The 144,179-nt window shown below is 37.8% G+C and overlaps 1 protein-coding gene, 1 long non-coding RNA gene and 2 pseudogenes across 2 annotated transcripts; 2 read left to right on the top strand and 2 right to left on the bottom strand.

The window, feature by feature from the left end:
• Positions 1-35,189: 35,189 nt before the first annotated feature.
• On the bottom strand, positions 35,190-36,767 carry LOC143652373 (uncharacterized). Its single transcript, XR_013160594.1, has 2 exons — positions 36,032-36,767; positions 35,190-35,654 (listed from the first exon to the last, which is right to left on the bottom strand). It is a non-coding gene; the product is annotated as an uncharacterized LOC143652373 (long non-coding RNA).
• On the top strand, positions 36,276-109,533 carry LOC143652371 (uncharacterized). Its single transcript, XM_077123955.1, has 5 exons — positions 36,276-36,714; positions 84,356-84,442; positions 86,084-86,210; positions 87,017-87,112; positions 93,551-109,533. Exons 2-5 carry the CDS (start codon positions 84,431-84,433, stop codon positions 94,486-94,488), a joined length of 1,173 nt encoding a protein of 390 aa, XP_076980070.1. The 5' UTR covers positions 36,276-36,714; positions 84,356-84,430; the 3' UTR covers positions 94,489-109,533.
• On the bottom strand, positions 51,609-52,109 carry LOC143652372 (ubiquitin-conjugating enzyme E2 variant 2 pseudogene; annotated as a pseudogene).
• Positions 109,534-125,194: 15,661 nt separating the features above from the next.
• Positions 125,195-126,993, top strand: LOC143651596 (protein disulfide-isomerase TMX3 pseudogene; annotated as a pseudogene).
• The last annotated feature ends 17,186 nt before the right edge of the window (positions 126,994-144,179 follow it).

Here is a 144,179-nt window from a genome sequence, read left to right as displayed (position 1 = left end):
AAATAATCTAATCAAGTTTCCAACCTACAGTGTTGAATAGGAATTAAAGAAATGACTGCCTGCAAAAGATGGATGAAGATTAAAACATGGCTTTCTAGAGTGCATAATCCTTCTAAACCGGCACAGTATCCATGGAAAGTAAAGAGTGGAGTTACATACCAAATAATACAATACAATAATTACTTGCATTTATAATTAATGAAATGGTTACCTTTACTGGAGGTCTTTATTTCTTTATGTTGCTTTGAACTACTGTTAGTACCCTCCCTTTAGCATTCATTATAGGACAGGTCTAGTTGGGATGAATTCCTTCAGGTTTTGATTATCTGTGAGTGTCTTAATATCTTCCTCATTTTTGAAAGAAAGTCTCCCCAGATATGAAATCCCTAATTGGCAGTTGTTTTCTTTTAGCACTTAAAGTATTTCAACCCACTGCCTTCTTACCAGCAGGGTTTCTGATGCGAAATCAACCCTCAATCTAATTGGGATACCTGTCTATATGACACAGTGCTTTTCTCTTTCCACTTTCAGAATTCTCTTCTTGTCCACTGTATTTGATAGTGTGATCAGTATGATGGGGTATGTTTTTCTTGATGTTTGTCCTGTTTAGTGTTCTCTGTGCTTCTTGGATGTGTACAGCCATACCTTTTGCTAAGTTTGGGAAGTTGTCTGTCACTATTTCTTTGAATATTCTTTCTGCTCCTATTCTTTTTCTTCTCTTTCTGAGGCTCCTATAATGTGTATATTGATGTGCTTGATGGAGTTCCAAAGGTATCAGTCTTATTTATTTTTTATAATTCTTTTACTTCTGATCTTCAGCCTGAGGATCCTCATTTCAATTGTTTTATCTTGGTGCTCACTGATTCTTTCTTCTGCCTGCTCCAATCTGGTCTTGAAACCCGTCTTGGAATTTTTCATTTCAGTTATTGTGGTCTTCAACTCCAGTAGTTCTGTTGGTTCCTTTTTAAATGTTCTATCTATTTAGATTTTCACCTTGCTCATTTGCTGATATCTTTTAGCCCTTTCTTTGTGTTTTCCTTTGTCTCCTCGAGGATTTTTAAAAACATCTATTTAATTTTCTTTTTTTTATATATATATGGCCACATTGTAGTCTTATTCATTCATGTTTTCAGGATTTGTATCCTTTTCTTTGAATGGGCCATCATTTCCTATTTCTTTTTTTTTTTTTGTCTTGTACTGTTTTGTTGCCACTGTACATGTTAGTATTTTATAATGTTATTTCTGGAAAATATTCCCTTAAATGACTATTTCTTGATTTTGTAACCAACTGGTGGTAGGACAGAGATTTTATTTAGATTCAGAACTCTTATCAGAATCAGGAAGTTCTGTCTAAGGCAAATGCTGTGTGCAGGGTCCTCACTGTCTTTTCTGGGTCTGGGTTTTGTCCTGTGGTTTGATTTGTCAGTTGTTTAGGTACTTGCTGTTACAAATAGGAGTTTCAGTGCACCCCTAAAGTAAGCCGGCCTCTGCCCTAGGTTGTCCATCTGTTTAGTTCCTTACACTCCTCTCTTGCCTCAAGCTGCTTACAGCTGGAGATCAAATCCTGCTGGTGGTGAGGTACACCAGATAGGAATTTCCCAATTCAGTTTTTCTCAGCAGAAACAGAGTCAGTGACTCAAGAAGACTGTCTCCAAAATATTCTTGGGGAGTATTAGGATGGGTGCCAGAATTTGTCCCATAGCTCCCTGTATTAGTTAGGGTTCTCTAGAGAAACAGAATCAACAGGGAACACTTGCAAATATAAAATTTATGAAAGTGTCTCACGTGACCGTAGGAATGCAGAGTCCAAAATCCACAAGGCAGGCTGCGAAGCTGATGACTCCAATGGATGGCCTGGATGAACTCCACAGGAGAGGCTCACCAGCCAAAGCAGGAATGCAACCTGTCTCCTCTGAGTCCTCCTTAAAAGGTTTCCCATGATTGCATTTAGCATCACTAACTGCAGAAGACACTCCCCTTTGGCTGATTACAAATGGAATCAGCTGTGGATGTAGCTAACGTGATCATGACCTAATCCTATGAAATGTCCTCATTGCAACAGACAGGCCAGCGCTTGCCCAATCAGATGAACAGGTACCACAACTTGGCCAAGTTGACACCTGTCCCTAACCATGACACTCCCCAAAGCTGAGCCTTTCTTCACCTGCCCAGCAAATTCACAACATCAGTTTGTCCACTGCAACCCCGGGGAAGCATATCATCTCCCTTTTTTGTAACATGCCAGTCTAGGTAACTTTATTCAAGATTTTGACAAAAATGAATCCAAAAGTAATATAAAATTTTTAAAAGCCCATAGTTAAATTTTAAGAAAATTTTGAATTCAGTCTGGAATAAATAGTAAGTAAAAAACTTAACCAATTCTACAAATCAGAAATACTATTTCCTCTTTAAATTCATTATATTTTTTGAGATAGGTTACTAACTTAGCTTCCCTTGCTTTGATATTGGGAGTTGGAATCATTTTAGCATGGTTTACATATTTAAATTGTAAATTTGTACTTATCCTAAATATTATAATTGAAAATATAATTGCAGAAAAGACAACTGTTACTTATAGAAGAATTACAATGAACACATATAGAAAGAATGAAAAAAAGTCACCATTAGGACACAACATAGTAACCGCCACAAGCAAAATCTACCAGTGGATACTAAAATGAGTGAGATAAAGTTTAAACAGAAACAGGACATTTGCATAATCTCAAGGGATTTCCCCCCAAATATTTAGTAATTACAAAGGGAAACACGGTAAGTTTGCAGTAGAAAATCCTAGCAGACAGCTGTGGAGGCTAGTGAGTGAGGTTAACAACACCAGAAATACATTATGCCATCACGTACCTGCCAATAAGATGCTCTGTCACAGACTAGAGGTCACTGCACAGGCAGAAACATATCATCTGTAAGTCTCCGTTCTATACTCCTTTGCCTGGGCAGGGTTGGAACAAAGCCCACATTTACAGTGTGATCAACAAAACTGTGATTAACAGTTGGCTATGTCCATCCCTTGAGGAAGATGATTTTTTCTCTAGCAAGCTAGCCAGGCCTTGGACCCTTTAGTGGCCTGTCCCCAGAGAATAGCACAGAGAGCAATTTATTGTCCTTTATAATAATTTACCAGCCTGTTCATCCTCCTCTTCTCTGGATGCTCCACAATATTATACCGGGCAACAGAGCTTTGAAAGAGTTGTTTCAGACAAATTCTGCCTATTTATTCATCGTTCTGGTGGAAGGACTGAATCCTGGAACCACCTTCTCCACCATCATCCCATTATCCTTGTATCTCATACATTTTGTCAAATGTTTCTTAATTTTTTCACACACCTTAAAGTATTTTCTGAATTGCCTGGCAGGATTTAATTCTAGGGCTCCAGTGGCTCCAGGGCCTATCACCAATTGAAGTTATACTCAAAAAAGCCAGATAGAGGATAGGCTAAGGTTGAGCTCCAGTCCATTTTATTGTCTATGAGAAATGTGAAAGAAAACACAACAGATAAGAAAGGGAGGGAGACAGAGCAGGCAAGGGAAAGTAACAGAGGAGACCCAGTTCAACCAATGTGGTTTTAGGAACCCATGAAGTATTGAGGGAGCCAAATCTCCACATGGCTCAGGTAATTCTGTCTACAAGGTCTTGCTAGACCATAACCTCCTTGCCAACCACTGGACTCAGCAGCTATGGCAGGCCTTAAGGATCCCTCTCACCCAGTTCCCATTCAGGAACATGCAGCTTAGATTCCTTGTTCTGAGAATCCAGGCTTGGGAATTCACTCCATGGACACAGAGACTGGACAACAGACCACCTTGCTATGGAGTCAAAAGTGCACCAGTCCAGTGTTCAGGCTCCTTGCTTATTTGCATAACCCACTGCCACCTCCTGAGCAAGGAGAGATGCTCATTGGCTGGACTCTGATCCTCAAATTCATTCTCCAAACTGTGTTATAGGACAGCAAAGCAGAAATTCAAGGTCAGATGGATTCCTTCATTCTTCTGGACCACCAGGGAAAGAGGTTCTCATAAATAGAATTTGAATTAGGAGGGTCTATTTCTAGTATCTCCTGTACCTGGTTCCTCTCTGCTCCCAGCCAGGAACATCTGTCTCCTGGTATTCCCTGAAGTCCACAAAATTTCATCACTGAAGAGATGGAGGAAACAAAGGTAAATAAGTTCACATCACTGGACCACCACCAAGCCAGCAGTCCCCAAATCTCCATGAATTTGTTCAGGAGTCAGAGAATGGATGTTTTACTCACTTTAGGAAACAAGCTCTGAACTACTTTTTGTCAGTTATTCCTCTCCACACACACAGTAATACACATACACACACTCACAAATAACCTCTGAGTATAGTGTATATCTTCTGACACTTCCCTGTCCTGGCACAGCAAGTGCCAGCCTGACCCAGAGTAGACTGCATAAGTAGGATAAGGGGGAGAAAGTGGGTACAACAAGCCTCAGTGCAGACCAAGATCAAACTTGGGTAGGTTGGAGAATGGGATGGGGTCTCTGTTGTGCCCTCTTGATCTTAGATTTTGGGGACTGGGTGACTGCTGTGACATTGGATGCAGAGACATCCAATCCTTACCATCCAGGTACCTTTTATCAGTGAGAACTAGAGTCTTACCTTCATCTTCTTAACTTTTCTCAGTTTTTACTGCCTCCAATGTGGGATGGAGTGTTGTCATTTATTGTTCCTCTCATCTCCTAAATATAAGCAATAATATTAGAAAAATCCTGTAGCTTCACATTCATAGATAATATGATTCAATATTATTAACATGTTAATTATCAAATTGATACAACTCAATTATCTCAACATTTACAACATATTTCCTGTAGAATACGAGACCCTGATTCTAAAACGTATGTGAAAAATAAAGGCCCCAAAATACTGCCATTGAAACATAAGCTCTGGACACCAAATGGGAACATTTCCCCCTCAGGGTACTTTGTTCCTTGTGTTCAGGATCTGGCAGACAAGAACAGGAGGCAGCATCTTGGCCCCACATCAGGATCTTTGAAGTACATGTCACCAGTGCAGACTTCTAGTGTTGACCCAAAGCAAAGAGAATGGATAGTGAGCATTCTCACTTCCACATTTTCTAGGGGACTCCTAACCGACGGGTTCTGTGGCTGGTGTTAGTTAGGAGCCCTGAAATTAAGGGACTGCTAATGGACTTTTTTTTTTTTCGTAATGGTCCTTTTATTAGTTACATTTTCATTTTACAATTGAAAGATACCATTATTTAAAAGTGCTCTTTTGTTCAGATGTAATGGGATTGTGCCTGCAAAAAAGACTTCTGGGTAATCGATTTTTGAATAAGATTCCTTTAAAGCTGTACTGTTGACCCCCAACAGTATAACTTTAATTTTTTAGTTACAGCAAATGCAAAACAAACCTAAGATATGAATGTTGTTTTGGTTTTAAAGATTTCTCTTTATTCAATCTCAAACAACACTTTCTGAAAGTACATGGTTTGCTTGTAGTCAGATTTCAAATTCAGTTCCATTATAATGTAACTGAGAGTGTTTTGTCATGAAAGTCAAAATTTCTCAGAAGGCCAAAAACTGTCAAATATCACAGAGAAGTCAAACAAATTAAGTACTTAAAATTGTCCAGTGACATTGTCAATTTAGACCATTCATGTAGTTGTTGTAATGCTGTTTTTCATTATAAATGAAAAATCCCTACTTGCTTTCTAATATAATATAAACCACAATTATGCTTGTTTCATACCACCTTGAAAATAAAAATGGCCCCAAAAGCACTAAAGGTCGGATGTTTCCATTTCAGTGTTCTCTGCATAGTATATTTGAAAGCATTTATTAAACAAATACATTATATGGATATAGGGCATGGGCTAGTTATAGTAGTAACATTGACTTAATGTTACCCTAATAAATGACAGAAACAACCAACCAAACTCTGAAAACAAATACATAAGCAAATAGGAATATTTTCCCCATTTTCTTTTCAAACACATTTATATACTCTTTAATAAGACCTTAGATGGATTATCAGTGTGAATAAGGATCCTATCTGCCTTTTTAAAACATTATTTATTGTGAAGCATATATACAAAAAAAAGTAATAAATTTCAAGGTACATTGTAATAAGTAGTATTACACATTTCAGAGATCCACAATTTTAAGTTTTTCCTTCTAGCTGCTCAAAGACTCTGGAGACTAAAAGAAATATCAATATAATGATTCAGCAGTCACACTCATTAGTTAAATTCTATCTCATCTCTTATAACTCCTCCTTTTCCTTTGATTTTTCTCCCAATCTTTAGGGTTATTTGGGCTGTACCTATTCTAACTTTTTCTTGTTGAAAAGGGCTGTGGATAATATGAGATAAGAGGATGGAACGAGTTGATATTGTTGGAAAGGCTCTGGATTTCAGAACTTATCTGGCCTAGGAATCTATCTGGAGGTTGTAGGTTTCTGGAAAGTAATCATAGTGCATGGAACATTTGCAGAATCTCAGATGAAGCCCAAGGTGTTCTTTAGGGTTGACAGGAATGGTTTTGGTTTGGGCTTGGCAAACCATGGTAAAAAGCAATGTCTAGCTGAAGCTTGCATAAGAGTAGCCTCCAGAACAGTCTCTCAACTCTATTTGAACTCTCTCAGCCATTGAAACTTTATTTTGTTAAATTTCTTTTTCCCCTTTTGGTCAGGAAGGCATTGTCCATCCCACAATGCCAGTGCCAGGCTAATCCCTGGGATTCGTTTCCCATGTTGTCAGGGAGACTTTCACCCCTTGATGTCATGTCCTACGTAGGAAGAAGGTAATTATTTTACTTGCAGCATTGGGCTTAGAGAGAGATAGGCCACATCAGAGCAACAAAAGATGTCCTCTAGAAGTGACTTGTAGACATAACTATAGGTAGGCTTTGCTTCTCTGCTACATAAATAAGCTTCACAAGAGCAAGCCTCAAGATCAAGGGGTTGGCCTATTGACTTGGGAGTCCCTCATATTTGATAAAGTATATTTTCCCAGGGATAAAGCTTAATATCTGCATTTTTTCCTCCTGTCCCTCAAGGGACTTTGCCAATATTTTAAATTATCTGTTCAACATATTCTGAAATGTATCTGGGTATTATATTAAGCTTTACAAAATTACAAACCCTCATTCCCATTCTAGAATCCATATGTTTGGGTTGTTTAAATGAGCTAACCAGACAAGTTGAGTTAGATTATGTGCTACAGAGAATTTGAGTTTTGGGCAAAATAAAGCTCTTTCTATTTGGTCTCATACAGTAGGCATAGTCTATAAAACAGGCAATGAGGCAATGTCCTCTTTGCTCCTGTATTATGATATATGTTAGTCCTGACCCAATTGGCTTCATTCTTATCTCTTATTAAAGACTGATCCCTTTTTCAGTTTCAATAACAGTTGTTGTATGTAGCAATGCTGGCTTTCAGAGCTTTGGAACTCCTCCTCTGAGTCTTAGGTATCACATAGGTACCAAAAGTTCCAGGGAAATACTGGCTTATACATATATAGCACAGTATATCAAAATCTGGAAATAACAACAAAAGCTCTGGACTAAATGCCATTCCTATAAGAGCTAACAATATAGGCCCCAATTTTCTTACAAGTATTTCCTATTTGCCTTTAATTTTTTTTTAATAAATGAAGCTCATACCAAACAACTATGTTCCATATAAATCCATTCATTGGGCATAATGATAGGCATGAAAATCTTCTCCAAGCCACTCCTTGGTTGTGACTATTTAAGAGTCTAAAAATGCTCCTGTGGCCAGAATCTTCAAACATATGTTTCCCAACCCAACCAGCCTTCTAGCAGGGTGATGGGTAGTGGGGAGGTGTGATGGCTCCATCTAAGGAATAGACTAAAGAGAAGAGGTATTCATCTGGGTGCAGATTGAGATGTCTGGAATCTGAAATACTCAACAGACATTCTTTCTCTGGCTAGAGATTCAGATTGGTAACTCCTAGACACTGGGCCATTCCAGGGGATTAAGCATTTGGAAGTCCTTCCCAAATCCATTATCCTTACTGAGGCATGTTTGTTGGAGCTGGGCAGAGAACAAGAGCTCTTTGAGTGTTTGGCAAAAGATTGTTCAGGACCAGGGAATGGCACAGGAAGGAGTGCTATGATTTTGTCACCATATGGAGTTGTTGACCCAGTACCACCATCTGGAGCATGAGCAGAGGCAGACAGACTGTGCTAGAGTGGAAAGTGAGGGAAAGGCTGGATGAAGAGGGAGGACAGTCCTATCTGCACAAAGGTCTTGGACCTGTGCTCTTTTCTCAAGAAACTCAGTCTTCTCTTTTCATTTATCTGTTAATCCCCTCACTCTATTAATCACCATCTAATTTCCTCTGTCCCACCTTAATCCTCATGTTGTCCCACCATGTACAACGGTTTTTAAAGAAGCAACATCTTTAGAGAGAAATATAAACAAATAATGTTGCTTTCAGTGTGAGGACAGCAGATAGTGGTCATGATCCAGAGTTGGAAATAAGGTAAAAGGTAACCTGTGCATTTGGATGAGGAAGTTCTCTCAGGTATCACCCTTTCTGATCTGCACTGAGCAAAACTAAAACATCATAAATTAAATATCTCAGGGGAGACATTCTCCAGTCTTCAGACTACAAATTTATATTCCTATAAAAGAAGTCACATGGCAGATTGTATGTAATCAATCTGGAAAGGCCTTCAGTTATTCTTTATCCTTCACTCAACCCATGCAAATTTGCATTAGAGAGTCACCAAATGAATTGCACGTGTATGTGAAAGCCATTAGTCAAAAATATACCTGTATATGACTTTAGAGGACGCACAGATAAATGTATCAAATGTAGAGGAATATTCATCCACAGTAATAATGTTTAAGCAAACCAGAAAATTTACACATAGAAGTTCTTGTAATGTAATGTAATCCATATTGCAGTAGTTTTTATATTGTGAAAAATAACATAATACAAAAAACAATAAATTTCAAAGCACACTGCAACAATTAGTTACAGAACAGATTTCAGAGCTTAGTATGGGCTACAGTTCCACAATTTTAAGGATTTTCATTCTAGCTGCTCCAAGACACTGAAAACTAAAATAAATATCAACATAATGATTCAGCAGTCATACTCATTGTTCAATCCTATCTTCTCTGTTATAATTCCACCTTCTCCTTTGACCTTTCTCCTAATCTTTAGAGGTATTGGGGTTATGCCCATCCTAACCTCTTCCTGTTGGAAAGGGTGATCTATAATCTCCCTAATGAACATAGATGCAAAAACTATCAACAAATTGCTAACAAATCAAATCCAATGACACATTAAAAGAATTATACAGCTCCTCTCTCTCTTTGTCCGCTGGCCCGGTGCGGTGCTCACGCCCCGCCAGCCAGCCCGCCCTCCTCTCCCTCTTTGTCCACCGGCCCGGCGCGGCGCTCACGCCCTGCCAGCCAGCCCGCCCTCCTCTCCCTCTTCCCCCTTCTGCTCCGGCGGCGCTCCATCTGCCATCTTATCCTTCCCTTTTTCCTCCTGCTCCGGCGGCTCTCCAACCACCACCATGCCCTCTTCTGCCTTCACCGGCTCCTCCGCCACCAGCCTTGCCAGCCTTGCCACCCTCACCTTTCCTCCTCCAGAACAGCTACTGGGGGAGTGGAGACAATACAGAGCAGCTCCCGGAGCCACGACAGAGATCAAAGGGATGGCGTACCCCATCCTGGAACGGCTGACTGTCTGGGAGAACCAGCTCCGGTGAGATCGCCGAGGGGCGCGGGCTTTCCCAGGCGGGACGGCAAGCGGCCGGAGTCCCTCCCTTCCTCCTTCCCAGGCCAGCTGGCAGAATTGGGCAGGCAGTCCCCTCGGGCTGCGGTGGCCGGCGACCCTCCCCGCATTCGGACTCCCGGGCTGGCTGGCACTTTTCCAAGCCGCTTCGGCTGCCGAACCTCCCCAACAGCGAGAGTTTTCCAAAGTTAAAGGACCCACAGCAACTTTTAGTGGTGGAACCCGTAGACAAACGTGTGTCACAAGCGCCACCTACTGGGCAGGATAAGAAAAACAGAATCCAGAGATTTCACAGAAAAATCTTTCAACCTGTGCGGTCCAACACCCAGGGAAATCTGACTAAATGCCCAGACGCCAGCAGAAGATAATGGATCATGCTCAGAAAATTGAAAATATGGCCCAGTCAAAGGAACAAACCAATAGTTCAAATGAGATACCGGAGCTGAAACAACTAATGCTGAATATACGAACAGAAATGGAAAACCTCTTCAAAAATGAAATCGATAAATTGAGGGAGGACATGAAGAAGACATGGGCTGAACAAAAAGAAATAGAAAAACTGAAAAAACAAATCACAGAGCTTATGGAAGTGAAGGATAAAGTAGAAAAGATGGAAAAAACAATGGATACCTATAATGATAGATTTAAAGAGACAGAAGATAGAATTAGTGATTTGGAGGATGGAACATCTGAATTCCAAAAAGAAACAGAAACTATCCGGAAAGAATGGAAAAATTTGAACAGGGTATCAAGGAACTGAAGGACAATATGAACCACACAAATATACGTGTTGTGGGTGTCCCAGAAGGAGAAGAGAAGGGAAAAGGAGGAGAAAAACTAATGGAAGAAATTATCACTGAAAATTTCCCAACTCTTATGAAAGACCTAAAATTACAGATCCAAGAAGTGCAGCACACCCCAAAGAGTTTAGACCCAAATAGGCGTTCTCCAAGACACTTACTAGTTAGAATGTCAGAGGTCAAAGAGAAAGAGAGGATCTTGAAAGCAGCGAGACAGAAGCAATCCATCACATACAAGGGAAACCCAATAAGACTATGTGTAGATTTCTCAGCAGAAACCATGGAAGCAAGAAGACAGTGGGATGATATATTTAAGTTACTAAAAGAGAAAAACTGCCAACCAAGACTCCTATATCCAGCAAAATTGTCCTTCAAAAATGAGGGAGAAATTAAAATATTCTCAGACAAAAAGTCACTGAGAGAATTTGTGACCAAGAGACCAGCTCTGCAAGAAATACTAAATGGAGCACTAGAGTCAGATACGAAAAGACAGAAGAGAGAGGTATGGAGAAGAGTATAGAAAGAAGGAAAGTCAGATATGATATATATAATACAAAAGGCAAAATGTTAGAGGAAAATATTATCCAAACAGTAATGACTCTAAATGTTAATGGACTGAATTCCCCAATCAAAAGACATAGACTGGCAGAATGGATTAAAAAACAGAATCCTTCTATATGCTGTCTACAGGAAACACATCTTAAACCCAAAGATAAATATAGATTGAAAGTGAAAGGTTGGGAAAAGATATTTCATGCAAATAACAACCAGAAAAGAGCAGGAGTGGCTACACTAATATCCAACAAATTAGACTTCAAATGTAAAACAGTTAAAAGAGACAAAGAAGGACACTATATACTAATAAAAGGAACAATTAAACAAGAAGACATAACAATCATAAATATTTACGCACCGAACCAGAATGCCCCAAAATACGTGAGGAATACACTGCAAACACTGAAAAGGGAAATAGACACATATACCATAATAGTTGGAGACTTCAATTCACCACTCTCATCAATGGACAGAACATCTAGACAGAGGATCAATAAAGAAATAGAGAATCTGAATATTACTATAAATGAGCTAGACTTAACAGACATTTATAGGACATTACATCCCACAACAGCAGGATACACCTTTTTCTCAAGTGCTCATGGATCATTCTCAAAGATAGACCATATGCTGGGTCACAAAGCAAGTCTTAACAAATTTAAAAAGATTGAAATCATACACAACGCATTCTTAGATCATAAAGGAAAGAAGTTGGAAATCAATAATAGGCGGAGTGCCAGAAAATTCACAAATACATGGAGGCTCAACAACACACTCTTAAACAACAAGTGGGTCAAAGAAGAAATTGCAAGAGAAATTAGTAAATACCTCGAGGCGAATGAAAATGAAAACACAACATATCAAAACTTATGGGATGCAGCAAAGGCAGTGCTAAGAGGGAAATTTATTGCCCTAAATGCCTTTATCAGAAAAGAAGAAAAGACAAAAATGCAGGAATTAACTGTCCACTTGGAAGAACTGGAGAAAGAACAGCAAACTAATCCCAAAACAAGCAAAAGGAAAGAAATAACAAAGATTAGAGCATAAATAAATGAAATTGAAAACATGAAAACAATGGAGAAAATCAATAAGACCAGAAGTTGGTTCTATGAGAAAATCAACAAGATTGATGGGCCCTTAGCAAGATTGACAAAAAGAAGAAGAGAGAGGATGCAAATAAATAAGATCAGAAATGGAAGAGGAGACATAACTACTGACCTCACAGAAATAAAGGAAGTAATAACAGGATACTATGAACAACTTTATGCTAATAAATACAACAATTTAGAGGAAATGGACGGGTTCCTGGAAAGACATAAACAACTAACTTTGACTCAAGAAGAAATAGATGACCTCAACAAACCAATCACAAGTAAAGAAATTGAATCAGTCATTCAAAAGCTTCCTAAAAAGAAAAGTCCAGGACCAGACGGCTTCACATGTGAATTCTATCAAACATTCCAGAAAGAATTAGTACCAACTCTTCTCAAACTCTTCAAAAAAATTGAAATGGAGGGAAAACTACCTAATTCATTTTACGAAGCCAACATCACCCTCATACCAAAACCAGGCAAAGATATTACAAAAAAAGAAAACTACAGACCAATCTCTCTAATGAATATAGATGCAAAAATTCTCAATAAAATTCTAGCAAATCGTATCCAACAACACATTAAAAGAATTATACATCATGACCAAGTAGGATTCATCCCAGGTATGCAAGAATGGTTCAACATAAGAAAATCAATTAATGTAATACACCATATCAACAAATCAAAGTAGGAAAATCACGTGATCATCTCAATTGATGCAGAGAAGGCATTTGACAACATTCAACATCTTTTCCTGTTGAAAACACTTCAAAAGATAGAAATACAAGGGAACTTCCTTAAAATGATAGCGGGAATATATGAAAAACCCACAGCTAATATCATCCTCAATGGGGAAAAATTGAAAACTTTCCCCCTAAGATCAGGAACAAGACAAGGATGTCCACTATCACCACTATTATTCAACATTGTGTTGGAGGTTCTAGCCAGAGCAATTAGACAAGAAAAAGAAATACAAGGCATCAAAATTGGAAAGGAAGAAGTAAAACTATCACTGTTTGCAGACGATATGATACTATACGTCGAAAACCCGGAAAAATCCACAACAAAACTACTAGAGCTAATAAATGAGTACAGCAAAGTAGCAGGTTACAAGATCAACATTCAAAAATCTGTAGCATTTCTATACACTAGTAATGAACAAGCTGAGGGGGAAATCAAGAAATGAATCCCATTTACAATTGCAACTAAAAGAATAAAATACCTAGGAATAAATTTAACTAAAGAGACAAAAAACCTATATAAAGAAAACTACAAAAAACTGCTAAAAGAAATCACAGAAGACCTAAATAGATGGAAGGGCATACCGTGTTCATGGATTGGAAGACTAAATATAGCTAAGATGTCAATCCTACCTAAATTGATCTACAGATTCAATGCAATACCAATTAAAATCCCAACAACTTATTTTTCAGAAATAGAAAAACCAATAAGCAAATTTATCTGGAAGGGCAGGATGCCCCGAATTGCAAAAAACACCTTGAGGAAAAAAAACGAAGCTGGAGGTCTCACGCTGCCAGACTTTAAGGCATATTATGAAGCCACAGTGGTCAAAACAGCATGGTATTGGCATAAAGATAGATATATCAACCAATGAAACCGAATAGAGTGCTCAGATATAGACCCTCTCATCTACGGACATTTGATCTTTGATAAGGCAGTCAAGCCAACTCACCTGGGACAGAACAGTCTCTTCAATAAATGGTGCCTAGAGAACTGGATATTCATATGCAAAAGAATGAAAGAAGACCCATATCTCACACCCTATACAAAAGTTAATTCAAAATGGATCAAAGATCTAAACATTAAGTCTAAGACCATAAAACAGTTAGAGGAAAATGTAGGGAGATATCTTACGAAACTTACAATTGGAGGCGGTTTTATGGACCTTAAACCTAAAGCAAGAGCACTGAAGAAGGAAATAAATAACTGGGAGCTCCTCAAAATTAAACACTTTTGTGCATCAAAGAACTTCATCAAGAAAGTAGAAAGACAGCCTACACAATGGGAGACAATATTTGGAAATGACATATCAGATAAAGGTCTAGTATCCGGAATTTATAAAGAGATTGTTCAACTCAACAACAAAAAGACAGCCAACCCAATTACAAAATGGGAAAAAGACTTGAACAGACACCTACCAGAAGAGGAAATACAAATGGCCAAAAGGCTCATGAAGAGATGCTCTATGTCCCTGGCCATTAGAGAAATGCAAATCAAAACCACAATGAGATATCATCTCACACCCACCAGAATGGCCATTATCAACAAAACAGAAAATGACAAGTGCTGGAGAGGATGCGGAGAAAGAGGCACACTTATCCACTGTTGGTGGGAATGTCAAATGGTGCAACCACTGTGGAAGGCAGTTTGGCAGTTCCTCAAAAAGCTGAATATAGAATTGCCATATGACCCAGCAATATCATTGCTGGGTATCTACTCAAAGGACTTAAGGGCAAAGACACAAATGGACATTTGCACACCAATGTTTATAGCAGCGTTGTTTACAATTGCAAAGAGATGGAAACAGCCAAAATGTCCATCAACAGACGAGTGGCTAAACAAACTGTGGTATATACATACGATGGAATATTATGCAGCTTTAAGACAGGATAAACTTATGAAGCATGTAATAACATGGATGGACCTAGAGAACATTATGCTGAGTGAGTCTAGCCAAAAACTAAAGGACAAATACTGTATGGTCCCACTGATGTGAACAGACATTCGAGAATAAACTTGGAATGTGTCATTGGTAACAGAGTCCAGCAGGAGGTAGAAACAGGGTAAGATAATGGGTGATGGAAGCTGGGGGGATACAGACTGTGCAACAGGACTGGATGCAGGGGCTCGGAAATGGACAACACAATGATACCTAATTGTAAAGTAATCATGTTAAAACACTGAATGAAGCTGCATCTGAACTATAGGTTTTGTTTGTTTGTTTGTTTGTTTTTTACTATTATTATTACTTTTATTTCTTTTCTCTATATTAACATTCTATATCTTTGTCTGCTGTGTCGCTAGTTCTTCTAAACCGATGCAAATGTACTAAGAAACGATGATCATGCATCTATGTGATGATGTTAAGAATTACTGATTGCGTATGTAGAATGGTATGATTTCTAAATGTTGGGTTAATTTCTTTCTTTTTCCGTTAATTAATAAAAAATAAAAAATAAAAAAAAAGAATTATACACCACAACCAAGTGGGGTTTACCACAGGAATGCAAAGATGTTTCAAGATAAGAAAATCAATCAATTTAATAAGCACATTAGCAAATTGAAAAGGGAAAATCACATGATTATCTTGATTGATGCTGAGATAACATTCAACAAAATTCAACATCCTTTTCTTGTAAAAACACTTCCAAAGGTAGGAATCAATGGAAACTTTGATAAAGGGTATATATGAAAAACCCATAGTGAGCATTTTACTCAATGGTGAGACATTGAAATCCTTCTCCTAAGATCAAGAATGAGACAGGGTGCCCTTTGTCACCACTATTATGCAACATTGTACTAGAAGTTCTCCTAGAGCAATTAAGCAGGAAAAAGAAATAAAAGGCATCCAAATTGCAAAGGAAGAACTAAAACTTTCAGTATGTGCAAAGAACATAGTCCAATACTTGAAAATCCTGAGAAATGTATGACAAAGATTCTTGAGCTAATAAAGAAATTCAGCTAAGTGGTGGGATACAAGATTAATGTGCAAAAATCAATAATTTTTCTATACACAAGCAATGACCTAACTGAGAAGAAATGGGAAAAATTCCATTCAAAATGGCAACTAAAAGAATCCAGTGTTTAGGAATAAACCTAGCTAGGAATGTAAAGGGCATGTACACAGATACCTAAATTTGATTACTAAAAGAAATCAAAAAAGATCTAAGTAGGTGGAAAGACATTCCCTACTCATGAATAGGAAGGTTAAATGTACTTAAGATGTCAATTCTACCCAAATTGATCTACAAATTCAATGCAATATGAATCAAAACTCAGCAACCTACTCTGAAGAGTTGGAAAAGGTAGGTATCAAATTCATTTGGAAGGAAAAGAGACCTCAGATAGCTAAAATGCCCTAAAAATGAAGAACAAAGTGAAAGGATTAACACTTCCTGATTTTAAAGCTTATCGTAAAGCCACAGGGGTCAAAATAGAATGATACTGGCATTAAGATAGAAGCATTGACCAATGGAATTGAATCAAGAGTGAGAAAATAAACCACCACATCTATGGTCAACTCATCTTCGACAGGGCCACCAAATCCACTGAACTGAGAAAAATGATCTTTTCAATAAATGGGCATGGGAGAATTGGATACCAATAGCCAAAAGAATGAAAGAGGACCCTCACTTTACACCCTATACAAAAATGAACTGAAAATGGATCAAAGACCTAAATATAAGAACCAGTACCATAAAACTCCTAAAAGAAAATATCTTCAAGACCTAGTAATAGAAGGTAGCTTCTAAATTTTATACACAGAGCACAAGCAACAAAATTTAAAATAGATAAATGGGAACACCTTAAAATCAAATGCTTTTGTGCCTCAAAAGGCTTTGTCAAAAAAGGTGAGGAGGCTGCCAACTCAATGGGAGAAAATATTTGGAAATCACGAATTAAATAAAGGCTTGATATCCTGTATATGTAAAGAAAGCATACAACTCAACAACAAAAGAGCCAATTAGAAAGTGGGCTAAAGATATGAATAGACATTTTTCTGAAGCACAAATACAGATGTCTTAAAAGCACATAAAGAGATGCTCATTTTCATTAGCTATAAGGGAAATGCAGATCAAGACTACAATGAGATACCACCTCACACCTATAAGAATGGCTGCTATTAAACAAACAGAAATCTACAGACGTTGGAGAGGCTGTGGAGAAATCGGGACACATATGAACTGCCAGTGGAATTTATAATGGTACAGCCCCTATAGAAGACAGTTTGGCGGTTTCTGAGAAAACTAAATATCCAGTTGTCCTATGACCTAGCAATAGCACTACTCGGTATATACCCAAAAGAGCTGAAAGCATGACACAGATATTTACACACCGATGTTCATAACAGCATTATTCACAATTGCTAAAAGATGGAAATAATCCAAGTCTCCATCAAAAGATAAGTGAATAAACAAAATATGGTATAAACATATGATGGAATATTATGCAATAGTAAGATGAAATGAGTCCTGAAGCATATGACAACATGAAATAAACTTGAGGACATAATGCTGAGTGAAATAAGCCAGATATAAAAGGATAGATACTTTATGATTTCACTTTTATGACCTCGGTAAAGATAAATGCAGAGGCTTATAATTCAGACTATAGGGGACAAAGAGATACATGTAAGCTCGTGATGGGTGAATGATTAGCTAATGAGGTTGAACTTAAAGGTAATGGATAGACGTGAAGGCAGTACATTAGTGGGTCTATAAGTAATATTGCTATATTTAAGGTGAACATGATTGAAAGGGGTTGTATAGAGCCATGTTAATACTCTATACCCCAATTAATACTACAAATATGAATAAGTTCTTTCATGAACTACTTCAAAACTATGAATCTTGTTTAAAGAGTAAATGATATCAGGGAAGGGGAAAAACTACAATTGCGTGCTACGGGCTATGTTTAACAGGAAGACATCAACAGTACACAGCAATGCCAGGGTAAATAATTGCGGTGGGGAGTCAGTGGAGAAGGACAAGAGTTAAGGGGAGGTTTGTATTTTTTATTTGGTGAGGGTATGTTTATTGTTTATTTTTCTCTTGGGAGCAGTGGAACTGTCTAAAATTGAGTGTGTTTTTATTATACCACTACGTGAGGATAAAATGAGACATGAACTGTTGATAATGTGAGACATAGAAATTATACATGATACCCAATGATACTCAATGGATGGATACAGTTGAAGGATACACAGACTATGAAGTACATTTGTTTGTAATATATCCTTATGTGAGATGAATATACTCCACTGGACACACTAGGTCTAGAAACACAAAAGCAATCAGTAAGCTTCAACTTTGGTGTGTACGAGAAAGCTCTGAATAGGAATAAAACCAAAACAGGAAATAAGATCAGATGTCTTTATCAGAAGTTTGAAGCTTCATGAGAAATACTAGATAATTCAACCTGGAAACATCATTTAGTGAAATACATGTGGGAATTCCTTTATTCTTCCAGCAACACTTGTAGAATATATGATGACTCAGACCCTATAAATCACCCTCGGATTATGAATGAAGGGAAAATTTTATTGGTGACTCATTCCAATGAAATGAAGTGAGGGTAGGAGCTGTGCAATGAGTTCTGGCCCTCTTCCAATATACTATTTCTACTTCTTACCCAAAGCATTGTTTATAGCTCTGATGTCTTTTGGAGGTTAATGGGTTATTGTGTGGGATCTAAAGAGTTGTCTAAAGCACTAGATGATGTCGGCAATATATTTGCCTGTATGTGTATATGTGAGTAGCTAGGGATATCTCAATAGAGAGACTCCATTGGACCCTTCTTATCCTAAAGGGAAAACAAACTTAAAAATGTTAAGCATAATTTACATAAATGTGTTATATGAGAGAAGGACCATCCCTCAGAATCATCTTGTTCAATCACTCATGAAACATTTAATTAGTAACAAAGTTTATTGAGTATTAAAAAAAAAAAAAAGCTCCAGGTCCTGGATTGTTCTGGGGAATTGAGTAGTAAATGTCAAATTTTGGTGAGTTTGAAGATTTGAGGTTTGAACAAGAAAGAGAAAGGGCATCTGGCAGCAACATACAATAAACTTTTTTGTGTGGCTCTTGGACAGGGTTGCATGAGAGGAGATTTCCAGCAAGAGATCTTCTAGAGTCATGATTTGAGGCTGCCACCCAAAATGGGTGCAGACCAAGGGAATACCCAGGTGAAATGAAAATTGGAGAGGGGACTTTCCTATCTAGTAATGTCACTGAGCAACAAAGTGGGAAGCTTTGGATTAGAGAGTACCAATTGTCATCATCAGTTTGGGGTCTTTTATAACTACAGGGTTTGTGGTAGTTAGATTCAGTTGTCAACTTGGCCAGGTGAGCATGCCTAGTTTTGTTGCTGTAGACATAAGCCAATGGTGCGTGAATCTCATCTGTTGCTAATTACATCTGCAGTCGGCTAGGAGGCGTGTCTGCTGCAATGAGTGACGTTTGACTTAATTGGCTGGTTCTTAAATGAGAGAGAGCAATGTAGCCCAGCCTAAGCAGCTCGGCATTCCTCATCTCAGCTCTTGCAGCTCAGCCTAGGCCTTTGGAGATGCAGAAAGAAGTCACCCCGGGGAAAGTTGTTGGAACCCAGGGGCCTGGAGAGAAGACCAGCAGAGACCATCCTGTGCCTTCCACGAAAGAAAGAACCTCAGTGGAAAGTTAGCTGCCTTTCCTCTGAAGAACTAACAAAATAAATCCCCTTTTATTAAAAGCCAATCTGTCTCTGGTGTGTTGCATTCTGGCAGCTAACAAACTAAAACAGGGTTTGTCTTACCTATGGTTAGTAGATATTGGATACAGTTCTGGAGGGGGCAGCATGCAGAGTAGACAGACTCTAAATGGCTAAAAATGTCATCTATAGCCAAATTTAAACTATTAGATATGTAAGACTTGACTTTGGTATCAGCAGGCTTTGTGCTAATGGTCCTCTTCTGTCGTGAAGAAGTAAACAATGCAGGAGCCCCAAGGACCATCTTTGGCCCATTTATACAACTATCCATCCCCTGGCCCTTTGCTGTATTATGACCTATGATGTACTTATTTTAGACAATTTAAACTTAATTGCTCAGTTCAGAGCTAGTGATAAGGAAGTAATGACTCAAAGCTAATTACACAGAATCCTATACACAAACCAGGATTTCAAATCCTATTCAATTAGCCAATCTCCTCATTTAGTGGGGGGAAAACATAAGATCAGATTTAAAAAGGAAGAAAAAATATTTTTTTGTTTAGTCAATAGGGTGTTAACATGGCCCCTTTGGTGCATGTCTCTGGCAATCTGTCAAACTTGATAAGTGCTATCTACCAACATGAAGCAAGATAGGTTAGTGAGTGCATCAACCACTCCTTCAGAGGCCATAATCTAGTACTATGCAGTCTTGGCATGGTACCATGGCCTCTAAGTAACAATGGGATTTGCCAAGATATCCATTTACTGGCCACCTGCTTACTTTGTGTGAATAACTGCTTGGACATGGCTTCCTGTTTATCTTTTAATTATTGTGCGATGTTTTGCACATACATTATTCCTACTGCCCCAGCCCCAATCAGTAATCCTAAAAAATATTATAAAAATCATATGTAACATTGGAGAGTTGTAGCCAGTGTGGTTTGTGGGATCAAGAGCTTTGGGGTTTCTGCATCTGAGTAAATAATTATGGCAATTTTGCCTGAACTCAAATATGAGAAGTATTGTCCAGGGTAAGACCAAGGAAAGATTTTGATGGTTTAAGTCATTTGATTATCCCTTTTAAGCCTACCTTGCTTCCCCTGCTGCCTGTTTTCTGTACCTATAAAGTTTAGTTTTGATTGTTTAGTGAAATTTCTGGTGATGTTACAGGGAGAATATAAAGTTTTAATTAAGCATGCTTATATGTCACCTGTTTTGCATTTGGATCTGGTTCAACTGAATTGGTCATGGCTCAGCCAAGTGCCTAAAGACCTTTGTCTTATCCATGAACTTACCTGCTGACCAAAAGGTCCATTCCAATAATGGGAGAAGGATAGTCTTGGGAGGAACAACCAGGAAAGAAACATTTTAGCCAAACTGGGACAATTTTAATGGTCAAGGGAGTAATTACATTTTTCATTAATTCCTCCCCCCGACACACCAACTTTTCACCTCCTGTGGGGTTCCCTTAAAAGCATGAATGTTTCCTGGGATTAGGGAGATTTAGGCACATGTCCAACAAAACCAGCCAGTGTTGTTTATTTTTGGAGCCCAAACTTCAGCTAAGGTGGTAAATGGGGGATTGCGTGCTAGAAGATGCCTATTTCCATTACCACCAGATCCTGCATGGGAGTGGGTCCTGCCTTTGACACAGACTATGGGCAGACAAGGACATATTGGAATTGCTCCACCAATTTACCAGTAGTCATGCAATTTAGGACTCCTTTGTCCCTGACTGTCCAAAATAACCTCTTGATCATTTTGGTCTTCACACCTAAGCAGGGACCTGAACTTAGGTGACTTTTTTCAACTAGTAAGAGAAGACTTGCTGTTGATAAAATTTGGGGTTGAATTTAATTAGGTGCTTGTGGAATAACAGGCAGCACATGACTCTGAGTTTGCCTTTCCTGAATTTCTAGTAAATCCAGGATATCTATGGCCTCTGAAATTGTTTTATCATTAGCCACTATTGCCACACGGAGGACTGGTATTTGTCAGAAACCCCTCACCCCCATCCCGGGGAAATACCTGGTTGGAATCAATACTCAATTCAGCATTCTTCAGACTTGCTAATCCATTGTACTGCCCAATATCTTTTGCCTGATAAACTGGGTTTAACATCCCCAACTGGTGGAGGAGATCTTGGGTCCCAGCCAACATTCTCCACTAGCAATAGTAGTCTGTACAAACTGTTAGCAGCCTAATGCAGGGTGCACAGCTTCCAAGACATAGAAATCCACATAACAATGTATATGAGGGTGGGGTACAAAGTTTCCTCTGTGGGCCATTCCCACCTTCTATAATATTGTGGGAGATCCTTTAGAAAGGACATCAGGTTTCCATTCCATACTATGACATGTAATTGTTCAATTCCAGTCCCTATTAGGTGGAGTTTGTTCCCAAGCAGATACATTTTGTATCACCAGGCAGCCTCTGGGCCTCGGGACAAGACAGGAGATGTGTCTCCTTCTCTAAATGAAGCTGTCCTCTCCTTTTGCCTTTTCTGTCTTTATTCCTTTGCAGATGGTTCACAGCATAGCAGAGAGTTAACTATTCTTATCACTGTCATAGTAGCATGTGCTATCTTCTCCTCTGGGGATGCCATGTCTCCCTTCCCAGGTTCTTCCTCCCTGTGCTGTCTCCCCTGACAGTGTAAGCTCCTACCTCCATTCCTGGAGGTATCATCATGAGGAGCTGTCACAAGGCATGTGCAAAAAGAGACTAAGATTTGGAACATCTCTCCAGTGGGGCAGTGTCCTGGGAGGGACATGGATATAAACCTACTTGCCTTTAGTCATTTCAAGTAATGCATTAGCTGGCTCGACCCAAAAGTTTAGGGACAAAACGACAACATCTGCCACATCCCCTCCAAAGCTCTCTATTCCCACTCCCTGCCTTTTTTTTTTTTTTTTTTTAACCTCTTCATTCTTCTCCCTCCAGCCTATTTGGGTTCACTGGCAAGCTTAATCCTCTGGTGGGTACAGCACTGTTCCCTTCTCTCTCCACTCTCCCCCCACCTCAGTTTCTCCTGCAGATTGTCCTTCATATGCCTGCTTTTGCTCAGCTCTCCTGCTCTTGCCAATCTGTTTCCACCTGCCAACCTATCCCATCCCATACATACGTACACACACACTTATATAAAGACACACGTTTTATAGAATATATATATTATTGTGTGTATATATTTAATATAAATACAATTCTTCCATGTATTCTTTGAAGCTTGTTAGGGTTTAGAAATAAGTTCAGGTAGGCAAATGTATATATTTCATTATTATTTTTTGTCCCATTATTTTAAATGGCCAAACAATATTCCATATAATGAATGAGTATAATTTATTCAAGTGTTCCAGGTTGATGGCATGCAGAAATTATTTAACAACAGCCCCTTCTTAATTAATCTCTCTTTCTAGAACTATTGAATAGAATTTGATCAGGAATAATAGTGAGCCTTAAAATAAAAAAGCATTAAACAAAATAGAGACTAATTTTTCATCCAGCTTAAAAATGTAATTATGACTGATGAGTGAAAAATCTTTACTTATAATGAACACTGGAGAAAGGGCTGCTACCAGGTTTCAGATTTTATTGCTCTTTCTCCCTCCTGCCTGTGATACATTATCCACTGGTCATAGGATAATGAAAGAAACTGTTTATCAAAATAAATCAAAGAAGGAAAAAATTTTTCAAAACTTTAAAATATAATTATAATAAATGAACTAAGTAATGTCTTAAGTTGCTGGAAAAGAATCAAGTCAGATATGTAAAAAAGTGAAGGAAACTTTGAGGAAAAAGAAAAGGAAAAATAATGAATAAAATACCAAATAAGGAAATATTTTTGAAAGAATATGTTTATTACTTGAACAATGATGCTGTCCATTGTTAAATTAACAGAGAAATTATAAACTTTGTGTGTATTTATGCATATATGTTGTTATAACTTTAACGTGTAAATAACTAAATACTAAAGGGATTTGCTAACTTAATGACTGTACATCACTGTGATGAAATACAATATGACCAAGATCTTTTGTTTTGACTCCATAGGTAAGAGATATCAGTATCTTTTTAATGGAGAAAGATTTAAATAATTCATTTTAACAGGGTTAAGGAGCCAGGTAATGGAGGTATAGAAAAACATCAGAGGTAAAGATGTTCACTCCAGCTTGTGCACCATTGTCTCTTGTGAGTGGATTGATTATGAGCCACAAGATCTCCTTAGAATTTTCTGGATTGAATGACATTTTTGCAGAGAACATATTTTATTTTTTAAAGAAAAAGCAAAGTGGGGTCTAATAAATACCTTCCTATGTAAGTGTGAACCAGTAGTAAATTCTCTCCTGCTTCTGCACTGGGAAGAAGGAAACTCTAGTCCACCCAATCCCAGCCCTCTCCCTAGGCTGTTTTTAGCATTTTCTATGATTGGGAAATGCCAATTAATTGCAAGGGTCTCTGCCCAATGCATTATAGCCAATCTATGACACAGGTATTTGAAAAGACAAAACAGTTTATCGCGATACAAAACAAGGGGACCAGATGGCCTATGGGCTTAAAATCTGTCTCCCTGAACTTCAGTAACTCTGATAGTTTTATAGTGTCAAAAGATGGGCAGTGTTTTGGGTAATATGTACAGTGCTGTGAGATGACGAAATTAGAGATGATCTAATTCTTTAGCCCACATTGATTACATGCCTAGTCACAGCATGTAAGAAAGTGGCTGCCTTAACAGGATGCTGGATGTGAGTTTTAGTATTATAATGAAGTATAGGTGACATAAAAGGTAAAGTTTAAGCTACTGCACATGTCAGGCAGGTCAATTTTGGTTGTGTATAGTTGTTTTGTTTTGTTTTGTTTTTTGCATGGGCAGGCACTGGGAATTGAACCTGGGTCTCCAGCATGGCAGGCAAGAATTCTGCCAATGAGCCACCATGGCCCGTTCTGTATATAGTTTTTTAAAGTAACATTGAAATGAGTTGGGGTGGTTACTTCTGGCCTGACTCAAATTCCTTCATTAATAAACATTTAAGGGGCTGTGTAGGGATCATAAGACTCCAAAGTTGCAGAACAGGATAAGGGAGTACAAGAACAAGGTTTTTAAAATCACAAGATAAAGGTGACAAGTTATACATCATTATCTAAGACCAAGGCATCTGGGTTACAGTTCAATGAGTTTCAGTTATTTTGATACCACTTAATCATAACTATCAATAGCAGGGCCCGCCTGATCCAGCACCAAACAGAGAAGTGTATATCTTGGTGAGATGTTGAGTTTTATTGCGAATACATAGGCAAGGACATGGAGGAAATCTTTCCAAGACTTGTTCAAAGTGAGAAAGGGGGTTAAGGTTTTTATAATAAGGAGGCAAAGAAAGGGCAAGGATCAAAAGAAAACCAGAAGAAGAAAAAGCTGAGTTATGGTAACAGGGTTCATTACAACTGAGTAATGGTTGCATGCTTTATTCCTGTTTGGCCAATACATCCTATTATCCCATAGAATAAATATCCTATTTTTCCAGCTTCATGATATATCTGTCATGGCCTTAGCCACAATGTGGGTTTTGACACTGATGTAAGGCTTTTATGTTTAGAGACTCATGATTCCTGTCTTTGCTGACCATACGGGCGTTTCAAACCTTTGTTCTTTAGAGCAGGAAGGTATTTACTGGGCCACATGGTGTTTCTGGCACCACTCTATCTACTTCCTTTAAGATGTTATCTTATTCCTGCAAACAACCCTGAGAGGGTCTGGTTAATATAACTATGTACAAAGAGTAAACAAGATTAGATCAGCAGCAAGATATTCTAGCAAGGGCTTTAGGTGAATCAAAACTACTTGAGTGAAGGGATTATAATGAACATTTTCCAGCTATCACAGATTATGTAAACATTTTTCTAGTTATCAAATGTAGATTTTTCCTTTTGGCTATTCTGCAATATGCTAATGTTTCTAAAAAAGGCAATAATTCAGTTACCATAACCTGTTACTCTTATTTGCTCACAAAAATACTTAGCATAGATAACAATACATGGCACATGGTGAGCCTGTGGTTTTTTGTTTTGTTTTGTTTTTGTTTTGTATGCTGTATGGCAGGGTCACATTTCATTCTTTTTCCATGTGAGTGTTCCGTTATTGCAGAACCATTTGTTGAATTTTTTACTTTTGTTGGTTTCTTTGTTTGTTTGTGAAGTGCGTGGGCCAGAAATTGAACCCGGGTCTCCCACATGGCTGCATGTGTTATTTTATTGTGGATAGAAGTGAGGAGAAGGTTGAAAATCCTTGCCGGCTTTTGTGCCCTTCTACAGGCAGGACCCAGGCTCTAGCAAAGGAAACTCCCTCTGAGCTTTCCTGAATGCATGGCAGCAGGGTGGTTGGGGGTGATGGGGGATGCATTGATTTTAAGGGGTTTCCTTTATGTTGACCTATCTCTTGCTTCCAGGCTTGATGGAGATATTTGACCCTGTTTATCACTAGGCTACCACCTTACATTTATGTGAGTAGCACCAAGAACTCCATGCTAGCACTAACCAGAAGTTCTGGCATAGGACTGGATCATATTTGCTTCATTAGGAGGAATGCCGGTGCCTTGATAGGTCTGGCAGGGATTTCCTGGTTTAAGAGGGAGAGAATTTCCTGAGCCCTGAGACTTTGCTTCATGTATACTTCATTTATATTTACATTTCACTTTGGATATTCTCCTAACAATGGGACAAAGAGCTCACAAGCAATTCCTATCTATGTGGACAGGGAAGAGAAACAAATGTTGGGCTGTGTACCTGAGTGTGCCTGAAACAGATTATTCCTGTAAAACGCAGACATTGTAGCTTCCAAGACCTCCAGGTGAGACACGTGTATGTTTAAATCCTGTGGGGGTAGAAGTCAGGACTTTCTCCAGTTTCTAGGTTTGGATAATTTCTTGCTTTCAAGTTAGCTCAACATAACAATGTACAGTTGATGTCCTGTACAGGGAATTTGCAGTGCAAGCTTAATCTTGATAAGAATATGGAAAGAATGAAAAGGTAAATTTTAAGGCACAATCTTACCCTTAAAACTTGTATATATGTATCTTAAAAGAACTGCATTTTAGATATGGTTAGTAGTGAAGCAAATGCACAGATAGTAGTTTTTCTATTTTAATATGGGGTTAGGGGATTTTTGATCCACTAGGTTCAAATGATGGAGAGATTCTGAGATAATTTGGGAACTGGACTCCATCACTGTTATGCTAATATCACATCTGAGAGCATGTGCCCCTCTTGCCTGGGATATAATAGGATGATTTTCCCTCTAAAGTAAGTTGATGACAATGTCTCCTTCTGCCTTGGTTGGCCCCTTTACTCTCAGGAGAAGAGTGGTACATCAACTGATAAACTGTTTCATAATACATGTGGTAAATTTCACTCTCTTATAAAAGATTAAAGGCTAAAATGCTGGAATATGGTCTGGAAAGTTAAGTAGTATAATCTTGATTGAGCACATTTTCAAAACTATGAGAAAAACCTCATCATGGTTTTCCTCCTAGGACATCAACATTATATTTCTGGGAAATAAGCACTGGGAAATGCACAGAAATGCATATCTTCTGCTTCCATTTATCCCCTAAATTAGAATCCCAGATTCTGGATCTGACATACCTTCCAGCATTTGTTTCTCAAACTTACAACATGTTTCTTCTCATAACAATTTTCTTTTAGCTTCACATAAGGCATAAAGAGTACAAAAAAATTAAAAGGATGTAAAAAGGATGGGAAATTGGCATTTTTATTTGTTTTCTGTGATACAAAGAACAATAACAAAAAATGTTCAAGTAGAAACAAATGTGGGAAATCTGTATTTTAATGTATTTCATAGGGCCACATTCTATGAAAATTCTTATTAAGCAATTTCTCTGTTTCAGTGATCAGACAGAGGTGGGCAATCCAAACATTATTCTAGTTCTTATTCTTAGAGTTTCTATTCTTATTAATAGTGAAGTAGACAGACAAAATAGATATAATCATTGCTTTAATGAAGCTTACAGTTTAGTACAAAAGATTATATAAATGTGACCACAAATATATCTGCACCGACAAACTGAGATATGTCATATAAAGGAAAATCAATTGACCTGTCTTAGGTTGGATGATCATAGATGATCCTTCTGAAGTTTTAAATCATGAGAACCAGCCAGAAGACAGAAGAAAGGAGATGAAACTATTCCAGTCATAGTTGATTAAGCTGGGGCCCTCTGAGGCAGGGAAAACTTGAGTTGTTGGAAACTCTAGAAGAGGACAAATATGGTTGGTACACTGTGATTGAGGGCAACAGTGTTATTTGCTGAAGTCTGAGGTGTTGACCAGAATTAGGACATATTCCTTGTTGATATTTGGCTTTATAGCTAAGTATGAAGAGAAGTCACTGATTGGTTTATGAAAAGAATTGATGGGTTCTGGTTGATATTTTTTTAAATATATCTTTTTGTAGAGAGTATGAATTCATTTAAATATCAATGACTTTGTTATTTCTTTTATTTCTGATATTCCTGGAATGGAAGAAAGATATCAGTTCTCCTCAATTTGATGCACAGTTTTCAAATGATTCCCATAAAAATTCCAAGATTTGTTTGGAGGATGAACACAAGAATATTTAAAAATGTATATGGAATGAAAAATCAACTAGAATAACAGACTATTTTGAAGAAGAATAAAGTGAGAGCAACTCATCTCACTGATTTCATCGATTATTATATAGCTGATCAAGATGCTTGGTCATTGTACAGGGATAGACATGTTAGTCAGTGAAACACAATGGAGAACCCAGAAATATATCCGCACAAATATACCCAAGTGATTTTTTGATAAATGGGCAAAAACAATTCAATGGAGTAAAGATAGCCTCATCAAAAAATGGTGCTGTAGAAATTAAGAAAGGAGTGAACTTTGACCTATAGCTCATACCTCATGCAAGAGATATCTCAAAACAGATCATGGACATAAATATAAAAGCAATATTTTTTAAAATTTAGAAAAAATAATACTAGTAGAATTATTCCAGATCTAGGGTTAGGCAAAATTTTTATAGTTGACCCCAAAAGTGTCAACCATAAAAATAGATTGCTAATTTGGACTTTAACAAAATAAATGAATTTATTCTACAAAAGATCCTGTTACAAGGATGAAAACAGAATTATACATTGCGAGAACATATTTGGAGAGCACATATCTTCAGAACTTGCTATTTGGAATGGATAAAAACCTTCAAAACTCAACAGTAAGAAAACCCAAATAATCCAATCATAAAATGGACCAAAGACAATTCAGGGGAGAGGATATACAGACAGTAAATTAGCAAATATTGGTCATCAGGGAAATGCAAATTAAAATCACACTGAAATATTCAATATACCTATTAGAATGGCTAAAATAAAAAAGTAAGAACACAAAATGCTAGGGTGTCTCCAGAGAAACTGGATCACATTTATATTGCTGGTGGCAATGTGAAATTTTATAGTGATTTTGGAAATCAGTTTGGCAGTTTTATGAAAACTATAAGTAGCTAATATAAGACCTAGCACTTGCACTCCTGGGTATTTATCCCAGAGTGGTAAAATTTTGTGTTTAAGAATGTATAGCACAGGTTATGTGAGGCAAGAGGGGAGGTGAGGAGAAATGGAGGGTTAATGACTCTTTGGGGTAATGGGAAAATTCTGGTAACGGATGGTGGTGACTGTAACACAATATTCCTAATGAGATTAATTCCACTGAAATGCATGCTTGGGAGCAGTTGAGATTGGAAAGTTCATGTTGTAATATGTTTCAAAAAAAAAGAAAGACTAAAGAGACACTAACAACTAAAGGCAATACATGATACTCAACTGGATCTAATAATGGAGGAGAAAATGCCCAAAATGATATTACTAAGGCCATGTAAAAATTGGAAGATAAGAATGAATGCTTTATATCAATATTAAGTTTCCTGTGGTTCTTCATAAATGGACACAATGAAGTATTAAGTGTTCAAGAATAATGATGTATTCAACCTACCCTCAAATGTTTAGAAAATTAATTGATAGAAAGACAGAGAGAGAGAGAGATAGATGGATGGATGGAGGGAGGAACGTATAGATCAATAGATGGCTAGATAAAATGATATTGCAGCAGGCAGCCCCTGTTTACCCAGGCCATTTGCTCTCCCAGCAGGCAGGCCCCCGTTTACTCAGGCCACTTCCCCTTTGAGAAGCCTCCCAGGCCCCAAAGACGACTGAAATTGCACACAGACAGGATACACGCCCCGAGAGCAGTTGAAACTGCACGTAGGCAGGATAAGAAAAATTCTTGCAGAGCTCCTTCCCCTTCTGTAAATTGGCACATAGCCAGGCGCTCCTCTTAAAACCCTGTGACAATCTCTGTTGGGGGCTCAGACTTTCAGAGGCTACTTGGCTGAACGCCATGGCCACAAACAAATAAAACCTACTTCCTGAAACTTTGGAGCCTCAACCCTGGTTTGTTCTGTTTCCATGTAAAGTAACATTCCTGGAAACTTGCAGCCTTGTTCCTGGTTTTGCACAATATGGGAAAAGTGACAAACTATTAAAATTTAGTGGATTGGTACATGGGTGGGAGGTATGTTGGCATTTTCTGTATCTGTTATGTATTGATTTTGTAAATGTTCCGTTAGTTTGAAATCATTTCAAAATAAAGATTATACCTAAAATACTTGGATTTACACAAAATATCTATGCACAGGGTAGTAGAAATTTTATGATAGAAGAACGTGTTAGCATACTGTGAAGAAATGATCAAATGAAGAGATAGAATTTGAAGAAGTAATTCACAGTGAAAATTGTTTTAAAATGGAAATGATGCAATTTAAATGTTTTATTTAGGGTTTGGCTTTTGACAAGAAGATGACAGAGTTTTCTAATACAATGGGACAAGAAAGGGAAGGCAGATCCCTGTGCATATTTTGGGGTGGGGATAGTTCAAAGGTGATTCAGGTCTTACCTACAGCGTTTTATTTTCTTAGTGAGTTATTACGTAAGATTATCAGGTGAAAGAAGGGGGAGTAAAGGTTAGAAAAATGTGGAAAAGATTGAATAAAGTTATTGGAATTTCTGAGGAAATGATTTTACCAGGGAAATATGAACTTGCTCATTTGTGGACGATGTTTATTGCCCATTTGTTATGTTAATAATTTTGAATTTATAGTGTTATGATCTTGCTACTTTTTGATATTTTCTCCAGCAGTGTACAGCTGTGTGGGGAATATGTGCGAATATAAGGCAAACAGCTGGGTTAATCCCCTGATGGAAGTTTTCCAGAGATTGGAGAGAGTAGTCAGGGAGTTGAAGGTATTTATAAGAGAGCAACAATCTAAAAAGGATGAAGCAGAAAACCAGTTGGGCTTTTATTTGTTGAGTAATTATAGGAGGATATTTGTTTATGTTTGAGAAAAGGGATGGGATAAATGTACTGTGGGTCTGGATAAATTGAAATAACAATTAATAGGAGGCATTTGTTTGGTAGTGTAGGCGTAGGGGATGGTGTGGTCAGTCCATCTATCAATGGATAGGAAAATCTGTAGCAGAGGCAAATTTAAATAATAGACAGAGACAAGTATTTGTAAAGGCAGTATTGGCCCCTAGTCCTAAGGAATGTTCTAAAAGTGAATGAAATTAGTGGGCTCACAGGATCTGTGTCCTTTCTTTATATGAAAGGTTGTTGTCAGGTCTCAGAAAAAGAACTTCACATATAAAAGGGCCAGGGGGCCCCTCAGTTTCTTTTTCAGAACCAGATGTAGCAGCAAGATAAATGATCACAAAGTTTATCCCAGACATGTTGGCACCTCAGCTACCGGAAGGAGAGTGAAGCAAGACCAGTTATGCCTATGGGATAAACAACCATAAAACTAAGGTCAAGCACTGCTCCTGCTTGATAACCCCTGCCAGTATGTGCACCTGTATATCACACCTTCCCCTCCTGGTACATTTTTTTTCCCCTTAAAAAAGCAGCTCTCAGAAAGAGAGCCAGAGCCATTTCCTCTCTTTCACTGGCAGGTTTCACTGGCTCCCACCTACTTTCTTCCTTCAATAAACCTATTAAGCTTTGACTCGCTGTCCCATGTGGAATCTTTAAGGACTCCCTGCCTAACAGTTGGGATCTATGATCTCCTGTCTAGATCACTGTGAGAATTCAAGAAGGCAGTAGTAGCAATCTGACACTTAAGTGCAATATGCCAGGACTTCTTCAAAGCATGTTAAATATTAATCTTCTTATAAATTCTCTGAGTTGCACACTGTAACCATCAATCCCATTTTCTGAAGAGCAAATGGAGGGATAGATAGATAAGCAAATTGCCCAAATTGCCTATCTAAAAAGTGACAGGTATGAGATTGTAACCCAGGCAATACAGTTGTAAATACTAAGTATTTAACATTGCCAGGTATAACCATGCCAGCTTTTCTTTATTCCCCAGACAATAAAACCCTTGAGAGAGGAAGTTCAAGGCATGACATTTTTGGTACAGCTATCTTGGAGGGTGAAAAATTCAATTCCCTTCCTTCCACTAATGGTGATGGCCTCTTTTTTACTCCTCATCTTAAAGAGGTAAGCCCTCCCAACACTCTCATTGGGTGTAAAATGCACGTATATATTTATTTATCTAACTATTTATACACACAAGAACCACATATATATGCACACATTCACGCATATAATATATATAAACATATATATTAATTTTTTTCAATATCTGTGCCAGCTCTACTCATTGCTCTGCAAAATGACTATGAAGTGTAATTATCAAGAACCATCCTGGTCTCTGCATGATTGCACATTTCCTCACTTCATGGTTAGCTTTCCTCCCTAGTTGCACAGTAGCAGTGGTGTCATGAAAATGTACCCTGTACATTATGGTACCTGCAGCTGATCCAGTTGTGGGGAACACAACTTTCTCTGGAATAGCCTATTCTTCCTTTTTATTTTTCTCTTCTCTTTCAGCAAGCACCTTGCTATTTGTGCCTGTAAAATCCCAGCTGGAATCCCATCCTTCCATCTCTGTCCCGAAGACCTGAGGAGATCATGGTTTTGCTGCTTCCGTTGTAGGGTCTATGTAGGAAAGTCCATGTTCCCAGGGTCCAGATCATGGGAGCCTGCATCCCCCACCTCTCAATTCCCTCCCTCCCTCCGTAGCCTCCCTTGAATGTTTCTCAAAGTCACAATGGAAAGTCCATAAATAGAAGTATATGGGAAGGCTACATACTATTGCATTTTATATTCCCTAGGAAGCTTCTGAGCTCACATGGAAGGTCATCAAGGAAGTTTACGGCAGGTTCCAGAACAGCCTCTAACCCTTTTCATTTATCTCCTGTGGAGAGTTTCCTGTGGCTGGGGGCCTAACTTAAACCTTAAAATGACATGCTTGCTTTTGTTTCCAAATCCAATAGCTGGTTTTAAACACTTTATTCAAATGCAGAAATACTGAAAGCTAGAAACTGAAGTTGGATCTTGTAATATAGCTTCTGGCTCTTCTCCATTAAAGGGCTTTGGGCAACTACCCCAGCCCTAGGCTACAGGTTTCCAACGGAAGGGTACCTGAGAACACAGAACTGGGCAAATACAGACTTTCCTTGATTCTAACCCAGAATATACCACCATACCATTTGAGACACACTGACATAGTGTAGCGTGAAAACCAGGAACGAGTCCATAGGCCTCCAGGAATGTTCCGTGAAGTTAGAACAGGCCGAGACTAAGGATCCATAGTTTTGGGAAGCAGGTCTTATTTTCTATGGCCATAGGACTCAGCTGAGTAGCCTCTCAAAGTCTGAGCCCCGAACAAAAGGCAACCTTAGCTTTTATAGACTGTATGACATGTTAAAGACAAGGCAAACAATCGGCTGATTTAAGTTGAGAATGGCCCAAAGCTGAACCGTTAAGGGAGCGGCCCCCACCCCAGGAATGTCTTATCTTGCCTATGTGCAGTTTCACCAGTTCTTGAAGGCTAGGGGAGGGGGTTTCTATCCCAGGAATGTGTCTTATCTCACTTGCCTGCAAGGAGAGGGGCTTTGGGGATTTTCCATAGAGAGCACAGCTGAACCAGAAAGAGGGGGAGGCCTGCCTGCTACAATAGAGGGAGACATTTTCACTTCATGTTTTCCTTGGGAATGTCCAAGTCAAAGGAATGCTGAGCAGATTATCTTGGTATTGTAGTTTAAATGCATAGTTAAAATGAAGAAGTGTAGAGATAAGGACCAATGCCTGGCAGAATATTTTTAGACTTTTCATTTCTGGGTTATGGGTCTGATGTCCCCCTACTGTAACATTTTGCTACATGGTAGGTTTTGCCATTAATCTTCAAGTTAAATGATTAATTCTCGCTCTCCCACTGGAAATTTTCAGTCATATACTGTGCTGGTTTGAAACTGTTAAGTACAGCAGAAAAGCCATGTTCTTTTAATCCTAGTACAATCTCATGGTAGTAGGCCTATTGTTTGGTTGGGAATTTTTGATAGGTTGTTTCTATGGAGATCCCACCCACCCAGTTGTGGGTGTAGTCCTTGATCAGATTAGTTCCATAGAGATGTGGCCCTGCTCATTTAAGGTGGGTGTTAGTTTACTGGAGTCCTTTAAAAGGGAGACATTTTGGAGAAAGCACAAATGCTTGGAGAGCAGAGACAGAGAGCAGACATCTAGATACAGATATTTGGAGATGTAGAAGGAAACTGCCCCAGGAGTTTCCAGAAGACCCATGGGAGTGAAGAGAGCCATTTGAAACCAGAAGCCAGGAGAGAAGGATAGTAGATGTCACCATGTGCCTTCCCATGTAACAAGGAAATATTGGATATGATTGGCTTTTCCTGAGTGAAGTATCCTCTTGTTGATGTCTTAATTTGGACATATTCCTGGCCTTAAAACTGCAAACTTATAACTTAAAAAATCCCCTTTGTAAAGGCCAATCCATTTCTGGTATATGCATTTCGCCAGCATCAGCAAACTGAAACACACATCTATAGCAGCAATGTGTTCAAGTGATTTCATTGCTTTGTCACTACTACAAAGATGAAGATTTGACAATATGAATAAGCTCCACCAATGGCTTCCCTGAAGCAAGAATTTTGGCAAAATGAATTGAGTGGGAGCTCTCATACGGCAAATTGTTACCCTGAAACTTGCTCACAGTGTTTTTAAAAAATTAGAACAGACCATAAAAGAGTTAAAAGTGAGCATGGGTATTATGCTGAGCTCTTTAATTTGTTCTCACAGGAACCTCACAGCAGCTCTCTGAGTCAGTTTCTGTTTTCCTTTTTATATATAAATGGTGATAGAGAGGCAGAGATCATAAGACACACTGAAGTCAATGGGACAGGTAGAGAGCAATACTCAGGCAATCCACTCTTAAGACACATACAAGACACACCTTATAGGTGTGGACATATGTGCTCCAAGGAGCTGGGTAATGGAATAGATCCGCTGATGGAAAGCCATTTAACACCACAAGCATGGCTTTTTCCAATAGAAGGGCCTGCCCAACCTGGTCCACAAAGGAAAAACACGTCTCTCAGTGAGAAGGTGACTTTACTGTGAGTGCACAATCTTCCCAAAATCAGTTCAAAATGAGGATGTGAGTTAGGGTTTTAATAGGTAAAGGAAAGGAGGTAAGGGTCAAACAAAAAATTAAACGGTGGTCGCATGATACATTCCTGTTAGGTCAACACTATGACCTGCTGTTTCGGTTTTGGTAGTGCATGTTCAGGTCAGCACATCCCATTGTTCCAGTTTTGGGGACGCATTCACAGCACTTGAAATTTAGATGTTGATGCGCAAGCTCCTCTGTGCAGTGTCTTCGTGATTTTTTTCTTAACAGATCACTTAGTAAAGTCAAACGTTTTGCCTTTTGAGGAGGAAGTTACTGACTTACTGGGCCACTGGGTGCTCTTGGTGCCATTCTGCCTGGTTTGCTTTAAGATGTTATCTTATTCTTGCAAGCAGAACTGAGAGGGTCCTGTTGATGTTCCTCCTGGAACTAAGTACAAAGATCTGATTGCTAAGATTAGATTAATAGAAAACCAGTTCAGCTAAGGATATTAGAAGACCTAAGCAAAGGAATTTTAATAGACAGATTTTCCAGTGATCACTTTCAGGAACACAGTTCAGTTTCTTAGTATAAAACGAGCTATGCAATTCTAATTAATTTGTTAATTTTTCACTTTCTGGGGACTATGTTCACTTATCATAGTAGAAGCCAATGTGAAATTCAGAAGAATGAGAACCAAATAGGTTTCCTTACCTATGCCAAGGAACCGCCCCCCGCCCCCCCACCCCCCATAGTGAGAACCTAGCAGGGATTCCCTGGGGCAGGTGCCAAGGTGCAGGCGATGGAAGCGGGGCCTCAACACTCACCTGGGACCTGCTGGGCTTCTGCGAGCCCGCAGCTCTCTGCGCCCTGGCTGGGAACAATGACTTGGGCCAGCGCCACTTCCCGCTGGTGTTGTGATCCTGGACATGCTGTCTCCCTGTGCCTCAATAAATTCACCAACAGAACTGTGGATATCTGAATGGACAAGTCAGAGGGTCAGCGGGATGGAGGAGGGGAGGACTCCGGCAGGCGGGAGTCCAGGGGGCATCACATTGGACCCAGAGAAACCCATTGTGATGCATCCTGAATTTGACCCAGGGATTGGCCAGCAGGTTGGGGGTGGGGATTAGAGTTCCTGGAAGTCTGGGCAGGGAGCGGAGACTTCCGCACTCCTACTCCTTGTGTTGGTGTTTCCTTCCCAGTGCCTTTCTTGTTGGCTATGCTGAGGAGTCCAATTTACCCAGCCCGGTCCCTGGTATTGAGTAATCTGAGCGCAGGTTCAGCGATCCAGCCAGACGGCGACAAGGGGAAGAAAGGGGAGAACTTGCAACTTCCTCCTCTGCGCACCGCACTGTCTGCTTGAACGGAGCACCAAAAGCCGCTTTTTCTACTTTAACCGACCCGGAAACATCTCCGGGTTCAGTTCCCTGGACCCTGGCGCCTGGCGCCTCCTGGGCTGTGAGGACGCTCCTTCCTCCTCGAAGGACCCACGGGAAAGACGCCCAAGGTGAGTAAAATGCTTCTCTTACGCCTGCTGTTGAGGCGGGACGTTTGCCCGGGTGCTCCTCTGAGCAGTTTTTTCTTAAATGGCGAGCACAGAAGTTTTTATACTCTGCACTCTTCCCACGTGGTTTATTTTTTTCTCATGTAATGCCGTAGCAAAACTTATTTAACCACAGCATGCATTCTCTAAGCGGTTCGCCTCCTGGAGAGCCTATCATGTTGTAGGATTTTTTTTTTTAATGTATTCTTAATTGTTCCTGCACACAATCTTGATAGAGATTCAGAGAAAGGGAAATAATGTTTACAATACTGACATAAACATGCAACGTATTGCAAACTTCCAGTCAGATAAACTGAAGACAAGCCAGTCCTAACTGAGCCATATAAGAGCCACATGCACTTTTTAATTTTAATTTTTTACACTTCCCACATTTTATTGTCCGAATTTATGATTATAATAAACTGTAACTCTAACAAATAACCATAATGTTTAAAGAATTAGCTCTCCTATCTAGACTGGGCAATGCCTTAAGAGAAATCAGTTTCTGTAGCCTGCTACATGATGGTGGTTTTTCATACCTACCGTTGCATACTGCTTAAAACTACCTAACATGAAATCAATTTCTTGAGGATTTTAATTATTGATATGTTTAATAACCAAGCCAGTGACTGCTTTCTGTAAAGCATATGTCTTCACTGAAATTCAGTTTCCCCTGTGGAAAATTCAAAATGTGAAAGCAGTTAGCTTAATTTTATGTCTCCATTAGAAAGATGAAATTAGGACATCCGTAATCTCAATTTTTATATACCTCTTTCCCATAATAATCATATTTTTGTTTGGTGATGAATCATTTTCAAATACTTTCTTTTGTGCCTGTATTTTCAAATTTGAAAATATTTTCATGTGTCTTGTTAAATTTTACATTAATCAAATATACTTTCTCTCTCTTGTGGTAAGCAAAGGGATAGGCCTTCTAATAACCATCCATCATTATATATTGTAAGGATTTTTTGTTGAGCTTTATTACTATTTTCTCTTGGTTCTGTATAACCAAGTTGCATAAATATTTGTAACCTACTTGCATCCAAGAAGCATTTGATTTTAAAATCGTATCTTCATCTATTATATATACATATCTATTATATGTATGTATGCATTTTATACGTATATTATATACACATTATATATATTATATATGCATTTATTATAGTTATATATACATTTGAGAAATGTTGAATTATGTCCAGTGTTCTGATTATATTTGCTTTCTTCCTAGCTTGGCACTTAAAGGTGAATTCTTGCATCTTATAACCTCCAGCATTTCTCTAAGTTGCAAATCCCTGCCATGATCAAGTCATTACCTCTTACTTCCATAGGTATAAATTCTCCAGATAGACCCCTGGAGAGGAGTGACAGAAGATCCCCATACTCTGGGAAAGCTTCTATTTTCATGACACCTGTAACTCCCATGTGTGCACTGATAAAAGACAGCCAAGTACAGAAAATCCAAACTGAGATCTGAGACACTTCCTGAGGCCATAGAGAGTGAGCTCAAGCAAGATTCTGGACTAGCCTGTCCTAGCTTGGAGGAGGGAGTTGTTCCATAAATGTCCTACTCCATGTCTTTTGACTTAGGCAATGAGCTGTAATTCTTCAGAACATGCAGCAGAGAAAGGAGTTTCTGTGTAAAACTGGAATACAGATATCTTGCTGTCTTCACAAACATGCCAGAAGCACTTGGGACACCAAAGGCCTGGTTCTATTTGTATAGTATTCACACATTTCCTCCTTAATAACATCCAGACTCTTGGGCAATTACTTTTACAACTTTGGTTGAATTGCGTTTGGTAGATTTGGCTTCTGAATGCTTTAATGCCATGGTAGTGGCATGGGCATTTTTAAAACTAATTGTTTTAAGTAAAATAAAGCTCAACAAAAAATCCTTACACGGGTGGTTCAGTGGTAGAATGTTCACCTTCCATGTGGGAGACCCAGGTTTGATTCCTGGACCATGCACACCCCCCAAAAATAATAATAATCCTTGCAATATAAAATGATGGATGGTTATTAGAAGGCCTGTCCCCTTGCTTACCACAAGAGAGAGGAAATATATTTGATTAATGTAAAATTTAACAAGACACATGAATATGTATTTCAAAATTGAAAATACAGGCAAAAGAAGTAAAGAATTTGAAAATGATTCATTACCAAACAAAAATATGATCATTATGGGAAAGAGGCATATAAAAATTAAAGTCCTGATCTCTTCACTCAGATTTCCCAGTTATTTCACCACATTTTCCCATTAACGAACATTTCACAAAAATTATTCCAGTAAATTTACCTCCAAAATAAGGGCACTTTCTTAGGAAACAATCATAGAAACCCAAATCAGGAAATCAGTAATACTTCCACACTGTTACCTATCCACAGACATCTTCAACTTTGATCCACTGCCCCACCTATCCAAACTGTCTCAACAATTTATATTTTCCATTGTCATCCAGGCTGCTTCAATCTGGAACTACTCCTAAGATATTCCCTCAATCTTCACATCTTTGACAGATTTCAGGAGCAGAGATGACCCCAACCTAGGTCTCCCCAGTGTTTCCTCTGAAGTAAACCAGGCCCACCATTCCTAATGGGAACATGGCAGCCTGAATCTGCTGTCCTAGGTGCAGCCCATCAGAGGGCACTTGAGATTCACATGCCCACCTACAGTGTCATGAACTTGATAACCAGGTGACATATCTGCCAGATTCCTCCACATACAAAAACATATTCTTACTTTTGTAATGGATAATAATTTATGAGGACATATTTTGAGATTATGTCAGTTTCATGGTCTCCATTCAATTCCATCCACCAACCTTGATACTTATCGATAATGCTCACCTGAATCAGCCACCACTCAGCCAAATGCTGACTTTTTTCCATGTTCATCACTGCTCATATGTCTCTTATTTGGCTTTCTACTATACAAAGAGCTTACTGTAGTCATTATTTATTTGTTATAGCATTAAGAATTAATGTATTCTATTTTATTAAATGTTATCTGTTATCATTATATATTTTAATGCTCAAATTGTCACAGATTGGACTAGTGGTATTTCCTTCAAGCTGACTCAGTCAGACCCTAGGTGAGTCATTTGCATTTGGTCAAGGTGGTAGTGAAGGAATTAACATTAAATTATTCCTGACATCCTGCCCCAGAGTACATACAATGTTGAAGGTCCCATTTCTTTCACTAAGCCCTGTGGGCAGCCATCACAGACTATTTAATTCACCAGTAGGTGCCTAAATGCTCTCTGGTTGTGTTCGGTAGTACTTACTTGAATGCATTCTGTACATAAAGGGCTCTCTTGGATGCAGAAATCTCATCATGTCACTGATTTGCTTTAACTTTGCTTATAGGTTCCCATTGGCCTTAGAACAAGGCCATAGGACTTACAGTGGCCTTCAGATCTTGAATACTTCCTTCTGTCCCCTCTCTGGTCCAGTCCACACCAATTCAATTAGCTGTAGAACATTCTGCAGGTTTCTTGTCACAGGGATTTTGTACATGTTCCCATTAAACCAATATATTTGCCCAGCCAAGTCCTTAAGGTTTCAGCTAACATAGCTGTTCTTTCCAAGAGTTTTTTCCATTTCTACAAAGAAGTCCTTTCTGTTATGTTCAAGTTATTCTTGTTAGTTTACTTTAAATGATCTTTTCTAAACTAAACTTGCTGCATTAGGCAAATAATTAACTGTTTTATTTTCCTGTATAATTGCATTCACTGGCACAGTCCTGGTTTAAAAGGATCATTGCTATCCTCAAGAATGTTGTCAAATAGCAAGAATAGAAAGATAAAGAGTATCATAATAATATCAGTTACATAAGAATAAGTAAAATATAAAACATGATTACCTAAAAAACCTACTATTTTTAAAGATAAACGCTACATCTTTTTTTTTTCAGAGCAGTGAATTTTTTAATTTAATTTTTTTAGTTAGAAAAGTTATAGATTAGGCTATTACTATTATATAGAAACACTACTGATTTTGGCTCAATAATCTTGTATCCCACCACTTTGCTGAATTTATTAGCTCAGATAGCTTTGTGTACATTTCTCAGGATTTTCCAAATATAGGATCATGTCATTTGCAAATAATGAGAGTTTTACTTCTTTTTTCCTATTTGGATGATGTTTATATATTTTCCTGCCTAATTGCTCTAGCTAGAACTTCTAACACAATGTTGAATAACAGTGGTGACAGTGGACATCCTTGTCTTATTCTTGATCTTTGGGGGAAGGCTACCAGTCAGCACTGAGAACCATGTTGGCTGTGGGTTTTTCATAGATGCCCTTTATCATTTTGAGGAAGTTGCCATTGATTTCTACCTTTGAAGTGTTTTATCACAAAAGGATGCTAAATTTAGCTGAATATCTTTTCAGTATCAATCAAGATGATCATGTGATTATTCCCTTTTGATTTTGTTAATGTGTTGTATTACATTGATTGATTTTCTTGCATTGAACCATCCTTGCATGTCTGGAATAATCCCTACTTGGTCATAGTTTATAATTCTTTTAATGTGCCATTGTATTTGATGTGCAGGTATTTCTCTGAGAATTTTTGCATCTGCTTCTGAAAGAAAAAAAATTGCCAGCCAATAATTATTCATCTAGCAAAGCTGTCCTTAAAAATTGAGGGTGAGTTTAAAATTTTCATGAACAAACAAATGCTGAGATTGGTTAACAAGAAACCTGCCTTGCAAGAAATACTAAAGGGACTTCTGTCAGCCAATAAAAAAGCCAGGAGAGAGAGGTCTGGAGGAGCCACAATATTGAAGAGTATTAGTAAGAGAGGAGAAAAAAATAGATCTGACAAATAAAAACCAAAGGATAAGATGGTTGAATCAAGAACTGCCTGATAAAGCAACAACTTTATATATTAACAGATTAAGCTCCCCATTTAAAAGATATATATTGGCAGAATGGATTTTAAAAATGATCCATTTATATGCTGTTTACAAAAGACTCATCTTAGATTTCAAAGATACAAACAGGTTGAAAGTGAAAGGGTAGAAAAGGATATTCCAGGCAAATTGTCACCAAAAGAGAGCAGAGACAATTATACTAATATCAGACAAAATAGACTTTAAATGCAATGATATCATAAGAGACAAAGGAAGGAACTTATATATTAATCATAGGGACAATTCAGCAAGAAGAAATAACAATCATACCTATTTATGCACCCAATCAAGGAGCTCCAAATTATATAAGGCAAACATTGGCAAAACTGAAGGGAGCAATAGATGTTTCTACAATAGTAGTAGGAAACTTCAGTATACAACTCTCTTCCATAGATGGGGCTTCCAGACAGAGGATCAATAAAGAAGTAGAGAACCTAAACAATGGGATAAATGAATTAGACCTAATAGACCTAAAAGACATATATAGATCATTGTACCCCAAAACACCAGATTATATATACTTTTCAAGTGCCCTTAAAACATTCTCCAAGAAAGAGCATTTGCTGGGTTGTAAAACAGTTGTTAATAATTTTTAAAAGATTGAAATTATTCAAAGCACTTTCTCTGACCATAATGGAATGAAGCTGGAAATCAGTAACCACCAAAGAACCGGAACTTTCACAAATAAATGAAGGTTAAACAACGCACTTAAACAATCAGTGGATCAAAGAGTAAATTGCAAGAGAAATCAGTATGCATCTGGAGGTGAATGAAAATGAGAATAAAACCTAGAGGGTGCAGCAAAGATGGTGCAAAAAACGGAAATTTATAGCTCTTTCCAATACTGTAGCTCCTCCAGACTTCTCTCTCCTGTCTTTTTTTATTGGCTGACAGAAGTCTCTAGTATTTCTTACAAGAAAAGTTTCTTGTTAACCAATCTCAGCATTTGTTTGTCCAATGAAAATTTTAAACTCACCCTCAATTTTGAAGAACAGCTTTGCTAGATGAATAATTATTGGCTGGCAATTTTTCTTTCAGAAGCAGATGCATAAATTCTCAGAAAAATACTTGCACAATTATGCCAGCATTCAAAAGGAAGAAAGAGCTAAAACCAAAGATCTAATTGGACAACTGAAGAAACTAGAGGAAGAGAACAGCATACTAACCATAAAGCAAGTAGAAGGAAAGAAATAACGAAGATTAACATTGAAGTAAATGAATTGGAGTACAAAAAAAAAAAATAGAATCAATAAACCCAAAAGTTGTTTCTTTGAGAAGATCAACAAAATTGACAAAGCCTTAGACTAAGTAGACTGGCAAAGTCAGAGAGAGAGAAGATGAAAATAAACAAAGCCAGAAATGAGAGGGGGGTCATTAGACCCTGAAAAAAATTTAGAAAAAAAAACCATAAGAGGATTCTATTGACGACTGTATGCCAACAAACTAGACTGGTTAATATGAATGAGAAGAACAAATATAAATGATTTCCATTTTGATAAACAAAAACTAGCATATTTATTTCTATCCATTCAAGACATAGGCTCCATTGTTTTTGAAATATTCTCCTATTTGGTCTAAAGCACAGGAGAAATTATCTCCTTAAAATAAAGAAGTACATAGTGCTTAACATAACGCACATTTCCAAAATAAACATACAATGTCAGCTATAATAAAATTATATTAGTCTCGAATAAAGCAAAAGGTGTACAGAGTAATATTAAGTATTTTTAGGTAACATCATGTGATTCTATCATACTTCTATTTGTGTTACTTTCTTCAATCCCTTTTGAAACTTTTAAAATTTTTGCTTCAATTGCTGGAGAAGGACTACTACCTTTTCATTTCTCTGCTTTACCAACATAAACTTAGTTTTGACAGTGTATTCATTAAATGGTTTATGGTGCTACTTTGAGTTAAATGTGGTGGTGAGCCTGTTTCCTTGTCACTTGGAGGATATACTTTCAGTTCTCTATAGGGAAGTCGCAGACACTTGGGAATGTAAATAAGAAAATTCATCAGCTATACTATAAGCACTTTAATTTGATGAAAGTTTTAACTCTTTAGCAAGCATAATTTCAGTTTTCTGTTTCCAATTTGTGTCTCAAACATTTTGAGACACACAATATTTTGTTGCAATAAGGAGGTCAGGTCATTTGCAAAAATAGAAGCTTTGAGTTTCTAGGGATGGCAAACAAGTCCTATGGGCATAAAAATGAAGTTAACTTGACTCCTATTGATGCACAGTAATTTGCCCATCTCCTAGGGGTAGGTTTAGGACAAGGTATTAGGTGCTAGATTGAATATCTGGGTTGACTGCTGTGATGGGGATTTCAAATTGCAGGATATCAAGAAGAAACTCAAGAGGGTGTTCAAAGAGAAAGCAAGGAATGAGGTTTTTGGGTCTGAGTCATCCCAGGGCTTTCTACATATAATTTTATCAATTTCCCCTCTTTTGGTCATTTCATCAGTTATTAGGGCTTGGTCAAAGATATTTTTAGTCTCTCATTCACCACTGAAGGCTCTTGTGTTTCATCGCTGATTTCACACATTATCTGAAGTTTAAGATTGTTTTATCCCATTCTTGCCTTTATAGCTCTGGTTGTGTCATTTGTCAAGTTAGTAGCCATGTAGTAGCCTTTAAGAGTTGAAATTAGACAATGAATGAGGGATATTATGAATGTTATAATTAAGAGGATAATAAGTGGCCATGTCAGGACATGTCTGAGCCAAGATCTCCATGACCCTAGAAGCCAACCAAAAAAGAGAATCAGACCAATCAGATTCAGGAGGTGTGGAAGCTGATTTGGGCTGTTTCCCCTGGTATGGGCTTCTGCTGTCACTACCTCTTAGTAAACATCCTTTGGCTGTCATTTACAATACACAGTACTGGGTATCCACTAGTGTACCCACACCTCCTTGGGAAGCCAGAAGCCAGAAGTCTAATGCGAACCTCTTTTGTAGAGTCATTTTGTGAAGCTCTGATACTTCATCATCTAGAGAGCTGATCCCTGCTGAAGGTAGGAGAAATGGTTTTCCAACTCTAAAGCCTCTTGTTCTAATACCACCCATAATCTTATAGTGTACAGTCCAACACAGGAGATAACTGCCCCAGTGACAAGGAAATAGAACCTACCTTGAGTTTAGCCTTGGTTGATGGTTTTAAAAACACTCTTTTGTTAATGTCCTCAGGTTATCAGTTTTCTGGGTATCCTGTAGAGAAATCTCAAGCAAAAACAACCTGCATATGTGAATGGTGGAACTACGTATATGTAATTACAGTCCCTTACAATAATTAACAATTTCATATTGCATTAGATTGGAGTCCAGAATAGTAGGAGAAATAATGCGCCTCATGGGTCTCCCCATTATAATTTCAAAGGGGAATCAGCCAATGTTCTCTTGAGGAACTAAGTTTTTGGTCACCAAGTTTAAGGGAAGAGCGTTAGGCCAAAGTAGAGAGAGATTCAGTTAAATTAGCTAATTTGAGATGGCATTCATTCTTTTTATCTTTCCTGATGATAAAATTGCATAGAGATAGCCCTGGGGACCGCTCAGCCAGAAGATCTGTGCCATGCTTCCTCCTTGAACTCCCTCTTGCTTTTTCTTGATATCTTTTAGAATTTGTCTTTAAAAATCACTTGCCATCCCTAGATATCAGCAATGAAATACAAGAGCTTTCAGTGGTGAATGAGAGACTAAAAATATTTTTGACCAAGTCCTAATAACTGATGAAATGACCAAAAGAGGGGAAATTGATAAAATTATATGTAGAAAGCCCTGGGATGACTCAAACCCAAAATCCCTGAAGGTATTTCCATTCTTGCAAGTGATCTGGCTTCCTTGGCTATCGCAAACAATGGTTTCAAAATAAAATGGTGTGGTTGCAAACTCAACTTGGTTTTATCTTTCAACCCCAGCAATATATTGAAGTTGCTCCTCTGGGGCTGCAGGCTCTGGTGACCAACAAAGTGGGGTGCCCCATAACAGGTCCCTTTGTTTCTGCGGCCTGAATACTGAGACGTGCCTCCCCTAGGTAACCCCATTTTACATCTTAACTCCACAGTTTGCATCAAGTTCAATTGCCTTTTTTTTCAGGGCTTTGGTTTAGGCACCTTTGATTTTGGGTTTGGTTTTGGTTCTAACATCAGACCCTTCATTTGATTTCATTGCATTTCTCTCTTTAGCTCTCTAATTTTCTGGAGACTTTGAATTCAGAATCTGTGAGGCTTAATAAATGGACTTCCAACCTGAGTCACAAGATGAATGGTTTGCCAGTCCTCTTGCTCCTGAACAAGCCCCCTTTTCTTCTCATTATGCTGCCTGTGTTCAGTTCCAGACACCTGTTTGAAACTTGCACTCACCAGGAGATTCTGCTAAGGCAAGACCAGTATCTGAGTAGCTGAGCCAAAAGGCCTGGGCTAAGAGACATTTCACTGGACCACAGCATAATGCCGTCCTCCGGTGCAGCTGCTTCCATTTAATCACAAGTCTAATTAAATTATCAATGAATGCTATTTCCTCTATGTGGGAAGTTCTTTGAGCTTCTCCATCACCCAGCATAGGTTTCTGGGTTATTTTCTACATTTCATCCCTCTGATAATTTTTTAAAAATACTTCCTCAGATAGGCCTTCCACATACTGTCCCCAACCAAATATATTAATACACTATACTTTAGTCATGTAGTCACACAATTTGTAATACAATGTAATTCGATTGTAATTTAAATCTTAAATGCATAAGGACAGGAAATGCAATTTATTTTCACAGCTGCATACCCAGGTCTTAGCTCAATGATTGCATTTCATCAGTGCATAATATATTAGAAAAAAAAATTGACATCTTTCTCTGTCAATTAATTTCACCATGAACACCCTGTGCCAGGCAAACCTCTTCTAATTCTTAAAATGTACCAATACTCTTATTAATTACTCTCTTCTGTGTCAAAAATTTCATTTACAAACAAGAATCTAATATCACTCTCCCGCTTTAAATTCTTTATTGTGTTCCCACTAGCCTTAGCTGAAGTGCTTTGGATGTACCTAATCCTGAAGTCTTCTAACACTCTTCCTTTTCCAATTCCATATACCCTACTCAACTGCTATCCAACCGGCTGTCATTTCCTGGGATGCTGCAGATTCTGTGATGTCTGGAGGATGTTACACATGTTCTCTCATCCTGAAAGAAAATCTGCATGAGTATTTCTAAGACTTTTGCCTCATTTCTCTCTTCCTCCTTTTGGTCAAGAAGGCTTTCTCAGTCCCATGATGCTGGGTCCCGGCTCATGTCGGGAGTTCTGTCACATGTTGCCAGAGAGATTTACGTCCCTGGAAGTCATCTCCCACGTAGGGAGAAGGACAGTGAATTCACCTGCTGAGTTGACTTAGAGAGAGAGGCCAATTTGATCATCAAAAGAGGTTCTCTGGGGTGGGCCACGCTCAGCAGGCAGAGTTCTCACCTGCTATGCTGGAGACCCAGGTTTGATCCCTGGTGCCTGCCCATGTTAAAAAAAAAAAAGAAGGTCCTCTGGGGGTGACCCTTAGGCATAACTATAAGTAGGCTTTTCCTAGTCTTTGCAGGAATAAATTTCATAATATCAGAATATTAAATTTCAAGAATATCAGAAATTCTCCAAATGAGGAAGTTGATATTTCCTCCTTTCTCACCAGTTCCCTACTTTGTAAATACTCCTTTATTCACTGCCCAAATTACTCAAGGACATATTGGGGCATCACACTAACCTAGAGAAACCAACAAGATCTCATGCCCTATTTAAGATTCCATGTACTTATGGTGTTCAACTAAACTGACTACAAGTTAAATTAGGTAATATGTTACCCCAAATATAAATTTTGCTCCAATTAAACATCTCTCCCTTTGGTGTCAAACAAGTTGAAGTTTTAAAATATGGACAATCTCATCTTTTACCCTATGTTCTAATCTACCCCAGTCCTATCCACATCAGCTTCATTCATATTGCTAGTCGAAGTTTGATCCCTTTTTCAACTTTTTTAACAGTTCCTGTATGGGGGAAAGCTGAATTTCATAGCTCAGTGCTCTAACTCTCAGGTGTCATACAAAATTCTGAAGTTTCTGGGAATGACCAGGTTATATACAAATAGCTCAGTTTCTCAGAATTTAGAAATATCAGTTAAAACTCCTGAATATATGTGACTGCTGTGAGAGCTTACAATCTCGGACTCTTTATAATAGGCCCCAATGCTCTCAACTTCAGTTCCCTGAGTTTTTATAGTATAGGTAACCCATATGAGTAAGGCATGATAATATATGTCTTTTTGTTGCTGATATTTCATTCAACATAGAGTCCTTAAGTTTCATTCACCTCGTTGCATGCTTTACAACTTCATTCCTTCTTGCAGCCACTCAGTAGTCCATTGTAATTATGTACCAGAATGCCCCTGTCCATTCCACAGTCATTGTGTGCTTAGGCCACCTCCATCCATTGTGAATCTCCACAACTGCCATCATAAACACCAGTGTGCAAGTGTCCATTCTTGTCCCCACAGTTCCTCCAGGTATATGCTGAGCATCAGGGTTGTAGGATCATATGAGAACGCCACCCCTAGCCTCCTGTGGAACCACCTCACTGCCCACCAAGGGGCTGCACTTCTCAGTTTCTCTCCAATACTGAATAGGTATAATTCTTTCTCTGCATTTTCTCTAGCATTTGTTTCTCTCTGTTCATTTTGAAACAGTTAAATTCACACATCATACAATCCAACCTAAGTATATAGACATGCCTTCACCACCATAATTTATATGGAGACATTTCCTTTTCTTCTGCAAAGACTCCAAAATCTGCCCCATATTCCCTCTTGTCAACATCTAGTTTGGATATAACACCTTTATAACATTCAGTGGAAACATATTATAATGGTACTATTGAATATAGACCCTAGCTTGCAATGATTGTACTTTTTCCTGTACACCATCCATTTTCCACTCTTTGCAATGTTGGCATTCATTTGTTCTCTGTCATGGAGAAACTTTTTTTATTTGTACATTTAATCACCATCATTGCCCACTCTAGGCATGCTTAAGTTATACCATTTCAGTCTCTATCCTCTATCTTTCCCTCTGGCTTCATACGTGACCCTAGCCCTTCTCCCTCAATCATACTCACATTCGGTTTCATTCAGTGTACTTATATTATTGTGCTAAATCAGGTAGTATTGTGCTATCCTTTTCTGAATGTTTACAGTCTGTCCTTTTGCATAATCTACATTCCTTCAGCACCAAATGCCCAATTTCTACCCTGTTTCTATCTCCTGATAACCTGTGTTCTGAACTTCAGTTCTCAAAGTTCATTCATTAATGTTAGTTCATATTAGTGAGAGATACAGTATTTGCTTTTTTTTGTTTCTAATTTCTCTCAGCATAATGTCTTTAAGGTTCATCCACATTATTACATGCTTCATGACTATATTCTGTCTTATAACTGCATACTATTCCATCGTATGTACATGCCAAAATTTGTTTAACCACTCATACATTGATGGACATTTGGGCTATTTCCATCTCTTGGCAATTGTAGACAATGCTGCTATGAACATTGGTGTGCAAATGTCCATTAGTTCCTCTGAATATATACCTAGTAATGGGATTGCTTGATCATATGGCAATCTATACTTAGCTTCCTGAGGGACTGCCAACTGCTTTCCAGAGCAGTTGTATCATTTCCAACAACAGTAGATAAATGTGCCTCTTTCGCTACATCCTCTCCTGCACTTGTCATTTTCATTTTTTTTTATAATGTCCAGTCTAGTGGGTGTCAGGTGATATGTCATTGTGGTTTTGATTTGCAATTTCGTAATAGCCAGTGAAGTTGAGTATCTTTTCATGTGCATTTTAGCCATTTGTATTTCCTCTTCTGAGAAGTGTCTGTTCATGTCTTTTGCCCACTTTTGATTGGGTTGTCTGTCTTTTTGTTGTTGAGTTGAAGAATCTTTTTATATTTTCTGGATACTAAACTCTTACCTGATATGTGGTTTTCAAATATTGTCTCCCATTGTGTAGCTGCGTTTTTACTTTCTGGACAAAGTTCTTTGATGCACAAAAGTGTTTAATTTTGAGGAGATTCCTTTTTATCTATTTCTTTTTTCAATGCTTCTGCTTTGGGCATTAGTTCTAGGAAATTGCCTCCTATTCCAAGGGTTATAAGATATTTCCTTAAATTTTCTTCTAAAAGTTTTATGTTCTTAGCTCTAATGTCTAGGTCTTTGATTCATTTTGAGTTCATTTTTATATAGGGAATGAGATACGGCTCCTCTTTCATTCTTTTACATATGGATATCCAGTTCTCCAAACACTATTTATTGAAGAGTCTGCTCTGTCCTAAGTGGGTTGGTTTGACCGCCTTATCAAAGAGCAATTGTCCATAGTTGAGACAGTCTGTTTCTGAACACTCATTTTGATTCCATTGGTCCGTATAACTATCTTTAAGCCAGTACCATGTTGTTTTGACCACTGTGGCTTTGTAATGTGCTTTAAAGTCTGGTAGTGTGAGACCTCTCACTTCATTTTTCTTTCTCAAGATATTTTTACCTATTTGGGTTCTACCCTTCCAAATAAATTTGGTTATTGGTTTTTCTATTTCTGCAAAGTATGTTGTTAGGATTTTAATTGGTATTGCATTGAATCTATAAATCAATTTGGATAGAATTGACATCTCTATTTAGTCTTCTGGTCCATGAACATGGTATGCCTTTTGATTTATTTAGGTCTTTCATGATTTCTTTTAGCAATTCCTTGTAGTTTTCTGTGTATAGTGTATTGTATCCTCAGTTAAATTTATCCCTAAATATTTCATTCTTTTGGTTGCTATTATAAATGAAGTTTTTTCCTTGATTTCCTCCTCAGAATGCTCATTGCTAGTGTATAAAAGCACTACGGATTTGGGGGCATTGATCTTGTACTCTGCCACTTTGCTGTACTCATTTATTAACTCTTGTAGCCTTGCTGTATATTTTTCAGGATTTTCGACATATAGTATCATGTCTTCTGCAAAGAGTGAAAATTTTACTTCTTCCTTTCCAATTTGGATGTATTATATTTGTTTTTCTTGTCTAATTGCTCTCTATAGAACTCCCAGCACAATGTTGAATAATACTGGTGACACTGGGCAACTGTGTCTTGTTCCTTATCTTAGAGGGAACACTTTCAGTCTTTCCCTAGTGAGAATGATATTAGCTGTGTGTAATTTCATGTATTCCCTTTATCATGTTGAGGAGGTTCCCTTCTATTCCTGTCTTTTGAAGTGTTTTCAGCAAGAAAAGATGTTGAATTTTGTCAAATGCCTTTTTTTGCATCAATTGAGATGATCATGTGGTTTTCTGCTTTGATTTGTTGATTTCTTACTTGAACCAGCCTTGCATACCTGGAATAAATCCCATTTGCTTATGACGTATAATTCTCTTAATGTGCTGCTGGATTCTCTTTGCAATTATTTTGTTGAGCATTTTTACGTCTATGTTCATTAAAGAGATTAGTTTATATTTTTCTTGGAGTATCTTTGGCTTTGGTATTAGGGTGATGTTAGCTTCATAGAATGAGTTATGTAGTTTTCCCTCCTCTTCAGTTTTTTTGAAGAGTTTGAATAGGATTGATACTAATTTGCAACAATATTCATTGTACGTGCTACTTTAAGTAGCAGCTTTCACTAAGGTAGTGGATAAAGCATGACATGTTTTTTCCTTCTTGAAATTAGTTTTCAGACACATATCCTTACACAGCAATCTGACACTTCTTGCCATGCTTTCATCTTGTAAATCTGAATTCTACTTTGAGTACTTCAGTTTTATACTTAAATGATGTGCCTTAATAAGAGCAAAAAAAGAATTCTGCTGCAGTTTTCTTCCTGTTACCTGAAAGCATAGTGAGTGTACATATATTAGATACACTCTTACAAATGTCCAAGTGATGCTTACCAGCTGGAATTGTTTTACTTAATGTGTGGGTATTCTGCATTGTGCTACTTAATCAAGACATTAATGTGAATAGAAAGTTGTTGATTTAAGACAAGTTTGAGATCCACTAAAATTAAGTGCTGTATATTTGTCCTTATGGTGGCTGTGGAAGCTTCATATTTTCTTTGGACATCATTAGACATCTTAGCTCTTGAAGTACAACTTTAATGCTATGTGAATTTTGCCATTTTGCTAACACTGGTATGCTCCATGCATCCACCATTCCACTGGAATTATTTATTCCATTCTTTTTAATTTTTGTTACAAGTCTAACTGATGAAGGAACTTCTGGATATTTAGGTCCATATTCTACTTTCAGGCTATATATTATGTTTTCATAATTTGTCTTTGGTAGCCTAATAATTTTGCCTTTCCACCTTGTAAGTATCATATCTTCATCATCTTCCAGGCCCCAGCTAACAGTATCATAGCCTACTCCTTTTTTGTCCATCTTCAAGTTCTTACAACAAACAAAAGTTAGAATGAACTTTAATTCATATGTTGACCACCATCTTCTGCCGCCCTTCCCTTCCATTTTTGAAGGACAGTTTTGCTAGGTATAGAATTCTTGATTGTCAATTTTTCTCTTTCAGAATCTTAAATATATTATACCACTGCCTCCTCGCCTCCATGGTTTCTGCTGAGAAAGCTACACATAGTCTTATTGAGCTTCCTTTGTATGTGATGGATTGCTTTTCTCTTGCTGCTTTCAAAATTTTCTCTTTGTCCTTGACATTTGACAATCTGATTAATAAGCATCTTGAACTACGTCTATTTGAATTTATTCTGTTTGGGGTATGCTGCACTTCTTGGATCTGCGATTTTATTTCTTTTATAAGACTTGGGAAATTTTCAGTGATTATTTCCTCCATTAGTTTCTCTCCTCCTTTTCCCTTCTCTTCTCATTCTGGGACACCCACAGCATGTATATTTATGCATTTCATGTTGTCATTCAGTTCCCTGAGACCCTGCTCATATTTTTCTATTCTTTTCTCTATATTTTCTTTTGTGTGTCAGATTTCAGATGTCCAGTCCTCTAGTTCACTAATCCTTTCTTCTGCCTCTTCAAATTATTGTTATAGGTTTCCATTTTTTCCGTCTCTTCTATTATGCCTTTCATTTTCATAAGTTCTGTGATTTGTTTTTTCAAACTTTTGAGTTCTTCTTTTTGTTTGCTCAATGTCTTCTTTATATCCTCCCTTAACTCATTGATTTGATTTTAATTGAGATTTTCCATGTCTTTGAACATCCTGAATTAGTTGTTTCAACACCTGTATCTCATTTGAAGTGTTAGTTTGTTCCTTAGACTGAGCCATATCTTTGATTTTCCGAGTATGACTTGTTTTTTGTTTTTTGTTTTGTTTTTGTTTTTTTTTTTGCTGGCATCTAGGTATTTGAGTTCCTTAATTAGTTTATTCTGGAGATTGTTTTTATTCTTTTACCTAGGGTTTTCTTGCTGGATGGCTTTGTTCTTCGGCATTCAGTTCAACTTATTCTAGACCTCTAGCGTTAGTTCTGTTTAACTGATCAGAATCTTTCTTGTTTTTCTGTTTCTTCCTCTGCCTATATGGAGCCTCTTTTTTTGAGGAGGAGGAGGATCTCCTCAGATATTATAGATCCCACTCAGATTTTCAGATTTTCCTGGACCAGACAGGCCCATGTCTCAGGAGGAAAGAATTGCCATCATCAGTTTTTCCTAATGGTGAGACCTGGCAGGTTGTCAGGCTTGCCTGTGAAGCCTCTAGACTCTGCTTTTCCTATCCAGCCCAGCATGTGATCCTTGTCTGTCCTTGGCTTCCCACCAGCTTAAAGTGATGTGGTGTCTTTAATTTCAGAAGACTCTTCTTTTTCAATCTCATTTAGTAATGTTTTGTAGTACTAAACATTTTTTTTGTGTGTGTACAAGTTCCTTATATCCTTAGTAAATTCTTTCCTAGATATTCTGTTCTTTTATTTGCCATTGTAAACAAATTTGTTTCTTGATTTCTTCCTCAACTTGCTCATTACAAGGGTTTAGAAACCTAGATATTTGCATGTTGCTCTTGTTCTCACCAATTTCCTGAATTCATTTATACAGGTCTAGTAACTCTATTGTAGACTTTTGGTAACATTCTAAGTATTGGATTATGTGGTCTACAAATAGTGAAAGTTTTATTTCTTCATTTCCAATTCAGATGACTTTTCTTTCTTTTTCTTGCCTAAGTTCTCTGTGTAGAACTTCTAAGACAATATTGAATGACAGTGGTGAAAGTAGGCATTCTTACCTTCTTCAAGATCTTAGGGCAAACTTAGTTTCACAACTGAGTATGTAGTTAGCTGTGGGTTTTTCCTATACCTCTTAAAACGTTGAGGAAGTTTCCTTCTATTCCTATTTTGTTAAGTATTTTTAAATGAAGAATGATGCTGAAGTATGTCAAATACCTTTTGTATGTCAATTGAGAAAATCATGTACTTTTTTGCCTTTGTTTTGTTAATGTGGTTTATTACATTAATTGATTTTCATGTTGAAATACCCTTGCATATACCTTGGATAAAACCCCCTTGATCATGATGTATAATTCAGCCAATGTTCTGTTGGATTCGGTTTGCAAGCATTTAGCTAAGAATTTTTTGTGTACGTGTTCATAAGAAAAATTGGCCTGCAATTTTCTTTTCCATATTATCTTTATCTGGCTTTGAGATTAGAGTGATATTGACCTCATAAAGTGTACTCTCCCCTTCAATTTTTTTGGAAGAGTTTGAGCAATATTAGTATTAATTCTAATTGGAATGATTGGTAGAATTCACCTGTGAAGCCATCTGTTCTTGGGATTTTCTTTGTTGGTATGATTTTGATGACTGTACTTTAATTGTAATTTGTCTGTTAAAATCTTCTATTTCTTCTAGTATAAGTGTAAGATTTTCATGTGTTTCTATTGATTTATCCATTTCATCTAGGTTGTCTAATTTGTTGGCATATAGCTGTTCACTGTATCCTCTATGATCCTTTTTTATTTCTATGGTGTCAGTAGTAATGTCCCCCCTCTCATTTCTGATTGTGTTTCTTTGCAAATTCTCTCTTCTTTTCTTTGCCAGTTGTCATAGTCAGGTTCATGTGTCCACTTGGCCAAGTGGTAGTACTTGTTTGTCTGGATGGGCAAGTGCTGGCTTGTCTGTTGCTGTGAGGATGTTTCATAGAATTAAATCATGATCACGTTGGCTTCATCCACAGCTGATTCCATTTGTAATCAGCCAAGGGGAGTGTCTTCTGCCATGAGTGATGCTTAATGTAATCACTGGAAGCCTTTTAAGGAGGATTCAGAAGAGACAGTCTTCTTCCTGCTTCAGCCAGTGAGCCTCTCCTGTGGAGTTTGTCCAGACCCTCCATCAGAATCGTCAGCTTCACAGCCTGGCCTACAGATTTTGGACTCTATGTTCCCACAGTTACATGAGACACTTTTATAAATTTTATGTTTATGAATATTTCCTGTTGATTCTGTTTCTCTAGAGAACCTTAACTAATATACCAGTATAACTAAGGGTTTTTCAATTTTATTGATATTGTTAAAGATTGAAGTTTTGGTTTTGTTAATTTTCTCAATTGTTTTCTTATTCCCAATTTCATTTATTTTTGTTCTATCTTTATTTCTTTCCTTTTGCCTGCTTTGGAGTTAGTTTTGCTGTTCTTATTCTAGTTCCTGGTGGTGTGCAATTAGATCTTTGGTTTTTGCTCTTTCTTCTTTTTTTAATGAAAGCACTTAATGTAAAAGGGTTGTAAATCTCTCTCAGCAGTGCCTTTCCTACAGTCCATAAATGTTGATATGTTGTGCCCTTGTTTTCATTCCTGTCAAGATATTTACTGGTTTCCCTTGCAGTTTCTTCTTTTGACTACTGATTGTTTCAGGAAGTATCATTTAATGCCCATATAGTTCTTAGATTTTCCAGATCTTTGCCTGTTTTTGAGTTCCATCTTTGTTCCATTATGGTCAGAGAAGATGTTTTGCATAATTTCAATCTTTCTACATTTATTGAGACTTTTTTTGTGTGACATGTGTTCTATCCTAGAGAATGATCCATGTGTACTTGAGAAGAATTCATATGCTTCTGCTTTGGTGTGCAGTGTTCTGTATGTATCTGTTAGGTTTAGATCATTTATCATTTTATTCAAGTTCTCTGTTCTCCTCTCTGTCTTCTGCCTGGATGTTCTTTGTATTCATTATAGCGGTAGATTGAAGTCTCCAATTATAATTGTAGAGGTCTGTTTCTTCCTTCACTTTTGCCAGTGTTTGCATCATGGATTTTAGGGCACTGTGGTTAGGTGCATAAATATTTATGATTATTTCTTCTTGGTAGATTTCCCATTTTATTGATATATAGTATTCTTCTTTGTCTCTTATAACACCTTATGATTTAAAGTCCATTTTGTACAATGCCAGTATAACTACCCAGCTCTCTTATGATTACTATTTGCATGATTATCTTTTTACATCTTTTCACCTTTACTTTTCATTTTCCTCTTGGTCTATAGTGAGTCTCTTGTAAACAACATATAGTTGCATCATGCTTTTTCATACATTCTGCCATCCTGTGTCTTTTTTTTGGGGGGGGGTGCACAGTCCAGGATCGAACCCTCATTTTTCGCATGAAAGACAAGCATTCTATCAATGAACCACCCATGTACCCCTGCCATCCTGTGTCTTTTGAGTGATGAATTTAATCCATTAACAAAGTGTTATTACATAAAGGCAGTACTTAGTTCAGTCATTTTGTTCTTTAGTTTTTTATATGACCCCCCCTTCGTTTCTTGCAACCTCCTTTTCTGTGTAGTTGATCTTTTGTGATGTATCTGATTGCTCTGCTTCTCATATCTGTTTATGTATTTCCAAAATACTTTCTTTGTGGCTACCTGGGTTTTTTAATAACCTATAAATTTGAAAATATACCAACATAGTTTCACTAGTTTTCTACTCCCATATCCCTCTGTTCCCCCCCCCTTCTGTATTACCTCATCATCTATTTTTTTCTGTCCATAATCAGGAAATATTTTTACTTCAATAACATTCTAACTCCTTTAGGAATGAAGAATAGATTTTTGTATTGAGAATACACTTCTGTTGGGTTTTCTATGTTCTCTTTCAGTTACCTGTACTGATGGTCTTCACCACTTCATGGTGCTCCAGTCCACTCTCTCCTGTCTTTTCCTTTCTACTGAAGAACTCCATTTATTAATTCTTGTAGGACAGATCAGTTGCTAAAAAAAATTCTCTCAGTTTCGTCTTTATCTGTGAATTTTTTAAGCTCTCCTCACTTTTGAAGGATAGATAAAGAATGTTTGGCTGGCATTTTTTTTTTCTTTCAGTACCTTAAATATATCATATCCCTTGTCACCTCCATGGTTTCTCATGAAAAATCAGCATGTAGTCATATTGAGGATACTTTGTACATGATGACTTATTTGTCTCTTATTTTCAGAATCTCTTCATCTTTAACATTTGACATTCTGGTTGATTAATATATGTATTAGAGTAGGTCTGTTAAGGTTTATTATGTTTCAAGTACTAAATGCATCTTGGACATATACGCTTATGTTTTTTATAAGAGTGGTGAAATTTTTGGCTATTATTTCCTCAAGCATTTTTATGCCCTTTTCCCTTCTCCTTCTGGGACACCTATGTTATGCATGTTTGTGCACTTCATGCTATGACTTAATTCCATGACAACTTCTCATTTGTTTTTGTCCTTTTCTCTGTTTTCTGTCTCTATTATTTCAGTTGTCCTGTTTTCTCATTCATTGATTCTTTCTTCTGCCTGTTCAAATATACTGTTATATACCCCTAGTGTATCTTTAATTTCCATTATTTTGCCTTTCATCCCTATAATTTCCGTTATGTTTCTCTTTAAACATTCTGATTCTTCTTTTTGCTCGCACTTTGCCTTTGTAATGTCTTTTGGTTGTATATACACCTTTAGCTTATGTATTTTCACATTTTCCTTCATTTCTTTGAATTGGTGTAAGAGATTCATTTGAAGTTCTTCATTTAGTTTTTCCAAAGTCTGTGTCTCCTCTTCAGTTTCTGTTCATTCCCTTCACTATCTTATTATTTTGATACATAAACTCTGAATGTCAGTTTCTCCCTCTTGCCTAGGGTTTTATTGATGATTGGCTTTGAGTTAAAGCTTTTATTTGATGTTTGTTCAAATTTTTCTTGGAAATTTATAATAGTCTATATTTAACTTTTCAGCTTTTCTCAGCTCTTCTGCACTCAGTCTTGTCCTGGATATGCAGTACAATTATTAAGATTGCCCTTTTGTGTGCAGGTTTTTCACCTTCAAGAGAAAGGTGAAAAACCTTCCTTTCCTCTGTTGCTTCTCTGGGAATAGTGACCTGTTTTGTTTGTCTTTTAGTAGAATTTTCTTCCCAGCTGTCATGATTTGTTTAAATAATCTCCCTCACTTTTGAAGTTACATTTTCATTACACTTCATTTCTGTCACTCATCTTATAGTGATGAGTCTTATAGCAGTTCAGTTTTACCTTTTTATTTTCATTGAGGCTTTTCTGCCTCTGGTTCTTCCTCATTAGGGTATCTCACCCCAGGAAGCCAGATTGTGTCCATCCTCAAAGCCCCTTTTGTGTTTCAGTGGTTCAGCAAGCAGAGACAGGAATGAGTGTGTGCACCTCTTGCCAATAGTTTTTCTACTTTTTCTTTTTTCCTTTGATCTGTGGTGCTCTTAGCCACTTGTCTTCCTTTTTGGGTCTTTGTGGACTTAGGTCTCTGTACCTGGATATGAGTGGGGTTCTAATGCATTGCTCTGAGTGGTTCTGTGGTCTGCATTTGTGGCAGGAGGGACCCAGGCTGTGCTGCCTCTGTGTGACTACCACTACATGGGACTGGGTGAGGCTGAGGGTTCCAGGCTGAAAGGGCTGGGATGCAAATCTCCTATCTGATGTTTGTGTAGTTGTTCCCTTTTCTTAGTTTCAGTGTTTGTGGAGTCTTTCTCCAGTCTGTTTCATATTCCAGAGTTCCAAGCAAGTATTTTTCCTTTTATTTGTTGATCCTTAGCGGAGACTTTTCCTGGTGATGTCTTACATTGCCAGGTTAATTACATCACTCCTAGAACTGTGGAAATTTGATCCAGTCCAGTAGTATGGACTCAAAGTTATTTAAACAATATTATTAGAAGTCTTTTCTTCAGAATAGCTAGCATAGTTCTTTCCATGTATCTTTGAGACAGTCCTTTTTATGTTAAAGGCAAGGACTAAATGGAGGTATCTTTAGGAAGGTTTCAGAGTAAAACCTTTTTTTGCCTGTTGATAGAAGGTTAATGTGGCCATCATTAACTTATTACTGTTTTACAAAAGTGGAAGATCTGGTAGAGGTCATTATAAAACAGTGCAACTGAAGAAGAGATTCAGTTGTTTTCATGGATTGTGTGAATTATTGAAGAGTTTTTAAAAGAATTACTGAAATTATGAATGGCAATATTATAGTATTATTCGCTGTTACTACACAAAGTAGTGCCAAGGCCACAGGACAATGAGGACATTGACAAATTATTAGGAACCTTATATAATTTCTGAAATATTGTTATTTATAACATTTACACATATACATTTTACCTAGGAAAAGTTAAGCATCCCTTTTAATTGTTTTACTTTTAATGAAATTTATTGAGATATATTCACACACCATATAATTTATCCAAAGAATACAGTCAGTGTCTCACACTATCATCATATAGCTGTGCATTTATCACCACAATCCATTTTAGAAAATTCTCTTCCTCCAAATAAAGAAATAAAAAATAAAAAAATCCATACCCTTCTCCTAACAATTATATATATATATATTTTTTTTGTCCATATTTTATTACTCATCTACCCATACACCAGGCAAAGGGAGTGTCAGTCACAAGGCATTCATAATCATATGGCCATGTGACAAAAGTTATACGTTTATACAATCATTATCAAAGATCAAGAACTATTACTGGGTTGTAGTTCAACAATTTCAGGTATTTCCTTCCAGCGACTCTAATATACTAGAAACTAATAAGGAATATCTATATAATTAGAAATATCTATATGATTAGAGAGAGAGGACACATCTGAGTCAGTAGTCAGAATCATTTGTTAAATACTAATTTCTCAGCTAACACCTCATCCTCATTTGATCATTCTCCCAAACTTTAGGGATATTTGGGCAATGACACTTTCCATTCTTCATGCTGAAAAGAGGTCTTGATCTTGTGGGGTAGAGAAATAAAACTGGTTGATGTTCTTGGAGAGACTGGTATGTCTGGTTTTGAGCACTTGTCTGGGATAGGAGCAATCTGGATGCCTTAAGTTTCTGAGAAAAATAACCTTATTAAGAAAGACTTTATACAGTTTTAAATAGAGCCCAAGGTATTGTATAGGGTTTTCAGAAATACTGTTATTTGGGGCTTGGTACACCATGACAATTTACAATATCTGGCTGAAGCTTGCATAAGAGTAAACTTAAGAATGAACTCTTGACTCTATTTGAAATCTCTTAGCCACTGAAACTTTATTTTGTTTAATTTCTTTTCCCCCTTTTAGTCAAGGGATTATTTTTTCTCAGTACCATGATGCCAAGACCAAGCACATCTCTGGGAATCATGTCCAGTGTTGCAAGGGAGACTTACACACTGGGCATCGTGTCCCATGGCGGGGGAAGGCAGTGAGTTTATTTGCAGAGTTGGATCAGAGAGAGAGGCCACAGCTGAGAATATAAGAAGTTCTCTGTGGGTGACTCTTAGACATAATTACAAGTACTCTTAGCTTTACATTGCAGAAATAAGTTTCATAAGGGAAGCTTCAAGATTGAGGGCTTTAAGCACCCATTTTAATTTTCTAGCAGTTTCCACATAACAACAAATAAACCATAATTATTTCTAACACCTCTCTTTTCAAGGGGAAAAGCAAATTATCTGTGATTTTCCTGGTTTCCTTTGGAAAATTCCAAAGGTAGTTGGAGATCAAGAAGACATTATTTGTAATTTGATTTGGGGGAGGCAAAAGGTCAAAAGTTTTCAGTTTTAAATAATTGATTAAATAGACCATCAGTCTCTGTGAAATAATACTTGACTTTTTAATTAACCAAACATGTAATAAAAGATTTTAAAATAAATGTAGGAGTTAACATGGTTGTAAAATCCTTAGTTTTTCTAAAGGTAGAAAGACTTAGTTCTCTTAAACAATTAAGGACATAATAAAGTCAACATAACATATGAATTATTTTGATAAGATGCAGAATCTTTGCCTTTTGGGCTAATTACTCAGAAGGTAATAAATTTTTACATATTCTTAAAAATAGGCCAGTAATGCAAGAAAATTTGTCTTTTTCACAGACCAAAAATCAAATTCTAGTTTTGCACCTATACAATATTTGATGCTAACAGCTTTTTTTGCAATGGCTTATGAATAAACACATTAACTCTTACCCAGCTTTGACCACAAATCTTTTATACAAATCATTTGTCATTTTTCATATTTGTTTTTTTACCTTTTAGCTTTTTATTAGTAGTTTTCTCTGACGAATCAAAATAGTTTGCAAATTACTTATGAGACTTCAAGACTGTATATCATTTATATTTACAATGATATATGATATAATGTAAAACAAACCAGAGAGACTGATTTCTATGACTCAGTGTTACTCATTATGTCAGTCTAAAGCAGTGGCCTGTGGATAGAGACTGTTTTCCAAAGAGAAAAGAGGTGGTTAGAACTACGCAACTAAATTGTGGCCTGTATTCTCCCCATTCAATGTACTGGGAAGGGGCCAATGACTTCTTAAACAGACAACTGTTTCTTAGGGCAAGGGATTTTAAAACCCTGGGTAGAAGAAGGCTGTAGTCCAGAGAAAGCCAAAAAAACAGCTGAGTCAGGAAAGTATGGTGACTGCCTGGCAGAAGAAGCAAACTCTGGGGCCCATGCAGAAAAGGGCATTCTTTATACCTCAGAGACACTGCAGAACCAGAACACTAAAAGATTTTGTAAAAAAGGGGAAAACATAAGCAAAGCCTGGAAGAACCTTTCAATTGTACTAAAACACTGGGGAAGCAGGAGAACAAGTAGTCTAGCCCCAAAGCATCACTGAGTCTGGCCCTTTAATTCCTTCTCCCTGACTCTTCTTGGCAGCCAGGCCAAGTATGGGCTAAGGAAATACAGACCCCAAGATGACCAAGGCAGTACTTGACAGGCTGAATGGGAAAGGCCACTTCTCAAAGTATAAATATATTTAATGTGGAGAAGCAGCCAATACTGTCTGCACCACATGCAAAGTCTTCCCCGCCCTTTCTCCCCAGATAAAGGTCTAGAGACTCCATACCTGACATTCCTCCCCCAAAGAAAATCCAGAAGTGTGCCCTTCCTCTTTCCCAACATTGTACTCTGCAGGGCCTCCGGGAGGTCGTGGTGTTTCCATGGCATAGCCTAGGCAGTGCCTGGTCTCAGTTGGCTCCTTTCTAAGCCATGAGGTCTTCCAAAGCATTGTCCTGATCATTGTTATGTAATACCAAAATTTCCATTCAAACCCATTTACTTAAATTTGCACTATTTTCTGCTGAACACTGGTGCATTTCCAGAACATCTTTCACTAAAAGCAGGTCAGAGCCCTTCTCACAGAGTGGTCCATGAGAAAAGAGTTTATTGAGAATCTGCTCAATATTCTCCCCTTCATGGCTCTCAGTTCACACTCATGAGTAACCCATGCCATCCACAGTGTTCACAGATTGCCACTTACAAGGGAACAGTGTCTGCAGTTCTGAATAGATGAGGGTATCTGGGAGTATTGGGCACTTGTGACACTAAAATTAGGAGGATTGACCACCACACCTGTTTTTGGTCGTGATGATTCATCTATGCTCACAGACAAGACCGAGAAGGAAGACATCTGGGAGGAGGGATACAGGGTTGATACATCCATGCAACTGACCAAGTTCAAGGCTGAAAACTCAGTGATGCCCATTGAGTTCACTGAAACTGTTCTGAATGGAAGGGTTAGGAAATTCCCAAATATGCCCTTGTAAACTCAAGTTTACAGAAAAATGGAGTTTGGTAATTGCTTACTGCAGGGATGGAGGGAAGGACTCTTTGGAAGATAGAAACATCTTTTCACAGTTCCCCAACTGTGGTAACATTATAAAGCCATTGGGTTCGAGAAGAGGCTTGAATCTAGAGTCAACCGCTCCAAGGATAACAGTACCTCCTCATCCTGTAAAGCAGGCTCAGAGCCTCCTTTGGATAAGTCTTGTTCCTAAGACAGCCCAAATGGGTACACTGAATCCTAACAGAACATTTCTCAGCACTTCATTCGCATCAATAATTTCTTTTAGAATTTTAACTTTTTTATTGTATAGTATAACATATATACAAAGCAAAGAAATAAAAAAGCAATAGTTTTCAAAACCTTCTTCAATGAGTGGTTATAGGACAGATCCTAGAGTGTGTCATGGGCTACATACGATCCTCTCAGATTTTTCCTTCTAGCTGCTCAAGAATATAGGAGGCTAAAGGGCTTAAATATTTATCAGCACAATCAACTTTTTTTCCTTCTTTTTCTGTGAAAAACAACATATATACAAAAAAGCTATAAATTTCAAAACACAGCACCGCAATTAGTCGTAGAAGATGTTCTGGTTTGACATGGGTTACAATTTCACAATTTTATGTCTTTACCTCCAAGTACTCCAAAATACTGGAGACTAAAAGAGATATCAATTTAATGATTCAGCATTCATATTCATTTGTTAAATTCTATATTCTATGTATAACTCCACCATCACATTTGATCTTTCCATATCTCTCTTTAGGGTTGTTTAGGCTATGGCAGTTCTAAATTTTTGATATTCGAAGATTCTGTCACTAATATGGGGTAGGGAGATGGAATTATCTGATGTTCTGGAGAGGCTGGGCTATGTTTCAGGACTTCCAACTTTCAGGTTGTAGGTTTCTGGAAAATTACTCTAGTGCGTGGAACCCTTGTGGAATCATATATTGCCCTAGGTGTTCTTTAGGATTGGCTGGAATGGTCCTGGTTGGGGGTTGGCAGGTTATGATAGGCAGCAAGGTCTAACTGAAGCTTGTGTAAGTGCAACCTCCAGAGTAGACTCTCATTTGAACTCTCTTTGGCCCTGATACTTTATTAATTACATTTCTTTCCCCCCTTTTGGTCACGATGTAATTGTTGATCCAATGACGCCAGGTCTGGATTCATCCCTGGGAGTCATCTTCCATGTCATCAGGGAGACCTTCACCCCAGGATGTTTTGTTCCATATAGTGGGAAGAGCTGTGATTTCACTTGCAGAGTTGGGCTTAGAGAGAGGCCATATCTGAGCAACAAAATAGGTCCTCCAGAAGTAAATCTTAGACATGCCTATAGGTAGTCTAAGCTTCTCTGCTACCTATATAAGCTTCACAAAAGTAAGCCACATGATCGAGGGCATGGCCTATTGATTTGGGTATTTCTAAAGTTTGACACAGTGTCGGGATTCCCTGATGGTAAGGTTTAATAGTTCCATAGTCTTTCTCCCCTCCCTCAGAGGACTCTCCCAATACTTTTTGATTATCTACTTAATATAGTCTAGGATGTTTCCAGGCATTATAATAATCTATACAGGATTAAAGGACCTCTTTCTTATTCTGTGCTCCCTCTGTTTCAGTTTTTTCAAATGAGCTATACAGATAGGTTGAATTACATTATGCACTACAGAAAATTTCAGTTCCAGATCAAATAAAACTTTCTTCCATTGGTCTCAGAGTATGTGTGGTTCTAAAATATAGACACTGTCTTCCTTACCCCTATGTTCTGAAATACTTTAACCCCAACCTGTTTGGCTTCATTCTTATCTCTAAATATCAGGTTATATATATAAAATAGCCTCTTAAAATCCAGAAGTAATAATCACCACTCTGGACTTAATGTGTCTGCTCTAAAAGCTTACAATCTAGGCCCCTGTTTTCTTATAAGCATTTTCTAAAGGTGACCATACCATTATTGTTCTTTCGTTTCTGGCTTATTTTGTCTCACCAAATGTCCCACATGTTCATTCACATCATTGCATGCCTCACGGCTTTGTTCCTTTTTGTAGCAGCACAACCTTCATTCATAAGTATACGCCATTGTTCACCAATCTATTTCTCCATCAGTGCATCCTTCAGCTGCCGTCGGAGAGCTCCAGTCGGTCAGGCCGGCTGGCACACCGGGTGGGGTTGGGGAGCGAGCTCGCGGAAATTAACCTGGGTAAGCTGAAGCCGGCGTCTTTCCCCTGCCGGCGGTCGCGAAGAAGTCGTCACTCAGGCCAGATGCGGGTTTTAAGTCTTTATTGTTACACTCCGGGATGGGTCACCCGGGAACCCGAAGAGTGAGACGTCTGGGGTCCGAAGACCCCAGGGCTCTATCGACGATGCGGGGCTGGGCGAGCAACAGGCTTAAATATACTCGGAGGAGGGGTGGAGCTAAGGGTCTACACGTCACACTGAGGCAGCCAATCATGCAAGGTAGTAGGCAGTTGCCAGGCAGAGGGTAGAAATTAGGGGTATGGAACGAGTTAAGCATAACAGGAAGGGTTGCAGGCTTTGAGATGAGCTACGGAAATGGGCGGTCTACAACAAGAGGGGGAAGGGGGAACAGTGAACTGGGTTACCAATATGGGGGCCGGGAGTGAACATAGAGAGGGAGAGAAGGATTAAAAAGTTTTAAGCATGGCTAGGCTCTAGTCCCTGAGAAATATGCCACAATTCCTCTCCTTTTTCTTTTAAAGGCTCACCTGTGTGACAGGTGGTGGGCATTAACCTTTGCTGGGAGGGGTAGGGATGAGATTCCCCTTGCACTTGAGGCTCAGAATTTCAGGGGAAGGGTATGTGCTGAGCCGACCCTTATGCAAATCTCATGTGCCCCAGAAGAGCCAGAGGAGGCCTGTTAGAGTGGCCCTCTTCTGCGGCTACTTTGTGCCGCACCCAGCGGTACCCATCTGGTAGCCTTTCGGCGGCCCCAGATGCACGCTCTCTGGTGACGTGCAGCCCCCGTAGGGGAATGGAGAGAGGCAGGGAGTGGCGCAGGCATAGGCAGGCAAGGCTAGAGCCGCAGTAGCGCAGTGCCGACTGCACAAGATGGCCAGTCTTGAGAGCGACACCAACCTCAGGGTGATCAATCCTGGGGGTGAGCAACACTAGCGAGCCATACCTGAGCCTGCCGACGGTTGTCCGCGTTGGTGAAGGGATTTTGGAGCTCTAGCGCGGCAAGAGCTAAGAGTTTTGTATTTCGTTTGTGACGAGAGATTTTTGAAAAGAGGCACTTAAGTAAGAAAAGGATAACAATTAAAATTAGTAGGAGGACACCGTAGAAGATAAGGCTGGAAGGTTGGAAAAGGGAAGAGAATTTATGGAGGAGGTCCGAAAGGAGAGAGCTAGAGAGTTTAGGTACAGATAAATTTTCTATAGCTAGGATTTGAGTTTGAAGGCTATGAGTATAGTTCCAGAATGAGTTATTATAAGCAGAAAACATCCAATCGCGCAGGGTGAGGCGAGGACGAGAGGTGTTGACAAGTACAGGGGTGACACAGAGACGAGAGAAAGGGTAGCGTCCATCACAAGTGGCGGTGGCTACTTCATACAGGGCTTCAATATTTAAGGCTAGCAGGTCAATTTGCTGCTGTAGGTTAAACAGGGCTTGGTGGGTTAGGGAATTGAGTCTTGCCTGTAAGGACAGGGCCGAGGTGGTGGAACTGGTAAGGTTATTTATGACAGAAGCGGAGGTGGAGGTCTGGGTGAGCGCGACGGCTGCCGTGACAGAAGCTGCAACGGAGGCGATGATGGCCGCCGAGATGGCGGCGGTGATGCCGAAGTCTCGTTTTGCACGTTGGCTAAGCTGAGCAGTGGCGCTGTCCAAGGGTATCTGGGGGGCGACCCACCTGGTCACGTTGATTGGGATCCAAAGGAGTTTAGGTTGAAGCACTATGAAAACTACTGCGAAAGAGGTATTAAGGTATTAACAAAAAGTTGTGGGAATGTGGGGGAATCGGGGGTGAGGAACAGTAATCCGGGGGGATATTGGACTGCGGCCCACACTTCGCTTTCAGGAGGTTTTGCAGAAGTGGCTGTGGAGAAAATTAGAAGTGTTACAGGGAGGAGTCGCCAGGTGGGAATTCCGGAGGGGCATGCTAGGGAGAACATTTTTACTGAAAATAATAAGCAGGTTAGCACCTAGAGGAAGAAAATGAGCAGGTTAAAACATGCGATGATGCACAGGAAAATTATGGCAAGTAGGATTCTTTCAAAGAGGCTCCAATCCTTTGGAGCAACTGTTGCTGGGTAGCGTAGGGACTGGTAAGCCCATCCTCTTTGAGGGCGTTGCGGGGATGGGGTGAGATTAATGGGGAAGAGCGCTGCCTGTGTCGGCGGCAGCAGTCGGACCGGGTCGAGGGCCAAGGCTGCTCCGGACTTGGGAGAGGGCTGCCGCCCGTGGGATTGTGGCAGAGTGGCCCAGGTAAAAAGGATGGCGCCTGCCGCGCTTCCGGGAAGAAGGGGTTGGTGGTGCTGAAGGGAGCAGGGCCGGATGCCAGGGGAGGGGCAGAAGGCAAGGGAGAGGAGTCAGGGAGTTTCGCCTCCGCGTCCTTAGGGAGGGCGGGGCAAAGGTTGCGACTCCCTTCCGGCCCGGGCGGCGAGGAAGAAGGCGGAAGGGTGGAGTTTGGGTTCCCGCCATTAACCTTTCCGCCATATTCCCGTAAGGGTGGGTGTTGTTCGAGTCGCTCACTTAACTGCTCAAGCAAGGACTCGGCATCCGAATCGGACTCGGAGCCTGATGACGAGGCCTCTGCAGCAGCCGCATTTACCTGCTTGGGTCGGCCGTCTGTGGGGGGCAAGGAGCCTTGAAGGTAGGAGCGGATAGCAAAGAGGGTGGGGAGAAGTCCGGGGGGGAAACGCCTGCCCTCGTGTTCCATTTTGTCTATGACCCGGGCAATGAGCTGATCGTAGGTAGCTGGGATCCAAAGTGGACTCGTTAGTAGCCAGGGGTTGAAGGGCAGCAAGAGGTCCCAATAAACCTGAAGCTGCCGGGCAGAAACCTTACATCTATGTGTGTCCAACAAGGCAGCCAGGGCGCGCACTTGAGGGACCTGACTCTTAGAGAGAGACTGACCCATGTTGAAATTTGGAGAGGACTACTCACTGCTTGTAGAGACTAGGACTGCGTTTATTTAAGCAGGAGAGTCTAGGGGGCTTACCTTGGTTCAGAAGAGAGGTCCTAGTGTCTCCGGTGTGCGGCGGGCGAGGAAGGGTCCCTGTTCGGGCGCCAATTGCCGTCGGAGAGCTCCAGTCGGTCAGGCCGGCTGGCACACCGGGTGGGGTTGGGGAGCGAGCTTGCGGAAATTAACCTGGGTAAGCTGAAGCCGGCGTCTTTCCCCTGCCGGCGGTCGCGAAGAAGTCGTCACTCAGGCCAGATGCGGGTTTTAAGTCTTTATTGTTACACTCCGGGATGGGTCACCCGGGAACCCGAAGAGTGAGACGTCTGGGGTCCGAAGACCCCAGGGCTCTATCGACGATGCGGGGCTGGGCGAGCAACAGGCTTAAATATACTCGGAGGAGGGGTGGAGCTAAGGGTCTACACGTCACACTGAGGCAGCCAATCATGCAAGGTAGTAGGCAGTTGCCAGGCAGAGGGTAGAAATTAGGGGTATGGAACGAGTTAAGCATAACAGGAAGGGTTGCAGGCTTTGAGATGAGCTACGGAAATGGGCGGTCTACAACAAGAGGGGGAAGGGGGAACAGTGAACTGGGTTACCAATATGGGGGCCGGGAGTGAACATAGAGAGGGAGAGAAGGATTAAAAGGTTTTAAGCATGGCTAGGCTCCAGTCCCTGAGAAATATGCCACATTCAGCCACCTGCATTCATCAGGCATAATGTAGAAGGCCCAAAGTCAACAGTCCATGAACATTCTCAATTTTAGATAATATCATTGTTTCTGAGGGAAAGAAAACCAATAAACACATCCTTGCCAAATAAGAAATCTAAACCTCCTCTTAATTCTTGTCCCTCACCCCATTATTTATCTCTGCTGTTGCTGTGGTAGTGCTGATGGTTTCCTTTTGAACATAGCTCATAGCATGCAATTACAGTTTTCCCCCTGTACCCTGGACTTAAACACTCTTTATACAAGAATCATGTCTTTGAAGTAATTCTTACGAGAATTAATTCATATTTCTAGTATGAATCAGTGGGACACATAGGTCTATACAACCCGTTTCAAAGTTCATCTTCAGTATGGTACTATTACTTCTAGACCCACCACAGAATCATCTTCACTCCTATCTATTCCCTTACATTGGAGTTCAACCTCATTAGCTAATGGTTCACCCATCTCTAGCTTCTATGTATCGCTAAGTACCCTATATTCTGTGTTATAAGCCTCTGATTATACCTTTATGCTGGTCATAAAAGTGGAATCATATAGTATCTATCCTTTCATGTCTGCCTAATTTCACTCAGCATTATTTCCTCAAGGCTCATCCATCTTGTTATGTGCTTCAGGGCATCATTTTGTCTTACTGCTGCATAATATTCCATTATGTTGATCCACTTGTCAGTTGATGGGCATTTGGTTTGTTTCCATCTTTTGGCAACTGTGAATAATGCTGCTCTGAACATAAATGTGCAAATGCTTGTTTGTGTCATTGCTTTCAGCTGTTCTGAGTATATACCAAGTAGTGCTATTGCTGGGTCATAGGGCAGCTTGATATTTAGTTTCCTAAGGAACCGCCAAACAGTCTTCCATAGTGGCTGCACCATTATACATTCCCATCAGCAGTGGATAAGTGTCCCAGTTTCTCCACATCCTCTCCAATATTTATAGCTTCCTGTTTGTTTAATAGCAGCCATTCTTATAGGTGTGAGGTGGTATCTCATTGTAGTCTTGATCTGCATTTCCCTTATAGTCAATGAAAATGAGCATCTCTTCATGTGCTTATGAGCCATCTGTATTTGTTCTTCAGAAAAATGCCTATTCATATCTTTCGCCCATTTTATAATTGGGTTGTTTGTTCTTTTGCTGTTGAGTTGTATGATTTCTTTGTATATACAGGAAATCAAACCTTTGTCTGATATGTGATTTCCAAATATTTTCTCCCATTGAGTTGGCTGCCTTTTCACCTTTTTGATAAAGTCTTTTGAGATGCAGAAGCATTTGATTTTGAGGAGTTCCCATTTATCTATTTTTCTTTAGTTGCTTATGCTTTGGGTGTAAAGTTTAGGAAGCTACTTCCTGTTACTAGGTCTTGAAGATGTTTCCCTTCATGTTCTTCTAGAAGCTTTATGGTGCTAGTTCTTATATTTAGGTGTTTGATCCATTTTGAGTTAATTTTTTGTAGGGTAAGATAGGGGTCCTCTTTCATTCTCTTGGCTATTGATATCCAGTTCTTCCATGCCCAATTATTGAAAGAGTATTTTGTCCCAGTTTAAAGGATTTGGGGGCCTTGTCAAAAATCAGTTGGCCATAGATTTGGTGGTCTATTTCTGCACTCTTGATTCAATTCCATTGGTCAATGCTTCTATCTTTGTGCCAGTACCATGCTGCTTTGACGACTGTGGCTTTATAATAGGTTTTAAAGTCAGGGAGTGTTAATCCTCCTACTTTGTTCTTCTTTTTTAGGATGCGTTTAGCTGTTTGGGGTCTCTTTCTCTTCCAGATGAATGTTCCATGAGCACTAGAGAAGAATGTATAACCTTGTGCTTTGGGGTGCTGTGACCTATATATGTCTGTTATTCAGGTCTAATTCATTTATCAAGTTATTTAATTTCTCTTTCCTTGTTGACCTTCTATTCTGTTGTTCTATCTATAGTGGAGAGTGGTGTATTGAAGTCTCCTACTATTATTGTTGAAACCTATAGCACTCCTTTCAGTTTTGCCAATGTCGGTCTCATGTCCTTTGGAGCTCCTTGATCGGGAGCATAAACATTTATGATTGTTATATCTTGTTGGTGAATTGACCCTTTAATTAGTATATAGTGTCCTTCTTTGTCTCTTATGATGTCCTTACATTTAAAGTCTGTTTTGTCCTATATTAGTATAGTTCCTCCTGCTTTCTTTTGGTTACAATTTGGGTGGAAAATCTTTTTCCATCCTTTCACTTTCGATCTATTTGTATCCTTGTGTCTAAGATGAATCTCTTGTAAGCAGCATATAGCTGGATTATATTTCTTAATCCATTCTGCCAATCTGTATCTTTTAATTGTTAAGTTTAGTCTGTTAACATTCAAAGTTATTACTTAAAATGCATTCTTGATTCCACCATCTTATCTTTTATTTCATTTGTCAGATCTATATATTCTTTCCCCTTTTCTCTTTGTATTCTTTAAATTATTCTTAGTGGTCCTCTTCAATTCTGTGCCCTTCTCCAAGACCTCCTTCTTCTGTCTTTTTTTTTTTTTTTTTTTTTTTTCAGCTGGCAGTCCTTTTAGTATTTCTTGTAGGGGTGATCTCTTGTTGACAAATTCTTTCAGGACTTCTTTGTCTGTGAAAGCTTTAATCTCACCCTCAATTTTGAAGGACAATTTGGCTAGGTACAGAATTCGTAGCTGGAAGTCTTTCTTTTTCAAGATCTTGAATATATCATACCACTGCCTTCTCACCTCCAGGATGCTAGTTGAGTAGTCCGAATTCAGTCTTATTTGATTTCCATTGTATGTAGTAGATTGTTTTTCTCTTGCCACTTTCAGGATTTTGCACTTCACTTCAACATTTGACAGACTGATTAACATTTTCCTTGGGGAAGGCCTATTTGGATTTTTCTGTTTGGAGTTTGTCGGGCTTCTTTGACTTGTATATTTATGTTCTTTATGAGGATTGAGACTTATTCCCCCATTATATCCTCAACTACTTTTCCTAGCCTTTACTCCTCACTTCTCCTTCTGGGACACCAATGATTCTTATCTTTGTGTGCTTGGTTTTGTCTGTCATTTCCCTAAGTTCCCATTCAATTTTTTCCGCCTTTTTGCCATTTGCTGTTTTGAGTCTTTGAAATCAATTATGCTGCCCTCTATATCACTTATTCTTTCTTCTGTCTCTTCAAATCTGGTGTTTAGTGCCTCTAATATGTTTTTTATTTGGTCAACAGTGTCTTTAATCTTTGTGATGTCAACTATTTTTCTATTTATTCTTTCAAATTCCTCTTTATGCTCTTCTACCGTCTTCTTGATCCCCTTTATGTCATTTGTTATCCCACTTACTTTATTAAGTAGAGTTGTATGGACATCTTTGACTAGTTGTCCCAATGTCTGTGTCTCATCTGGTGTTTTAATTTGGTCATTAGGCAGGACTTTATCTGTCTTCATTGTGATATGTTTAGTGATCTTCTGTCATCTTCGTCGCATGTAAACATCTTGATTGATTTGCTTTGGAAGTTGATTTCTTTCAGTAGTCTAAGGCCTTGTGTTTGTGGGATGGTTGTACAGCAGGCAGCAGGGTACCGTGTGGGGCACTCAGTGCGGTGATTTGTTTGAGGGCAGGTATAGATGCAGGTTGGGGATGTTACACTGATGCTTGTGAACATAGGCACCCAGTAGCCAGGGAGGATGTAGCTGTGCAGGTGCACTGGTCTGGGGGGCGTGACCCTGGTATGTGTTAGTCTAAGGCATGGGGCCGTTTGTGTACATTAGTAGAGCTGTGGCAGCAGGTCGTTGTTATGCCTTTTAGGACTGGGGGCTGATGTGACCCGGCTGCACAGGTCAGCACTTTCTCAGAGCTGGGAACTATGACTGAGGACCGTGCATATGTGTGGTTCTAGGACTGTTGTAAAGTGCGGTTCCCTGGGCTGAATGACGTGATTGGGGTCCGTGCGCATGTGTGGGCCTGGAAGTGCTGTAAACGGATGCGCAGAGCTCAGGTGGGGTGGAGCGAGGCTGTGCAACACTGTGGGTGTGGGGGCAGGGGCAGCCTAGGTATTGGGCATTAGTGCTCGCTGCCTTCATGCATTGGCAACAGCCTGCAGGGAACAGGGAGGGGAGGTAGTGCTCAGGAGTGGTGCAGTAGAGGTGTATTGAGCTGCACTTGGGGTGGGGACAGGTGTGTGCACTGGGGCCTGGTTGGATGGGGGCACCTGGAGGGGGGGAATAGGAGCGGGTGATGGGTTTCGGGTGCGTGGGGTGGGAGATGAGTCGCTGGGTCATGGGGCTGTGCTGGTGAGTGTAGTCCGTCCAAGGAATGCAGCCTGACTTACTTCCTAGTTCCACGTTCCTGTCTGTGCCCTCCTGCAGGCTCCATGGCTCCATGCCTCCATGCCAGGCTCCAGCTTTCTGCCCATCAATTCCTCATTCTCTGCAAGCAGGACTGCCCCGTATGGTGCAGAAGGCTCTCCCAGGTCAGCCACATTCCCGAATCGCCACCTCCGTCGCCCTCCTGTCTGTTCTCTAACTTTTCTGTGGAGCAGGGCTAATCTCGAGCTACTCTATTTAGCCATCTTCCCAGAAGTGCCTCTCATCAGTAATTTTTAACACAAGATTATCAAATGGATCCTCTTCACACTCAAAATCAGCAAGATTGAAATCTGCTTTAGTGTGGGGTAGATTGAAAACTTTCTCTTTCATAGCACTGTTGCTGACCCAGGTTGCTTTTGTGCTGAAGGCTGGCAAGGATGGGACTGATGGGAAGTGACACTGTGGATTTATACAGTGTTGTAGTATCTCATTTTGCTATTGCCCTCTGGGCCACTTTTAGAATTCACTTTAGCTTCTGCTTCCTCTGCCTTGTATTCATCCTCCTGCTGTGCTTCTTGGATTTTCTTGATGTCTTTAGCTCATTCATTGGTTTTCTTTTCCAAGAACTCATGCCATATTTCTCTGACAACCTCTAAACAATCTGGCAAGATGAAAGCAATAGGTAGACCAACCTTAGCTGGTATTTTGAATTTGTCTGTCTTACATGGAACATCATCAAGGTAACTTTTGCTTTTTGGGATATTGAAGTAGACAGAGGGGAATACCTGAAAGCCCTAAACTATAGTTAAGCTGTCTGGATATCTGAAAGGATTGTAAAAGCCCTTATCTCTTGTCTGGTGCCTTTGTGACTGTAAGAGCTGTTATCCCTTTATCTGGTCATTTTCTTAGTAGGTCCTAATGGTAAAGAAAGCAGTCATTAACTAGCCTTAGTCCCTTATATTTGTAAATCATCTGCTAAACTCTGCAGTTGAAAGATAGATAGCTCTGCCTCCTTTCCTTTCAATTTATGTTAACAATGTTTAACAATGTTTCCTTTTCTGTTTTGAACTTCTGCCTTGAATTTCCTATCTGAAATGATTTCATCTCCCCTTGCTAGAACCCTTAAAACCCTGGAATCCCCTTGGTACAGGGAGACAGATTTTGGGCCATTAGGCTGTCAGTTCTCCTACTACACTGGTGTAGTAATAAACTCCTTCTGTCTTTGAAACCTCCAGTGTCTCAAAAATTGGTAATTGAGTGCATAGGGCAGAAGAATCCACAGCCTTTGTCTGGTAACAGAGGCTATTGTAGTTCTGTGGAGTCCATAGTGAAATTATGAAATAGAGAAACAAGTTGGATAGACTTAGTACTGTAGTGGCAAAGCATATAATCAGCAGGGTTTTTAAGTGGCAGAATACTAAAAGACTGGGAATTTCCTATAGTAAAGAAGAGTATTGAGATAATTTAAATTTAAGATCCCGACTGAAGAGGAAGATCAACATTCAAATGAGAACGCAACAAAGAAAAAACACAAAGAGTTCTGTGCAAAGGAAGGAGTCAAAGAGGCACCAGGAAGAATCCCACTCAATGGAAGAAGGGATGAAACCCCCACTCAAATGAGCCAAGGAGATTTTTGTTCAGGAAGCTTCTCACTCAAACCAAAAGAACTAGCTCAAGGCAAAAGAGTCAGGGAGTGAATATCCACTAAAGTATGTCTTAATATACAAAAATACTACTCTCAAAGAATCAAAGTCAAATCCATCACCAGAAAACTGTCTGGGGCACCTGGTCAAGAGTCAGAAATCAGGCCCCAGACAGCCATGTGAGCAGAGGACAATAGGCCTGCCATGCAGTTGGGTCAGGCTAGTTGAAGAGTCTTAGGTCCAGTAGATATTCTGATCTTTAATGACCCATGTCATCTATAACTGCCAAAGATAAAACTGCAACAGACAATATTAAACAAGGATGTTGGCAAGGATGACTTTATTCAAGGATGGCTTTAGCAAGCAGGAGAGTAGAACTCAACTGCGTTTAAACAAAGAACAGCCAGGATTTCAAGGGCTGAGATTAGGTTGGAGGAAAACTTCAGGAGGGGAGTTAAGGGGGAGGGTGATTGCAGAGGTTTCATTTAGGATGGTTTGCCTCCACAGAGATAGGTGGGGGATTTACTGAGGCTGTGATTGGGATCACTTGATAATGGGTGTTTGCATTTGTGGTGATTAGGCCACCTGAAAGTGGTAAGGTGTGGGAGACAGAAGAGTAACAAGGAAATACCTATTAAGGGCTTCTCAGGTGCCTGGGTAGCCTAAAGCTGCGTGAGAGAGAAGAGGGGGAGGTCAGGGGCAAGTTTGATAATATAAAATAGGGTTTGAAGTTGTCTTTTTTTTTTCTTTTCATTTCTGTAACCTGAGTTCTTTTCTCAGCAGTCCCACAGCTTTAAGATTGCTTTCCAGGTAGGATGGGGGAAAGTTATGGATAGAGGTACGCAGGGAATAAGGCTGGCAAATGGTCAAGAGAAAGAACAGTCTTTGTCAGAAAGAGGCTCTAGCCCCAAAGGGTGGTGGTAATATCCTTGATAAACACTTGGTTTTCAGCATCTCCTTTTACTTGAATTCTGGTAAGAGCTTAAGAAAATTTTAACAAAGAGGGACAACAGACCTCCATTATTTTATAAATGAAGTTTTATTCAGAAGATAATTTTTAAAGATGATTGGAGGAGTTTGGGAGCAAGACATCTGAAAGCAGGATAGGTTATTATGAATGTGAATTTTCTCCAGATTTGTACTTCATTGATAGTGATCAAAGGGAAGCTTGTCTCATTTTAGCATGCAGGTAACAATTTTCTGCAGTTAGATTGGTGGAAGAGACAATCAATCAATCAATATAAGTATAGAGACCCTTTAGGTAAAGGATCTGAAATAATAGTTTGGGTATAATTAAGAAAACAGGACAGAGAAGGGAAAGGCTAACAGTTTGGTTCCATGATAGGGTGTCTGAGAAATAGATATTTAAATTGAGTGAAAAAATATGATTGTGGGGCGGGAAAGTGTTTGAGGGGATTGTAGTAGAAATTAAAGATGATGACAGTGCTCAGAATAGATATAATAACAATATCTGATTGTGTTTGGGTGGTTCTGAGTAGGGATTTCAAAGGTCAATTCAGGGATGCCTGGTGGTACCGTTAACTAATATTGGAAAAATCAGGAGGAATAATTTAGTTATTTTGGTTGGAGGTTATGTCTTGATATATATTTCATTTCAGCCTCCTATAATCAGGCAAATTGAGGTGATAGCTAAGAATTTATAGAAAGCAATCTTTATAGAAATAGCAATGGAAGAAATTGAAGCAATTGAATGAATGTGTGAAGTTGCAAGGAAATTATATAGAAATGTGAGAGCAGAGCTGATAGGAGTGAATCTTTTTTTAAATTTTATTTTGAAATCATTTCAAACATATAGAATAGTTGTAAAAACATTCAAATACCATTCAGAAAAATCCAACATAAAATCACCCCCAAGTGTCCAGCTCCATCAATTTTAACATTTTGCCATATCATTCTGTCCATTATCCATTTATTTACCTATCATTTATATCTATTTTCTGAACATTTGAGAGCAAGTTGCACACATCATACTTATTGAACACATAGTACTTCCATATAGGTTTCATATAAACAATGATATTGACTGTTCTAGTTAGCAAGCTGCCAAAATGTGATATACCGGAAATGGAATGGCTTTTAAAAGGGAGAATTATTAAGTTGCACGTTTGTAGTTCTAAGGCTGTAAAATTGTCCAAATTAAAGCAAGTCTATAGAAGTGTTCAAATTAAGGCACCAACAAGAGGTTACCTTTCCTCAAGAAAGGCCAATTTGACTCTCAACTGAAAAGGCACATGGCAAACATGGCGAAGTCTGCTAGCTTTCTCTCCAGGCTGCTTGTTTCGTGCAGCTCTCCCAGGGGCATTTTCCTTCTTCATCTCCAAAGGCTGCGTAGGCTCTTTCGTGGCTCTAAAAAGGGATTCTTTCTAAAATGCTTCCACTTTTAAATGATTCCAGTAGAGTAATCAAGACCCACCTTGACCGGGTAGAGTCAGATCTCTGTGGAGATAATCTAATGAACTTTCCAAACAACAATGCTGAAACGGGTTTAAAAGAAATGTTGTTCCCACAAGTTTGGATCAGGATTAAAACGCGGCTTTTCTAGGATACATAAATCCTTTCATACTGGCACATTCAGTAATTATAATCACCTTAAGTGCAGTTATGTAGTTTGTTCTAGTTTGCTAGCTGCTAGAATGCAACACATCAGAGATGGATTGAGATTTAATAAAAGGAGATTTATTTCATTAGTTCTTCAGAGGAAAGGCAGCTAACTTTCAACTGAGGTTCTTTCTCACGTGGAAAGGTACAGAGTGATCTCTGCTGGCCTTCTCTCCAGGCCTCTGGGCTCCAACAACTTTCCCCGGGGTGATTTCTTTCTGCACCTCCAAAGACCTGGGCTGAATTGAGAGTGCTGAGATGAGGTATGCTAAGCTGCTTGAACTTTGCTAGGTTGCGCTTTCTTATTTAAGCACCAGCCAATTAAGTCAAACATCATTCATTGCAGCAGGCACGCCTCCTAGCCTACTGCAGATGTAAGCAGCAGCAGATGAGGTTCACATACCATTGGCTCATGTCCACAGCAACAGAACTAGGTGCCTTCACCTGGCTAAGTTGACAACTGAATCTAACTACCACATAGTTCAAGAACTTTAACATAGATAGAAAGCTTATATTACGTATTTCATTTTTTTCTTCTTTCCCAATAATATCCTTTTGGGCCTTTTCTCCTCCATGCTTAGTTTTCATCCGGTACTACGTATTGCATTTAATTGTCATTATCTCTTCGTTTTTTTTTTTCCCTTTTTAAATTGTGAAAACAGGCATACAACATATGTCTTCTCATCCTAACCACTCCCAAGCATTTCACTCAATGGAATTAATCATATTCAAATTGCAATATTCTTACCACCATCCATTGCTTCACCCCAAATATAAATCCTATACTCATTTTGCACTAATTCCCCCTTGCTCCTGCCTCCCCACTCCTGGTAACCTGTACTCTACTTTCTTTCTCTATGAGTTTGCATACTCTCTGATATTTTCTTTGAGGTTACCTTGGGACTTAAATTTGACATCCTAAATCTATAACAGTCTTATTTGCATTGATACTAACTTAACAATTACAAAATATGCATACCTATGATCCTGTTCCTCTCTGTCCCTCTACCTTTATGAAGTTCTTGTCACAAGTTATATATTTATACACTGAGTCTAAAATCATTGATTTATGATTTCATTTTATGCATCTGCCTTTAAATCCTATAGGAAGTAAATATTGGAGTTATGAATCACAAATGCGATAGTGCTGGTATATATATTACCCATGTCATTTGCTTTACTGGAGATCTTTATGTCTTCATGTGGTTTTAATCAATTGTATAGTGTCCTTTCCTGAAGAAATCCTCTAGCATTTCTTATAGGGCTGGTCTATTGGTGATGAAGTTACTCAGCTTTTGTTTATCTGGGAATGTCTAAATCCCCCCCTCATTTTTTAATGAAAACTTTGCCAGATATTAAATTCTTGGCTGGCAATTTTGGGGTTTCAGGACTTTAAATATCTCTTCCCACTGCCTTTTTTCCTGTCTAGTTTCTGATGAGAAATCAGCACTTAATCTTATTCAGGCTCCTTTGTATGTGTCATGTTGCTTTTTTCTTATAGTTTTCAGAAGTCTCTTTCTCTTTGGCAATTTACAGTTTGATTATAACATGACACAATGTAAGTTTATTTTGGTTTATTCTTTCTAGAGTTCATTGAGCATCTTAGATGTATATATTCATGTCTTTCATTAAATTTGGGAAATTTTCTGCCATTATTTCTTTGAATATTCTCTCTACCCCTTTCTCTCTTCTCCAGCTGAGAATCCCATAATGCACATATTAATATGCTTTATGATGTCTCACAGTTTACTTGGGCTCTGTTCACTTTTCTTCATTCTTATCTCTTTCTGCTCCTCAGATTGGATGATTTAAGTTGTTTCATCTTCAAGTTCACTGATTTCTTCTGCCAGCTCCAATCTTCTTTTTTAATCCTTCCTGAGCATTTTAATTTCTGTTACTGTGGTCTTCAGCTCTATTTGTTTCCTGTACATAATTTTCATCTCTCTATTGGTAATCTCATTGTGTTCATCTATCATTTTCTTGATTTCCTTTACTTGTTTGTCCATATTTTACTTCAGTTCTTTGAGTACACTTAGGACCATATTTAAAGTCTTTTTCTGGAATATCCTAGGTTTGATCCTCCTTGTTGACAGTTTCTAATAGTTTAACCTTCTCCTTTGCCTGGGCCATCACTTCTTTCTATGTTTGGTAATCTTTTATGGAAACCTGGACATTTTGATATTTTAGTGTGTTTTCACTGGAATTTAGACTCTGAGGTATGTGAGGACAAAAAAAGACAAAGAACAGGGAAAAAAAGTAACATCTCCAGTGTTTGCAGATTGACCTGTGTGACTGTTCTGTTTAGTTTATCCATGAAATGACTTTGGCAGCAGCATAGAGGGGCCTCCCTGATCTTTCTGCACAAGCTTTTTTTTTTTTTTTTTTTTTTTTTAACATGCACAGGCACCGGGAATCAAACCCAGGTCTCTGACATGGCAGGCAAGAATTCTGCCACTGAACCACTGTCGCATTGCCCTGCACAAGTCTTTTGTCTTGGGCATGCACATGCAGCCCTAGGAATTCCGACCTTCACATAAATGCATGTCCCATCATCCCTAGGAAATATTTTCTTCATTATCCGGAGCATTGTGCTATCTGTCCTACAGCCATCAACCCCTTGTTCCAGGCAGCGTTCCCTAGGAGATCTATGTGAATTATCTTCTGCATGACGGAGAGCAAGTCTCTCAGGCCACTAACACAGAGATTAGGCTACACATAAATACTTCCATGGTGTGCACAAGGGTCTCCCTGCTCTATCCAGAACCAAGAGCTGGAATCTGTACTGGGAGTGTGGGCTGGTTTCAGGCTCAGCCAGTGAGTGGTCAGCCAGGGTGCCACAGGATCCTATTGCTTTTAAATAGCCCTTTTCTTTTTTTTTTTAATTAGAGAAGTTGCAGGTTTACGGAACACTTATACATTAGATACAGGATTTCCACACACTGCCCACCACCAATGTCTTGCATTGGTGTGAAACATTTGTTACAATTGGTAGTAGCACTTTTTTATAATTATAGTGTTTTTTTAATTGTAGTTGCCTTTGTTACAACTGATGAAATACTATTAAAATAGTACAACTAAGTATCTGTAGTTTAGATTAGGTGTTATAATTATTGCTTTATAGACTTTTGTGTATTTTAAAGAAGACGTGAAAAATATAACTAAAGAGTTTATGTTTTTTAACCCATATATCTATCATTTCTGGTACTCTTCATTTCTCCCTAAGGATTTGTCCATACACTGGGTAAAGGGATTGCCAGTCACAGGGTTTTCCCAATCACATGGTCACACCTTAAAAGCTTTATACTTATTCAGTCATCTTCAAGAATCAAGGCTATTGGATTACAGTTAAACAGTTTTAGGTATTTCTCTCTAGCTACTCCAATATACCAAAAACTCAAAAGAGATATGTTTATATCACATATAAATAAGCTCCGGAATGACCTCTCTACTCTATTTGAAATCTCTTAGCCAGTGAAACTTTATTTTGTTTCGTTTATCTTCCTCCTTTTGGTCTCACTCCCACTATGCTAAGGCCAGCTTATTCTTGGGAAACGAACATGTTACATTAGAGTGGTACATTTGCTACAAATAATGATAGCATTGTTTTATACTTACGCTATTTTTATAGTAGTTACATGTATTACAATTAGTGAATGTTTATTAAAAGGTACTATTAACCTTTGTCCATAGTTTATATTAGGTGTAGTTTTTGTTATATACCACCCTATTATAAATACTTTGTATTAGTGTCATAAATTTGTTATAATTCATGAAAGAACATTTCTATACTTGTACTGTGAACTACTGTCCATCCTCTATAATATGTGTTATACAGTCCTAGGACTATTAATTTAACATTAATTAAATAAATTAATGTTTTAATTTTTACTTATTTAACATGTATGACCTAAAGTTTGCCTTTTAACCACATTCACCTGTAATACTCAACTGCTGTTAATTACTCTCACAATATGTCTTCAAGGTTCATTCATATTGTCACATGCTTTTTATGGATGAATAATGTTCCATTGTATATATATACCACATTTTGTTTATCTATTCATCTACTGATGGACACTTGTGTTGCTTCCATCTTTTAGCAGTTATGAATAATGCTGCTATGAAAAATGTACAAATATTTGTTTGAATTCCTACTTTCAATTCTTCTGAATATTTACGTATGGTAATTTTATACGCAGCTCTCTTAGGAACTGCCAAACAGTCTTCCACAGTGCACCATTTTACAATTCCACCAGCAATAAATGAATGTCCCTATTTCTCCACATCCTGTTCAACACATGTAATGTTTTTTAAACGTATTTTTGTTGAGATATCGTGACACACATACAGTCCATCCAAAGTATCCATCCAGTGGCTCACAATATCATCATTTAGTGTGTATTCATCAGCATGATCAGTTTTAGAACATTTATTTGTATCACTGCAGAAAAAGAAATAAAAATATTAAAAAAAAAACTCATACCCTTACCCCTTGCTCTCCTTGATCACTAGTATTTCAGTCTACCCAATTGTAATGTTTTTTAATAGTAGCCATTCTTGTGCATGTAAAATGATATATTGTTGTGGTTTTGATTTGCATTTCTGTAATAGCCAGTGATGAGGAATATCTTCTTATGTGCTCTTTAGCCATTTGGATATCATTTTTGGAGAAATATCTAAGTCTTTTTCCCATTTTAATATTTGGTTGTTTGTCTTTTTTATAGTTGAGTTGTAGGATTTCTTTATATATTCTAGATATTAAACCCTTATCAGATATGTGGCTTCTATTTTCTCCCATTCGGTAGGTTATATTTTCACTTTCATGACAAAGTCCTTTGGAAGAGTTTGAGCTGCGGTATTATTAAGTCTTTTGAAATGATTGGTAGAATTCATCTTTGAAGCTGTCTGGTGCTAGGTTTTCTTCATGGTAAATTTCTTTAAATTAATTTTATTGAGATAAATTCACAGACCATAGAAATCATCTGAAGTGTGAATATATCTCAATAATATTGCATTTCATCACATAGTTTTGCATACATCAACATGATCAAATTTAGAACATTTAGAACATTTTCATTACTCCAGAAAAGAAGTAAAAATGAGAGAAAATCATAATCCTCCCATACTCCTTTTCCCTCTGTCATGGCTAGGTTCATGTGACAACTTGGCCAAGCGGTGGTACCTGTTTGTCTGGTTGGGCAAGTGCTGGCCCTTCTGTTGCGATGAGAACATTCCGTAGAATTAAATCATGATCGTGCCAGCTACATCCACAGCTGATAACATTTGTAATGAAATCAGCTGTGGATGTAGCTGTGTGAATATATATATATATAGCTTCAGTAGCACAGATATTCTCTGATGCTTCATTTCTTCACACATCTCCAAGTTAACTATCTCCTTTCTTTTCCTTTCAACCTGCAGAACTCACTTAAATAATTCTTGTAAGGTAGGCCTTTGCTGACAAACTCAGTTTATATTTGTTTGTCAATATTTTAAACTTTTTTCTTACTTTTGGAGTACCATATTACTGCATAAAGAATTTTTGGTGGCAGTATTTCTCTTTCAGTATGTGAAATATACCACACCACTGCCTTCTTGGCTCTGTGGTTAATGATGAGATTTGAGATGTAGTCTTAATGAGAAAGTCTTGTTTGTACAAATTGATTTTCTGTTGCTTTCAGAATTCTCTTTTTCTTTGGCATTATTCATTCTGTTTAGTCTGTTTTTTAGAGTTGGTCTTTCAGGGCTTACTCTGTTTAGAATATATTGTGCTACTTGGACATGCATATTTATGTCTTTCATAAGAGTTGGAAAATTATCAGCCATTATTTCCTCAAATGTTCTTTCTGCGTTTTTTTCCTTCTCTTCTTCTTTGATATGTTTGTTCGTGCACTTTGTTCTGTCACTCAAATCCCTGAAACACTGCTCAATTTTATCTGTTCTTTTCTCTTTCTGTTCAGCTGACTGTTTAATTTCGATTGCCCTCTCTTAGTTTATTAACTCTTCTGGCTTTTCAAATCTGCTGTTTTATCCCCCAGTGTATTTTTATTCTTTACTATTGTGCCTTATCCTCATAATTTCGATTATGTTTCTTTTGGTAATTTCACATTCTTCTTTATGCTCACTCCTTGTCTTCTTAAATAAATTTATCTATTTCTGCATATTTTCCTTCATCTCTTGAATTGATTTAGATTTCTTTGAAATCTTTATTATTTTTATTCTTTTGCTTTTACTTTTTATAGGACTTCATGAATAAAGGAATGAGTAAATCCTATTTCTTTTTGATATATTATCATTTACCCATGAAATACATTTAATTATTAGCATTTTAGGAGAGAATTCCAGGTTATAAATACTTTCACATATATAAATTATGAAATGCAATGATATTGCAGCTGAGTATGTTTAATATTGGGCAGATTTGCGACTATTAAAATATCAGATGAAGCAACTATATTTCCTTCCAAATCACTTAATACTATATATTGAAAGATTCCTTTTCTTATGGGTATTTTGAAACATGAAAGTGACATATGACCCATATGTACTTTTTGGTACAGTGCATTTTCAGGATTCAGATTTGCACTATCCAATCCCTTATGCATCCAAGAATTATAAGTCTCTGAAAGTGATATAAGATCAACTACATGTTAAAATAGTTTAAGTTGCTTGGTTGAGATCCAAGTCCATGGTGAACAGATCTAGAACTCAGGGTTGAGTGAGAGTTATCACTAGAAATTTAATATAGAGGAGCCAAGGTGACTAAGGGCAAATGTATCCAGAGGGTCAGGGAAGAGTGGGAATGGAATGGGACTCTAGAGGGCCGGGATGGATGCTGTAGAACAACTGTTAGTACAAAAATCAAGAAAAATGAAGTCTGAGAAACTTTTGAGTGATATCCCTGGAGATGGAGACCAAAATCAACAAGTAACATGAATCGGGGATTTCTCTTCTTTGAAATCATGGAGGTAATTGTAACACTGAACATAATGGGCTAATTAATATACATAGCACAATGGTTTTCATGTTCTTATCTGTAAAATGAAGGTATTCAAGTCTTTTGAGTAGCCAGTGCCTTAATTTTGACTCTGGGAATGGAGAGTTATTTCCCTAATGCTCTTGAAGCAAATTGCAATTTCCTATTGGTAGGGCTGGGGTCAGGTGAAGGTTTGGGGCTTCATGGCAGCTAGATCTGGGAAATTTAGACAAGATTGGAATCTCATGACCTCTTTCTCCATCCTCAGCTTTGCCTGCTTAGGGCTTTACACATCTGTGAGTGAAATCCCAGGGAAAGACAGTCAGTGGCTGAGCTATTGAGAATGCAAACACAGGTGAGTAGGGAACTGCTGTTTGGTGAAATGACAGTTTGTTTTCACCAGATAATTTCTCCTGTTGACATGGGTGTTCTAAGTGCAGTCTAGAGGTTGTCAAAAATCTAAACTCCCGTTTCCCCAGTAATTTGCATTAACTACGTGAGTCAGAGATTGATCAAGAAATGTCTTTCTCAGTTATTTACAGTATTGTGCTCCACCCTCCTTAAAGTCTATTTCTTCACAAGAAGAAATATGAACATTTTTATCACTTCTCTTTAGAAAAGTAATTCACTTATTAGCCATATTATTGGCTGCAATAGGCTTAGAATTGTGGTGAACACAGGTGATAGAGATGAGTAAGAGCAAATGTTTAAGGTCCAGAAGGGACAATGAGGCTTCATCAGGTAAGCTTAGTCAATTCATGGTTACAGATTGTGGAGTAAGGGCTGAGCAGTTTTGAGGAGAGTACCAGAGGTTAGATAACAGGATATAATGAGGAGTCATGTATCTATGTTCCCCAAATTTAAGCTTCTTAAGGTTTTGACAGAATATATCTGAGTATTCTGAAACTTCAAAAAAAGATAGCTAAAATTCTAGTTTTCTCTAATTAATCTTCACATTTAATAATAGGAAGAAGTGGATAAAGAAATATTGTTCCACTAATTTTCACCATTCATTGAAGAGAAGAATATCGTAGAAATATGATAGAAAGAATAGAAGTAGGGTCCCATGGAGATTTTTTAAGAACTGGGGAGATCAGAACCAATAACAGGGTTTCTTTTACCCTGAGCAGAAAAACGAGATGAAACAAGATGAAAATATGAGAGACAATAATAACTGGTATTTGGAAATCCCAGAAAAATTTGAATATTGAAATCTCATGCCACAGAAAGTCTCATAAAAGAACCTTCCTTAAGTATAATCAGTCTCACAGGCTCTAGCTTGTGCTGCTGAATCATCTGTCCTAATACTATTCAATGAAAACCTAAGTTTTACAGAGGTGAGGGAGGCTGCATCTATTGATCTTGAGTTCTGTATACAACCTGTTTATTTCTGCACAATACTGGACCTTGCATCAAGGTCTTCTGCCATCTTAATGAATAATGGGCCCATGACTTGCATTTAATATGTGTTTACTAGTTCTTCATGTTACCTCATTGGGCCTTTCAACATTTGTTAGCAGGTTGTTCAACCAGTTCACAAATGAAGAATCTGATGTTCATCTAGGAATAATATACCCATAGTCATGGTTAAAATGAGGCAGATCATGGCTGTTGGTTACTTTGTGATGACTCTGTAGAGATCCTTGAAATTGAAGGGGAAGAGGGTTTCATTAATGAGTTTTTACATGCAAATTTTATAATCATCAGTCTGTCAGTTATAATTACCAGTTAATTGGAAAGCCCCAAATTGTACCATACCACCTGCCATGTGATACTACTTTATAAAATAGTTTTGTATATTCAGAGTGTGAATGAGTCTGAGTTTACCTGAGAAGCAGAAGGTAGCTCAGATTGGAGAATGATCTCACTGGAACCCCAAACCAACTGAGCCTTTCTATATGCACAACCATTTCTCCCTCAGAGCTGTCATCTAGACCATTCTACTCTGGACCTTGGTAGGGTTGCCCTGTCAAACTGAATGTCCATTATGTTTTAGGAATCAGTGACCTTCAAAGATGTAGCTATTGATTTCACCCAGGATGAATGGGCCCTGCTGGACGCATCCCAGAGAAACTTGTTTCAAGATATTATGCTAGAAAATATTAGTCATCTTGTCTCTGTGGGTGAGTCTCCCAATATTTGCTTATTTTTTCATTCATTCATTTATTGAATAATTATCTAGAACAGCTTCCCCATATCTGACACTCATCTCTGACCTGATTTTTTGGTAGCTTCTAAAACTCTATGAAAGAAGTTTGTTTCTTTACCTTTTACCTACATATCATTTGTCACCCCGTTAGAATGCAGTAGTCATGACCACAGTTTCATGTGTTATGATCTACTCAATATCCACTTTTTTTGATACATAAAGAAGTAGATTAAATATTTTACAAATGATTATTCTTCTTTATTTGTTAGGCTGCAAATGGAGACCACAGGAATAAAAGTAACAGGCATTTTTTTTCCATATAGATCTTTTTCTTTTTTTTGCATGCGCAGACACCGGGAATTGAACCTGGGTATCTGGCCTGGCAGGCAAGAACTCTGCCTGCTGAGCCACCACAGCCTGCCCCGTATAGAACTTTGATTATTCTTTTGGAACTTATGTTTATTGGGTTGTTTTTGAAAATAAAATTCTATTCAATGTGGAGAATTTTAATTTCTCCAGTTTTGAAAAGGCTGAGGATTTTGATGTCCGTCTTTGAACTTGGGAGTATAAATCAATAACCAGAGGCCATAATTGGTTTTTGGTACAATGTCTGGCGATTTTCCTGGTTTGGTGAAGGACCTTGGATATTTTCTCTCCCCAGAATTATGTTTCTTATGATGACCTTCAATGTCTTTCTTATTCTTCCTCAGTAACTGGTACTGAACTTGATAATATAATTACTACACTATTCACATATCTTTTTTTTTTTTCCACAAACAGGGTATCATCTCTGTAAAACAGATATAATTTCCCACTTGGTGCAAGGAGAGGAGCTATGGAGAGAAGGGGCAGGATTTCTCCAAGGACAGAATCCAGGTGAGTTCCAGGAACCTGTGCTTTATTATTAGAGGGTTCTGTTCAGTAAGTGAGGGGGTCCATGGAAATATCAACTGCAGATTTTTTTTAAGTGAGTGGTCAATTTCTAAAATATAGGCAAGTCAATTGGACAAAATTCCTTAGATGGTATAATTATTGCTTCACCTATTAATCTTTCTTCATATGCTCTCCTGTCACATCCCTTGGCTTTAGGAAATGGATATTACATACTTACTTGTGTTAAATTTTTCCATAGTACCCAATGTCCTGTCCTCCCCTTTGAGTATTCCCCCTTTTTACCTCACATCTTCATTTTTACTTTTTCCTGTTTCAATCCTGAAAAATATTTTCTAATTGATGATGTCCTGTAATGTGTTTCTACTATCTAGAATATTCTATCATTTGACACTCTTTCTGCATCAAAGTGTTCAATATTTGAAACAGACTCACATGGGCCTTGATGCTTTTCAACATTTTCATTTTCCTACTGTCATTTGAACAGTTTGTTTCCAATTATTTAGGCAGGGAAATTGGACTTAAAAACAGGATATTATATCCATGCAACTTATCTTCACAAAGGACATATCTACCATTATGTCAATAGTAAGCTTCGTGTATGTGAACCCTGGTTATCCAAATTAGAGATTTGAGAATAGGATGTTAGCAATTCAACAAAGTCACATGATTGGTTCCTGTTAATTTGGGAGTAATCACTGCCCACAAAAAGTTTTGGATAGTTTGAATTTAGGGAAAAAGCCACCTGGTTTCAAAATCAAAATTCAGCCACTTTGCTGAATTTGTTTATTTGCTCAAGAAGCTCTATGATGTCTCAGGATTTTCCAATTATATTATCATGTCATCTGCAAATAATGAAAGTTTTACTTCTTTTCCAATTTGAATGCCTTTTATTTCTTTGTCCTGCCTGATTGCTCTAACTAGAACTTCTAGTACAATGTTGAATAATATTGGTGACAGAGGGCACTCTTGTCTTGTTCTTGGTCTTAGGGGAAGGCTTTCTTTCTCTCTCCATTGAGTATGATAATGGCTGTGGGTTTTTCATACATGCACTTTATCATATTGAGGAAGTTTCTTTTGATTCTTACCTTTTGAAGTGTTGAATGTTGAATTTTGTAGAATGTTTTTCAGCATCAGTCGAGAGGTGCTGAATTACATTAACTGATTTTCTTGTATTGCCCCACCTTGCATTTCTGGTATGAACCCCACTTTGTTGTGGTGTATAATTCCTTTAATATGTCATTGGATTCATTTTGCTAGTATTTTGTTGAGAATTTTTGCATCTGTTTTCATTAGGGAGATTGGCCTGCAGTTTTCCTTCTTATAGCATCTTTGCCCCATTTTGGAGCGATGTCCGCTTCATAAAATGAGTCGAGTAGTGTTTAGTTTTCCTCAATTTTTTTGAAAGAATTTGAGCAGGATTGGTGTAAATTCTTTTTGGAATATTTGATCAAATTCCCCTGTGACGCCGTCTGGCCATGGGCTTTTCTTTGCCAGAAGACTTGATAACTGAATTTCTTTACTTATGATTGGTTTGTTGAGATCTTCTGTTTCTTCTGAAGTCAGCATAGCTTATTTGTGTGTTTCTAGGAATTTTCCCATTTCATCTGAGTTGTCTAGTTTGTTGGCATATTGTTGCTCATAGTATCCTCTCAGCGATTCTTTTTATTTCTCCTGGGTCCGTGGTAACAACACCTCTCTCATTTCTGATATTGTTTATTAGCCTCCCCTTTTTTCTTAGTTCAGATTAGCTAAGGATCTATCAATTTTCTTGATTTATTAAAGAACCAATTTTGGTTTTATTGATTCTATTTGTTCTTTTGTTCTATGATACATTTATGCCTGCATTAATCTGTTATTTCTCTCCTTTAATTTGCTTTGGGGTTAGTTTGCTGTTCTTTCTGTAGTTCCTGCAGGTGAGCCGTGAAGTCCTTGCTTTTTGCTCTTTCTTCTTTTCTAACATAGGCATTTAGGGCAATAAATTTCCCTCTAAGCACTGCCTTTTCTATATCCCATAAGTTTTAATACATTGTATTCTAATTTTCTTTCATCTCCAGATAGTTACCAATTTCCCTAGCAATTTATTTTTTGACCCACTGGTTGTTTAATAACGCATTATTTATATTTGTGAAAGTTCTGGTTCTTTGGTGGTTATTGATTTCCATCTTCATTCCATAGTGATTAGACAAAGTGCTCTATATAACTTCAGTCTTTTTAAATGTATAAAGATCTGGTTTGTGCCCCTAGATAGGCTCTCTCCTGGAGAACATTCCATGAGCACTGAAGAAGAATTTATATCCTGGTGTTTTGGGTGTGTGAGATCTATATATGTCTGTTAGATCTCGTTTGTGTATCAGATTAAGTTCTCTATTTTTTTTGTGGATCCTCTGTCTGATTGCCCTGTCTATAGAAGAGAGTGGTGCATTGGAGTCTCCCACTATTATTGTTGAAATGTCTATTGCTTCCTTCAATTTTGCCAATGTTTGCCTCATGCACTTTGTAGCTTTTTGATTGGGAGCATGAATGTTTATGCTATTATTTCTTCTGAGTGAATTGTCCATTTTATTAATATGTGTGTCCTACTTTGTCTCAGAACTTTTTTACATTTAAAGTTTATTTTGTCTGATATTAGTATAGCTGCTTCTGCTTTCTTCTGGTTACAGCTTGCATGGAATATCTTTTTCCATCCTTTCACTTTCAATCCATTTGTGTCTTTCTGTCTAAGATGAGTCTCTTGTTAGCAGCATATAGATGGGTCATATTTCTTAATCCATTCTGCCAATCTTTATCTTTTAATTGGTTAAGTTTAGTCCGTTAACATTCAAAGTTATTACTGAAAATGCATTTCTTGATTCTACCATCTTATCTTTTTTATTTTATTTGTCAGATCTATATATTTTTTCCTGCTTTTTCTTTTTATCCCTTACTTTATCTTTTTATCCCTTACTGGTACTATTCAATTCTGTGACCTCCTCCAGACCTCCCTCTCCTGTCTTTTTTTTTTCAGCTGAGAGAACTCCCATTAGTATTTCTTGTAGGGACAGTCACTTGTTGACAAATTCTCTTAGCTTTGTCTATAAAAATTTTAATCTCTCCCTCAGTTTTTTTTTTTTTTTTTTTTTGTGATTTTTTTTTTTTTTATTTTTTTATTAACGGAAAGAAAAAAAAAGAAATTAACACAACATTTAGAAATCATACCATTCTACATATGCACTCAGTAATTCTTAACATCATCACATAGATGCATGATCATTGTTTCTTAGTACATTTGCATCGGTTTAGAGGAACTAGCAACACAACAGAAAAAGATATAAAATGTTAATATAAAGAAAAGAAATAAAAGTAGTAGTAATAGTAAAAAACAACAACAACAAACAAACCAACAAGCAAACAAAAACAAAAAAAACCCTATAGCTCAGATGCAGCTTCATTCAGTATTTTAACATGATTACTTTACAATTAGGTATTATTGTGCTGTCCATTTTTGAGTTTTTGTATCTAGTCCTGTTGCACAGTCTGTATCCCTTCAGCTTCAATTATCCATTGTCTTACCCTGTTTCTAACTCCTGCTGAACTCTGTTACCAATGACATATTTCAAGTTTATTCTTGAATGTCCGTTCACAACAGTGGGACCATACAGTATTTGTCCTTTAGTTTTTGGCTGGATTCACTCAGCATAATATTCTCTAGGTCCATCCATGTTATTACATGGTTCATAAGTTTATCTTCTCTTAAAGCTGCATAATATTCCATCGTATGTATATACCACAGTTTGTTTAGCCACTCTTCTGTTGATGGAGATTTTGGCTGTTTCCATCTCTTTGCAATTGTAAATAACGCTGCTATAAACATTGGTGTGCAAATGTCCGTTTGTGTCTTTGCCCTTAAGTCCTTTGAGTAGATACCTAGCAATGGTATTGCTGGGTCGTATGGCAATTCTATATTCAGCTTTTTGAGGAACCGCCAAACTGCCTTCCACAGTGGTTGCACCCTTTGACATTCCCACCAACAGTGAATAAGTGTGCCTCTTTCACCGCATCCTCTCCAGCACTTGTCATTTTCTGTTTTGTTGATAATGGCCATTCTGGTGGGTGTGAGATGATATCTCATTGTGGTTTTGATTTGCATTTCTCTAATGGCCAGGGACATTGAGCATCTCTTCATGTGCCTCTTGGCCATCCGTATTTCTTCTTCTGGTAGGTGTCTGTTTAAGTCTTTTTCCCATTTTGTAATTGGGTTGGCTGTCTTTTTGTTGTTGAGTTGAATAATCTCTTTATAAATTCTGGATACTAGACCTTTATCTGATATGTCATTTCCAAATATTGTCTCCCATTGTGTAGGCTGTCTTTCTACTTTCTTGATGAAGTTCTCTGATGCACAAAAGTGTTTAATTTTGAGGAGCTCCCATTTATTTATTTCCTTCTTCAGTGTTCTTGCTTTAGGTTTAAGGTCCATAAAACCACCTCCAGTTGTAAGATCCATAAGATATCTCCCAACATTTTCCTCTAACTGTTTTATGGTCTTAGGCCTAATGTTTAGATCTTTGATCCATTTTGAGTTAACTTTTGTATAGGGTGTGAGAGATGGGTCTTCTTTCATTCTTTTGCATATGGATATCCAGTTCTCTAGGCACCATTTATTGAAGAGACTGTTCTGTCCCAGGTGAGTTGGCTTGACTGCCTTATCAAAAATCAAATGTCCATAGATGAGAGGGTCTATATCTGAGCACTCTATTCGATTCCATTGGTCGATATATCTATCTTTATGCCAATACCATGCTGTTTTGACCACTGTGGCTTCATAATATGCCTTAAAGTCAGGCAGCGCGAAACCTCCAGCTTCGTTTTTTTTCCTCAAGTTGTTTTTAGCAATTCGGGGTACCCTGCCCTTCCAGATAAATTTGCTTATTGGTTTTTCTATTTCTGAAAAATAAGTTGTTGGGATTTTGATTGGTATTGCATTGAATCTGTAAATCAATTTAGGTAGGATTGACATCTTAACTATATTTAGTCTTCCAATCCATGAACACGGTATGCCCTTCCATCTATTTAGGTCTTCTGTGATTTCTTTTAGCAGTTTTTTGTAGTTTTCTTTATATAGGTTTTTTGTCTCTTTGGTTAAATTTATTCCTAGGTATTTTATTCTTTTAGTTGCGATTGTAAATGGGATTCGTTTCTTGATTTCTGCCTCAGCTTGTTCATTACTAGTGTATAGAAAAGCTACAGATTTTTGAATGTTGATCTTGTAGCCTGCTACTTTGCTGTACTCATTTATTAGCTCTAGTAATTTTGTTGTGGATTTTTCTGGGTTTTCTACATATAGTATCATATCGTCTGCAAACAGTGATAGTTTTACTTCTTCCTTTCCAATTTTGATGCCTTGTATTTCTTTTTCTTGCCTAATTGCTCTGGCTAGAACTTCCAACACAATGTTGAATAATAGTGGTGATAGTGGACATCCTTGTCTTGTTCCTGATCTTAGGGGGAAAGTTTTCAATTTTTCCCCATTGAGGATGATATTAGCTGTCTCCCTCAGTTTTGAAGGGCAGTTTGGCTGGGTACAGAATTCTTGACTGTAAGTCTTTCTGTTTCAGGGTTGTAAATATATTATACCACTGTCTTGTTGCCTTCATGGTGCCTGGTGAGTAGTCTGATCTCTGTCTTATGTGGTTTCCCCTGTATGTAGTAGATCACTTTTCTCATGCCACTTTCAAGATTTTCTGCTTCTCTTTTACACTCAACAGTCTGATTGGTATGCCTATTGGATTAGACTTGTTTGGATTTATTCTATTTGGGGTTCATTGGGATTCTTTAATTTGCATATTTATGTCTTTTATTGGGGTTAGGAAGTTTTCCCCCAGTATGTCCTCGATTAATCTTCTCAGCCCTTTACTCTTTTCTTCTTCTTCAGGGACACTGTTGATTCTTATATTTATGTGCTTTGTCTTCTCCATCATATCCCTTATATGTGATATATTTATGTATTTTAAGAAATTACAGTAGTGCCAAATGTTTCCAGGCATTGCAGTAAATCTTAACTTAATTGAAAAAAATTTCTGTGCATGTGGAAAAGTAGCACACAATGTGTACATGGCTATCATTGGAAAGATTTTTTTTTTGCATAGGCAGGTACTGGGAATCAAACCTGGGTCTCCAGCATGGCAGGCAAGAATTCTGCCACTGAGCCACCATCGTACCACCCCATTGAAAAGATTTTAAGTAGAAACTATCCCTATTTTATTAGTCTAGAATTCATATGTAGGGAAATGAATATGTACGTGTTTGTGTGCAAACATTTAACAGCTTGTTATCTTTCCCCAAAGTAGATATCTCACACTCAAGAAAAGCACATTGGATGTCATGATTTGGGAGGTGATTTCATTCAGAGTACCATATTGACTTAGCATTTATTAAATCCCACAGGAAAGTTGATGAATGTCAACAAGCAGTGTGGAAGAGCCCTCATTTACCAGTCATCTGCTTGTGAATATAAGCAAATTCACACTAAAAATACATCACACGAATGTTATTTTTGTGGGAAAGCCTTCCGCCATCATTCTCGCCTTAGAGAACATGAGAGAGTTCACACTGGAGAGAAACCATATGAATGTCATCTTTGTGGGAAAACCTATAGTCAAATATCCAGCCTTGGACGCCACAAGAAGACTCACACAGGAGAGAAGCCATATATATGTTATTTATGTGGGAAGGCCTTCGGTCATCATTGTGACCTTAGGCGGCATGAAAGAACTCATACCGGAGAGAAACCATATGAGTGTCATCTATGTGGGAAAACCTTTTGTCAAATATCTGGCCTTATACAACACAAGAAGTCTCACACCAAGGAGAAACCATATGAATGCTGTCTGTTTGGGAAATCCTTCAGCTGTTCTGGCCTTAGAAAACATGAGAGAGTTCACACTGGAGTGAAATTATATCAGTGTCATTTATGTGGGAAAGCCTTTAGTCAAATCTCTGGACTTAGAGAACACAAAAAGTCTCACACTGGAGCAAAATCATTTGAATGTCATCTATGTGGAAAAGCCTTCAGTTATGGTTCCGAACTTAGAAAACATGAACGAGTTCACAGTGGAGAGAAACCATATGAATGTCATCTCTGTGGGAAAGCCTTCAGTCGTTGTTCTGGCCTTAGAAAACATGAGAGGGTTCACACTGGAGAGAAACCGTATGAATGTCATCTATGTGGGAAATCCTTCAGTTATTGTTCTGGCCTTAGAAAACATGAGAGAGTTCACACAGGAGAGAAACCATATGAATGTCCTTTATGTGGGAAAGCTTTTAGTCAAAATTCTCACCTTACACGACATGAGAAAACTCACCTTGGAGAGATACCATATTAATGTCATGTTTGTGGGGAAGGCTTTAGTCAAATTCCATCCTTCAACAGCACAAGAGGTCTCACAACTGGAGAGAAGCTGTGTTAGTTAGATTCAGTTGTCAACGTGGCCAGGTGAGCATACCTAGTTTTGTTGCTGCGGACATGAGCCAATGGTACGTGAACCTCATCTGTTGCTAATTACATCTGCAGTCGGCTAGGAGGCATGTCTGCTGCAATGAGTGAGGTTTGACTTAATTGGCTGGTGCTTAAATGAGAGAGCGCAAGGTAGCACAGCCTAAGCAGCTCCGCATTCCTCATCTCAGCACTTGCAGCTCAGCCCAGGCCTTTGGAGATGCAGAAAGAAGTCACCCCGGGGAAAGTTGTTGGAACCCAGGGGCCTGGAGAGAAGACCAGCAGAGACCATCCTGTGCCTTCCACGAAAGAACCTCAGTGGAAAGTTAGCTGCCTTTCCTCTGAAGAACTAACAAAATAAATCCCCTTTTATTAAAAGCCAATCCGTCTCTGGTGTGTTGCATTCTGGCAGCTAGCAAACTAGAACAGAAGCCGTATGAATGTCATCTCCAAGGAAAGCCTTTGGTCAATATTCTGATCATGGATTACATGAGAGAACCAAAACTATAAATGTAATGAATGTGGAAGAAAGTTCAACCATTAATCTATAAACACATTCATAGACTCAAACACTGAAGAAACACTGTATCTGTCGGTGTGGAAGAGCTTTCAATTATCATTACTGAAATTCATTTTCAAAATGAATTCACAATGGAGAGAATCATATGATGGTCACCTGTGTGACAAAACCTTTAGTCAATGCTATGACCATAAATTCCTTGAGAAAACGCACATTGTAAATCTAATGATTGTAGAAGTGCCTTCATCCACAGGTATAAACTTCAAACACATCAGAGGCCTCACATGGTGAGAAACCTTATGCCTGTATTAAACATGGACATGTTTTCATTTATAGTTTATTGTTCAAGTACATGAGTAAAATGTGCTGGGTAAAAACCCTAAATTTGTAATGATGGGAACAAAATTCAGACAGGCAGCAGCGTTGGTGTATGTACACACACACACACACACTGTGGAAATTATCCTTAAAACATGAAATGAGAGGAAATTCTTTAGTAGGAATATAAACCCTCTTGAATAACCAGGAAATTCTGGTTAGTCAATGAAAAATCATGAGAAATGCTTTATTCAAAGAGCAATATGAGTGGGGTGTGTGCGAATTCCCACACTATAAAACTCTCCATGTCCTGAAAGAAGGAAAGGCTTCTACTGGTCACTCACTCATTCCTTAGTCAACATGAAACTTCTCATATTAAAGAAAAAGCTGTCCTAAACGTGAAGTGACAAAGCATCAGCCAGATTTCACATTAGAAAACTGAACCTGGGAGAAAAAACTCTAAAGGAATAATTTAGCACACAATTCAGGAAATAATTCAAAATTTTTAGAAAAGATCTATTCATGAAGAATGGCAGGTAAAAACGTACAGTAGTGAAATGACCTGGGAATGTTGAGGGCAGTAATTTCTAACAAGTAACAAGAAATGGAATTAAACTCATAAACCAATTAGTATTTGCAAATATGTAAGCAGAACTGTTGTCATTATTTATAAATCTAGTATGTTGATCAGGTTCTAATTTATAGGCTGAAGCCTATAAGATGTGTGAAGAGGGGTTAGTAGTTTATCCCAAGACCACATCCCAAAACTCCAAGCCAGTTTGTTGGTCTTTTTTCTCTGGCCATGTGTCAGCTTTCCTTTTATATCTTGGCCTTCTCACCTACATGTCCCAGGCTTTAGTTCTTATGTGCTGGACTGTCTCCCCTGAAGTGTGGCATTTGATGGCTCCCAGCTCCCATGCCTCATTTCTCACACTCCCTTCACTGTTTCCTAACCATCCATTAAGGCTGGATTCTGTTCTCCTCTGGGCAGCACTGTTGGTTTCCTTCCCCACCAGTTTTCTTTCTTTTCCCCACTTACCCATGCAGGCTTAGTAGGTCCCTCTGCCCCTCCCCTTGACTCCATCCCTAGTATTGCCTCTGAATTCCGGCGTCACCTCAGCATGCCATACGTGCTCTCCAATCTGCCTCTCACCAGCATTTTCCTTCCCATTCTCACCCCTCCTCACTGCACTATGTATTTAGAGGCTCCCTGGATTCTGCCCCTGAGTCCTGCCCCATCCCAGGCTCAGTTCATCTCTAGTAGAATGGTCCCCCTTCTCCCTCCTTAAGGTTTCATGGCCTTGCTTCTATCTCAGGCTTTTTTGATTCCCAGGTGCTCACTTCCCTAAACTAAGTCAAACACTTCTTCCTTCTTTCTCCTCCAGCCTCCTGCATCATTTTCAGACTTCCAAAGCCTGCCCTTGCTGATCAAGCTTGGCTTGTCCCAGTTGTCTTTGCCTTGTCCATCCCTTTCTGCCTTCCCATGTCCACTGTTACATGGGTAACTAATCCATGAAAAGGTTAATATGAGGATGCATTAAAAAATTATGCAAATTTTCAAATGTAGAGTCTCAGTTAATATGACCTGTAGTTTTTTTTCTCCTCTGGACTTCAGGTTCATATGATTGAATTAATTGCTCACCTATTTCTAATGCAATCTTATAATTTGTCTGTGCAGTATATTGAAATTAACAATACACTTTACAATACCCAATGTGGTTGACTAGTGCTTTCACATACATAAAATATGAAAGGCAGCAACATTGCCACTGCGGATGCTGATTAATGTAAGATAGAACACCAACTACCACTTCTCTTAAATAACAGGTGAACTAAGTATAATTCCTTTCACTCTCTATTTTATGAACCTTGGTTCCCTTTGGAGATTATGGGTTGCAACCATGTATTATGCTCTACACCTGCTATTTCTGGTGAGAAGTTTTATGTTGGCTTTCCTTTCTTTACTTCATTTAGTTTTTTTAAATAGTTACTTTTAATTGTGGTAAGATATAAATGCCATAGAATCACTTTAGCCATTTTAAGTGGACAGTTCTTTGACATTAAATACTTTGACAATGATGTGTATCTTTTCTATTTCCAGGCTGTTCTCATCATCACAGACCAGACCTCATATCCATTTAGCAGTAACTCTCCAACCCCACCCATGATAATGACTACTCTGTTTTCTGTTTCTTCATGTTAAGAGAAATCATGCAATGTTTGTCCTTTTGTGTCTGCCTTATTTCATTTAACACAATGTCTTCAGGGTTCTTCCATGGTGTAACAAATTCCAGTACTTCATTTATTTTTGTGGATGAATAATATCCTGTTGTACGAATATACCACCTTTTGTTTATGTATTCATCTGTTGATGGACACTTGGATTGCCTCTACTTTTGGGCTACTGTAAACAATGCTGCTATGAATATTGGTATATAAACCTCTGTTCAAGGCCCCGCTTTCTATTCATTCAGTATATGCCTAGAAGTAGAATTGCTGACTCAATTGGTAACTCTGTTTAACTTTCTGAGGAACCACCAAACTGGTTTCACAGCAGCTGTACCATTTTACATGTACATCAACAAAGTATGAGTATTCCTATTTTTCTGCATCTTTGGTAACAATTATTTTCTTCTTTTTAAAGTTATAACCATTCTAGTGTCAGTAAAGTGGTATTTCGTTGTAACTTTAATGAACATTTTCCGAATCACTAGTGATCTTTTCATATGTTTATTTGCATCCATGCACATATCTTCTTTGGAGCAAAGTCTACTCGCAAGCTTTGCTTATTGTTTGTTTTCTTTTCCTGTCTTTATTTTTTTAGGTTGCAAATATGCATTATATATTCTGCATATTAAACCCTTTTATAAAATATATGGTGAGCTGGTTTGAAAGGATTATATGTCCTAGAAGAGTCGTGGCTTAATCTTAACCCTATTATGTGAAGGCAGCAATCCCTGAATAGGGATTTTTTTGAATTCCCATCCAGCACTTTAGGTTGGAGGCTTGATTAGATTATCTCCATGGAGCTGTGGCGCCACCCATTCCAGGTGATCCTTGATTAGTTTACTGGAATCCTTTAAAAGAGGAAACATTTTGGAGAAAGCTTCAGAATGGTGCGAACAACAGAGCCAGGAGAACCACAGAGCCCACATAGTCAGAAACCTTTGGAGATGGAGAAGGGATACATCCCCAGGGGAGCGTCATCAAAGAAGAAGCCTGGAGAGAAAGCTAGCAGACATCACCATGTTCACCATGTGTCTTTCCAGTTGAGAGAGAAACCCTGAACTTTATCGGCCTTTCTTGAGTGAAGGTAACATCTTGTTGGTGCCTTAATTTGGACATTTTTATAGACTTGCTTTAATTGGGACATTTTCATGGCCTTAGAACTGTACCTACAACTTATTAAAATTCCCTGTTTTAAAAATCATCCCATTTCTGATATATCACATTCTGGCAGCTAGCAAACTAGAACATATGGTTTTCGAATATTTTCTTCCATTCTGTAGGTTCTTTTTTCATTTTGAAGATAAAGTCCTTTGATGCACAAAAATTTATTTGGAAGAAGTCTATTTTGCCTGTTTTTCTTTTGCGGCTTGTAATTTTTGTATAAAATCTGAAAAAAACTCATTGCCTACTACAAGGTCCTACAGATACTTCCCTGTGTTGTCATATAAGAGTTTTATAATATTAGCTCTTCTATTTAAGTCATTGATACATTTTGAGGTAATTTTTGTATCTGATTGTGCCAGTTTGACCCTGTGGTGGACCCCAGAAAAGCCATGCCCTTTAATCCTCATTCAGTATTTCTGGCTGGGAGCTTTTTTATTATTCCCATGGAGATGTGGCCCACCCAATTGTGGGTAGTAACTTTTAATTAGATAATTTCCATGGAGGTGTGTCTCTATCCATTGAAGGTGGGGTTGCTTATTGGAATACTTTAAAAGAGGAAACATTTTGGAGAGAGTCCCTTTGTAGAGCCACCAGAAAGCCATAGCAGAGCTGAACTGAGCCACAAGGCTGAGAGCCCATGCCTCCAGAGACATTTGGAGATGAGGAAGGAAAATGCCCCTGGAGAAGCATACTACTCGAAATTAAACCTCTCATAGGTATTTGGACGTATCTCTAGACTCTCAGTTCTATTCTGTTGGTCTACATGTGTATCCATATGCCAGTTTTGCAATCAGGAAGTGTAGGTCTCCCAACTTTGATCGTTTTTATCAAGATTGTTTTAATGAAAGAGGTTTTAAAAACTAGAATTTGGGGATGGTAATCACTGATCCATCCACCTTAGACTGCGTCATCAAATTAAAATCTCCACTGTTAAAACAGATTCTAAAATTGCTTAACCAGTTATTCAAGTACATGGGGAAGAGGTGAGGTTCAAGTTTAAGGGACTTATACTGCCTGATCCACTAAGAAGAGACTGTCTTTTCTCAACTGAGTACACTTTGGCAACCTTGTCAAAATTCAATTAGCCATAGATGTAATTGTCTTAATTTTGAACTCTCAATTTGATTTCATTGGTCTAAGTATCTATCCTTGTGCCAATAACATGCTGTTTTAAGCACTGTAGCTTTAGAATACATTTCAAAGTTAGGGAGTGTGAGCCTTCCAACTTTATTATTCTTTTCAAGATGGTTTTGGCTATTTGGGGACACTTATCCTTCTGAATAAATTGCATGATTTCCTTTCCCTTTCTGCAAATTAAGCTGTTGGAAATTTGATTGGTATTGCTTTGAATCTTTAAATGGTTTTAGGTAGAATTGACCACTTGATAATATTTAGTCTTCTAAGCCATGAGCATGGAATGCCCTTCAATTTATTTATGTCTTCTCTGATCTCTTTTAGCCAAGTGTTGTAGTTTTCCATTTATAAGCCCTTTACATCCTTGGTTAAATTTCTTCCTATTTGATTCTTTTTGTTGCTATTGTGAATAGAATTTTTGTACTTCTTTTTTGAGTTAGATGTTCTGTCCATTACTGAGTGGTTGTTAAGGTGACCTACTATGTAGAACAATCAATTTCTCCCTTCAAATCTCAGTGTTTGCTTCACATGTTTTGGGGCTTTGCTCTTTGGGCGATATATTTTTATAATTTTTACATCTTCCTGTTGAATTGTCCACCTAAACAGTATCTTATGACCATCTTTGTCCCTCATGTTTTTCACTTACATTCTGTTTTATCTGATACTAGTGTAGCCATCACAGATAACTTTTTTACTGCTTGCATGGTATGAGGGTTTGAGGGCTTTACAAGATGACAGAAAATTAAGTTCTCAAAGTTAATTCACTTATGTGGGTATAAATCTATTGTAGGTGGGACTTTTCAATTATATTACCCCAGGTGAGGCATCAGGATGGGTATTCATCCTCTTATTGGAGTCTTTTCTGAACAGGATGAATCTGGAGAGAAATACAGCGAAAAACCATAGAAACTGAGAAAATCCAAGAAGCCAGAAGTTGAAAGTAATGAAACTCTGAAGAGATGGGAGTGTCCAGAAGATGCCTTGCCATGTGACAAAGGAGTCCAGGAATACCAGAAGCTGTTGTTCAGGGAGAAAGGATTGCCCAATGATGCCTTAATTTGGACATTTTCATGGCTTCAGAACTGTAAGCTTGTAAGCTAATCTATCTCACCATTGTTAAAATCCAGCCAGTTTTGGGTATATTGCATTTCAACAGCCTATCAGAGTAAAACACATGGTTTGTCCTCAACCTACTTGTACTTTGACTTCAAAGTGAGTCTCTTGTAGACAAAATATCATTGGTTCATGCTTTTTAAACTATTCTGCCAATCTCTGACTTTTGACTGGAGAGTTTAATCCATTTACGTTTCGAGGCACTGCTAATAATAGAGGACTTCCTTCTGCCATTTTGCTATTTAGCTTTTCAAAATCTTATATGTTTTTGGTCCCAATTTAACTTCAATGGCATGCACATATACTATTTATGTCCTCCTCTATCCCCTCACCATATTTTGTACTTATCACTTATATCTTTGTACATTGTATGTAAACTCCATTTATCATTACATTTAGTGCATTTGTGTTTTAGACCTGTAATAAGTAATGGATTTTCATGAGGAACAATACAAGATAAAAATACTGGCATTTATAATTACCCAAATGTTTACATTTATCACAGGTCTTTATTTCTTTATGCTGCTTTGAACCACTGTCTAGTATGATTTCCTTTCAGTCTGAAGAAGTCTGTTTGGCATTGATTATATGGCAGATTTAGTGGCAGTGAACTCCCTCAGCTTTTATTTATCTGAGAATGTCTTAATAGCTCCCTATTTGAAAGATGGCCTTGTCAGGTATAAAATTAATGGCTGGTAGTTGTTTTCCATGAGTACTTTAAGTATTGAGCCTACCACCTTCTTGCTTACATAGTTTCTGATGATAAATCAGGACTCAATCTAACTGAGACTCTCTTGTGCTTAATACATTGCTTTTTTCTTGGAGCTTTCAGAATTTTCTCATCCTTTGCATTTCCTAGAGTGGTCAATATATGACTGGGTATATTTTTCTACATGTTAAAACTGTTTGGTGTTCTTGTAGTGTGAATGTGCATAGGTATGTCTTTTACTAAGTTTGGGAAGTTTTGTCATTTCTTTAACTATTCCTTCTGCCCCTTTCTCTCCTCCTAAGACTACTGTAATTCATATATTAGTGCTCTTGATGGTGTGCTAAAGGTTTCTTAGGAGGTTTTCTTTGCTTTTAATATTTTTTTCCTCTTTCTGCTCCTTGACCTGACTCATCTCATATGTCTTGTCCTCAAGTTCACTGTTTCTTTCTTCTTTTAGCTCTAATCTGCTACTGAAACCTCCTGGACATTTTTCATTTCTGATATTGTTGTCTTCGACTTTACTGGTTTTATTTAGTTTCCCTGTAAAATTTGTCTTCCTGTAGACTTTCATATTGCTCATTCATTGTTTTCTTGATATGTGTTGCTTCTTTCTCTCTACTTTCCTTTCCTCTCATTGAGCATTTTTAATATCATGTTTTTAAAGGCTTTGTTCAGTATGTTCATACTTTTTGCCTTCTTTGATATTTTCTGTGTTTTATCATCTTCCTTTCAATGGGCTGTCATTTCCTCTTTGTTTGTTTTCTACTCTTTTGTTATACACTGTAAATATTAATATTTTAAAATGTTAACTCTGGGAACTATTCCCTGACATGTCTGTTTCTTCTTTTTGTAACCAGCTGATGATAAGTGGAGGTTTTCTGGAGCTTCAGCCCTCCTATCAGGAATGTCTGTCCAGTGAAAATTCAGTGCTTAGATTGTCCCTGTATTTCTGGACCTGTGTCTTTTCCTGGGTTTTGCTCATTAGTTTTTGAGTTTCCAAATGTACAAGAGCCTGGAGGTCCCCTCTGTTTCCCAGAATACAAACCTCCCTCTGTCTAGTATTTGAAATTGGTGAGTCTCTGTCCCAGTCTCTCTGCCTGTATAGTTTTTGTGGGGTTTTTTTCTTTTTTTTTTTTTTTTTACTCCTTTTGCTGTACTCTACCTACTTTTGCCTGGAGGGTAAATTCTAGGAGGAGTGTCACCCTGAGGACTTTCCCAGAGGTGAAGATTAGGGTCTCATGTATTCTGGGAAGAGGATCAGGAAAGGCACTAAAGTCTTTTTCAAACGTTCTCCAAAGGTAATCAATCAAAACAGTCTGACTCACAGATACCTATGGTATTGGCTATTTGAACATGAGGTGCTTAGAAGTGGAAAAATGGGCAGTCAACTAAATTCTTATGTATCTGTATAAGCAAAAGAGTTCCAGGTCAAGTGAACAAAAGTATAACTTGAATCACAGAATGATTTTCTCAATTAATTAGCAGATTTGAGAGAGGTTAGAGACCCAGAGCTCCTTGAATGAATGGAAAGCCAATTACCCTTGGGGAAAGACACTGACAGTACCACTAATTTATACTGTTAATTGCCCTCCTAGTCTTTCCCAAAGGTACTGATTGCCTTTTACCATGGTGACTGTGTGCTGGGGAGAATGAAATGATGAGACACTTCAGCATTAACTGGACAGTGGCTCTGAGTTGACACAAATTACAGGAGATCCAAAATATCACTGAGGTTCACCAGTCAAAGTAGGGGTTTATGGAAGATAGGTGATCAGTGGAGGTTTAGCTCAAGTTTATCAGGTTTATTGGGTCCAGTGGTACCCCAACTAATTCTTTAGTTATTTCTCCAATTATGTCCAAAAGGATAATTGGAATATACCTAATTAGCAAATAGGAAAATCCCCACATTGGTTCCCTGATCTGTGTGATGGGAATTATTATAATAGGAAAGGCCAAGTGGAAGTGACTAGAACTGTCTTTATCTAATGCAGTAGCAATTCGCTGTTGTAGATTAATATTTTTATCCCATTTGGAAAGTTTTCAGTTATTATTTCTTTAAATTTTCTTACTTCTTCATTTCTCTGGGAGTCCCTTACACGTATGTTGGTATATTTGGTGTTGTCTCACAGATTTCTGAGGTTTCTTCATTTTCCTTTAATCTTTTTTTTCTAATATTCAAAGGGGATGATTTCTACTGATTTAACTTCATGTGTACTGATTCCTTTTTGCTACCTTGAAATTGCAGTTGATATTTTCTAGTGAATTTTCACAATAATTATTGTTTTATGTTCCATGAGAATTTCAATTTGGTCCTTTCATATAACTTCTGTCCCCTTCTTGTGAGTTTCTATTTGTTGCTTCACTGTAGTCCTATTTTCCTTTTATTCTTTAAAAATGATTTCCTTTAGTTTCTTGAGCCTATTTATAGTAACTATTCTAAAGTCTCATCTGCTAAATCCAATGACTAGGGTTACTAAAAGGCAGCTTCATTGACTGTTTTTTTCCTGTAAATTGATCACTTCACTAAGTGTGAAAACTGATCATTTTAGATGACATATTGAAGCATTTCTGGATTCTGACTTTCCCTGTGAAGGTTGTTTCTGGTGCTGCCCCTGCTGCTCTTCTTATTGTTTGTTTCTTTGTTCATTCATTCCTTTGTTTATGAACTTGCTTGGGCTATATCTTATAAATCTGTCTCCTGTACAATGTATGGATGCTGGTTTACCTGCTCAGTATATATATTTGTATGTGTACCTGTATGTATATATGTGTATACAAATCTACATATATGTATATGCATATAATATATAATTATTGTTTATAAATGTAGCTATATAAGTATGTGTATGTGTGTATACACATACACACACACACACACACACACACACACATATATATTTCATAATTTTTAATGAGGATAACTAGGTATTGCTCCTGTATGTGGATAGTTTAGAATCAATTAAGAATTGGAAAGAGGTTGGGCTCCCAATCTTGAGCCAGTAAGACTTCTGACCTCTGTAAAATTGTCGATATCATAGAAATAGCACATAGGCTGATGATTCTGCTATCAGATAAGGAAATATCTGTGTCTAAGGATCAAACAAGTGATACAAATAAAGCAATACATAGATAAATGTGGGTGTTTTTGTAAAACTGTATAAGAGAAAAATTCTTATAGTATCTGAGGGAATTATTGGAAATAGCTTCCATCTCCTTCCATCTACCCAATTGTGAATCATCAAATTCTAATATTTTATTTACCAAAAGATGTAACAAATTTCTAGATTTCTTTCTACCATATGCCTAGTCTACCACCACTCACTACCCCCCAGAAAGGCATTCCTTGATCTCCTCATTTTAAATTAATATTCCAGGTTGCCTCTATTCTTTTTCATAATATGCTTTAAAATTTTTCATCAATCTTATAATATGCATATTTCTTTGACTAATGTTTACTTCCACAACTAGACTATAAGCTTCATGAGTTAGGACTGTCAAAGAAATCACTGCACCTGCCACTAACAAATAATCAAGGATAACTTTATTCAGCAGCTTCTTGAGCAAAGAAGAGAAAGTAGAACTCAATTCTATTGAAACAAAGGATAGCCAACGTTTAAAGGGCTGGGAGTAAGTTCAGAAGAAAAGCATTGGAAGACAGTATGGAGGGTTGGTCACTGGGCTGGCTGAAGGATTTATTGAGGTTGCACTTAGTATGGTTTAATTCCAAGGACTGAGGTTGTAATTAGGACCACTTAGTTCAGAACATTTCCTTTGTGGTAATTAGACCATGTGGAGCCTACAAAGGCTAGGAGAAAGGAGAGAGATTAGGAATTAAACATTTATGGTTTCTCAGGTGCCTAGGTAGCCAGGATGAGAGGGAGGAATGAGAGTGTGCTCAGGGGTGAGTTTGGTATTTAGAGTAGTTTGGGTCTGAAGTTGTCTGTTTACCATTTTTTTCCCTGTAGACTGGGTTGGTATTTTGTCCATTCCCAAAGCTGCAAAATTAGTTTCAAGTCAGTTAGGATGGGGGAGGGAGTGGATAATGGCAACACAGTGAGAAAACTCACCACCCTCCCCCTCTCTATGTGGGACATGGCTCCCAGGGGTGGAAACCCCCCTGGCAGCATGGGACAGAAATCCTAGAATGAACTGGGACTCAGCATCAAGGAATTGGGAAAACCTTCTTGACTGAAAGGGGGAAGAAAAAATTAAGACAAAATAAAGTGTCAGTGGTTGGACTTCTGGGAAGATGGCCAACTAGAAAAGCTCAAGATCAGCCCTGCTCCATGGAAAAGTTAGAGAAGGGACAGGAGGGCAATTGAGGCAGTAATTTGGGAGTGTGGCTGGCTTGGGAGAGTCATCTGCACCACATGTGGCAATGCTGGTTGCAGAGGCTGAGGAACTGAGAGACAGAAAGCTGGAGCCTGGCATGGAAGTGTGGAGCTATGGAGCCTGCAGGAGGGCATGGATGGGAACACGGGACTAGGAAATAAGGGATGGGAACACGGGACTAGGAAATAAGCCAGGCCATACCCTTGGGTGTGCTACCCTCACCAGTTCAGGTGACTCACCCCACACCCCATGCACCTGAACCCTGTAACCCACTTCCATTCCCTGTGCTCCAGGCGCCCCCACCCCACTAGTCCCCAGTGCATGTACCTACCCCACATCCCCACCCCAAGTGTAGCCCACTCTACCTCTCCTGCACCCCTCCCAAGTACAACCTCCCCCTCCCTGTTACCTGCAGGCAATTGCCAGCTTATACAAGTCAAAGAAGCCCAATGAACTCCAAACAGAATAAATCCAAATAGGCCTTCCCTAAGGCACATACTAATCAGTCTGTCAAGTGTTGAAGAGAAGTAGAAAATCCTGAAAGTGGCAAGAGAAAAACAATCTACTACATACAACGGAAATCAAATAAGACTGAATTCAGACTACTCAACTAGCACCCTGGAGGTGAGAAGGCAGTGGTATGATATATTCAAGATCCTGAAAGAGAAACACTTCCAGCCAAGAACTCTGCACCCAGCCAAATTGTCCTTCAAAATTTAGGAAGAGATTAAAGTTTTCACAGACAAAGAATTCCTGAAAGAATTTGTCAACAAGAGACCGGCCCTACAAGAAATACAAAAAGGAATTCTGGCTGAGAAAAAAAAAGACAGAAGGGGAAGTCTGGAGGAGAGCACAGAATTGAAGAGTACCACTAAGGGTAATTTAAAGAATACAAAAACAAAGAGGGAAAATAATATATATTTTTATCTACAAAGTTAAAAAGATAGGAATGTGGAATCAAGAAACGCCTTTTCAGTAATAACTTTGAATGTTAATGGACTAAATTTACCAATTAAAAGATACAGATTACTAGAATGGATTAAGGAACATAATCCAGCTATATGCTGCTTATAAGAGACTCATTTTAGACACAAGGATACAAATAGATTGAAAGTGAAAGGATGGAAAAAGATTTTCCATGCAAGTTGTAGCCAAAAGAAAGCAGGAGTAGCTACACTAATATTGGAGAAAATACTTTAAATGTAAAGACTTCATAAGAGACAAAGGAGGCTGCTACAAAAAGGAACAATGCTGTGAGGCATGCAACAATGTGAATGAACATGTGGGACATTTGGTGAGACAAAATAAGCCAGAAACAAAAAACAACAATGGTATGGTCACCTTTAGAAAATGCTTATAAGAAAACAGGGGCCTAGATGTTATGCTTTTAGAGCAGACACATTAAGTCCAGAGTGGTGATTATTACTTCTGGATTTTGAGAGGCTGTTTTATATATATAACCTGATATTTAGAGATAAGAATGAAGCCAAACAGGTTGGGGGTTAAAGTAATTCAGAGCAGAGGGGTAAGGAAGACAGTGTCTTTATTTTAGAACCACATATATTCTTTGAGACCAATAGAAGAAAGGTTTATTTGATCTGGAACTGAAATTTTCTGTAGTGCGTAATCTAATTCAACCTATCTGTATAGCTCATTTGAACAACTGAAACACAGGGAACAGAGGTCCTTCAATCCTGTATAGATTATTGTAATGCCTGGAAACATCCTAGAGTATATTAACTCGATAATCAAAAAGTATTAGCAAAGTCCCCAAAGAGAGGGGAGAAAAACTATGGAACTATTAAACCTTACCATCAGGGAATCCCCTGATACTGTGCCAAACTTTAGGTATACCCAAATCAATCGGCCATACCTTCGATCATGAGGCTTACTCTTGTGAAGTTTATGTAGGTAGCAGAGAAGCTTAGACTACCTATAAGCATGCCTAAGAGTTACTTCTGGAGGACCTATTTTGTTGCTCAGATGTGGCCTCAGTCTCTCTAAGCCCAACTCTGCAAGTGAAATCATAGCCCTCCCCACTACATGGGACATGACATCCAGGGGTGAAAATCTCCTTGGTGATGTGAGAGAGGATTCCCAGGGATGAATCCATACCTGGCACCATGGGATCAAAATTCCATCCTGACCAAATGGGGGAAAAGAAGTATAATTAATAAAGTATCAGAGGAAGAGAGAGTTCAAATAGAGTCGAGAGGCTTCTCTGGAGGTTGCTCTTATGCAAGCTTCAGTTAGACCTTGCTACCTGTCATAACCGCCAGGCCCCAACCAGGACCATTCCAGCCAATGCTAAAGAACACCTAGTGCAATATATGATTCCACAAGGGTTCCAGGCACTAAAGTAACTTTCCAGTAAGCCTACAACCTCCAGGTGTTCCTGATCAGTCCCAAAACCTAGCCCAGCCTCTCAGAACATCAGATAGTTCCATCTCCCTACCCCATCTTAGTGACAGACCCTTCCAATATGAAAAATTTAGAATTTACATAGCCCAAAGAACCCCAAAGAGAGGTATGGAAAGATCAAAGATGATGTTGGAATTATACAGAGAAGACAGGACTTAACAAATGAATATGAATACTGCATCATTAAATTGATATCTCTTTTAGTCTCCAGTATTTTAGAGCAGCTAGAAGTAGAAACTTAAAATTGTGAAATTATAACCCGTGTCAAAGTCAGAAATATGTTCTACAACTAACTGTGGTGCTGTGCTTTGAAATTGATAGCTTTTTTTGGTATATATGTTATTGTTCACCAAAAAAAAAAAAAGGAGAAACATCGATTGTGATAATGGAAAAGCATTTAAGCCCTCTAGCCTCCTATATTTTGGAGCAGCTAGAAGGAAAAATATGAAAGGATTGTATGTTAGCCCAGTGCAAACTCTGGATCTATCCTGTAACCACTTTTTGAAGAGTGCTTTGAAAACTATTGCTTTTTCATTTCTTTACTTTGTATATATGTTATCTATGCAATAAAAAAAGTTAAAAAAAAAATGTTAGAATGGTCATAGCCCAAATACTCCTACAGAGGGTGAGAAAGATCAGAAGTGATGGTGGAGTTATATAGAGAAAGTCAGTTTTAACAAATGAGTGCTGAGTCATTTCACTGATATTTCTTTTAGCCTCCAGTACTTTTGAGCAGCTAGAAATAAAAACCTAATATGTGGAATTGTAACTCATACCAAACTGTGAAATCTGTTCTACAACTATTAGTTGCAATGTACTTGGAAATGTATTGCTTTTAGGTATATATGTTATTTAAAGAGAAGGAGTATAATTGAGAAGATAAGATTTAACCAATGAGTGTGACTGCTGAATCAATATATTGACATTTCTGTTAGTCTCCAGTGTCTTGGAAGCACTAGAAGGAAAAACCTGAAATTATGAACTGTAACCCATACCAAACTCTATTTTAACTATTTGTTAAAATGTACACTGAAATTTATTGCTTTTTTGTATATATTTCTCAATTTAAAGAATGTTAAAAAAATAAAAATAATAAAGTGTCAGTGGCTGAGAGATTTCAAACAGGGCCAAGAGGTTATCCTGGAGATTATTCTTAGCATTTTATAGATAACCCCTTTTTATTTTAAGGTGTATTAGAGAGGCTAGAGAGAAGTGCCTGAAACTATAGAGCTGTGTTCCAGTAGCCATGTTTCTTGAAGATGAATGTATAATAAGGTAGCTTTTGCAATGTGACTGTGTGATTGTGAAAACCTGTGTCTGATGCTCTTTTTATCTATGATATTGAAAGATGAGTAAAAAATATGGATAAAGATAAATAAATAATAGGGGAGAGGAAAAAGTATTGGCAAAATCCCTTGAGGATGAAAAAATATGGAGCTATTAAATTTTACCACTGGGGAAACCCCTGATACTATGTCAAATATTAGGAACACCCAAATCAATAGGCCAAGCCCTTGATCTTGATGCTTGCTCTTGTGAAGTTTATGTAAGTAGTGGAGAAGCTTAGCCTACCTATATGTATGCCTAAAAGTCACTCCTGGAGGACCTCTTTTGTTGCGCAGATGTGTCCTGTCTCTCTAGGCCCAGCTCTGCAAGTGAAATGATTGCCCTCTGCCCTGTGTGGGACATGACATCCATGGGTGAAAATCTCCCTGGTGGCATGGGAGATACCTCCCTGGCCCTGGCACCATGGGCTCAACAATGCCATCCTTACCAAAAGGGGGTAAAGAAGTGTAACAAATAAGGTATCAGTGGCTGAGAATTCAAATTGAGTCAAGAGGCTACACTGGAGGCAAGCTTCAGTTAGACATCGCTGTCTACCATATCTTGCCAAACCCTACCAAAACCATTCCTGCCAATCCTAAAAAACACCTTGGGCATTGCATACGATTCTACAAATGTTCCATGCACTAGGGTAACATTCCAGAAACCTACAACCTCCAGATGGGTCCCTAGTCTAGACAAATCCTGAAATGCAGAGAGGTCAGCCTCTCCAGAATATCAACTACTTCCATCCCCCTATCCCATATTATCAACAGCCCCTTCCAACATGAAAAAGTTAGAATGGGCATAGCCCAAATACCACTGAGGAGTGGGAGAAAAATCAAAGTTGATGTTGGAGTTACACAGAGAAGGTAGGGTTTAACAATTGAGTACGATTGCTGAATCATTATATTGATATTTCTTTTAATATCTAGTATTTAAGAGCAGCTAGAAGTGAAAGCCTAAAATTGTAGAATTGTAACCCATACCAAACTCTGAAATCTGTTCTGCAACTAATTGTAACAATGTGCTTTGAAATTTCTTGGTTTTTTTTGTAAATATGTTATTTTTCACAAAAAAGGGGGGAAAAGTAGATTGTGAAGATAACAAAAATGCATATATATATGTATTCTAGCATCCAGTGCTCTGGAACAGTTAGAAGGGAAAATCTGAGATGATGGACTAGTAGCCATGACAAACTCTGGGATCTGAGAACACATAAATATTTAATATTTAATATTCACCTACTTGTTGAATACTTTTGCTTCAAAAATTATTGCTTTTTTCTTTGTTTCCTTTATATATATGTTATATTATACCATAAAAAAAGTTTAAAAAAATAGAACACAGAGAAAACTTAACCCTAGTTTTGTATGAATACTCAGCATAACGCAAAAGCTATCCCTTTTTTTTTTTTTAAATATATGATAAACAGACCTATTAAATTTTGGTTAGTTTTTAATACTGATTATAACAATTCACTTTCGTAAACTCCTTTTTTATAACTCTTTATAATCATTCTGTGACAGGCAGAATTCGTTTTCATAAACTTTTTTTTTATAACTTTTTACAATTATTTAGAAATTATAATTAAAAATGACTATAACAAATAAAATTTATCTCCTTCAACTTTTTATTACTTTCTTTATCCATTTAGGGCTTGTAATCTACAATAACTATAACAATTCATTTTTTTAAAACTTCTTATCACCTTTTGTATTCATTTCACCTGTAGTTTTTATTTATTTAAACTGCATATAATTAGAAATAAATTTAATAATACATTTATAAACTTTTTGAACCTTTTTACTTCCCTTTAATATTAAGGGAATAAGAACCACAGATTTATAAAATAATGGAGGAAGGGAAGAAATTTATGTTTGGGTTTAGACCATGGCCAAGCATTTATATACTTTATACTTAGAACACATAAATGATTATTTTATAATATATTTAAATTTTTTTAGTTTAATTTAGCAAAACCTTAAATTTTTTTTAACAATATTTTTTAACTGCTAAATAATGCCAGGAATGTGTTAATTTACAGAATTACATTGCAATTTTTTAAAAACTGGTTTGGAGTTTTATTTGTTTAAATGTTACTTTCTTATTTGAAGGTTTTGCATGTTTTATTTTTATGAGGACTTTTTAGCTCATTTTTTATTACTTTGCTTTTTAAATTCTTTCAGTATTTTTATTTTTTTATCACTGTTTTATATAAAGCCTAAATAGGGGTATATTTTAACTAGAATATAAACCCTTAGAAGCTAAGTATTAACGTCTTTTTATTTATGACAAACTGGCATTAATCAAGTTATTATAACTCCAAATTCTGATACATATTGAGGTAACAAATGGCTAAGTAAGAAAAGTTAGATTTTTTAAAATTCAAGTAATTAAAGTTATAAAAAATCCATTTATGTTTTTATTAAACTTAATTGATTTTTTTTAAGTAGAACATACCTAAGCAGGATAAAATTGCATTGTTTCATCATTTAATTCCTTTTATTGTTTTTATAATATTTTTAAGTTACGAGGAACTTTAAAAGTACATCGTCTGTATAGTTTTAGGAAATTTACTGAACTCATTGAATTTGTTCTAAGTTTAAATGTGGGAAGACTTTTTAATTGGTTGCACAGATAGAAAGATATTAGGTTTAGAGCATGCTAAGGATTTTCTTACTGATTTGCTGTTACTATCCAGAGGCATGAGACTATAGATTGAAAATGCATGCAAACATAAATATGAAATTTATTATTTGAAAAGAAAAACAGAAGCACAAATATTTTTGAGAGGGATAAAGGATTGAATATGCCATCTCATCCCATCTTCAGTTTTTGTAAAAATGGGATGAAATAACACATTCAATTTCTTACTTGTAGTAGTATTTTTATTTTAAATTATAGTGAGGTCAGATTATGTTATAGAAATAAAACCTTTTTATAGACGCATAACCAAAATGCTTTTAATTTTTAATATAGCCTAAAGGTTCCTTTTTTAAAAGAATTTCTGTAATTAGTAACAATTACGAATTTTTGACTAATATAAATGTAGGACCATACCAATTAATAATTAGACTGAACACATTAGCTAACAAACAGGCATTAAATATTTAATATATGAAATGTGTTAGTTAAGAAACAGATGTGAAACACTTATGCAATAGAATAGCACAGAGGAATAAAGTTAAGTTTGGAGGGAGGAACTTTCAGACCAGTTGTTAATCGAGAGTGCCATATTGTGGGGCAACATTTTTGTTTTTTTAAAGGTATTGTGGCCAAGCTGAGTTGCAGAGAAAAAATAAGGTCTTTGTTTTCTTTTGTTTTGTTTGTGTTATTTTCTTTTAATTGAGTCTACCTACCCGAGATTATGAAGTAAGCATCTGAGAGGGATAGAATCAAGAATTGTTAGGGTGTTACCCATGATTATTTGCTAATTTTTAATACAGAGGGGGTGGTTTGCTACATGCTAGGGATTTTGCTTACAGGAGGCTTCCGGAGGTTTGCTCATTAAGACATATTTAACTGCTCATTTCGAAGCTGATGGTTACCAGCTCCACTGAAGGCTTACGGTCTCCCTAGGGACTTGTGTCTGGGATGCTCTGACTCTTGTTGGGGCCCTACAAACAGAAGGCTTACAGAGTTGCCAGCTCTGTTGGTGTCTTAACATGGATGAACTGACCTAAAGAGGGAAAAGAAATGGAGTTTCAATGGTTGAGAAGTTTCAAATTGAGTTGAGAAGTTATTCTGGAGCCAAAAAGAGAATATGACATCACTACTCCCTCCAAAAATTGCTTTGAACTAAGCTAAGGCATCCCCCCAATCTAATCCCAACTCCAGTCAATTTTATTAAAATAAAAAGGCAGGAATGGACTTCCGGAGAAGATGGCGGCTTAGTAAGACGCGCGGGTCTTAGTTCCTCCTCCAGAAAAGCAACTAAAGAAACAGAAACAATACGAAACAGCTCCCGGAGTCACGACAGAGACCAAAAAGACAGCGTACCCCATTCTGGAACAGCTGAACGGGCAGGGAGAATCTGCTGCGGTGAGCTACCTGAGGGGCGCGTGTTTTCCCGGCCGGGGTGGCTGGCGACTGGGGTCCCCTCCACGCACGTGGCTCCCCGGTCTGACTGGAAACGTTGGATAGCGGGGCCCTCCCGTCACGCTTGGCGTTTCGGGCCAGCTGGGCAATTAGGACCGGCACTCTCCCAAGCCGCAGCGGCCAGCGACCCCCACCTCCACGCGCGGTTTCCCGGGCCGACTCCCGTGCAGACAGACGAGCGCCACCTACTGGGCAGGAAAAGAAAAACAGAGCCCAGAGATTTCACAGAAAAAGCTTTCAACCAGCTGGGTCCCACACCCAGGGAAATCTGATCAAATGCCCAGACACCAGCAGAAAATAATGGATGACGCTCGGAAAATTGAAGATATGGCCCAGTCAAAGGAACAAACCAATAGTTCAAATGAGATACAGGAGCTGAGACAACTAATGCTGAATATACGAACAGAAATGGAAAACTTCTTCAAAAACCAAATCAATAAATTGAGGGAGGACATGAAGAAGATATGGGCTGAACAAAAAGAAGAAATAGAAAATCTGAAAAAACAAATCACAGAACTTATGGGAGTGAAGGACAGAGAAGAAAAAATGGAAAAAACAATGGATACCTACAATGGTAGATCTAAAGAGACAGAAGCTACAATTAGTGAACTGGAGGATGGAACATCTGAATTCCAAAAAGAAACAGAAACTATAGGGAAAAGAATGGAAAAACTTGAGCAGGGGATCAGGGAACTGAATGACAATATGAAGCGCACAAATATACGTGTTGTGGGTGTCCCAGAAGGAGAAGAGAAGGGAAAAGGAGGAGAAAAACTAATGGAAGAAATTATCACTGAAAATTTCCCAACTCTTATGAAAGACCTAAATTTACAGATCCAAGAAGTGCAGCGCACCCCAAAGAGAATAGACCCAAATAGGCGTTCTCCAAGACACTTACTAGTTAGAATGTCAGAGGTCAAAGAGAAAGAGAGGATCTTGAAAGCAGCAAGAGAAAAACAATCTGTCACATACAAGGGAAACCCAATAAGACTATGTGTAGATTTCTCAGCAGAAACCATGGAAGCTAGAAGACAGTGGGATGATATATTTAAATTACTAAAAGAGAAAAACTGCCAACCAAGACTCCTATATCCAGCAAAATTGTCCTTCAAAAATGAAGGAGAAATTAAAACATTTATAGACAAAAAGTCACTGAGAGAATTTGTGACCAAGAGACCAGCTCTGCAAGAAATACTAAAGGGAGCACTAGAGTCAGATATGAAAAGACAGAAGAGAGAGGTATGGAGTAAAGTGTAGAAAGAAGGAAAATCAGATATGATATATATATAATACAAAAGCCAAAATGGTAGAGGAAAATATTATCCAAACAGTAATAATACTAAAAGTTAATGGACTGAATTTCCCAATCAGAAGACATAGAATGGCAGAATGGATTACGACCCAGCAATACCACTGCTAGGTATCTACTCAAGGGACTTAAGGGCAAAGACACAGACGGACATTTGCACACCAGTGTTTATAGCAGCATTATCTACAATTGCAAAGAGATGGAAACAGCCAAAATGTTCATCAACAGACGAGTGGCTAAACAAACTGTGGCGTATACCTACGATGGAATATTATGCAGCTTTAAGACAGACTAAACTTATGAAGCATGTAATAACATGGATGGACCTAGAGAACATTATGCTGAGTGAGTCTAGCCCAAAACTAAAGGACAAATACTGTAAGGTTCCACTGATGTGAACCGACATTTGAGAATCAGCTTGGAATATATCATTGGTAACAGAGACCAGCAGGAGTTAGAAACAGGGTAAGATAATGGGTAATTGGAGCTGAAGGGATACAGACTGTGCAACAGGACTAGATACAAAAACTCAAAAATGGACAGCACAATAATACCTAAGTGTAATGTAACTATGTTGGAACACTGAATGAAGCTGCACCTGAAATATGGTTTTTTGTTTGTTTGTGTGTTTGTATCTTTTGTTTTTGTTTTTTTCTTTTTCCTTTTTATATATATATATATTATTAGTATTATTATTTTAATTCTCTTCTCTATATTAACATTCTATATTTTTTTCTGCTGTTTTGCTAGTTCTTTTCCTAAATCGATGCAAATGTACTAAGAAATGATGATCATACATCTATGTGATGATACTAAGAATTACTGAGTGCATTTGTAGAATGGAATGATTTCTAAATGTTGTGTTAATTTCTTTTCTTTTTTTTGATTAATAAAAAAATTAAAAAAAAAAAAAAAAAAAAAAAGATGTAATAGAGAGGCTGGAGGCAACTGCCTGAAAATGTAGAGCTGTGTTCCAGTAGCCATGTTTCTTGAAGATGATTGTATAATGATATAACTTTCACGATGTGACTGTTTGTGATTGTGAAAACCTTGTGTCTGATGCTCCTTTTATCTACCTTACCAACAGATGAGTAAAACGTATGGAATAAAAATTAATAAATAATAAAAAAAAAAAAAAAAAAAAAAAGGCAGGAATGTCGGGTGTCAGAAAATAAAACTTGACTTACAAAATGGATTCTGCAGCATGGGGGCCCCTTCAGTTTCTCTCCCTCAGCAGCTCCTCTGACAGGACCTGATGTGTTGGCAAGATAGATGAGCATGAACATGCTGACACCCACCCACCAGAGGCCAGACCAGATAACCATGAGTATGAAGTCATGATCTGTACCAGCCTGATATCTCCCAATGATGCCTGCACACATCGCCCCCACCCCTCTTGGCGCAGTTTTTCCTTTAAAACCAGAAGCTGTCAGAAAGAAAGTTGGAGCCATTTTTCTTTTGCTAGCAGGTTTGCTGGCTCCCACCTGCCTGCTCTCCCCTTGCTTTCATTTTGTCTGTTTCTTTCTCTCTAGCAACAAACTATTAAGCTTTAACTCGTTGTCTCATGTGGACTCCTTTAAGGGCCCCATGCCTAACACTAGTCAAAATATCCCCAATATCTAGTATGATGCCTGACCTATGGTAAATACTCTCAAATTTGTGTTGAATGAATGAATAAATGAATGAAGATGATAAATTATGGAACATCTTGGAAAAATCTACTTGTCTAAATAATGGGATATTAAAACTGCATTGAGAAGAATATAAGGAGATAAGTTACTAGATACAATTGTGAGCTAGATCATGAAAGATAGTCAGGAAAATAAGTTTGATCTTTTTAGTCTCTGACACAAATAACTAAAATCAAAATTTAAATTGGGGGCATTACTATTGATATGACAGGATTAAATAAGATTATAAAATAATATTATGAACAATTGTATGCCAACAAATTGTGTTATTTTTAGAAACACACAAATATCTCAGTGACCTCCAAAATAGAAAATTTCAATAGACTTACAAGAGCTAAAGAGATTAAATCAGTAATCAAAAACAAATGTCAAGAGAGATGAGCTAAAACAGCACAGGGAGTTGTAGAGTTAGTCTGTCCTCCAGGGCAGCTATTAAATAGCCAGAAACTGAAGCAACTGTTTGGGAGATTTTGAAGACTAGATGCATATCATACAGCAGCCAAGAATAAGTGGAGAGACAGATAAATCACAGCAAAGATGCTATAAGTAAATTATTCCATGCTGTGGAGGCTGGTGCCCCCACTCCCCACCCCCACCCCCCACCCCACAATGGCATAGCAGGCTGACTGAGTCACTCCTGTTGGGGAAGAGAAGCCATTTCTCATAAAACCAAGGAGAAAGAACTCAGCCAGGCACCAATAGCAGATTCGATTAATGAATTTCGTCTGCAAAATACCAGCTCTGAGCAGATAAATTTACAATACAAGAAAGAAACTGGGGTTTCTGATCCAGCCCTGCTTCCAGCACTGAGGTAGTAGGGTGGTTGAAAAAATCAGGCATCTGGAGCTGGCTGAGCTCAGAATGCTGAAGAAGAGAAAAGGGGCACATAAAAAGCTGTGAAGCAACTCTGGCTCTGGATTGGTGAACCCAGTGCTTGGGTCCAGCTCTGCTCGGAGGAAAATAACTTAAAATTTTTTTTTCCTTATTTTTTTTCCCTCATCTTTGTCTTTCTTGCTTTTTTCTTTCTTCTTTTCTTATTCTTATTTTAAGCAGCCCATTAAAGAAAACAGTCTGCCCCAGGCAAGGGTGTATGTAGGGTTGATTGAGAGACAAAGTAACTAATTAGGTGGGGGAGAGAGTTCCCTTAAGGGCAGATCTTTCCACAAGAAAATGGGAGCAAGGGCCCCGTGCAAGTGTTGGCTGTCATTCAAAGAATTTAGACCCCAGAGGCTGGCATATCAGTAAGAGTTTCACACTACAAAGGGTGGAACCCAGCTTCTGTTTGAAATGCCCTCTGGCTGGGGTGGAAGTGGGACTTCTTGAGAGTCACTCTGACATTTCCAGCCTGCAGGGAACAGGGGACTGAGGAGCCCACAGAAAAGGGAAGGGGTTGGAGTGGGGTGGGTGGAAGGGGTCGGGAGGTGGTGCAGTGGGCAAAGCCCAGCACTGGAAGTGGCTGTTATACAGAGAACTCAGACCCCAGGGGCTGGGGAAAATGCAACAGCTTCAAATATCTTCCCTTCCCGCAGCGCACGCCCCCTCCCGTCAGCCTCATTCTCAACCGTGCCCCTGGCAGGGGTGGCATCAGCCAAGAATTCAAGGCACAATACCACCCTAGGCCTCTGGGAATCAGCAGGCTGAAAAGTGTCATCTATTGGGCAGGCCAGGAACAGAGCAGAACCAGGGAGATTCACAGGAAAGACTAGTACCCTACCGGTCTCATCCCCAGGGAACCTTGATATTGAACTACACCCTTGATGAGTCCTGGACCATCTTGTCTGGGGAAAAACTGACCTGGTGTGCTGGTTTGAATCTGTTATGTACCCTAGAAAAGACCATGCTATTTTAATCCATTCTCATGGAGGCAGACCTATCATGGCTGGGAACTTTAAGATAATTAAGATATTACCCAGATGATTCAAGGTGGGTCTTAATCCTTCACTTGAGTCCTTTATGAGAGGGTAAAATGCAGAGATATTTTGGAGAGAGTGTCAAGAGAAACCTGCCAAGAGAAGCAAGCAAGAATCCACAGAAACTGAGAAAGCCATTTTGAACCAGAACCCGGGAGACAAGGACCAGCAGATGTCACCATGTTCTTTCCTATGTGGCAGAGGAACCCTAGGCCAGCAGCCTGTCCTAGAGAAGGTATATTCCTTCTTGATGCCTAGTTTGGGCATTTTCATGTCTCACACTGGTAAATTTGTAACCTAATAAATCCTCATTGAAAAACACAACCCATTTTTGGTATATTGCATTCAGGCAGCTTTAAAAAACCAAAACACCATAGTAGATCCTCTCTGGAGGGAACCCTCCCTTCCAGAATCAGCCTTCCAGATAAAAGTTGCTAGAGGTAATGAAATAAGTGTTAAAAACTTACAGAGGCAAAACAAAACAAGATGGCAGATCAACATCCCCTGAGAGGTAAAAAGGAAGAGAAATCTTTTTCCTGGGGGTGAAACAACTGCAAAAAAAGGAAAATCTCAAAAATCATTCTTTATATGCTGGGAGAGAATCAGAAAAATAGAAGCTGAAAAAAATTCTGATCAGCTAAACAGATATGCTCAAAGTCTAGAAAAAGTTTAATCAAATGTCAAAGAAAAACAATTAGGAAGAAAAACCTAAAATAGAGAAAATGAACTCCAGAATAAACTAATCAAGAAATCAGATGCCTAGACACCAGCAAAAATCATGAGTCACACTAGAAAGCACAAAGATATTGCCCAGTCAAAGGAACAAACTATAACTTCAGATGAGATACAAGAGTTGAAGTAACTAATTAAGGATGTTCAGACAAACCGAAATCAATTCAAGCAGTTAAAGGAAAATGTGGCAAAAAAAGGTGAAGGACAAAAAAAAAAAAAAAAAACCCCTCAGTGACCATGAAGAACTTCCAAGAAGAACTTGGAAACTTGCCAAAAAAGGCAGAACGTATGTGAATCAGAGCCAATAGAAATGAAAAAAATAAAATGGAGACATCAAACTGCAGATTTGAAGAGGCAGAAGAAAGCATTAGTAAACTAGGAGACAAGACATTTGAAATATTACATGCAAAAGAAGAGACAGGGAAGAGAATGGAAAAATTTTAGCAGGGTCTCAGGGAATTGAATGACAGTATGAAGCACATGAATATAGGTGTTATGCATATCCCACAAGAAGAGAAGGGAAATGGGGAAGAAAGATGATTGAAAAAATAATGGCTGAAAAGTTCTTCACTCATATGAAAGATATCAAATTACAGAGCAAAGAAGTAAAACATGCTAAACAGAATAGATCCAAATAGACATACTCTGAGACACTTACCAATCAGATTGTCAAATGCTAGAGACAAAGAATGCTGAAAGCAGCAAGAGAAAAGCAATCCATTACCTATAAGGGAAACTCAATAAGACTAAGTGAATTTCTCAGCAGAAACTATGGACGCAAAAAGGCAGTGATATATTTAACGTATTGAAAGAGATAAACTGCCAATCAAGAATTCTATAGCACAGTTTTGATAGTTAATAAAATGGTATTTAAGATAGTGTTTCATATTTAGAATTCAAGAAACTCTTATCTCTATCTATAGATATTTTCCTTCCTTGCTTTAATTTTAAACTGGTTTATGAAACATTGTACAAACAGGCTTTACAATGATTACTTAGATATTTTATTTAAATATGTCTATAGATAACCTAACTAAGATATCCATTTTTGGTGATTAAGACTTTTATATGTTAATTGTAAAAATATTTGTATCTTCATATTTACCTGGAATCAGGAAAATGTTTAGTAACATTGGTCATTACTGAGGCATTGTAGGTATTACTTTGAGAACATTCACAGTTTTGCCAGCTGGTCAAATGGCATTTAAGTTAGTGTTCAGTATTCAGAATTTAAGAACTTTACTACCTGAATTTGTAGATTCTTCCCCTGTTGCCTTCATTTTAGATTGGTTTATGAAACTTACTGCACAAACAAGTTTTACAATGATTGTATGGATACTCTGTCTAAATATGCCTATGGTTAAGCAAAGTCAGATATCTATTTTTGGTGGTTCTAAGCATATTGTTTGTTTTCTTAAATAAAAATATGTTTTAAAAACAGAATTCTATTTTTGGCAAAACCACCCTTCAAAAATGAGAAGAGTTTAAAGTATTTACAGGCAAACACGCACAGTGTTCATGAACAAGAGATCTGCTCTACAAAAAATATTAAAGGGAGTGTTACAGGCAGATAAGAAAAGATAGGAGAGAGAGGTTTGGAGGATAGTTAGAAATGAAGATTATCAGTGAGTGCAGCTAAAACAGTAAAAAGAAAAAAAAAGTAAGATATTACATATAAAATCCAAAGGATAAAATGGGTGACAAAAGGACTGCCTTTACAGTAATAACATTGAGTGTTAGTGAATAAAACTCCATAATCAAAATTCATAGACTGGAAGACTGTATAAAAATGACATCCATCTATGTGCTGCCTATAAGAGACTCACTTTAGACTCAAGGACAAACATATGATGCAAGTGAAAGGTTGAAAAAAGATTCATGTGACCAGCAACCAGAGAAGACCAATAGTTATACTAATATTAGGGAAATTAGACTGTAACTGTAAGAATTATAAGAGACAGAGACAGACACTATGTATTAATAGAAGAGACAATTGTCAAGGAGAGATAATAATCATAAATATTTATGCACCTAGCCAGAGTGCTACAAAATACATGAGACAATACTGGAACACTGAAGGGGGAAAATGACATCTCTGCAATAATAGTTGGAGACTTTAAAACACCACTCTCCTTAATGGATAGAACATCTAGATCAATAAGGAAACAGATGTCTTGAAAAACAAGATAAAGGACCTAGACCTAATAGACATTTACAGGATATTTCATCCCACAACAGCAGGATATACATTCTTCTCAAGTGCTCATGTATAATTTTCCAGAATAGACCATATTTTGGGTCACAAAGCAGGTCTTGGACCATAATGGAATGAAACTGGAAATCAATAACTGGCAGAAGACTAGAAATTATGTAAATATATGGAGGCTAAATACATACTCTTAAACAACCAGTGAACTAAGAAAACAATTGCAAGAGAAATCAATAAATGTCCCAGAGGCAAATGAAAATAAGAACACAACCTATCAAAACATGGGATGCAGTGAAGACAGTGCTGAGAGGAAAATTTATTGCTGTAAGTGCCTACATTAAAACAGAAGAAAGCAAAGATTGAGGACATAATTGGACACCTGAGGAACTAGAAAATGTAGAGCAAGCTAATGCCTAAGCAAAGGGAAGGAAAGAAATAACAAAGATTAGAGCAAAAATATATTAAATAAAGAGTGTGAAAACAATAGAGAAAATGAATAAAACCGGAAGTTGGTTCTCTGAGAAAATAAAAACTCGTGGCTGCTTAGCTAGACAGGAAAGGAAAAAGAGAAAAGATGGAAATAAATAAAATCAGAAATGGAAAGGAATTGCTAATTACCATGCAGAAATAAAAGAGATGCAAGAACACTATGAGGAACTTTATGCCAACAAATTAGAACATAGTTGAAATGGACAACTTCCTAAAAACACATAAACAATCTACAATGAATCAAGAAGAAAGCAATGACCTCAACAAGGAGTCACAAGTAAAGAGATTGGATCAGTAACTAAAACCTCACAACAAATAAAAGTCCAGGACTAAATGGTCTTACATGTGAATTCTACCAAGCATTCCAGGAAGAATATGAACCAATCCTGATCAAACACTTCAAAAAAATTGAAGACAAGAAAAAGCCACCTAACTCATTCTATGAAAGCCATCATCACCCTAGTACCAAAGTCAAAGATACTATAAGAAAATAAAATTGCAGACTAATCTCTCTAATGAATATACATGCAAAAATCCACAACAAATTTTAGTAAATTGTATTCAGGAGGACATTAAGAGAATTACACACTATGACCAAGTGGGTTTTAGTCCAGATATGCAAGGGCAGTTCAACACAAGAAAATCAATTAATGTAATACACCATATCAACAAATTGAAGGGGAAAAAATATGTGATCATTTTGATTGATGGAGAAAAGGCATTTGAAAAAAATTGGCATCCTTTCTTGATAAAAACACTTAAAAAGATAAGAATTGAAGGAAACATCCTCAATATGATAAACCCACAGCTAACATCATACTCAATGGTATCAGACTGAAAGCTTTCCCTCTAAGATCTGAACAAGAAAAATATGCCAACTATCACTATTGTTATTAAACATTGTGCTAGAAGTTCTAGATAGAGAAGTTAGGCAAGAAAGAACGAAAGATATCCAAATTGGAAAGAAAGTAAAATTTCACTGTTTGCTGATGACATGATCCTATATGTGGAAAGTCCTGAAAAATCTAAGGTAAAAACTACTATAACTAATATACAAGTTCAGAAAAGTGGCAGGAAAAAACATCAACACAGAATAACCATACTGTTTCTACATACTAGTAATGAACCATCTGAGGAGGAAATCAAGAAAAAAAATCCACTTACAGTAGCAATGAAAAGAATCAAATATTGAGGAATAAATTTAACACAAGTTCATAAAGGACCTTCATAAGAACCTGCAAAACATTGATGAAAGTACTCAAGGGAAACCTAATTAAGTGGAAGGACATACTGTGTTCATGGATTGGAAGTCTAAATATAGTTACAATGTCAATTCTACACAAAATTATTTATAGATCTAATGCAATACTAGTCAAAATCACAACAACATACTTTGCAAAAATAGAGAAACCAGTAATCAAATTTATTTGGAAGGGCAAGGTGCTCCAAATTGCTAAAAGCTTCTTGAGAAAGAAAAATGAAGTGGGAAGTCCCACACTACCTGACTTTAAAGCATATTACAAAGTTACCATGGTCAAAATAGCATAATACTGGCATAAAGATAGACATACTAATGAATGGAATAGAACTGAGATTTCAGAAATAGTTCCTCTCATATATGAACAATTGGCTTTTGACAAGGTGGCCAAATCCACTCAATTTAGTTAGAACAGCCTCATCAACAAATGATGCTTGGAGAAAAGAATGAAAGTGGGCCCAAATCTGTCACCTTATTAAAAAATTAACTAAAAAATGGATAAAAAATCTAAACATTAGAGTGAAGACCATGAAAATCTTAGAAGTAAATATAAGGATGTATCTTCAAGCTCTTGTGATAAGAGGTGGTTTCCTAAGACTTAATGTTCAAAGTGCAAGCCCTGAAAAAATAGTTAAATGTGGTCTCCTCAATTAAATATTTTTGTGCCTCAAAGGATTTTGTCAAGAAAGTTAAAGTGTTGCCTACACCATGGGAAACAATATTTAGAAACCACATATCTGATAAGGGTTTAATATTCCAAATATATAAAGAGATCCTACAACTCAGCAACAAAACACAACCCAATTTAAAAAACAAACAAAAAACACGGATATATAATTTTCTAAAGAGGAAATAGAAATAGCTAAAAAGACATATGAAACAATGCTCAACTTTGCTAGCTAATAGGGAAATGAAAACTCAAAACTATAATCAGATTCCATGTCACATCTACTAAAATGGCTATTATAAAAAAAAAAAGAAAACTGCAAGAGCTGGAGAGGATGTGAAGAAATATGTATACTTATTCTTTGTTAGTGAAAATGTAGAATGGTGCAGCTACTTTGGAAAGCAGTTTTGCAGTTCCTCAGGAAGCTGAATATAGAATTGCCATATGATCCAGCAATCCCATTACTAGATTTATACTTGGAAGAACTGAATGTAGGGACATGAACAGACATTTGCACATTGATGTTCATAGTGGCATCATTCGGGTTTGCTTGAATCATACAGCCCAAATATGCATCAACTTATGAGTGTATCAGCAAATTGTGGAATATGTGTACGATGGAATATTATGTAGCTGTAGGATAGAATTAAGTCATGGTGCATGCAACAATGAGGATGAATGTTGAGAACATATGTTAAGTAAAACACATGAGAAACAAAAGGAAAAATATTGTATGTTTCAGTAATATGAACTAACTATAATGAGCAAACTCTGAGAGTTAAATTTGAGTGCAGAGGTTATCAGAAAATAGAAAGAGGGCAGAGATTGTACAACCAATGCTTCCAAAGTATAGAATATTCATTAAGTTCAGTTGCAAAGGTTCAGAAATGAATAGCTCAATACTATGGTGGTAATACAGTGCTATAAATGTAGCTTAAAAAGTTTAACTAGTGGCCGGCGGCCGGAGGGTCCGGGGCGGGCGACGGAGGCCCGGTCGCTCCGCCCCGCCCCTCTCCGGTACTCCGCGCCCTGACGGCTGTGTTTCCCCTTCCGGGAGCGCAGGCGGCCGGTGCCGGTGTGTTTTTCCTTCCCTCGGCGCTGGAGGCTCCTGCGTCGAGCATGGCAGCCTGGAGCCGGGGTGCTGCCCTGCGACTCTGCGCCACAGTGGTTCTACTTGATGTGGCTTTCAGGAAAGGTTTTGTAGAAGATTTAGATGAATCGTTTAAAGACAATCGAAAAGATGACATTTGGCTTGTAGATTTTTATGCACCTTGGTGTGGACATTGTAAAAAACTGGAACCAATTTGGAATGAAGTTGGTCTTGAGATGAAAAGCATTGGTTCTCCAGTTAAAGTTGGAAAGATGGATGCTACTTCTTATTCTAGCATTGCTTCAGAGTTTGGAGTTTGAGGTTATCCAACAATTAAGCTATTAAAAGGGGACTTGGCATATAATTATAGAGGACCAAGAACTAAAGATGATATTATTGAGTTTGCTCACAGAGTATCTGGGGCTTTAATCCGGCCACTTCCAAGTCAGCAAATGTTTGAACATGTGCAGAAGAGACATCGTGTATTTTTTCTTTATATAGGTGGAGAGTCACCTTTGAAGGAGAAATACATAGATGCTGCATCAGAATTGATTGTATACACTTACTTCTATTCTGCCTTAGAAGAAGTGGTTCCTGAGTATGTGACGCTGAAAGAGTTGCCTGCTGTACTTGTTTTCAAAGATGAAACTTACTTTGTTTATGATGAGTATGAAGATGGTGATCTGTCATCATGGATCAACAGGGAGAGGTTTCAGAATTATCTTACTATGGATGGCTTCCTCTTATATGAACTTGGAGATACAGGAAAGCTTGTAGCAGTTGCTGTTATTGATGAGAAAAACACATCAATTGAACATACCAGATTAAAGTCGATTATTCAGGAAGTTGCTAGAAATTACAGAGATGACTTCCATAGGGATTTTCAGTTTGGCCATATGGATGGAAATGACTATATTAATAGCTTGCTGATGGATGAGTTGACAGTCCCAACTGTAGTTGTACTGAATACTTCAAACCAACAGTACTTTCTACTAGATAGAAAGGTTAAGAATGCTGAAGACATGGTCCAGTTCATTAATAACATTTTGGATGGCACAGTAGAAGCCCAAGGAGGTGACAGCATTTGGCAGAGATTAAAAAGAATAGTATTTGATGCCAAATCTACTATTGTGTCCATATTCAAGAGCTCACCACTCATGGGCTGCTTTCTCTTTGGCCTGCCACTGGGTGTCATCAGTATCATGTGCTATGGAATCTACACAGCTGATTCAGATGGAGGTTATATAGAAGAACGATATGAAATATCTAAAAGTGAATTTGAAAGTCAAGAACTGATGGAAGAGAGCAAAGAACAACCCGAGCCAAGCAATGCAGAATCTTTAGTGCCTACAGTACAAGAACCCAAAAATGTATTAGAAAAGAAGAAAGATTGAGACTTTAGTAATATCAAGTACTTGGTAGAATTTCAAATTATTAAAGAGTCTATTTATTGAATTTAGACATTGGATCATGATCTTTTACAGAAGAGAACATGTTATTTGTATTTTGCTACTATCGACTGCATGGATTGAAATATTCCTCTCATAAATGGGGAGGATGTTTGGAACAGAGAAATGAAATGTTTGTCTAAACCAAGCAAAGAAAACAAAGTTGAACCTTATACATGTCATTTTAGCCATCAGTTATATTTGCATGTTTCTCTATCTGAATATTCTGTAACAGTTAAGATTCTTGGGCAGAATATTTTAATTGGTCAATCAGGTAGTCGATACATACCTCCACCTCCTACCATCCATTCCCCTCTTATATTTTGAATAAGATTTATATGGACAATATTAAATCTTTAAAATGTAGGCACTTTAAGGGGAACTAATTTTTTTCCACATATCAAATTAAGATTATGAAGTTTAAGATAAATTGGTTTTATATAGCATAGTAATTTTATTTTGTTGTTATTTGTAAAGAAGAGAAAATGTTACTTTTTAACTTTATACTCAGTTGCATTATTATACACTTTTCATATGGTCCTGTATAGTGGGGAAAAATAGTCATATTTGATCTTTGCATTGTTAACAGGATAGACTTGGAGCTGCGGTTTCAAGCTATGCCCTGAGCACTCTGAACAGTGTCTCAGCCATCACTGTACTAAGGGAAGGATCTGTCTATCAGCCCTACCCAGCTTGAACCACACAGCTTAGTTTTGGGGCTTTTTTTTTTCTTTCCTATTTTATATATTGGGATTTCTTGTAAAATTTTCTTGGATAAAAAGTTTCTGCTACTTTTTCAAAAGTAGTACATAACATACTCTGGTAACTGATATTCCAATGTGTGTATATAATATATATACAATTTATTGACAGCCTATTATGTTCATAATTGAGTAATAAATATAATCAGATTGCCAAACAACATAAGTCACATCTGGATAAAAAAGAAATCTGCCCATTGTCTTTTCCAACTCTCAGTCTGTCTCTTCCAGCCAGTGACCTCTCATCTTCTATCCATAATGAAATAAGGTATTTGTATTTTATCCCAATAACAGATTGGTATTTTTAAAGTATGGCATGTTTACGTGTGTTACTTTTGAGGCTTTCATTTTAGCTAAGTTTGGAATTAAACTTAGGCAAAAACTTATTAGGCAAATATCATTTGGATGGTTATTAATTGAATAATTGAGTTATTCAATATACAAGATTTCGTTAAACATTTAAAATTGCTTACTCGCTTTAAAAATATGTAATTCACGGTCCTAAAACCAAAGTTGCTAGGGCTTTGTTCCCAAAAGGTAGCCTTTGGCTATTTCTGCAGATTACTACTGAACTGAAACTCTTGTTTGTATCTTTAAGTACTAAGGAATTACCAGCAATTACTGTATTGTATCCATGTGCTCTTATTTTTAGTACTTAAGTAAATACTTATTCTTAATGTTTGGCACTCTGTTACTGTTTTTTTTTTTTTTTTCTAGTGAAACAAACATGCAGTAAGATGAGAATTTCAGGAAGTATTGAGTCAGATGTTTTTCATTATAAGCCAGAGATACTTCCTGTTAATTTAACAAGTAGATTCCTCTCCAAAGGGTCATTATATTTTGAAGAGTTATTTTGGAAGGTAAATATTAATGTTCTTAATGGTCAGTCTTTTGTATAGCAGTAGTGATGAGCTTAGATGACCATGGATGCTTCATTTGAGACTCAAGTCCAGTCAGAAGTGAAAGCTCAGGAATCAGTGACGAGAACAAATTGTTATAGAAAATATTACCGATTTTTTTCTTTGCTGTTTATCACTATCAGATATGAGTCTTCTGCATATTTTTGGTTGTGGAATGAAGTGTTCAAGCACCTCTAAATGAAAGACCTCAATAGAAAAAAGCCCAAGATGTACAAAGTTCCAGTGATCTTCCTTTGTATTTTAAAATTTTCTTGTTTATAAATTAATGCCTTGGTTCTCAACTCTGTACTATTGCCCCAAAATGTATGCTTTTGTGCTTTTAAAGTGTATTCATTTGGGAAAACAAGAACGGATAGGCTATTTGTAAGTGAAAAATTTCATTTCTTTTTGTATTAAAATGTTGTCTCTGTATTTGAGTATTTTGGTCCAAATCGCTCACAGAACAAATTTTGAATATTTGTTTACTAATATGATTTTCCCTTTAAAGTACAATCCGAGCTTACTAGGGAAGCTATCTTCATTTTAGGAAAAAATACTTCAAAATAAAGGCAGACCTTTTAGTAGCTGAATCTAATAGAAGGATATAGCTATCTTATTTCAGTGGTGAATCTTATGAGTAGTGGGGAATATCTTTCAGTAAGTCGGAGTTTTGCTTTCTCTTGCAGTTGCAATAAAGTTCTATTTTTAAGTTCTAAAATTAAAAATTCTAGATGCTTCTGTTGCTGAACTGGTACTCAGACAATATTTTAAAGATATTTTACCTATTTCAAAGAGAAATTGCATGTTTTTATCACGTAAACCTAAGCTCTCCATTATGGCTTACATTATTTTTGTTCATTTCATCATATATCTTAATATTTTTCTAGTTAATATTAACTAAAATTTGCTCGAGGCATATTAGACCTTCAGTATTTTTTCTTCCCCATACACAGTGCTTCCTGGTGTATGTTCTAGAGATAACATTAAGAAGCCAAACGTCTGGAGGCTGAAGGAAGGGCATATTTCTTAGATTTTATTAGTAATTAAAATAATTAACTTGTTTTAGATTAGAGGATTTTGTTTTGATAATGTATCTTGTGTTTTCTTTTGAGGGGCTTTTTTGGTTTTAATTTTACAAAAAGTAATTTAAATATTTTCATCATTGTTTCTAATGATATGGAGGTGGGGCAGGGAAAAATCACTCAGCTGTTCTTATTATGCAGAAACTATTTATATAGACTAATGTGAAATGTTAGGGCTATCAATTAATTTGTGGCTAAAGTTTTTTTTTTTTTTTCTTCCTGAGTTTGTCCAAGTCCAAGAGTGGGCAAAGATAGTTTTCTACTTTGGACCAATCTATAAAGGTTTTTGAGAGTCTGTATTACTAACTTGTTTGAATTCATGATATCCTCCTGCCTTGTGGTGCCAGTTGTAAACCTTTGTTTTTCTAAAATAAATTAATTGAAAATGTGTAAAAAAAAAAAAAAAGTTTAACTAGTGTAAGTGTGGTTGAAAATGAAAGGCTAGAGTCATGTATGCCACCAAAAGGTAAATTAGGAGATTAAAAACTGGGGCTATATAACTTAGTGAAACCAGAGTGGACAATGATGGTGGTTAATTGTACAAATATAAGAAAGTGTTTACCTGAAGGAGAACAAAAGTATGCCATTAATACAAAGTGTTAACAATGGAATGGTATATGGAAAAATACAATTAAAGCAAAATAATGTCTAACGTTAATTGTAACTGTAACATTCTTCATTAATTATGTCAAAGACAACATATCTAATTAAATGTAAATAAGAGGGAAATAAAAGTGAGGAATATGGAGATTTTTTCCCTTTCTTTTGGGAAGAAATGAGAATTTTCTCATATAGATTGTGGTTGTGTATGCATTACTATGTGATTTGATTGTGCAGTTAGGATAGAATGCATGGTGTGGGAATAAAACTGTGTAAAAATAAACTAAAATCTATAAGTGCTGTAGAAGATGTGGAGAAAGAGGTATGCCAACTCATTGTTGATAGGGAAGTTGAATTGTACAGTCTCTCTGGAGAGCAATGTGGTGGTTCCTCAGGAAGCTAAGTATATAATTGCCATATAATCTGCCAATCACATTACTACATATGAATTTGGAAGCACTGAAGGCTGAGACACAAATATACATTTTCACACTGATTTAAATGGTGGCATTATTCATGATTGTCAATAGATTGTGATGGTCCAAGAGTCCAGGAACTGATGAGCAGAAGGGTGAGGTATGATGTCTGCATAAAAAGGAATGTTGTGCAGCTACAGAAAGGAATGAAGTTGTGAGGCATGGAACAATCTGCATGAAACTTGAGTACATTATGTTGAGCTAAATAAGTCAGAAACAAAAGGATAGATATTGTGTGGTCTCTCTAATGTGAACTAGCTATAATGAGAAAACTCTGAGAGTTAAGGTTAAAAGCATATATTAACAGGACAAAGAGGCCACAGATTGGGCAATTGATGCCTAAGGAGTACAGAATGTGCAATAAGGTTGATTTAAGTGTTCCAAAGTGTGTTGCACAATAATGTGTTATGGTAGCACAGTACTATAAGTGTAATTATCAAAGCTACATATGAGTATGATCAAAAGAGGAAAGCTAGAGTCATGTATGTCACCACAAGGAAAGCTGGAGGCTTGTGTAATTTAGCAAAACCTAGAGAGGGCAATGATGGTGGTTACTTGTATAAATATAAGACAGTTATTACATGAAGTAGAACAAACATTGTACTATCACCAGGTTTTTTTGTTTTGTTTTGTTTTTTTGTTTTAACATGGGCAGGCACTGGGAATCGAACCTAGGTCCTCTGGCATGGCAGGCAAGCATTCTTGTCTGCTGAGCCACCGTGGCCCGCCCTCACCAGGTTTTAATAATAGGTAATTATACAGAAAAATAGTATTTATGTCAACTAATATCTATAGTTAACAGTAACATTGTAATATTCTTTAATTAATGGTAACAAAGGGACTTTACTAAATCTAAATGTCAAAAGTAGGGGGATACTCCCTACTAGGTGGGACATGACTCCCAGGGATGAGACTTGCCCTGGCATCATGGGATTGCAAAAGCCTTCTTGACCAAAAAGGAGAAAAGAAATGAAACAACATAAAGCTTCAGTGGCTAAGAGATTTCAAATAGACACAAGAGGTCATTCTGGAGATTATTCTTATGCATTATATAGCTATTCCTTTTTAATTTCTACAGTATTAGAATAGCTAGAAGGAAATATCTGAAACTATTGAACTGTAATCCAGTAACCTTGATTTTTTGATGATGAAAATATACTATGTAACTTTTATGGTGTGACCATGTTATTGTGAAAACCTTGTGACTGACACTCCCTTTATCCAGTATATAGGCAGATGAGTAATAAAATAAAGACAGATAATAAATAATGGGGGATAACGGTATGGACTGTTTTGGGTGTTCTTTATTTTTACTTGTTTGGAGAAATGAAAATGTTCTAAAATTGTGGTGATGAATGCAAAATTATATGATAATATTGTGAGCCATAGATTATATACTTTGGGTGGATTATATGGCATGTGAATATCTCAATAAAATTGTATTTTAAAAATAGGGGGATATAAAGTTTATGGGATTTTTTTTCTTCAGAAGAAATGATAATGTTCTCATATTGACTATAGTGACAAATGCATAGGTATGTGATTATATCAAAGCTATTGGTTGATGCTTAAGATGGTTTATTAATTTATTAAGCTGCCTGAATGCAACATACCAGAAATGGAATGCCTTTTAAAAAGGGAATTTAATAAGTTTCAAGTTCACAGTTCTAAGCCTATAAAAAGTTCAAACTAAGGCATCCAGGGAAAGGTGCCTTAATTCAAGAAAAGCCGATGACTCTAGAACACCTCTGTCAGCTTGGAAGGCATATGTCTGGCATCTCCTGGGGTCTCTGGCTTCTGGTTTCAACCAGGTTGCCCAGGGGTATCTTCTTTCTTCATCTCCAAATGCCTCTGGCTGTGTAGGCTTGGTTACTTCTGCTCTCCAAGCATTTGCATGAGCTCTGCTGTCTCCCAAAATGTTTCCTCTTAAAGGATTTAACCTCATGGTGCTCTTGGTTCCCTCATAGGTGAAGGTACTGGCAGAGTCTCAGGAGCTGGACAAAAAGGTGCTAAGTGTGAGTCTGCCAGGGATAACTTTGGAGAATGACATGTGGATTAGTGAAATAAAAGGTGGCAAATTCACTCAAAAAGAAGGGACTCACCCTCTGTAGAAGCTCACTTCTGAAGGCAAACTTAGGAGGCATGTGCTGAAGATTTATGGCCACAAGAGTGAATGAGACTGGATCACACAGTTATCCCTGGAAGAAGGGACCCCCTCATCCAGAAGGGCTTGGGTTGCAGGGTGTGTTAGTTACCTAATTCTGTTGGAAAGCAATGTACCAGAAATGGAATGGCTGTGAAAAAAAGGAATTTAATAAGTTACAAGCTTACGGTTTTAAAGCCATAAATATGTTCTAATTAAAGCATCCAGAGAAGGATATTTGGCTCAAAGAAGGCTGATCTGGGAAAGCATGTGGCTGGTGTCTGCTGCTTCCATTGCTTCCAGCTTCTGATGCAGTGGTTTCCTCTCCAAGTGTCTATGGGTCTTCATTTAGCTACTTGAGGACAGAACTCTGGGATCTGGCTTGCTTAGCATCTCATGGGAAAGCACATGGTGATGTCTGCTGAACTCTGCCCATGTCTAGGCATCTGCTCTCTCTGTCAGCACTGCAAGAAGTGTCTCCAAACATCTGTGTCTCTGTCAGCTCTAAAGCACTAAGGCTTCTCCAAAATGCTTCCCCTTTTAAAGGACTCTAGTAAACTAATCAAGACCCACCTTGAATGGGTGGAGTCACATCTCCATCTAATCAAAAGGCTACACCCACAATTGGGTGTGTCACATCATCACAAAAGTAATCCAATCAAAGTTTCCACACTGTGATGTTGAGTCAGGATTAAAAGAAACATGGCTGCACCCCCCAAGATTGGATCAAGAAAAAGGCCTTGGCTTTTCTGGGGTACATAACAGCTTCAAGCTGACACAGAGAGAGACAAAGCAGCTCTACAGAAAATCCATGAAATCATAAGAATTTGCCAGTTCAAATGGATTTCTCCTGATATTATTGAAATCCAGACCTGTTAGTATTTTCGGTGAGGTACTGCAGTCCTCTGCCCCAACCTGGCTTGAATATACAAGGAAAAGGGAAATTTCCAGGCGAGAAATTTCTATGTAATCTCTATAGGCAGGATAAGGCTCCCCAAAGTCATAAGGAAACTTTAAATCAGAAGAAAAAAGCCCACACAGAAATGTGCACACAGGAGTTCTCTACTGCCACGTGCCCCACTATTACAACCTGACATGCTTGTGAGTAGGGAAGGGGTAATGGCATGGCACAACTTGATCCTCTAGGTTTGCTGTAGGCCTGGGTGGGGCACAGAGAGGCCATAGCTCATGGGCTGGTCTTTCCTGACTGCCATCAGCCATTTTCCCTTTCCTTAATGCACAGTACAACTAATACTAGTTTCTGTTTTCACATAGAGCAGAGAAATCTCAATTTTATAGCACTTTGCTGGCTTTCCCCTCCCCCTGCCCAGCTGATAGTTTGTCATGGTTGCCAGACATATGTTTGCATTTGATTCTGAACGCTCCACAAGATTCTGTGCTTTAGTTGTGGATAACAGGATACTGGCACTAAGAGGCAAAGCTGCAGTGACCTCTGGAGCCATGGCGAGCCTGCTGATGGCTCCCAAAGTATCTCTCCACTTGGTTCTGGAGCAGTTTTGTGGTGCTCTATTGATTTCTGAAAGCCTGAGACAACTCCCAGATCTCTTCTGGTTTCTCTGGGAGATCTGCATATGCATTAATATGGTTGTTCTTATAGTAAAGCGCCAACATATAGTAAGGAAGTAAAAAGAGCTAGCCAAAAGTCTTGCTGCCTGTGTTGAAGTAGATTGTAAAGTCTGTGAGATTGGCCTGACGATCCCAGCCTACAAAGCATTTGAGTCCTCTGTGGTGTTCTTTGACATTACAAACTCAAGTTTGGCAGCACTCAATGTAAATCTGAACAGCTCTTCACTTGAAGGTATGGTAGACCATCTACAAGTCATTGTTCAAAACATTGGGTGGAAGAAAAGGGTACAATAGTTGAAGGAACAAATAAAAGTGCTTGAACACTCTTATGCAAGATTGACACAGATTATGGATGATAAAGAAAGCCAGATATAATCTCTCACTGTAACTGTGCTGATTACTGTAGAGAAGTTACATGGGTGATGGCAACCTGGTATTAGACAAAAAGAGGGAATCAGGAAATGGAGATCATTGAATGAACATAAACATTGCCTCTAAAAGGCTGGAAGGATAAAAACAAGAAATATTCAAGAGAGCATGTGAGGAAAATCAAATGAAAAACTTACAGAGCAAGTGAAAAGTCTGCATGATGAGCAAGCATCTTTTCAGTCTGAAAATTGAGAGCTGGAAAGTGAGATTGAGAAGCTTCAAATGAAACTTCAAGTATTTTCTGAAAACCATCAAAAACATGTAATGCAACTTGAGGGAAATTCGATTGAGGAGGAATCCTACTGCCCAGAATTGGAGAAGCAACTCCATGAAGTGCAGAGAAATACGAACTTCACACATCAGAAGTGCAACCTCTACATGAAGATGGCTGAAGAACTGTGCAAGAAATTTAAAAGAACCATTTCCTTATGTTACAACAAATTTATATACTATGAAAAGGAAGTTCAAGAAAGGGAGCTGGGTTCTCTGTTCCCTGAGTAAAAGCTTAATGAGTTAAGAAAGGAAAATGACTACAAGAGGGAAATATTAAAAGTAGAGCTGAAATCCAGGTTTTCCCAGGTGGGCCCCTCTTCCCTTGATGTCCTAACTGCCATCTCAGTGCAGCTGTTATTCCCTGACCATCTTCAGTTTAGCAACACATCTACTGGAGATTTCACTCTTTAAAAATAATGTTGATTGATTTCATTTTAATTGAACTGCTGCCATTTAATTGATGCTACAACTGATGTTCTTAATGAACTTTTGTACTACTATAAATTCTAGGACAATATTTTACAAACATGTATTTATTTAATATCTTTTTTTCTGAATAATTCCATTTCATTGGACCCTCTAGAATTAATGTAATTATTGGTTTTTATTAGAAAAAAAGGTCCAATATTAGTTGTATTTATAATATCCTTGCGATTTAAATGTTAATACATTTTTAAAAATGAAACAAAAGAGAAACATTTTTACAAAGAAAGCAAATATATATATTGACATTTTCCCTCTTCAGAACTACAGAGAATGGCATAAAGTTTAGTTGAGAATTTATGGTTGTTGTATATGAGTAAAATATATTACTTCACATCTGTATCAATCTGAGATTTCATTAAGAAAAAACATCTGAAACATCACCAGAGATACGGTGATTTTCCTTGGGTTGTTTTGAATTCATCATAAAGTCCTTCTACCACAGGAAAGTTATGCTCTCTCAACAGGTCCTATTATTCCCCTGACACTTCCTTGAGCACCTATAGGAGACTTTTCAGAGAGGGTGGTTTTTGATGTGAGTTCATTTTACCCCAAGGAAATGAGCTGCGAAGAATACTGACTATTGTGGAAACAGACAATCATTGGGAAATTAGACTCTAGGGCAGCTAGTAAATGGCCAAGAACTGTCTGGAACAACCGTTTGGGAGACATTGTACACCAGTCTGGAATGGGGGTAAGGGGTGAGGTCACAGTGCAGAACTCAGCCCACTAAAGAAACCTGCAGGTATTTTCAGTTGTCAGCACTGCCACAGGTGTGGGAAGAGTTAAGGTATGTCTAAGAGACAGCTGCTAGTCAGGTGAAGGAGATAACTCCCTAAAGGGCATATCTTCCCCTAGAAAAGAGGTGGCAGGGCCCAGCACAGGTGGCAGTTCTCATTCAGAGAGTTCAGACTCCTGGGGCTGGAAAATAGGAACAGTTAATACCTGCCTCCTGCCTCAGCCTGTCTCAACCACAACCCTAGCAAGGGTAGGGTCTGCTGAGAATTAAAGGCACTGTACCACTTTTTGCCAGTGGGGGCTGAAAAGCACTACCTGCTGGACATGATAGGAAAAGCACAGAATCAAGAGACTTCACAAGAAAGACTGTCACCCTGCTGGGTCCTATCCCAGGGAATCTAGATATTAATTTTACTCTCTTCCTTAGTCCCGGGCCTGTCTTGTCTGGAAAAATCTGACTGGGGTTAATCCTATCTGGAAGGGAAAGGACCAGAAAACAAGGGCTGAAAAATTCTGATCAATCTGATAGAATAAACAGAAGGTACGCTAGAGATCTAGTACAAGTTGAATTGAATGTCAAAGAACAGATAGAGAAGAAAACCAACTAACAAGAAACACTAGGTGAAAGAAAATGACCTCGAGAATAAACTAACAAAGAGAATCAGATGCCTAAACTCCACTGGAAAGCCATGAAACATATTAGGAAGCTAAGGCTTCCTTATGAACATATGGCTGAGATAAGGGTTTAATATCCAGAATACATAAAGAGATCTTACAAGTCAAAATAAAAGGACAAATAACCAAATTTAAAAATGGGCAAAAAGCATGGAAGACACTTTTCCAGAGATGAAATCAAAATGGTTAAAAAACATATGAAAATATATTCAACTTCACCAGCTATTAGGGAAATATAAATCAAAACCACGATGAGATATTAGCTCATACATATTAGAATGGCCATTATGAAAAAAAAAGCTACAAGTGCTGGAGAGGATATGGAGAAATGTACACTTTTTCACTGTTGGATGAAATGTAGACTGTTGGAACTTCTCTGCAGGCCAATTTGTCAGTTCCTTAAGAAGCTAAGTATAGAATTACCATACAATCCAGTTATCCCATTACTAGGTATATACTCAGAGGAACTGAAGGCAGGAACATGGAAATTTGCACACCAAAGTTTATTTCAGCAATAATCATGATTACCAAGTGATGGAAATAGCTGAAATAACTATCATTGGATGAGTGAATAAACTAGTGATGGTATATACATACACCGTAAGGTGGAATAAAGTCATGGCACATCAACAATGTGGATGAACCTTAAGGACATTATTCTGTGCAAAATCAGCCAGAAGCAAAAGGACAAATGCAAAATGATCTCACTTATATTAATTAACTATAATGAGCAAACTCTGAGAGTAAAAGCTAAGAACACAGGTTAGCAGGGGTAGGAGGGTAGAGATCGTGCGTTTGCTGCTGAAGGAGTAGAAAATGTATCAAAAGACTGATTATAAAGATCCAGAAGTGGATAGCACAATAGTATCTGATGGTAGCAGAACATTGTTAATATAATGAATTAAATAAAATGTGAATATAGAAGATAAAGAAAGATAGAGGATAAAAACTGGGTCTGTATAGTTTAGCAAAACCTAGAGTGGACAATGATGGTGTTTAAATGTACAAATATAAGAAAGTTTTTACATGAATGAGAACAAATGATTTTCAATTTTGCAAGGTGTTGAAAATAGGATTGTATGTGGAAAAAATACAATCAGTGCAAACTAGAAACTATAGTTAAAAGTAACACTCTAATATTTTTTCATTAATTGTAACAAAGTTAATATGCCGCAGTTAAATGTCAGTAAGAGGATGATAAAGGGAGGGGTATGGGATTCTTCTTGCTGTTTCTCCTTTTTACTTTCTTATTCTTTATTTTTTAAAAATTTTCTGAAACGTCTTACTTTTTTGTGGAATAAATGGAAATGTTCTCATATATATTCTGGTGGTGAATGCATAACTGTAATTATATGGGGAGCCATTGATTGTTCACTTATGGTGGATTGTACAGTGTGTGAGTCAGACTGTTTAAAAAATAAATAGAAAGATACAAGTTCTGGAGAAGACGTGAAAAGAAAGAAATACCTATTCACTGTTGGTTGGGAAGTAGAACTATGCTGCCCCTCTGAAGAGCAGTGTGTTGGTTCCACGGGAGAATAAGCATAGATTGCCATAAAATCCTGCAATTTGGGACCTGTCTCCTGGGGAAGAGCCTGGATCCAGCATTGTGGTATTGAGAAAGCCTTTTTGATCAAAAGGGGGAAGAGAAATGAAACAAAATAAAGTTTCAGTGGCTGAGAGATTTCAAATAGTCAAGAGGTCATTCTGGAGGTAAGTCACGCATTATGTAGATATCCCTTTTTAGGTTCTAGAGTATTAAAATAGCTAGAAGTACATGTGAACCTGTTGAACTGCAATCCAGTAGCCTTGATTCTTGAAGACAATTCTATAACTACATAGCTTTTACAGAGTGACCACATGATTATGAAAACATTGTGGCTGACATGCCCTTTATCCAGAGTATGGACAGAGGAGCAAAAATAAGGACACAAAATAAGTAAATAATTAGGGGAATAAAGGTTATGGGATGCTTTCATTGTTCTTTTTTATTTTTACTTTTATTTTTATTTTCTGGAGTAAGAAAAATGTCCAAAAATTGATTTTGGTGATGCATGCACAACTGTATGATCATACTGTGACCCATTGCCTGGATAGTTTGGATGATTATATGGTATGTGATTATATCTCAATAAAATTATATTTTAAAAGAAGTGAAAAAAATAGGAGGACATACCTGAAACTTTTGAACTATAATCCAGTAGATTGATTCTTGATGATGATTGTATAACTACATAACTTTATTGGTATGACCATGTGATTGTGAAAACCTTGTGACCAACACTCCTTTTATCTGTGTACTGGACAGATGATTAAGAAAGTAAATCCAAAAATAACTAAAGTGGGGGAGGGTACAGTATATAGGATGTTTTGGGTGTTCATTTTAAATTTTTATTTATTTATTTTTTGGGGGGTAATTAAAAAGTTCAAAAATTGTGGGGGTAAATGCACAGTTATATAATGACACAGTTAACCACTGATTGTATAATATGGGTGATTACAAGGTATGTGAATATATCTCAGTAAATTTCATTAAAAAAAACTTATGGGATACAGGGAAGGCAATGCTGAGAGGCAAATAACCCTAAATACCAACAATTAAGAAGGAAGATATAAAATCAATGACCTGAGAAAACAACTGGAGAAAATTAAAAAGAATAGCAAATTAGCCACAAAGCAAGCAGAATACAAGACATAAAGATTAGAGCAGAAATTAATGAAATGGATAATTAAAAATAAATAGCTGGCCCTTTGAAAAGATCAATAAAATCAACCAACTCTTAGCTATACAGAGCAAAGATAAAAGAGAGAAGCTGAAAATAAATAAAATCAGGAATTATAAGGAGCATCTTACCATAAACACTGAAGAAATAAAGAAGAGCATAAGGGCGGGCCGCGGTGGCTCAGCGGGCAAGAGTGCTTGCCTGCCGTGCCGGAGGACCCCGGTTCGATTCCCGGCCCCAGCCCATGTAAAAAACAAACAAACAAACAAAATATAATAAAACAAGAAAATGTTTAAAAATGTTTCCCTTTCTTCCTCCCTTCCTTCCTTCTCTGTCTTTCCTTCCTTTCCTCCCTCTCTCTAAAAAAAAAAAAAAAAAAAAAAAAAAAGAAGAGCATAAGTGGTTATAATGAACAACTGTATGCCAACAAACTAGACAAGTTGGGTGAAATGGATGACTTCCTAGAAAAACATACACAATTTACACTGACTTGAGGAGAAATAGAAGACCTCAACAAACCAGTAACAAGTGAAGAGATTGAATCAGTGCTCAAAAACTACCAATAAAGAAAAACCCAGGACAAGACTGCTTCACAGGAGTTTTACCAAGCATTCCAAGAAGATTTAATATCATTTCTGCTTAAGCTCTTCCAAAATTTTACCAAAGAGAGGCCACCTAACTCATTCTCTGAGGTCAACATCACCCTAATACCAAAGCCTAATAAAGATACTCTTCTAGTTTGCCAGCTACTGGAATGCAATATACTAGAAACAGAACAGCTTTTAAAAGGGGAAATTTATTAAGTTGCACGTCTACAGTTCTAAGGCCATGAAAATGTCCCAATTAAAGCAAGTCTATAAAAATGTTCAAATTAAGGCACCAACAAGAGGTTACTTTCACTCAAGAAAGGCTGACAATGTTCAGGTTTCTCTCTCAACTGGAAGGGCACATGGCAAACATGGCAACACCTGCTAGCTTTCTCTCCAGGCTTCTTGTTTCATTAAGCTCCCCCAAGGGCATTTTGCTTCTTTATCTCCAAAGGTCTCACGATGTGTGGGCTCTTGTGTCTCTCATGGCTCTGAAGCTTTTTCTAAAATGCTCTTTTAATGGATTCCAGAAAACTAATCAAGACCCACCTGGAATGGGTGGAGTCACATCTCACATCATCCTCCAATCAAAAGTTGTGCCACATCTCTGTGGAGGTGATCTAATCATGTTCCAGCCTAGAATATTGAGTGGGAATGTAAAGAAACAGCTGCCTCCACAAGATGGATCAGGATTAAAACATGGCTTTCCAAGGGTACATAATCCTTTCAAATTTGCACAGATACTATAAGAAAGAATCCTTCAGACCAATTGCTGTAATGAATATACATGAAAAAAGTTCTCAAAAAAAATACTTGCAAATAGAATCCAACAACATATTAAAATAATTATACACCATGACCAAGTGTGTTTTGTTACAGGCATGAGAAGTGGTTCAACACAACAATATCAATTAATTAATACCACATTAGCAAATTAAAAGGGAAAAACCATATGATCCTCTCAATTGATATGGAAGCTGCCAGAGTGCATTATACCAGAAATGAGTTGGCTTTTTCAGTGGGGACTTATTAGTTTACATATTTGAAGTTCTAAGGCCATGGAAATGTCCAATTACGTCATTAAGAGGAAGATACATCTTTGAGAAAGGCCATGGACATCTAGTGTTCCTCTGTCATGTGAAAAAGCACATGGTGCCACCTACTTGTCCTCTCCTGGGTTCTGGTGTCAAAATGGCTCTTTCAACTCCTGTGGGTCCTTTTTTCTTCTCCTGGGGTGTTTTCTCTCTCCAAATTTCTCTGCTTTTTATCCTTTCATAAAGGGCTCAGTAAAAAATGAATACCCACCTTGAATGGGCTGGGTCACATCTCAATTGAAAGAGCCAACTAAGCACATCTTCCCCCTATAAGAATTGATTAAAACAATATAGTTTTCTCTCTGGTACATAAGAAATTCAAACCAGCACAAGTATCCCCTTCCCATTTATGCAGTGTGAACCAGCTTGTTCTCTCATTGCACATCTCACACCTTGTTCCAGAATGAGCCAAGTAATTTCTAGACATACTCTAGGATGCCTGTATATCTCTGACAATCAAATAGGGGACAGTCTAAAGTACTGAACAAGCACACTCATTTCTGGTTCTCTGTCCCAGAATTTGCCATGCATGCAGAATCAGTTTGTGGATAGCTAAATCAATGTAAGAAACAATCAAATGAAAGAGTCCTGGGGTAAAGGATCATTGGCTTTAAGACATATAACAGAGCACCCAGAAGGGGAGAAAGAAAATTTCACAGGGGAAAGAGGGGGTTTTCATATTCCTGAAAATGAGAGAATTCATAAGGCTACAGTGGCATGCCCAGAACAAGATAAATACTCAGAAAAATGGATCAGATCCTGCATATTTGCCTTGAGCTGATATTGGTAGGAGGGCTAAACTCTGATGGAAAACACCATCCCAAACAGGCCAGTTTGTTAATTATGTGAAATATGTTTGGTATGTGTTTTTGTTAGGTCATGGCACACAAGAAAAGATTTGTCATATCACTAGCAGTGTCTGAATTTAAGAAACAGATAGCTAAGGGAATAAGTCCAATGATAACACATTAAAATATCTAAATTCATAGTGTGCAATGAGTGATTACAAGACAAAGACAAAGGAAATCATGGACCATTCAAAGGAACAAAATGAACTGACAGAACCCAATAAAGAACTTCTATGTACCAAAGTTTTTGTTCTTTTAATGATCATGTTATGCTGAAAAATCCAAAGAAAAACATAGAGAAAGAACTTAACTACATCAAGAAAACTGTATGTATGAATAAATTGGAATTTCAATAAAGAGACAGAAATTATGAACAGGGAAAAACAAGAACACTGGGAAGACCAAAATAGCTGAACCAACAACAAAAAATTCTTAAAGGGCTTCAGTGGGAGATTGGAGCTGGAAAAAAATATATAAGTGAACTTGAAGATAAGACAATTAAAATGATCTTGTCTAAGGAGGAAAATTAAAAATGATGAAGAAAAGTGAACAGTGTCTGAGACTTTTATGACACCCATATACACATTCTGAGTCCAAGAAGTAAATGAAATAGGCAGAAGGAATATTCAAAGAAATAATGGCAGAAAAGTTCTCAAATTTAAAGAAGGATATGAATATACACATTCAAGATGCTCCCTCTAAAGAACACAAAGCAGATAAAATCAAAGAGAAACATGCCTGATAACATTACAAACAGCAAGATGAATGCCAAAGCAACAGAGAATTCTGAAAGTTGCAAGGGAAAAGCAATGTGTCAAATACAAGAGAGTTCCAATAATATTGTGCCCATTTTTTTCATCAGAAACCATGGAAACCAGAAGACAGAAAGACAAGATATTTATGAAAGAAAATAATTTCCAACACAACTTTTATACCAGGGAAGATTCTTCCAAATATGGTGGAGGAGGGCAAGAAGGCAGCATAGTGAGGTGTGGAATTTAATTCATCCTCCAGAGCAGTTATTAAAGAGCCAGGGGTGGCACAGAACAACTGCTGGGGAAACATCAGACCAGACACACAGCATACACCAGTCTGGACCAAGTGGAACAGCTGAGATCCCACACAGAATTGTAAAGTCCCCCAAGTCACGGAGGCTGGCACCCCTTCCCCATGGAGACAGCAGGCTGGTTCCCTGAGACAAGAGGGAACAGACTTTAGCACCAGCAAGGGCTTAACTCAACCAAGCTCCAATTATGGAATTAATTAACAAATTAAAAATAGGCCCCCAGCAAAGGCAAACCTGGAATAAGCACTCAAGAAACTAGAAGTTTTTGCCCCAACAGAGAGGGGGTGGGACTTACAGAAAGAAAAACCAGAGTGTTTTTTAATTGGGCAACACAAAACACTGGAAAAGGGTTAGACATCAAGAAAATGGGGCACATAGAGCCTGGACATACATACAGCCATGTACCACCTCAAACTCTTGACTGACAATCCCAAGGAGCAGGGGTTCAGCTCTGCAAAGCTTTTTTCCCCTTTTTTTTCCCTTTACAGGTCACTAGGTAGAACTAGGAGCACTCTCTGGCCCCAGCACTGCCCTAGGCAAGTGAGGAACTAAACCAAATCTGAGAGACAAATTAACTAGTCAGGTGAGAAGGATTAATTCCCTAAAGGGTGTATCATTCCAAGAAAAGAGGCAAGGCCCAGTTCAAGTGGAATCCCTCCTTCAAGGAATTCAAGCCACAGGGGCTGGAAAATAGAAGCAATCAAAGCCATCCTACAACCTCACATCTGTCTCAGCCATGCCTTTGTCAGGGAGAGTCTGTGGAAATTAAAGGGACTGCTTCATAAAAAGCTGGTGGTAAACTGTGAGCAGACAAGTGCAATATGCTGGATGGGATAGGAAAACCACAGCATCTAGAGGCTTCATAGGAAAGTCTGACAACCTGCTATGTCTCACCCTCAGGGAAAACTGATGCTGGTTACTTTACTCCTGAGACATGGGCTTGTCTGGTC

Source organism: Tamandua tetradactyla, chromosome 12 (genome assembly GCF_023851605.1).
Source record: "Tamandua tetradactyla isolate mTamTet1 chromosome 12, mTamTet1.pri, whole genome shotgun sequence".
NCBI classification, from domain to species: domain Eukaryota; kingdom Metazoa; phylum Chordata; class Mammalia; order Pilosa; family Myrmecophagidae; genus Tamandua; species Tamandua tetradactyla.
This window is presented reverse-complemented; position numbering and strand designations above follow the sequence as displayed.

Excerpts from the sequence above, each read along its gene's own strand:
- LOC143652371 (XM_077123955.1), top strand. Across the intron at positions 86,211-87,016 it reads TAGTCATCTTGTCTCTGTGG|GGTATCATCTCTGTAAAACA; the intron begins GTGAGTCTCCCA and ends TTCCACAAACAG. Across the intron at positions 87,113-93,550 it reads TCTCCAAGGACAGAATCCAG|GAAAGTTGATGAATGTCAAC; the intron begins GTGAGTTCCAGG and ends TAAATCCCACAG.